A 117,866-nucleotide genomic window follows, 5' to 3' on the forward strand; every position below is an offset into this window, starting at 1 on the left:
GAGACCTTTTGATCTGGTAAATGATGTCAAAAAATTATAAATTTGGTTCTCTAAATATTTCCAATAAGGTAGATTTATATTTAACGGAGCCGATCGTCGAATCGATTTTCTTCATCGAAAATAACTTACAAGCACGGAGGTCTCCGTACTTTCGAAAATACAAGAGACTTACTCGTATATATATATATATATATATATATATAAAATTTTATTTATAAATATATATTTATATAGTATTTTATTTATATATAGAAATATTATTATATAATATTTTATTTATAAATTTGTAATTATTTATTAATATTTTTAAATATATAACTCTTATATATTATTAATATATATTTATTATAATTTTAAATATATTTAATCTATATATAAAAATTATAATAATAATATATATAGTATATTAATTATTATATATTTATTATATAGCCGAATTTTTGATTCCGAATTTTTAATTGGTGAACGTATAATACCTGTATAAATCACGTATCCGAATAATTGTCGAATCCATTTCTTTGCCGTATTTTTCAACGAATTTAAATATTAAAAAACAAATTTTATCCGAATTATATTCGTACCGAATTTTTGCCGAATCCGAATTAACTAACTATGCCTCCAGCCACCAAGGTTAGGTTAGTTTAGCTGCGATCGATCTCATCCGTTCATCTGCTCGCTCCGTTAATTGATATTTGAAGGGCAAATAAGAAAAGTATTTGCTATATGAAGGGTATATAAGAAAAGTTAGTTACGATACAAGGGTATATTGGAATGGGTAAAATAATAATTTTTTAGAGAAAACGGCAACTGTTAATGGCACACTGACGGAATTTAACTTCAGGGGAGAAGTTGGAACATAAGAAGGATATTTTCAATATTAGCCTTCTAAGAGTCGAAAACTTTTCAGGGATATATAGGCAATTGCCCCTTTTATATTATAATCTAATATTAAAATTTTAATTTATTATTACTTTTATTCTAAATTTTTAAAATTAAAATAATTAAACTTTATAGTCTGATTAAATTGACTAAATAATGTTATATCACTGACGTGATAATAAATTATATGACCATTTTTCAGTAAATGATGTAGTAATAATTAAAATATTTTATCGCTATCCTATTAATATCATAATTGGATTTGTCGCCAATTATGATATTTCTCCGCTAGCTTTGCATTTAGTATGTTAAATTTATTCGAGAATTGTCGAAGAGAAAGGATATAAAAGAATAACTCAACATGGAAGTAGATATTAACTTGGATCGACGATATTAATTTGTAAAATTGCTCTATCAGAAAGAATGATTTCTTTAAACTCATGATCCAACGAAAACTCCTCGAACCATCGATAATCAAAAGAATGTACGATTCTGGGATCGCAAGGCCGATCGATGGAACATTATGTGCCATGCATGGACCACATTGTAGTTGAGAATTAGATTCCAATGGAACAGTGGATCGTGGCGAGAGCACGTTTAATTATAAACAGGAGTTCTTTTCAGAATTGAGCTGTGTTTCTCCATAAATTTGGGGCTTGATCCTTTGCTTCCTCACGAAAATCGAACCTAACATGCATTGCACGCTCCGATGAACTGCGAATCAGAGCTGATGAGAATTGGCATCTGCTCGCGTCTTTAGCTTTTGCTTTATTCGTTAATAGCACCGAAATCTAACGTGATTCATGCTAGGGCGGCCTTTTTCTTGTTGGTGAAGAATCATTCTGCGTGGCCGCCGCCAGAGCAATGTACAATTTTTTTTTTCAATTTCCTAATTAAACCATGCTTCAAGCTAAAAATGAATTCAGAAACGCGCCTATTTTTAGCAATTAATTTTCTTTTGTAAAAAGTATGTATTTTTAGAAATTAATGGACGATGTAATATACATATATATATATATATATATATATATATGAAGCTAGGCTTGTGTTTATTTAGAAGTACGGCGACCTTTGTACTATCAAATCGTTTTTGATGCTAGGACTTCTGAATCAACGATTGGCTTCGTTAAACTTGATCTAAAATACCTGAAATATTTAGAAAATTAATTTCACAATTTTTCGATATTATTTATTTAGTGATTAAATGAGCCCAAAATTAATAATTTTAATTGCCATAGTAAGCAGATTGCAAGCTTAATCATATAGAAATATTTAAATCATGTGACATTTTGAAAGTAAATTCTTCATACTATATAAATAATATTAATACATTTGATCTAAAATTTTAATATTATATCATCACATTTTGTGAGATTTTTATTTTTGGTCGTTGATTTTGATATCTTTGAATCATTACGTAAATCATATCGGAATATTATAAAATTTATTTTCTAGATATTTTTAACACTTTGCATCAAATTTGATAAAACCGATTGTTGATTTGAAAGTCCTAATATTGAAAACCACTACAACAAAAACAGTCTATAGCGACACTTTTAAATGTAGGTACATGTTAAAAAAGTGCTGCTAGCTAAAATTACCGACACTTTTAAAAAGTGTTGCTATATGTGGGGTNCAAAATTTTTGTCTTATCCCTTGAAAATTGCATATAATCATTTTTCTGCTTTTTTTTTATTAATTTCTTAGTTAATTAAGATAGTTTTCGTTTTCTCTCTTTTTTTTTTGGACATCGAATAAACTTAAGATAGTTGAAGAATTAAAGTTAAAAGACTACGTACTATTGCATGACTCATCCAATTAAGGTATGCGAATTCCAATTTTTTTTTTCTATGCAAACTTCAAAAGCTACTTTTCTTTTCAAACAAGACTTGATTAATTAATTTAACAGCTTTTCTCTAGAAACTACGTATAAACACAATCTTACACTTGATTTCTAGTAAATTAATTTTGTGATACATTGAGAGACTTTTTCTTTTACCCAGTTCTAATCAACTGAGTCAAAAAAAAAAGGACACATTAATCGAGGTGCATATTTAAAAACTCATCTTAAACCAGGTTACTTCAATTTATTCAACTGCTCCCTTTGAATTAGTGTTTTTTTTTTTGAGAAATAGATAGCGAGCTACCTGTTTCATTTATTAAGTTAAATGAACTGGGTAAAAATGATGGAAGCAACTAGGGCCTCCAAACCGAGCCGACAAAACAAAAAAGCAGGAAAAAGGCTCTAAAATGAAAAAGATATAGATATAATCTCTGAAAAGAGCATTTTTTTTTTTTTTTAGAACTATGTAGCAAGTTACCTGTTTCATTTATTAAGTAAAATGAACTAGGTATACATGATGGAAGCAACTAGGGCCTCCAAACCGAGCCGACAAAACAAAAAAGCAGGAAAAAGGCGAAAAACAGATCCGTAAAAATGGGAAGCGTAAAACCGAAGAAACCGAGGAAAACAGAGAAAAACGAAAAAAACATGAGTAAAAGGGCGAAGAGAATAAGACTCACCAAGAATATTAGTGACGCTTCAAGAGGACGTAATGACATGGTTAAGAGCATCCAACAACATGGAGAGAAATTAATGGGATTCTCTCCACCAGCCACTACAAGGACAATTTTGCTGGGAATCCCTCTATGTTCTTATGTCACCCAACAACTTTTTCTTAAGAGAAATATAACAAGCTATTCATGTTATTTACTATCAAATATAAATTTAGCACTCATGAGGTATTTACAAAGCTTCGAAGTGCAAGATTGTCAAAAAGGAAAGAGAAAAACTAAAAAAAAAATAAAAGAAAAGAAAAGAAGGTGCTAAAGAAAGGACAATTAATGACAGTGTTCAATCCACAAATCTGATAAACTTTGATATATCAGCTAAAATCTGAATAAGATTTGCATCTATTCTTTCAAGCTAGATTGGCTTATCAGATCGTTAAAAATTCTATGAAACTGTTTTTTTTGTTATAGTTACCTCTCTGCATATTTAGTTCCTTCCGTAGCCATTGTATGTCATCTATGATTTGAGGTGTATGTGATTTGTGGTCTGAATATGTTCGTGTGTACAAAAAATATAAATATATTACCGATTGTCCTTAGCGCAAGTAGCAAAGGGTTTGGTGGTTGGTATCCGAGGTCCTGAGTTCGAATCCTAATTGATTCATATTTTCAGTTAAATTTATTTATAAATAAAATAAATAAAGCGGATAGCATGCTACCTATCTCTCAATATATATGTTATCTACCTATCTCTCAATATATGTATATATATACACACACGTCATATATCTCGAGTACACTTCTATAGAAAATGCAGACTTGTTCTCTCGAAGAGCCAAATATAATTTGTAAGTTGAAATTCCATCAAGCTTAATTACAAATGAGATTTTATTTTCTCTATACATACGAAAATAACAATTCTTCAAGAGCACTAGGAGAAATATAATTGTCTAGTCACGATCCACCATGTTATATTCTGATCCAAAGTAAATCCCAAAGGATGAATAAAGTTTTGCTAGTTAGTTAAGCATCATTTTCCACTTAAGTTCATGCATTGGTACACCAATAATATAATTATCCAAATCAATTAATTAAGCAAGATACTTGACTTCACAGACACAAAGATATACGAATGAGAGAAATTAAGCATGCACTAGTTGAGCTAAGCCAACCCCTCGAACCCACATATATGCCATGATCAAATTGGACTCTCAATTGAACCTCCCATTTGCCAACACATAACTAGTAGACTCCTATATTGGATCCTTCCTGTACCTTTCCCCCTACTTTTTAGCCTTATTAATACACATACCAATCCCTCCTTCCCTAACAAGCACTACACAAGTGACCAAATATTGTGTATTGCGAAAATGTCGGGCGCGAACGCGAAGTCGGAGAAGGCTAATAACTCGTGGTGGTCGCGATTCGCGTTTGAGCGCACGTCGATGCAGTGCAACCAAGTTGCTAGCGAGAGCGTGCATGGTGCGCGGCTCGCCGCGGCGGAGCTCGCGGGTTGTGCTGCTTGCGAGGAGGAGAGTAAGCTGTGCGAGTGCAGAGAGGTAAACCGACTCGCGGGCTACGAGACTGAGCAGCACCACAGCAAGCCGAACAGCTCCTTTGCTCACTCAGTGATCAACATGATAGGAATGCTCATAGGTATAACTAATATTTGCTAATTATGTTTAAGCACTTAATTACTTATTAGCACACCACTCTTCATATTAATGCCATTTGTTTAGAAAGTTTCAATTTGGAGGTTCAAAAGATTTCTATTTGCAAATCGACATAGAATTAATAAATCAGTTTGATACAATACATAATTCATATGACGATACTCTGCTATACTGTAGGGACGCGCTTATATTGAGATTTTCTTGTACTAGTGATTGCGTCGTGTGGCTTGCTCTAATTCGCTCCCCCTCTTTAGGTTTGGGCCAGCTCTCGACGGCATACGCCCTCGAAAACGGGGGCTGGGCCACGGCCTTCTTGCTGGTGGGCCTGGGCCTGGTCTGCGCCTACACGGCCCACGTTCTCGGGCGGTGCCTCGACGCCGACCCCAGCGGCGGCGCCAAGTCGTACCAGGACCTCGGCGCCGTCGCCTTCGGATCCAAGGGCCGGAACCTCGCTGCGGCGTTCATCTACTTGGAGATTTTCCTGGCCCTCGTGGCCTACACCATCTCCCTCAACGACAACCTCCCCCTCCTATTCCCCAGCGCCCACCTCCACCTCCACCTCCCCTGGCTGCGCCACGTGTCCCCCCGGCAGTTACTGACCGTTGCGGCGGTTATGTTGGCGGTTCCGAGCCTGTGGCTGCGGGACCTGTCGTCCATCTCGTTCCTGTCGTTCGCGGGAATCTTGACGTCGCTGCTGATCTTCGCGACCGTCGGATGGACCGCCGCCTTCGGTGGGATTCGCGCCGATCACGTCATTCCCGCCCTGAGGGTGGGAAAGATTCCCGCCATCTCGGGGCTCTACGCGTTTAGCTATGCGGGGCATATTGTGTTCCCCAATATTTACACGGCCATGAAGGACCCTTCCAAGTTCACCAAGGTAATAATAATAATAATAATACTAATAATCACCAGATTTAATAACTAAAATTTTTGTAATACGGATTAACCAACGAATTAAGCAAAAATTCACCAGATTTAAGTTGTAGTTCCAGTTTTTGCAGTCTACACATTTCGATTTACTATAGAAATTGTGAACCATGTTTTCAAAAATTTTAGTTGTTGTCACGGTTCAAATTCAGAGTCCTGATCGAGCTTTAGATACATATATCGCATACCAGGCTAATCAATACGCTCTCTCAATTGCAGGTCTCGATCACAAGCTTCACGATAGTGACCATCCTCTACACGGCTCTCGCCTTCACGGGCGCGAAGCTCTTCGGCCCCGGCGTGAGCTCGCAGATAACCCTGGGCATGCCGCCGCACCTAGCCGCGACCAAGATCGCTCTGTGGGCAACCGTGCTCACCCCCATGACCAAATACGCGCTTGAGTTTGCACCCTTTGCGATCCAGCTCGAGCGCAGCCTCCCCTCCTCCATGTCCTCCCGCACCCGCATGCTCGTTCGCGGCGCCGTCGGCTCCGCCTTGCTCATTTTGATCCTCCTGCTGGCTCTCTCCGTGCCCTACTTCGAGTACGTGCTTAGCCTCACGGGGTCTCTAGTGAGTGTCGGGATATCCCTGGTGTTTCCCTGCGTTTTCTACCTAAAGATATGTCGCGGGAGCGTGTCGAGGTCAATTGTGGTGCTAAATGCGGCGATTATTATTGTTGGCATAGTTCTTGGAGTGGTAGGGACTATCTCTTCTTCTAAGTCCCTTATTCTAAGTATTCAGAAAGGTTGTTCATCTTGAATCGTTAGCTAAGTAATGTTATATGCACTCTCGTTTACTCGCAGTTCGCTGCGTATATTTATAAAAATGACTGATCTCGTGTGTTATGCTGTTTACTTACAAGCAAATGAGAGTCGGCAAAGCATTTTGCTCTATAGAGAAGTTGCCGATGGATCTTTTAGGTTCCGCTTTTATATGTAATTGCAAGTGTAGGAGGAGAAGTTTGCATTGAAAAGATATATATGGCCGTAAAAAACTGAGTTCTCTTGATATGGATGTAAAGAGGATTTAGTTTGCAACTTTGCATGCATGAAATTAATGTAATGTGATTCCTCCAATCATTCTCGTTTATTTCCAATCATTTAATATGTTATGGAATTGGGCCCTTCTTAGGTATTCATTGCATTTTTGGGTGCCCGTGTTACACCTGGTTTGATCAATTGGGCCAATACTGGCTCAAGCCACAAGAACTGGGCACGCTCAAAGCTCAACCCAACCCATTCATCTTATTCTCTATTTTACAATTAGTCAAATATCTTTTTTCTTTTCTTTTTTTTAAGAGATAGGTAGCACGCTACTTGCTTATTTTATTTCATTTAGAAATAAATCTAGTTGGAAATGTGAATCAACTAAGATTTGAACTTGAGTCTCGAGTACCAACCATCAAATTCTTTGCCACTTACTTTAGAGACGGTATGTAATTAGTCAAATATCTATACTATCTCAATCGGAGTTAATAGTATATTTTTATTTTTTGAAAGATGAATCGCTCAGATTGAGCTTCCAAACATGCGTGCATACGACGTATCTAGTAATTCGATTTTTTGTACTTGATAATTTATATTGCTTTCGATCGGCGTTTTTGCACGTAACTAATATATTTCTCTCTGAACTATAAAGATCATTGTGACCGAAGGAACTTCATTTTTTTTAAAAAAAGCCAAGCTAAAACCTAGAAAATTGAGCATTATAGTGAAAACAACTAAATTAGAGATCTAAATGGTGTTATGCATGTGCCCGTAACCTGTATTTAAAAATAGAGGATCTACCTTGTTCTTTTCTCAACTATCAAATAATAATTGCAGGTCCTTTTGATAGAATGAGTGAATAAGAATAGTTACCAGGGTATGGCATATATAGGGGTGGAAACGAGCCGAGCTCGAGCGAGCTTATGTCAGCTCAAATTCGGCTTGAAATTAATTTCGAGCCTAAATCTAGGCTCAAGCTCCGGCTTGAAATTGAATTCGAGCCGAGTCGAGCGAAGCCTAATTTCGAGTCGACGGAGCTCGTGAGCTGCTAATCGGCCGATTGAAATTCTCGACATTTATATAATATAGTTTAATTTTTATAGAACATTAACTCTACAATTTGATCATGCCCTAACATGTCAATAGTCAAATACAAATATTGCAAGAAAATATGGCAGCTAGGGTGACTGCCTACTGGGCTGAGGTCAAGAGAGAGGAGAGAGGAGAGAGAGAGAGGGAAAAATTAGGAATTTGAAATCTTGAATATTATCATGTTTTAGAGTTATGTTACAAAAGTGCAAAGGTCTGAAGAGAGATGTGTTATGTAATTTAGAGTTTGGCCCTCATTGCACGGGTGTATTGTTGATTTATTTTTATGGGCACAATAATACCAATATTAACTATTAAAGCTCTATATATAATTAGATATACATTTATAGTAATATATATAATATATATATATAATATATATGTATACCTATATATATATATATATTCGAGCTTTTCGAGCCTAATTCGAACGAGCCGAGTAATACTCAAGCTCGGCTTGAAATGAATTTCGAGCCTTTTATTTTGTTCAAGCTCGGCTCATTTAATTTCGAGTCGAGCTCGAGCGAGCCGAATATCGAGCCGAACACGAGTCGAACGCGAGCCGGCTAGCTCGTTTGCCAGCCCTAGGCATATACCATACATGGATGGCCCATCTCTGCTCGAGCTATTTATTATTTATTGAATTGTATTTTAAGGTTGGAATGAAGTAACGGTGTGCGCAGAAAAGTCCTAACTAATTAACGGTGCGCGCAGAAAATTTCAGCATATCTGGTTGATTATTCCAAATTCTGATTAGAAATGCGAGTGTAAACGCGCTTGGACTCATCCAAATTTTTCGCTTTCGCTCCCACGTAGTGATCATCACTGAAGAATTAGAAGGACATTTGACTTTACTAAATGACAAAGTGATAGTAACTAATATTTAACAAAGAAGTTATTCATATACACAAGTAAATAAGAAATTGAAATTTCAATGGTTTATACATGCAATGTCAAATTGAATCCCTTTAATTTATAAATTTAATTTCCAAAGAAGTTGACAAACATCTACAGCAAAGGGATATGCAGTTGAATATTATGCTTGATCACGATTGATGAATTCGAATTTATCGATCGTTTTACGTAATGATCAAGATATCGACCACGTACTGCAGATTCTGAGCTCGGTTTGACTCGGTAATAGCCTCGATTGAACTTCGCTCGATGCGACATCTATTGAGCTCGACATGGTTCGATAACAGGCTCGATTACGCTCCGTTAAATTAGATGAGCGTAGCTATATTTCGTGTGTAGATGTGTGCCAATCACAAAAATATGAAACTCAGTTAAATCCTAATTGTTGAACATAGAAGGGCTTTTTTTTTCTCTCTTTTAATTTTAACTTACGAAGGAAAATGAATGGCTAAATGAAGCGACAGTGTGAAACCATTGCCGTCCTATATGATTGGAAAGCAGGTGGGCTAAAGTCGGCGACGAATTAAATGCCACCCATCAATTCTTACCGACTTCTAGTGTGCGAACACAATTGGATTCATTATGTTTTTTTAGGGTATTTATATCCACAGCTAAGAACACAATGGTCATGGGCTCGTGATGTTCGTAGCTTTTAGGATACCTATCACTGTTAGGAAGGGACCGCAAAATTGAATTATTTTGAGGGCTAAATTGAGATTTATTCTACGGTGGATAATAAAATCGAATTGGCTTTTCGACAAATTCTACAATGGATTATCGAGTTCTTATTTCAGATTAATTAATTAATGTGTTTGGTGATTCATGGTGATAAAATCAAATCCACCACTAATGGTCATATTTGATAATTAATGCTTGAACCTTAATTGAATCATTAAGAGTAATCATAGTTTATAAAAAATTGCTAATTAGTTCTCTCTATATATATTAAAGAAAATTGAATTGTGTTCGTACTTTTAGCAATATTGGGTTAACAAATGTGACATAAACGCGCGAAAGAGTGGAGAGAGAGAGAGGAACCGAAGAGCCTATTTGGTTGTACTGTAGGGTATAGTAATGTTCGATTGAGCGTCATCAAATGCTATTTGAAGAATGAATATGATCTCGATAGATTTATTCTACAGCAAAATCAGAAGTAGCAAATTGACTGTAGAGAACAAATTAAGGCTTCTGCACCAAATTATAGTCTGCGACGCATAATTTGCAAACAATAGCCTATGTAGTTACAATTACCCTAGTAAATTGCATTGCTAGTCCCTGAATTTTTAGTCAAGTTTTATTTCGAACCTCAAACTTACAATTTCGATATTCATGACCCTAGAATTTTGGTGCGGTTCCAGTTTAGTCCTTAAACTTTCGTTAGCGTTTTCTTTTAGTCCTTATCTTATGTTAAGAAAATGTTACTTGCAGCTAATTGATCTATTAGTTCACATACATGAATTCATTATTTTTGCATTCATCTCATATTTTTAATTCAGGAATCCAATATATAGATAAAAAAAATTATAACTTAATCAACAGTAGGATTAAAATACGCAAAGAAAAAATAGACAATAAATATATGATACAAAGATGTATTGATATAAAAAGTACAAGCAATAATTTATACTTTCATACAGTCAATATACTTATACTTAAAACACTAAAATAAAACTCTTTTGAGAGTTTAGAGACCACTAAAATTAAATTAGAAAGTTTGAGAAACATAAAATAAAACAATTGGCTAAAATTTCGGAGACTTGTGGTGCAATTTGCCCGAATTTATCCAATTTGAAACTTTGGCAATGACATTTTGGATCCCAGTGGTTCCAAAAATATGAAGGCATTTAAAGAACCATCGATTTTGCTGAGTAAGAGTTGTTGAGGGGGGTGTTTGGCTTCTCAGAAAAGCTAAAAAAAACTATTTTTCAGGGAAAAAAATTTTCTATGGAAAACACTATTTTCCATAGTTTTTGATTTTCGGATAAAGGAATTTAAAAAATGACAACACTATATTTTCATTATTTTTTTTTACAAAATTATTTTCAAAAAAAACTATTTGTTTTGAAAAACTAAATGAACAAAAATATATACTTTTTCAATTAAAAAATTATTTTCTAAAATATTTTTCGCAAAAGCAAGCACCCCCTAAGTATTATCCCCAATTCAAATTCGAAGAGAATTAAAGCCTTCTACGTCACAACTACAAAAAATATGTTAAATATAAAAAAAATAAAAATACCGTTCTTTATTAGCTTAAACTTTTATAATATAACAGTTATTTTACATTGTACCATATTAAACAATCGTTGTCCTTTAAAAATTTAAAAAACTAGAGAACGGTGGTTTTATAATTTTATATTTAATACTCCACTCATTAAAATAGAGAAAATTAATAATGTTAGGAGTCTGACGTAATTCGAACTCATAATCTCTTATTCTGGTACCATAATAAATAAATGAAACGAACGCTGTACTTCAAAAACTTAAACTGATAAAGAATAATATTTTTATATTTAACAAAATCACAACATTCAATCAAATATCTTAATTTGTATCGTATGAAAGCAAAAAAAAAAATCAAGAATTTTTTAAACATTATCTTAAGTCAAATTGCTATATTACTCCTGTTTGAATCCTTTATTATAGTCTCACATATATGGTGCGATAAAACCAGTTAATTACTTTGTAGTAATATTCTACGGCATAACTGTTAAAAAGCCAACTAATGCAATTTATGGCTTGGTACTTTGGTAGGTGGTGTTGGTTTGGCTTTTAACCTGGAACCTTTTCTATTCCTAAAATATGAATGAGAGGTACGTACATGAGAACACACGAGGGTGCAGTTTTCGCTTTTTTTTTTTCTTTTTTCTTTTTTCTTTATACATACATTTCAACTTTGCCACGATTTACCGCACATAAAAAAACAGTGAACCTTTTACCACATAATTCTAATTTTACAAAAAAAATTATAATTATAATATTTTCTAAGCTTATAAATTAAAAAAAAAATTGTGAAGAGAGCGTAACTGGAAAAAACTTGCTAGTACTGTTCGGTAGATGCCGTGCGCATTTGGAGCCTCATGTTGTTGTTTCAGGTTTTTCCCAAAATAAAGACTTATTTGGATCAACTGAACTCTAGTCCAGACCAAAATTACGAGTCCAGCAAAGTCGACGCCGGGCGATGTCGTGACTTTCATCCACACAAGAAGTAGAAAGCATTCGAGAGAAAAATTACCGTATTTCAATATCTGTGTTTGGCGTATCTCTCTAAGTTCGAAAGTATAATCAAAACAACGAGACATTATATGAAGTTACTAATTGAGAACCCATCAGAGCCCTCCCCGCATTCCACGGGCACTCCACTCTCTCTCTTTTTTCCATAGGACCCACTCCTCCTTGACTCTATCTTTTTTTTCTTTTTCTTTTTTTTGCGCCTTTTTCTATTTCTCGAGTCTCTTCTTGTTTTGAAGGATTGTGCGACATATACAAAAATTAAAAGTTTAAATTTAAATTTATAAATACAGTAATTGAGAATTTATTGAAGATCTATTTTTATTTTAATAGGTTGTGGAGCCCACAAAATGTTTTAGAATTTTTCTAGGATTAATTACATAGTGCTCTCCAAATTTTCTACCATTTTTATTTTGATTCCTATTTTTTTTTTTTGCAATTAAGTTTTCATTTTAATTTCATCGCGATAAAATAGCAACTGTTAAAAAATATTTTAGAATTTATAAAATTATCGTGTCATCGCCTATTTAACTTTTTTTTGCTTGCCAATTTTGATTCCCAATTTTGTATATTTTTTACTTTAGTTCTCTAAATATATATGAATTGGCAAAGGCTTCTCCCTTTTTTGAGGGTTGTGGGGTCCACACAATTTTTTTAAAAATTAATTTATATAATAATAATAATATAATATTTGGTAGTTGAATTTTTTTACGGTGTAAAAATATCGATTTTGATTTCGAATACATTTTGATTAGACTTCTTTTGTACTTCTGATAATTAGCTATTAATTTCTTCACTAATTTAAAATTTAGGAATCAAATACTTTATTAGTTGTATATTATTTGTAAATTCTAGCTTGATGATAATTAAAAAATATTATTTATCTTTCTTAATATTGTAAAGCTCTCTTTTTTTTATTTTAAACTGATATATTCATTGTACTTATTATGTTTAAATATTTTTAGAAAGATATATACTTTAATTTTATTTTTTAATTTATTCTTTAATTTTTAATTATTCAATACTGAGATAAATAATATTTAAAAATAATAATCTATAATAGAAAAAAAAAGTGATGTTAATTGTTATAATAATTTACTATTATATTGTCTTTTCACCGCATTGCCGGGAGCCTCTTAATTAGTAAGGCTTAGTTTGGTATTAAGGTCTATCTAACGCTATTAGATAAAATAGAGTTGAGGAAAAAGTATATAGGGATATACTTCTGCGTTCTCTGGTGGGACCGCAGAAAATATATCGTAACTGACTTATCGCGATATGCGGAACACAATATTACGTACGGAAAATAAGGTATTTTTCTAATATACTTTCTCACCGTACGTAACGCAATCTTTTCGCAATTCCAAACGAAGCCTAATACTTTAAGTGGCGGAATCGCAAGCTCCGTGAAGTTTCTATTAGGAATAATATTAGAGAAAGTGAGGTGTACATCGGCATGAGTTTTGGATGAATCAAATAATGGAACTTGCGAGATTCATTCCAGTTCCACTTCAAGAGAAACGAATATGCCCTAAATATTTTCGATTTTGTACAATATATATATATATATATATATATATATATATATTTTTTTTTTTTTTGAGAGATAGGTAGCACGCTCTAGGGACGGTCGATTGGAATGTTGATGCATGCATAAGAAATACTTTTGTACAATATCTTTTTGTACAATATCAACTAGAATTCGAACTTGGGTCTCGGATACCAACCACCAAGCCATTTGCCACTTGTTCTAGGGACGGTCGATTATACAATATCATTCTTAAAGAATGTTGATGCATGCATAAGAAATACTTATCGTATGTAGTAATACATGGCGTGTTTGGTTCGCCCTTTTTTAATCCTGGAAACAAAATGGGAATGGACGAACCTGTTTGTACATGTTTGGTATACGAAATTTTTATTCTGATTCCGATTCCGATTTCCGGATGAATGGGAATCCCTCCAATTATTTATTTTTTTCAATCTGGCCTAATAGTCGGATTGAAAATTGAATTCAGGCGGAATGGATTTGTTCATATTAAATTTAACATTTGTAAGCTTATTTTAAATAAAATATAAGTTTAAGTTCAAAAATTATATTTATAAATTTTAATTTTAATTTGAACTTAAATTAAACATTTAAAATTCCTCAATCATTTCGAATCTAATTTTTAAATTTGAATTTAAAATTTAAATTTAATTTAAAATTTAAAATTTTATTCAAATTTAAATAAAATTTAAAATTTAAAATTTTATTCAAATTTAAATTTAATTTAAAATTTAAAATTTTATTCACATTTTACTTAAACGAATTGAAATTAAAATTATAATTCTAAGTTTGAATTTGAATAAATCAAAATTTAGTTTTATATTTTGAATTATCCTTTTAATTTCAAATTTTAAATTTTTTAAAAAATATTTGTAAAAGTTTGACATCATTTTAAAATTTTGACGTAAATTTTTAATACTTAATTTTCGGTTTGAATTTAAACTAATATATTATAAAGATAAAATTGACATATTAATTTGATTACGTTTCTGATACCAATCTGAACCAAATACCGATGATGAGAATAATTCATTCCGATTCCGATTCAACCAAACAGAATGAAATAATAAATCATTCCGATCCCGACATCAATTCCGACTTTGTAATCGCAGCATTTAGAGGAAGTTTGTTTGTATAAGAAAGAATAAAAAAGAGAGTTTTGGTGGAGAACAAATTTTAGTGGGACAATAGTGATAGATGCCCCCCTATCATCTCCTAAATATATAATAGTCACTGAATCAATACTCAGTGTTGCTTTCAAGTTCTTGTCAAGTACCACCTAACAGTAGAGATGCTGGCTACATCGCGATGGGGATTGCACCCCATTATGAAATTTATCAGTAGAGCAGATTAAAATGACAACATATCATTTATATCATCTTTACTTTTAATCTTTTATTGATTAATAAAGAATATAAGATTAAAAAATCGATCACACTGAGTTGTAGATAAGATGCTGACGAAACAAGAGGGGCCTAAGAATAAGACCAAACCTTAAAAAAGCAATCTGAGTCGCATCCATCGATCGATCGTCGTTCACGGGAACGTGCATGATCTTTATCTCCAAGCAATTAATAAAGAAAGGAATTAATTAATTAATGGCCAAAAAGAAAGATTAAGAACTAAGAGATGTATGTAAATAAGTAGCTCATCTTGTCCTCAATTTTCTTTTCTTAAAGACCTTTGTCATATACAGCAGTTTCTTTTTCTTTTCTTTTCTTTTCTTTTTTTTTTTTTCTTTTTTTTTTGAGAGAGAGAGAGAGAGAGAAGATTATCCTTGCAACCTCTTTAATTTCTTTTTTTTTTTTTTGTATTCATGTATTTGGTCGCCTATTATATGTTGTTTGAAAAATAAAGGAAAAACTTCAAAAACCCTCCCTGTGGTTTCGTAGTTTCTCACTTTGCCCCCTTGTGGTTTAAAGTGTATCAATTTGCCCTCCTGTGATTTCGTTTTTATCATTTCGATAGTTTTTTCGTTAATATTTCGTTAAATTATATACAAAAAACTTCAGATACCTATTTATATTTATCAAATATTCACTTTAGTACTCTTTAATTTTAACTTTATTACTGATTTAAGAAAAAAAATAATAAAATTGATAAGAAAAAGAGAAAAACAAAACCACAGGGGAGCAAATTGATACATTTTAAATCACAGGGGGGCAAAGTGAGAAATTACGAAACCACATGGGGTTTTTTGAAGTTTTCCCTAAAATAAATGTATTCTTTTTCTTGATAAAATAGTTTTTGTATTTGATTTCTAGCTAAGTTTTAATTGGATTCCTAAACCTTAAATAAGTGAGAATGTCACATATTGTAAACTTGTAAAACTATAAAAGTACAGGCCCATTTCCAAATCTACCGGTTCATGCATCTACCTACCTCATCGTTAGTACAAATAGCAAAATACTTAATAACTAATTTTTAAAATTTTAAATTATTTTATATTTTCAACTAAATTTATATTTTAAAGAATAAACAAAATGAATAAAATATTATCTTTGTCTTAAAAAAAAAAAAGAGAAAAAAAAAACTTTCACCCAATATTCGACTTCCAAACGCAGAGTTTCTTCCATCCAAGCAGTTCCGTAGCACACCCAAAAATAAATAAATAAATAAATAAAAATAAAAAAGAATCTAAACGACGAGAGGCTCCCATGCACTTTGGCCCCTCACTCAATTAATCTCCTGCATTAAAAATTTTAACAATTACCATCTTACATCCGTCTAAAATTTTAAAATGAGTGTAAAACTCCGCTATAATATATTGTATAAAAAAGGTTTGCAAAGTAAATTAATGAAAACTAATACGATAAACTTATAAAATTCAACAAAATTGTTCAATAACTATAAATTTTGATAATAGTAACAAAGTTGGAGGTCTCGTTAATCGAATCTATTTTGAATTTTTGAGTTACAAATTAAATTGATGTTGAAAAATAGAGTGATGTGATATCTAGTATTATTTTAATAAAACTTTATAACCAAAATTATCAAGCATCCTAACTTTATGAGCCTATTTGAGATGATACACATAATATTAATAGTTAATTTTTTTTTATGTAGTGAGTTAATTGAGGCAAGGGTAGTTAAAATATATATATATATATATATATATATATATATATAATAATAATAATAATAAGACCGACATAAGTAAGCGACCAAACTCCTATCCATTGAATATATTAAATGTTACGTATATGAGCTTCTCACAAGCATTGTGTCATTAATTTATCGATTGCTACGAGGGGGGAATGAAGCTACAATATTTAATTAATAAATCAAGTGCAAACGAATCTGCATAGGGAAAGAGAATGGATTGCACATTTTTATGGATTTTAAATTTAAAATTAGGTACACAAAAGATGCTACACATTGTAGCGGAGATGCTGTGTTTGATTTGATGCTCTCTTTTTTGATAATAAATTTTTGAGTGGCACTTTTTATATATATGTAAATTGATGAATTTAATGGATAATCCAATAATGAGACTATTTCAATGATCTTCTCTTCTTTAACTTATAGAGTTCTTCTTCTTCTTCTTCTTTTTTTCTAATATTCCTGTAGGGCTCAACCCCAAAAATAGCCAAAAAAAAAAAAAAAAAAAACATTCACGTATTACTCTGATTTTTTTAATCCAATAGAAAAAACCCTTGATGCTTTGTTTGGATGAAGAGAAAAAAATAATTAATTAATTAATTTTCTCTATTATTTTTTGGATTAAATAAAAAAACAAAACCTCTCTCTTTCATTATATTTCTGGAAAAAGGAAAATCAACCATAATGAAAAGTTAATTTCTGTTCATTTCTCTGTATTTCTCTAATTCTCTCTCGGTAAATTTCTATCAAATGGAACAAAATAATTTTATCTTAATTTTCTCTGTACATTCCTATCAAATAACTTCTTATTTCTCTAATTCTCTCTCCGTGGGTTCCTATCAAATGAAATAAAATAATTTTCTCTCTTAATTTTCTCTTTCCTCTTCTCCATCTCCATCTAAATGGATCTTAAAAGTTGGACCAAAATGTCTTTATGTTGATTTATTACGGTCCAAATTGAGTGTAAAAGTTGGACCAAAATGTTTTTATGTTGATTTACTATTCAAAAAAAGCGACACTCAGAAAAAGGGAACCACTCAAAATGCCCCAACTGTTTTTTCCACCAAAATTTTCAGAGTAACTTTAAAACCAAAAAGAAAAAACTTATTTTAATCTCAATATGTCAAAAGAGAAGCTCCTTGCTTTTGCCTAAAACTGTATTAACCCTTTCCCTAGCTATTCTTAATTTGTCCAATACTAAAAGGTGTTAAAAAAGTTAACAATGCATAGAGCTTAGTGCTTGCTTTAACATAAAGGATTAATTAGTAGCTTTTCACAAACTACTACTCCACCCAACGCATTAGATTAAACAAATCCTATTAAGTTTGGTACCTTTTTCTCAAAAAAAAAAAAAAAAAAAAAAAAAAAAAAAAAAAAAAAAAAAAAAAAAAACTCTTATTAGGTTTGGTATTGAGTTCGATTTAAGTTGTCCATGATGGGAGGAACGGATGAAACAGTTGTCTTAAATTGGGGAAGGTGGGGGAGATGGTGTTGTTAATTAGGAGATTGATTAGAGAGAACGGAATTAATTAGATAGATGTACTAATCCCTAATCATAGCAACCAACTAAAATTTAGTTGGGATAGTGAGTTGATGGGAATGATACGCTGGAAATTATTATACTAACAGTGCGTTCGTTACGATCTATTAATTTTCATATCTATTCAATAGATCGCACTTACTCAAAATATCAATCAACATCATGAGAACATGTTTTATAGTAATTGATAGATTTAAACAAACGTCTTGAGAACGAGAAAGTTTACTGTATAACACTTACACCATATCATCTATCTCCAACCAATCATATATTTTATTTTGCGATAAAAGTATAATAAAAATATTTTTTTTAAAATAATGATGAGGAGATGGATGAATCACAGAAAAACTTTTTGATCGGTTGAGAGTACCGCATCAGTAATATAACTATTGCATTCAAAAATATTTACAGAATTTCAAATTAAAGACCATAAGGTAGTGAAAATATAAACTACACAGTATTTTCTTTACTTTTTTATATGTATAACCATTGGTTCCAACAAATCAGATAGCAAGACCAAGATCAACTTTGCCAATAACACACCCATAAGAAGCTAAATAATTTTAGAGACACAAAAATATTTTTTTTTTTGTTTTTTTAGAAAAAAACTTAAACTAAGTAACTAACTAGTGTATACCTCTGCAAATTAAAACACCTTAAAATCATCATCAATTTGAGGCGGGGGCGGGGGCGGGGGCTCCGTTAGGAGCGTTATGCCGTCGCCGTTATTGTCGTCCTCGTCCGTTTTACCACCCTTGGCCGCTTCGCGGCTTTGGAAGACCTCGTCGACGACTCTCTCGACGTCGAGCGCCGCGTCGCACTCCCCGTCCCGCTCCGTTACTGTTACGGTTACGGTGGGGATGAACGGCGGGCGAGCGACCGTTAGCAGGGATTCCCAATCTACCCCTCTGAAGAATTCGTGCTGCTTGATGGCGTGGGGCGCGATGCGGTTCCGGGGGTCCTTGTCGAGGAGGCGGGCGATGAGGTGGCGTAACGGCGTTTGCTCGCCGACGAGCTCCGGGTCCTTGGAGAGGATGCGGTAGAAGGTCTCTTTCCGATTTTGCCCCCGGAAGGGGGTGCGCCCGTAGAGCATCTCGTAGAGCACCACCCCCAGGCCCCACCAGTCCACCGCGAAATCGTGGCCCTTCCCTCTGATGATCTCCGGCGCCACGTAATCCTCCGTCCCCACGAACGAGTTCGACTTCCCCGGCGACCTCGCCGGCGACGCCCCCCCGCCGGATGCTTCGCCGGCCACGGCCGGAGACGGGGACGAGGAAGGGGACGGGGACGGATCCTCCGGGGACACTCCCGCGTCGCAGGAGAAGCAACTGAGGAGGGGGCGCTTCTTCTTCTTCTTATTCTTCTTATCCTTCTCCTCCGTGCTCGCGGAGGAGGGGAGCGGAGGAGGAGGAGGAGGGGGTTTGGATCGATCGGGGGGCGGCGGGGGAGAAGGGAGCTTCGTGGAGAGGTCGAAGTCGACGAGCATGAGGTGGCCGTTGTCCTGGATGAGGACGTTCTCGGGCTTGAGATCGCGGTACACGATCCCCAGTCCGTGGAGGTGCTCCAGCGCGAGGACGAGCTCCGCGGCGTAGAACCTGCGCGAGGCCGGGAATTCGAGAATCGCCGAGTTAGCTAGGGGTTCCGGAGCGGAATCGATCGTTTCGAGAGCCTTACCGTATGACGTCGTCGGAGAACATCTTCTCGGTCTGGCGCCGCCGGAGCGAGTTCAGGTCGCCTCCGGAGCACCGATCGATGGCGAACCCGACGATCCGCTCCGTGGAGACGACGCCGCGGAGGGACGGCAGGAGCGGGTGGCGGAGCGCCTGGAGCACGTCGCGCTCGAACCAGATCCGGCGATAGGCGTCTCCTCCTCCATCGCCGCCGCCGCCGCCGTGGCTCTTGGCGTGCTCGACGGAGGAGCGGGAGATGGCCTTGAGGGCGAGCGGCTCCCCACCGGCGGTGGGTTGGACGAGGAAGACGACGCCCTTGGCCCCGCGGCCGAGGACGGAGAGCGCTCTAAGCTCCGCCAAATCCAGCGACGGCGGAGGAGGAGCGTGGAGCATCGCCGCGGCGGAGCTCGTCGTCGTCGTCGTCGTCGTCGAGTCGGAGATGATGGTAGGGTTAGCGGGGCGGCGGCGGCGCGCGCGAACTGAGGGTTTTGAAGGGAGGGGTCGACGATTCCTTGGGAGCGAAGCATCTGAGTGGGAGGAGAGTAGGAGGAGAATTGCGGGGGTCGGTTTGTTTTGACCAGTTGACAGAAAAAGCGAACGGGTGTGATCATGGTACAAATGCGCGTGCACGATCGTGGGGGGTGCGCAGATGAGAAGGACGGGTGTTTGAGTTGGTGACTCCATGTTGCGTGTTTCTGTACGCGTTACATTTCGCTATACATATAATAATGCTTCAGGCCCGATTTGGAATAGCTCTAAAAAACATAGCATAGGTTAAAATTATACTATACACGATAGAAATAATAAATTTTATAGAAGCATTTAGACAGAAAAAAAGATATATATAATTTTTAGAGGTGATAGTTATCCGTTATACTCCCAAAAGAGATAGAGTAATTACAATTCACTTTCTACCAAAAGAAAAGAAACATTCAAATGCCATTTGGGTTCGTCAAAGATCATTCAATTTCATAAAGTTTTAAATTTTAACAGTAAAATGTAATTCAAAATTTAATAAATTTTAAAATTCTAATTTTAATTTTGAGTTTTAAATTTCAAATTTCAAATTTAATAAAGTTTAAAATTTTAAATTTCAATTTTCAAATTTTTAATTCAACTTTCCAAATTTTCAAAGACTTTTAAACTTTGCAAAAAGCTGCAGATTGCAAAGTTTCAATATTGCAAATTGTCAAACTTGTCAAATTTGCAAATTGTAAAAATTCAGAAATATTTAAGTATATATTTGGATTTTTAAATTTTCAATTTCAAAATTTAAAATTAAAAGCTGTATAGATTTTAAAATCTTTAAAGATTTAAATTCATAAATTATAAATTTATAAAGTTGATTAAATATTAAATTTAAAAAAATTGTGATTATAGATTATAAAGATTTTTTAATTTCGATTTAAAGTTTAAATTGTATGGATATGTTAAAATTTGAAAATTTAAAGGTTTCAGAAATGTTCAAAATTTTAAATTTCAAATTCCAAATTTCAAATTTCAAATTTAAAACATAAAATCTAATTTAATTTTTTAATTTTTAATTTTTAATTTTAATTTTATATTTTGAATTTTGAATTTTAATTTTTAAAATTTTATTTTTAATTTTTGAATTTTGAATTTTGAATTTTAAATTTTGAATTTTGAATTTTAAAATTTTAGAAATTTAATTGTTATAAATAATATGGAATTGTATGATCTGTATCCAAACAGCTTAAAAATGAAATTGTGAAATTTTTTTGTAATTACAGAATTTCGTATTTTAATTAGACCAAAATTATAGAATAAAAATTTTATGGAATTTTTTAACTATGCATTCGAACAGGGCCTTCAGTACTGTTCTAGATGGAATTGGTGGGCGCTCCGCCATCTGGCCCGTTCCATTTTTTAGCAGACACGTGGACGGCGCATCGGCGCCGCGGGACGCATCCGGGAACGAACGGCGCAGAATCCAGCATCGTGGGTCGACAGTGTTGTTTTCGTAAGTGGGAAATATCAAATATGTCACGCGCTGAGAGAGCTTGTCCCAACGTCGTCTTTGTCTACCGCGTCATCCGTGGACCGGACCAATTAAAAGTGACGGTTGCTTGGACTCGGTGCAGCACGTCAGCTGTAGACCGCTCAATCTAGATCGTCCGGGGCGCTGCTTTGCCCCGTTTGGGCCGGTGGCGTGATTTGGGCAGTGGGGTTGGGCCTAAAGTCAAAAGTGGGTTAAATGATATGAGGAGCAGTACGCACGTGCGAACGCACGTGGCATTGGATGAGCCAGAAAAGGCGGTTGGATACGTGGTGCGTTTCTTTCCACCACTACAGTAAAAGTGCACATTAACATGCCCTTTTTTCTCTCTCTCTCTCTCTCTCTTTTTTTCTTTTTTTTTTTACTTAATTTATATAAGAGAATATGAAGCATATGTGTTACTGTTGGGTGTGGAGTGCTCCTAAATTTAAGTTGTACTCTGCGAACCTAACTTTTATTATCCCTATTATTATTATAAAAAAGTCAAAATTTGAACCAGTCACTTGTTGTAATTTCTGAGGTAACGAATTATAGTCAGCGGCCGATAAAATTTTGGACAAGTAGAGAAAAAGCCGACAAAATTCCCAGATTTGAAAGCCCACTGTCAGTTCACTGATGACAATGCTGTGGCACAACTTTGGCAGGTTCCTCCTCCATGAAGAAACAATTAAATGTTTGGAAAATAAAAGTTCCCAACTTTTAATGTGACAATAATAACTTGAAATCTAAAAAAGTGAAAGTTCAGATTTGGGAACTCCTGCTTCTGCTGCTGCAGTAAACAATTGTTAGTAGAGATTTTCAAGTGGAAGTTCAAATTGGAAGAAGCTCATGCTTCTGCTGCAGCAGAAAGTTGTAAATAGAGATTTCTTATGAAAAATCTGTTCAAACAAAGCTACAAGCTAACCCAAGGAAAAAGAGCAAAAAAAAAAAAAAAAAAAAAAAAAACCAACCTTTTCTCACCTGCAGAAGACAAGCACAAGCATGGTAGTAGTTCACATCCCAGAGAACATACATATTGCAAAACAAATTTAAACAGGAATACAAACATGACCATAAACTGCTGATTCACCAGACAATAAATAGCAAATTTTGTCTATCAATTAATGAAAGTTAAAAGTAATTTCATTGTCTCAATTCATCAGAAGTAGCAGATGCAGCGAAACCCACAATCGGAATCCTTCGAGGCGGCAGTGAAATTTACTGAGATTCTGCAGCCAATCCAAGCTCTTATTTCTGAGACTCTGAAATTCCGAATTAGCCCTCGCGAATGTTCTCTCTAGGGTAAAGCCCGAAAATAGACCGTCCACAAGACTCCGATCTTGGAAATCGTCTTAGTTAAACCGATCGGAAGAAGCAGAATCTCTCGCAGAAATCTCTTCCATAATAATTGTGCGACCTACACATTAATGAGAAAAGGTCATGTTAATTTCAATCTTGGAATCCATGCCGTACTAATTGAGGAAAGAGAATAGCACATTAGTCAACAAGGACTATGCAGTTGATGCCGTGCAAATAGGGTAAGAGGCTAATCGGCTGTGTATAAACTTACATTCATCTCCTTGAGTTATCCCATAACGTGGCTAACAATCAATTTCTCATTATACGCTTGATCGGTGTTTCCTGAATTCATATGGGGAATTTGACGAGTTCACACATGTATTTTGAAGCTTCTTTCCGCTCAACAGTGGCCCGCATTTTCAGGGCAGAAAGAGTCTTTTAAGAAAAATATTTCCAGGAATATTCACACAGAAGCCAGGCACGCTAATGTAATTTGTGAATTACAAGGCATATATATAACTGGTGCGGAAACACATCATTTATTTTTATCCAGTAAATGTAGGATATATAATCTTTCCCTTTTATGCTCTAGCTCTCAATTCTTTTAGTTTCTTCCACCTAGAGGAAAAGGTGGGAAACTTTGCAACTTCTCTAACACAACATGTTTCGCATCTCTATACAGCAGTGAGGACTAAAAACAGAATTTTTACACATATATAGATGTTAAGATGCTACATTAGTAATGAACTAATCAAAATGAAAGAATCGACTTGTAGTGACATTTTATATGATCAACGCTACGTTATTTAACTAATTTCTTTTACACTTTTTAATGAAAATTACGCCTCTAAATTTTCCTAGAGCTTTTTTTATCAAGATCAAAATTAAACAAAACATACAAACTAACCATACATTTGAAATTTTTAAAGATGAAAGGTTCCTTAAGGAAAAAAAAAAAGGACTTAATTGTCAAGATAAAAACTAATAAAACTCTTTGAATTGCAGCAGGTGATTACTGGCATAAGACGGCGAAAATTGCAGAAGAGGAAAAAGTAGCAGAAAGTAAAGCAGAATGAAGAAGGAAGGTCATGTTAAGACTACTCTTGGATGAGAGTGATCCTAACTCCTAAGCTGCCTCATTGATGTAATATCGTAGCTTCGAACCTCCACTGCTGATATTTAATTGGCTACACATTTAACGGACTAGTCAGATAATATCCATCCAACTGGAATTCCAAATCTGAGTTTTGTCGCGTACAGGTTTCAAATACTTGTATCAGTAACACGACATACGCGTTATAGGACTACAAGTTATATGGATCAAGAGACTCTAAGTTCAAGAACTATACTAATATATGAAACTATGAACATTAGGCATGATTGACTAACTTTAAGAATTATACTAACCACCATCTTATCTTATCTAGAATTTCAAGCACCAAAAAACTAATATACACACATTCAAACAACCAAATTCATAACAAAACTAATTCAACTAAAGATCTAACTACCAGGCGGTACAAACAATTCGGCAACAGTTTTATACCTCAAATCTTAATGATCTTAGCAGCTCTGATCAAAGGGTTGGCCCTGGCGATCTCCTCCCTCCCCGCGGCCTTGTAGTCAAAAGAGCACCTGTGGGCTTCGGAGTGGCGGTGGCGGCCGCAGAAGAGGCCTCCGCACCGGCACCGGAAACTGGTGAGCCCCACCTTCTTCCGGCAAGCGGAGCACCGGTTACTAAACCCAACCGACAGCCGAGATTCCCCCTCATCGTCTGGCCGATGTGCGCAATCGGAGGACGCAAAATCCTCATTCAAATCGATCTCCGGCGCCTTGCGCTTCTGCCTTAGAGACAATAAAGGTGGTGATGGTGGTGGTGGTGGTGGTGATGTTGATGGGGGAGGGGAAGAAGAAGAGGGTTTGAGAATCTCGGCCTCATCTTTGTCGAAATTACAACTTTCCCGTGCCATTAGAGCGCCTAGAAGAGATCGAACAAATCCAAGAGGCTTAAAATTCGTAAGCTATAGCAGATCGCGAGGAATCGAACAGGGAATTTACAGCTTTAGATCGTAAAAAAAAAAAGGAACTTTATTGCTTCAAACTAGTGGGGAACTTGAAAAGGAAACAAACTTCTCAACTAGATTAAGGAAAACAAATCAAAAAGCAAAACCTGTTCGGATTCGGAAGTGGAGTCGATGGATTTGGCGATGGTTACCAAATCGAACACGCCAAATAAGGTGAAATCCTTTGAATTGGACTCCGAGAGCTAGGGTTTCACCGATTTTTTGGGAGGAATCGATGGAGAATGGGACATGGATAAATTGGAGATTGTTGAAGAAGATGGATTTGATCGATCGACGGGAGGAATCGTGAGAAATTGGGGAGGGAGAAGGGGAAAGGTTGAAGCTTTGGAGATGGTGGGAGAAACAAAGAAGAGAGAGAGAGAAGAGAGAGAGAGAGAGAGAGATATTATCAACCCTTATTATTATTACAGAATATAAAAAGTTTAATAACAAAAAATAGGTTGAAAAATATTGGATAAATTGTATTGTATGGTTATTACTCACATATAGCAATTACTATATTTTCTTTTACATATTTTATTTTTAAAACTTTCACATGTTCAATATTTTTTAACTTTTGACTGTTAAACATTCTAGTATTAGTACAAAGTAATCTTCTAGAAAGGTAAAACAATTATTTGAATGAAAACTAGATTTTCAATAAGAAAATTTAAAATATGAAGAGCAGGGCTATTATACTCCTATGAGTATAGAGCCCTTTATTTTTATAAGTTATTTTTAATGATGGAGTTTCCGAGTGAATAATCTACACCGTTAAATTTGCTTTAAGCATTTGAAATTTCTAGAAAATTAATTTCGTAATTTTTTTAAATCATAATAAAGTTCATCAAGCGGGGGCATAAAATGAATGATCAAAAACAAATGACGTCCTAAAAATAAATAATCGAATCCTTCGATCGGAATTATTAATCTTTATCTATATAGTGAATAAAATTTTTCTATCAAAAATTCTACTGATTCCGAAACTTTCACATCGTTGTTAAACTAGAAAGTATTCTCTACTGGCTATTAAAAATTATCAATTTTGAGATCTTTTGATCGTAAAATAAATAATGTCAAAAACTTATAAAATTTAATTTTTAAAAATTTTAAATATTATAGATAATATTTAATGGTATGAATCATCAATTTAGAAACTCTATCAACAAAAATAATTTATGAGCACGAAAGTGATCGTATTTATAAAAATATAGCAGCTAGACTTAAATACAAAATGTTAAAACTTATAACCTATAAATATTTAGGTAAAAATAGTACAAGCACTGAGTCTCCGTATCAAGATGGTACAAGAAATGTTCACACATTTTATCCAATTATTTTGTGCAAAAATAATTTTCCAACAATTGACTGTAAAATTTTATAACGAATAATCGTTAATTTTTGGAAAAACTTCAAAAAACCCCCCGTGGTTTCGTAGTTTCTCACTTTGTCCTCATATGGTTTAAAATGTATCAATTTGCCCCCTGTGGTTTCTTTTTTCTCTTTTTCTTATCAATTTTTTTTTTCTTAAATCAGTGATAAAGTTAATTTAACGGGTACTAAAGTGAATATTTGATAAATCTAGATGGGTATATGAAGTTTTTTTGTATATAATTTAATAAAATATTAACGAAAAAGCTACCGAAAAAATAAAAACGAAACCATGGGGGGGGCAATTTGATATATTTTAAACCATAGGGGGGCAAAGTGAGAAACTACGAAACCACATCTGGGTTTTTGAAGTTTTTTCTTAATTTTTAAAATTAGTAGATAATAAAAAAATTTTACATTTCTATTCAACATCATGAAGCCTCCAATTTTTTTTTAAAAAAAAATAAAATTAATAGACGTTAACAAATGATCTCAGAATAAGATTTCGAAAATTCCAAATGGGCTACAAATACGGCCCATTTATTCACTCTGTTTATGGTTGGCCCAATTATATTGGGTATAAGGCCCATTTATCTTCCTCCTTGGGCCTATTTATTTCTTTGTTTATTTATTTTTTGGTTTGATTGGATTAAGCTTAATGTTTTTCAGAGCGCCCCCGTGGTCGGGTCTGGGTTGGGTTGAGATTTCACTTTCGTAACCGAACCCAAATTCTAAATTGGACAATTGAAACCGGATCGTGTATCTGGTAGATCGGATTCTACGTGTCTGGATTTGACCCACGCTAGTTACTGCAGCCCGGTTTCTATGTGCTCAGAAATTGTGAGTCGGTCCTGGATTGGCGATCGAACTCGAGATCGAATCGACATCGTACTTTGGAGCGCGATTTTGGGCTTAATTAATTTGGTCGAGGTTGAGTGGGTCTAATTGAAACTCAAGTCAACAACATTAGTGTACTAGTTGGCTCGGTTCATTGGGTGAGCAGCATCAGGTTAAACCTTTTGACCAACCGTTCTTAGAGCAAGTGGCAAAGGGTTTGATGGTTGATACCCGAGACCCAAGTTCGAATCCTAATTGACTCACATTTTCAGTTAAGTTTATTTCTAAATAAAATAAACGAAGCAGGTAACATGCTACCTATCTCTCAAAAAATAAAAAAAAGTTAATCCTTTTGTTTTTTCACCTTTCCATTTATATTATCCACCTACTCAACAATATAATATTTTTACTTTTATATTTCGTTACAACTTGCTGTTAAATAAAACAATAAATTTCATAATATTTTTTATTCGGGTGATACTACCCCACATATCATACTCGTACTTAATTCTATAATATAGTGGCCAAAGAGCAATAATAATTAATTTAATCTTGTTAATCTTAATAGCCAACATTAGTTTGAGCAAAAGCCACAAAACAAAAGGTGTGACAATGTCACTTACGTACGTACGTACGTATATTTAGTGAAATCGTGTGAAATGATTGGCACGTGTGATTATCCCCTGATAATAATAATAATATATATATATATATTATTGTCCACTAAAGTCAAAAGGTTAGAGGATCTGACCATCTGAGAGCGTTGAGAATATTCCCCAGAAAGTCAAAGAGGAACTAAAAAGTATTTTACTTCTATATGTACTCCGCCTTTAATAATTAAGTACGTAGTATGGATTATTATAATATACGATAATGTTCATTAATGTTAATGTTTAATTTATAAAGAAAGCATACACTAATCTCACTCAAATGACTAAATACTTAGGTGGTATCACTACAACAGAATTAGATTATAGGGACACATGTTTGTGATACTTTTGAGTAAGTGTCCCATTTATGCTAAAACTTAAAAAAAATATCTACTAATGCCTAAATATAAAACCCAATCCAACCAACAATAAAAATTACTCTACTCAACCCACCACCCAGTCCATTTGGCCCGATTACAAACAGAAAAGAAAAAAAAAAGAAAAATTAATTACCATCTTTTCTTCTCTCTTCACTCAATCCACTGAAATTCTAGACAAAGAGCCTTTCCTGTCGTCCTTCTCCACCACGACAGCCAACGAGATAGAGTTTCGGCGGTTGCTAAATACTTAAATAAGTGTTGGTAAATTAGCAGCACTCTTTTAGATTATAGCGACATTCTTTAATTGTCACTATATACCTAGCGACCCCACATATAGCAACACTTTTTAAAAGTATCGGTAATTTTAGCTAGCAGCACTTTTTTAACATATACCTATATTTAAAAGTGTCGTTATAGACCGTTTTTGTTGTAGTGTATTTAGTTTCGCAGAAAAATGTACGTAAAAAATATTTTTTAAATTTTTTTCTTTCATAAAAAATATTCTTTTCACTGTTTTTATTTTTTCAGGTAAAAAATTTTAAAAATAAAACACTACTTTTTTTCTATGAAATCTAAAAAAAAATTCAGAAAAACTACTTTTCATATAAATCAAACATACGAAAAATACTTTTTCAGTAAAAACTTATTTTCTAGAACATTTTTGGGAAAGCCAAACACTCCTTTAGAGTGTAAATTAATGAAGTATTGCTCTAAAATACCCAATTAAAAAAATCCTTACTCCTTATTTTCGTAGTTGATATTATTAACTAGATTGAGCAAATTAGGAGCCAATCGAAAAGACTAGGCATGGTTCAGCTTGGTCGATCGGTAGAGTCAGGGACGAATCTAGAATTCAATCTGGAGGGGGGCCAAAATATATTTAAATAGAAATTTTAGTAATAAATAATAAACAAAATTTTTTTAATTAAAAATTTTTTATTAAAAAATTATTAATTAAATAAATAATGTAAAAGTATGAACTTTATGTTTTTTATTTTCATATGTTTAACTTCTAATTATTTTTTTATATTATTACATTAAAATAACTTAGAAATTTTACTAAATCTAACATTAATTTATTAATTTTTTAGTAAATAAAATTAACATAAAGTTCATACTTAATGCGATTATTGATTTAGTCAAATAAAAGAGCTCACCTAAGATAAATAAAATATTGAAAAATTAGGGGGGCCAAAGCTATCCATGGTCCACAAAAAAAAAACTTTGAAGGACCATTAAACAAATATTGAAAAGTTGAGGAGAGCCATGGCCACTTTGGGTCTCCATGTAGCTTCGTCCCTGAGCATAGTAATCTTCTCATAGTTTTTCTTACTCTTTTCATTTTATATTTCATCTTTTGATGTTATATGCTATCGCGTGTGTAGGCCGAAAAAAAAAAGAGAAGTACTATTATAGGTTCCAAAGAATGTTGTTTTTAATGATATGTTGCTAATGTGATGATACTTGTAGTATATATAAAGGTGTTAACTCGATTGTGTAAGGCTTCGTTTGGGATTACGGAGAGATTGCATTACGTGCGGTGAGAAAATATGACGTAAATATACTTTGTTTGTTTTCATATGTAATATTGCGTTCCGCTTATCGTGATGAGTCGATTACGATCGATATATTTTCTACAGTCCCACCGGTATATGCTTTTATCCCAACTCTATTTTATCTAATAACGTCAGATTAACCTCAATACCAAACTAAGTATAAAATCACTATTTCTTTCTAAAAAGCTAAGATCTTTATTAATTAGATTAGAATTCTACTAAAGTGCTCATGTTTTTGTGTCATGTAAAATAATTATTTGCCCCTAAAAATTCAACATGTTAGAGAATGATGTTTTAATATCTTTGCAAAATATGACATAAATTTGTCAACCCATCGACATGTTAACACCACATATACAAGCGCAGCATTAATTTAGGTGATACAAATTGAGCATTTCATAAATAATATTCCATGCCAGCAATGGCAGATTCAGAAAATTTTTTTAAGAGAGTCAAATATAAAATATATAAATATAAATATTAAAAATAATAAATATAAATTTTAAGAAATATTGCATGGAAAAAATGTATCATTCTAAATTATAATTATTTTCGACATATTTTTATATATATTTTGGAATAATGTATAATGGCATTATTAGATTAGGATTTTTTTTTATCATTCAAACTGCAAATGTTTTCAAAAAGATATGTAAAAATATTTTTAAAATATTTTAATGATACTTTTGTTTACCTAGGATTCAAATTTATAATATTGAAAAATATGCTATGTAGAAGGAAAGGATGATGTTTACTTATTTACTAAAATATAAAAATGTACAAAACTTAACTATGGACTATTTTGATTTGGCTATCCTATCTTTCAAAAATTTGAATTATTCAACTTTTCATTTTGTTTGATTTGAGTAACTCAACGATAATTTGACTTCAAAATTTATTTATAGTTGTGAGAATTAAAATAAAGTATACAAATTAAATAAGTAAAGATAGTAATACATTCAAATTTTAAAGCCAAAATACCGTTGGTTGATTCAAATCAAACAAATTGAAATATCGAATAGTAAAATCAAAATTTTGAAGACTTGGATAGCTGAATCAAAATGCTCAATAGTTCAGATAAATTCTGTACCCTTTTAACCTTATTGAGTTAGAACGAGATCAATTAATCACAATGAAGTAAAATTAACGACTAAATAAACTCTGGTATCGTTTGGTTCAAGGATAAGGAAAAAGTGGCTATTCCAGGAATAGGTATAAATTGAGGTATAAGTGAGGATTAGAACAATTTTGCGTTTGGATAAAAATTAGGTTATTTCTGAGGATTAAAAAAATAGCGTTTGGTTAGGTAAGATGGAATAAGAAAGATTGTGGGTTTTATAAATAAAAAATAACAAATATATATTACCCTCTTATTATATTTGAATTTAAATTTTTAAAATTTTAAATATATATTTTTAAATTTAAAATTTTAACTTTGAAATTTCAAATTTTGAAATTTAAAATCTCAAATTTTAAATTCAAAATTTTAAATTTTAAATTTCAAACTTTAAATTTAAGATCAAATTTAAATTTGAAAAATATAAAATNATTAAAATAAAGTATACAAATTAAATAAGTAAAGATAGTAATACATTCAAATTTTAAAGCCAAAATACCGTTGGTTGATTCAAATCAAACAAATTGAAATATCGAATAGTAAAATCAAAATTTTGAAGACTTGGATAGCTGAATCAAAATGCTCAATAGTTCAGATAAATTCTGTACCCTTTTAACCTTATTGAATTAGAACGAGATCAATTAATCACAATGAAGTAAAATTAACGACTAAATAAACTCTATGTATAGCTAGAGATGTGGAGATGTTTTTGGAGAGAGTTGGTCGGGTCAATTGACCTCACTTCAAACCACACGGAACTGCGAATGCATGCCAGTTTGTGAGTACGTAATTAATGTGTAGTAAACCGGGTCCAAAATGAAGTCCATAATCAACCTGTTTATATGTAGATCGTCGTAGGTCCAACAAGGACCCAAAAATATGAAACCTATAACATGGAATATGAAACCTATAACATGGAATGTTGAATGTAAATATTATCCAACTTCAAATTTTTAGTTTCCCAACTGTTGAATTGGAAACTCCATGATCTTAACAACATGAAAACTGTGAATCGTAAATAATAATAAAAAAACTATTCACATGAGTTTTTCGCAACTTCATATATATGAAATACATTAGTCAAAATTCAAATTCATTTGCTCGACCTCAATGAATGTGACTGGTTTAATTACTTGCAACATTAATTACGCCATTGGACTCATATGGACACAAATTAATTAATAACCTGGTCGGCTAAATTAACAACTAAACAATTAAAAGAAGGTTAATTAATTACAAAACTAAACATAGATAAGGTTGAACAAATTGTATTACGATCGTAACTAATGATGCCTAATTAATGAATGATGTATGCATATGCTCATTCTTTTCCACTACCATGATGTACAACACTCAAGCGATGTTTGGTTGCATGTAGTTGCAACTACAGGACAGTTGTAACTGCATATAAATACTAATTTGTAATTTGATATTTGATTTGATATAATTAATTCCAACTCCTACAATTAGAATTTGGAACTGCAGGCACAATTTCAATTGCAGCAGCTGGAACTATGCCCAAATTGACTGCAATTCTAACTGCAACAGTTAGAAAGAGTAACTTAAAAAAAAAATTCTTACCTTCTTATTTTTTAAACACAAATAACTTGGTGTTATTGATAGTATTCCAGCCTAGTTCTATATATTGGAGGTAATATTTTCATTATATATAAAAAACGACTTATGAATATAATTTCTAAAAATTTCAAATGCTTTAAAATTTGCCAATTATATATTGGAGATAATATTTTCATTATATATACTTCCTTTTGATCGTTAAAATTTGCCAATTTTGTGATCTTTTGATCGTAAAGTAAATGATGTTAAAAAATTATAAAATATAATTTCTAAAAATTTCAAATGCTTTAAATAATGTTTAACGGTATGGATCGTCGATTCGAAAGCTCTATTATCGAAAAACGACTTATGAATACGAGGGCGATCGTACTCATAAGAGTATTATATATATACTATACTCTTATAAGTATAAATTCCTTTGTACTTATAAATTTTTGGCTCTTAGATGAAGTGATGTGCAGTTAGGATGATAGTAGTCCCCTAAAGTTGAGTGGGTGGTTGATCGAATAATATAATTTAACGAGTGAAAATGATCAAAATGATAGATCTAACGGTTGAAAACTTATGAGTGCCAAGAGATCTATACTTATAAGAGTATAGTAGCCAGACTCTCGCTCTCTCTCTCTCTCTCTATATATATATATATACATAGAGATCTATGCTTTTAAAAATACCAGTTATTGATGCTTGTAAATTTTTCGCTGTTGGATTAAGAAATGTGTGGTTGGGATAATGTGGGACCCCTAGAGTTGAGTAGGGAGTTGGTTGAATAGTATAATCTAACGAGTAGAAATGATCAAAAGAATAAATCTAACGGCAAAAAATTTACAAGCGTCAAGTAATTGGTGCTTTTACAAGCACCGAACTTTCTCTCTTTCCCTTCTCTCTCTCTCTCTCTCTCTATATATATATATAGAGAGAGAGAGAGAGAGAGTCAACCTTGATGTAACTGTAGTGAATACGATGTAGCAGTAGTTTTATATTACCCTCAATGAGTAAGTATAATATACAGAATCCAGTTGCTATACTATTGGTAGTACGGGGGCTCTTGTGTTACTAAGTTGTTTTCAATAATTCGACTTCCAGATCGACGATCGACTCTGTTAGGCTTGATTTATACTATTGAAAGTTGTAAACTAAATTTCATAATCTTTCGATATCATTTAACTATCAAACGAAACGAATAGTCTAAAAGTAAACGGCTGAAAATAATTAAAAATCTCATAAAAAATGATAATAAAGAATTTGAATTTAAGATCAGAGATACTGATCTTATTCTAAAAAGTGAAAAAAAAAATTTCTATAAAAATTTCATCAAATTCAAATTATTTTACACAGTTAAATTTACTAACTCATCGCATCGACCATTAAAATTGTTAATTTTGAAACCTTTTGATCATTAGTGGCCATGTAATGTTGAAAAATTATAAAATTTAGTTTTCAAATACTTCAATACTGTAGATCAAATCTAACGAAGCCGAATGTTGATACAAAAGCCGCATTACTAAAAATTACTTGGTAGCACGGAAGCCTCCGTGCTCACGATAAGAAGCAGTCTAGCTCTAATATACAATCACTATATGCAATGACACTGGGAGATTCTCAGTTCCCTTAATTTGTTTATTCATAGCACTACTAGTGATTAATGTAGCATGCATGGTACAAGGCTTCATTTGAGCTCAGGTTTCTACTGGGCAATCGAGTGACAAGGTACAGTGCTACAGTAATTAATGTACCACTTGCTGCATGTATCACATGTAACATGTTGACCAATAGGAGCCGCAACTGACGACGCGTGATGTTGAGCACAATAGCTGGTGAAAATTTTGCATGAGTTGCACAGTTATTAAGAAGTATTTTTTAAAAAAGTAAACAAGTTTTTCTAAAGCAACTGACAGAAGGCTTCATGGTTGATACCCGAGATCCAAATTTAAATACTAATTGATTCACATTTTCAGTTAAGTTTATTTCTAAATAAAATAAACGAAGCGAATAGCGTGCTATCTATTTTTTTTAAAAAAATAAGTATTTTAATTTTCACGAGTTGCACAATTATTAAAGAAGTATTTTACTCTGGTTGGTTCCATCTTAAATTTCTAAGTCACATATAGCTTCCACAAAGATATTATCATTTTTCTAAACGTCAAAACCACACTCAATTATATTTTGTTGCGTTATTATTTTTTATTTAAAAAGTAAAGAAACATATAACGCACTCCTAGTGTGGCCCAACATGAAAACACTGGTGAGGGTTGCAACAAGCCAACAATCGCCGTGCACACCCAATACCCCGACAAGAGTACGTACTACTCTTCCAAGATTACTATATCAGCCACTTTTTTTTTTTTTTTTTTTTTTTATAAAAAAACCAAGCTCATGTGTGCTAGGTTCTCTACGTACGTACACTTGGATTAGCTTAATCCATTGAGCTAGCTAATTAAACCTTTGTTAGCTTCAAGAGATGCCACACTTATTAACCAGTGGACATCTAGATGATTACTTAAGTTTATTTTTTAGCCAAGTTATTTAAGTTTATGTTTTGAATGTCGTGACAAGTTATTTAGTGATAATTACAGTGTAAATAGAGATTTTTATATTATGATCGACTAAAAATTTTGAGTTTGATAGTTAGCTTTTGTGAGATCTTAATGATTCTTACTTTTCAAGTTACTGTATGTTATTTATGACAACATAATTAACGAGACCAATAATTTAATTAGATGCTGTAATGCGATGGATAACCATGTCCACAACTTTTTTACATATATATATTTGCACCAATCAAGTAATAAGTAATTAATAACTTTACATCCTTTAAGTAAACAACAAATATTTACCAATCAAGATATTCATACACCGACCGTCCCTAGAGCAAGTGGCAAAAGACTTGGTGGTTGGTATCCGAGACCCAAGTTCGAATCCTAGTTGATTCACATTTCTAGCTAAGTTTATTTCTAAATAAAATAAACGAAGCGGGTAGCGTGCTACCTATCTCTCAAAAAAAAAGAAGATATTCATACGTACAAATTAAACATAACAGTAAAAGGTGTGGCATATATAACTTTGTATGTTATATATATATAAATATATATATACTATGCTTTGGCTGGAACGCAAGGACGCCTTTCGTAGCTTTCAGGTTGTTTTCGATATTGCGATTATTCGAATCGTCGATCGGCTCAGTTAAACTTGATCTAGAGTATTTGAAGTACCCTAGAAATAAATTTTATATTTTTCGATATCATTTGCCTAGTGATCGAAGGGGCTCAAAATCAATAATTTAATGGTCGTAGTGAGCCGCTTAGAAGTTTAACGGTGTAGTAATATCCAAATAACGTGAAATTTGATAGAAATTTTTTATACTATATAAAACAAGATCAATATCTTTGATCTAAAATTTTAATGTCATATTATCGCGTTTTTAAGATTTTTATTTTTAGTTGATTTTTAGCCCCTTCGTTTACTAGGCAAATAATATCGAAAAATCACATAATTTATTTTCTAGATACTTCAAATACTCTAGATCAAGTTTAACGGACCCGATCGACGATTCGAAAGTCGCAACATGAAAAACGACCTGGAAGCATGGAAGGCTCGTGCTTCAGAAGCTGATCCGTGCTTCGAAGCATAGTGCCTTACTCTATATTATATATAGAGAGAGAGGAGAGCTAGCTAGCTGGTATACTATCGGTAGCACGGAGGCCTCCGTGCTACCAATTGTTTTCAATGATGCGGCTTCCAAATGACGATCGACTCCATTAGACTTGATCTACACTATTAAAAGATATTTGGAAACTAAATTTCATAATTTTTCGATATCATTTACATATCAACAACGAATAGTCTAAAAATGAACGGCTGAAAATAAAAATCTCATAAAAAATGATGATAGAAGACTTTGAATTTAAGATTAGAGGTACTGATATTACTCTAAATAGTAAAAAAAATTTTCTATAAAAATTCATCTGATTTGATTGTTTTTACACGTTAAATTAAAGCGCATCACATCTACCATTAAAATTGTCAATTTAACTTTTGATCACTAGCCAAATGATGTCGAAAATTATGAAATTTAATTTCCAAATACTTTTAATATGTAGATCAAGTCTAACGAGCCGACTGTTGATTCAGAAGCCGGCCTCATCGAAAACAACTTGGTAGTACGAAGCCTCCGTGCTACGATAGCACAGCAGCTAACTCTTATACTATATATATATATATATATATATATATATATATATATATATATATATATAGTCCGGCTGCTGTGCTATCGATAGCACCAAGTACTTTGTACTATCAAAGTTTCTGCCGTTAGATTAACCCTTTTGATTATTTTTATCCGTTAGATTATACTATTCAACCAACCACCCACTCAACCTTAGGGGGCCCATATTATCATAACCACACATCTTTTAATTTAATGGTGGAAAACTTAAGTTATATATATATATATATATATAGTATATTACTATATATATTCCTAATTTTAAATTCGTCAGCAAGCCATAGCTAGCTAGCATTTGACACGTCTCCTTGACTTTTCAATGGTCGGAGGAAAATCGCTTCTCAAATAAGCCGAAAAGTTTGGGCTTGGCCGGAGATTGTCCGGGAACCTCAACACCCTGCGTTTTTCGTAGGATCCGCGAATGCAATCCACGTGTTTATTAATTGTGTGCGTGTGTACTCGTACGGTAGATATGTAGTACCAGCGAAAATCTATTTTATTACGCTTATAACACATTATTAATAACAAATCAACCACATCTCTTTATTTTTTAAAAAAATAATAAAAGTATTCTTTTATAATTATAATAAAATTAGTAAATTTTAAAATAATATTTAATTAGTTGACATTTTAAAATTTTTCGTACCTACTATTTTTGGGCCAAAAAAGTGAGACGTATGCGACTATGCGCGCAGCGAATCTACACGTACCGCGGTTTTTTATAGAAAAAATTTTAGAATACGATAGGTATATTGGTGATGTGGCGTAACAAATCAATTAAATGTATTGTTTTATGGGTATATGTCCCATCATGATTGTAAAAAAATATTTTTATTTTACTTTTTGTTTGAAAAGAATGAATGTTATTGACTTGTTATTGATGACGTATTAAGTGAGCCCGCTTCGCTAAAAGCGTAGTGTCTTGGTGATCATTTTGCCCTCACCGGCCATGCCCGACCAAGTCGAGTCTTGTGCCTTTCGCTTGTAGTCCAACTTTTCGTTATCAATAAAATACTCGTTGTTTGTGCCAATTTGCAGGATCCCTTTACGTGCTTTCTCTCAATTCTCGGTCGTTGCCAATTTGCGAAGTTGTGCCTCGGGACGGTTTGGCTTGGCTGGCTCGTTTTGTGCAGGTGACAAACGAGCGCCACGCGGGCTTTTCGACAAAAAGTCATTAGACCCGTGACAAGTGCAAGTGTGACAGGGTAGAATTTCCCTTCTTACAGTGCCCTTCGCCTCGCCACGTGGCGCTTCTCCGTTCCCGCGTTGAAGGTCGCCGTCCACGAGCATTTGCTACAGTTCCCACCAATCATTAATTAATCAAACACGGAGTTAATTATATCCGAGGGACTAATTAAGAACAACACCATTACGTATTAATTACAAACTACCTTATTTGATTATACTTTATTGGAAAAAAAAAAACCAGTAATCCCTTAATTAATCAAGCGATACCAACTATCAATTAATTAAGTTGCCATTTCTTTTATTTGAAAATGGAGGTATGAATGAAACATAAGATAGAAAAATTTTCTTTAAAGTAAACAATAAAATATCTAAAAAAAATTAATGTAGGGTGCACGTACGCGCGCTTAATTACTTTAATAATTTAATGCTAACTTAGGACGCTAATTAATTAACTTGACTAAGAACGGGGTCGAACCAGGAATCAGCGAATTCCCACAAATCACCCAAATAATATATATTTATATATTATATATATAATAAAAATAATATTAATAATTTTAAAAAAAAAATTAAAAAAAAAAATCTCTGTCCCAGAATTTCTAAGTCAACTACTTTGAAACTCGAACGAGCGTATCTACGATGTTGCGTTTATCCGAGCACCCAATTACTGGGCCCCACCGCTACTCTTATCGGATCCTTTCCAGTTTTACACACTCTCCCTCCTTCTCACTTTCCCATCCCGATTTTCTTGGGCCCCGCGTCAGCCGCAAACTCAAACTACCGACCAAATAAAATATTTTCGTGGTCAAATCCCGCGCCAAACATGCTCTTCTCACCTCTATGCAGCGTTTGGAGGAACCCAACCGGCCAAACCGTGTCCCTCTATATATATACAAGCGCTTCTCTCCGCAGCACCTAGAGAATTGAGCGCTTCAAGTTAATTTTGTAGCACTCTCCGAACAAGCTACAAAGGCTTAGAGTGCTTAGCATTGGAGAACTAATGGCTTTGAGCATTAATCCGGCGCTGAACCCCTCTATCGTATCCCGCGGGCTACGCTCGCAGCGGCTGCGGGTTTCTGCCTCGGCCGTGGCGGCGGCCCCGAGCAGCGTCGCGTCGCGGTCGGCGTCGGTGCCTGCGCTCGTCGTGGGAACGCATGCGGTGCCCGGCGCGAATGCGCGGCCGCCTCTGTCGAGCGTGTGGCGGGAGGTCCAGGGGGCCGACGACTGGGAGGATATGGTGGAGCCGCTGAGCCCGCTGCTGTGCGAGGAGATTGTGAGGTATGGAGAGTTCGTCGCCGCGTGCTACAAGGCCTTCGACCTCGACCAGGCCTCGCGGCGGTACCTCAATTGCAAGTACGGCAAAGGAAGCATGCTCCGCGAGGTCGGGATGGGGGGCTCGGGCTATGAGGTCACCAAGTACATTTATGCCACCCCGGACATCAGCATCCCCACGCAGACCGGCACGTGCTGCAGCCGCTGGATCGGGTACGTGACCGTCGCCTCGGACGATGCCGTCCGCCGCCTCGGGCGCCGTGACATCCTCGTGGCTTTCCGCGGGACAGTCACCAACACTGAGTGGATCGCCAACTTCATGAGCTCGCTCACTCCGGCGCGACTAGACCCGCATGACCCCCGGCCCGACGTAAAGGTCGAGTCCGGGTTCCTCAGCCTCTACACGTCCGACGACAGCACGTGCAAATTCAGCGGCGGCAGCTGCCGCGAGCAGCTGCTCTCTGAGCTTGCGCGGCTCATCCACAAATATAAAGACGAAGAAATAAGCATAACACTAGCTGGGCACAGCATGGGGAGCTCTTTAGCGCTTCTTCTAGGCTACGACCTCGCGGAGCTCGGATTGAACCGGGACGGATCGAACCGGGATATACCGATCACTGTTTACTCCTTCGGGGGTCCGAGGGTCGGGAACTTGGGGTTCAAGGACCGATGCGAGGAGCTCGGCGTAAAGGTTTTGAGAGTAGTCAATGTGAACGACCCCGTAACGAAGTTACCGGGGGTTTTCTTCAACGAGAACTTTAGATTGCCTTGGAGCTGCTCGTGCTACACGCATGTGGGAGTCGAGCTTGCACTTGACTTCTTCAAGATGAAGAACCCTGCATGCGTTCACGACTTGGATGCATATATCGGGTTGCTGAAGTCCTGGCCCAAGATGGCAAAGATGAAGAAGGAGGGGGCAGATTTTATAAGCCGCATGAGGAAACTTCTGCGCGCTGAGAAGCTCGAAGCATGGCTTCTGCTGGAGGCTTCACGTCAAGTAGGAAACTTGGTTCAATCTCTCAGGATTTGATACTAATAAGGTCCATACAATTTTTGCTTCTGCAGTAGAGAAGTTGCTTAATTATCCTTGTAAATTTTTGTAGGGTAATAGGGCACAGAAGATTTTTTATCTTTTTTGCTGCGAAGCTGTATATTTACTAAACCTCTGAAGAGAAATTAATACAATGTCATAGAAAAAGATTACAATACATCGTTTCAGCCAAATACATTCTTGGATTTTTTTTAAATTTTTTTCCGAAACTCATCAATTGCATCATAGTGAGCAAATAATAAAACTAAATGACTGACCGTCCCTAGCGCAAGTGATAAAGGGCGTGGTGGTTGCTACCCGAGGTCCCAAATTCAAATTCTAATTAATTCACATTTCTAACTAAGTTTGTTTCTAAATGAAATAAACGAATCGGGTAGAATACTATGTACCTATTTCTTTTTTTTAAAAAAAAAAAAACTAAATGGATGATGCCTTTCTTGAGTTTTGAGAATATCATCAAGGTTATATGTTTATCAAAACGAGAGAAGTTGATCATGCATCTGTTAAGGTTTTTGACTGCGTTAAAAATTTTCACTGAGAGCTGAAGTTTGTAATCGAGTTCCTTGTTTGATATTGCAACGTCCATAATAAAGACTTTAGAAACAAAAACTGTCCTTTTATTTCCATTAGAAATACATTATCATTTCGGATCTTCATGTCGGAGGAGTTGATCATCAATCTAGGCTTTGATATTCGCTGAGATTTGCAATGAACAATGAAAGATATCAATGTATATATGAACTCCTGGACTGATGTTGTAATATGTCTTGAATCCTTTGCCAAAAAACCTATTTTCGTACGAAAAGAAAATTGTAGATTATATTGACTGGTGAATCTCTAATATTGCTGAATTCCTCGAGTAGCAAATTGAGAGTTGTTCGCATTGGAGGAAACACCCGGACCACAATATTAGAAGCTAGGGTTAACTTTGTTGCTTTAGTCTAATCGTCGCTGTACGAATCAAAGTGTACAGCAACTTATGTTTGTCCTCTTTGTTACATATTCAACTAATTGCAAATACTGTTCTACTGCTAAATGCTTCTATTCCATGTTTTCATACTATCAGTCTTCCATTATCGCTATTCAATATTAGTCTTGCTGAACTTTCCAAGCTACCTCGGGTCTTGACATTTGGTGCATTACCACTATGTTCACTGCAATTTTCTTTTCTTTCTTTTTATTTGCTAATGAAATCACTTAACAACTCTGCAAATTGCCATTAGACTTTTTGCAAGGCTCATTGTCGGATCGTTGGCGCTAATCATTAATCCCAAAAGCTCGAGCGGTTAGAAATACGCAATCAATTCACTTAAAGCGTACAGATACAGTACCCACGGGTCTCGATTGTGACTCAGCCCACATAGCCTCCCGCCACAGGACAGAACGTTGGCCCATTTAAGCCAACAATCCCCCCTCCAGCACCTCTGGCTCTGATATCACTTGTCGGATCGTTGGCCTAACCATTAATCCCAAAAACTCGAGCTGTTAGAAATACGCAACCAATTCACTTAAAACGTACAGATACAGCGTCCATGGGTCTTGATTGTGACTCGGCCTAACCAGCCTCACGCCACTTCGAATATGACTCGGCCCAACCCAACCTCACGCCATTTCAAACATGACTCGGCCCATATGGCCTCCCACCACAGAGCAGGATACTGGCCCATATAAGCCAATACTCATGACGTGGACTTGAATTAAATAGGAGAAAATTAATAATGTTAGGAGTCTGACGTGACTCGAACTCAGGATCTCCTACTCTGATACCATGTGAATCAACAGTTATACTTTAAAAGCTTAATCTATTAGAAAACAGTACGTGTTTGTATATTTTTACAATGTGACACTTATATGCCACGATTACAAGTTCATACAGTCATTACATGAATAGAGAGTTGTACTTGTGCCCAAGTGCATTTGGATTATGAACTTAATTTTGACTCAATGCTTCTGATCATGCGAGTATCTTTGCATATATGGGAGAAGGAAAAAAAAAAAGAGAAAGGGAAGTGAAGTATTTTTACAATGTAAGGTTCGTTATTTTCTTTCCATCAACTTTTTGCCATGTTCACTCGTAGAAGTATTTCACTTTTTTATTTGTATATACGACTCACAAGGAACGAAAAAGAAAAATAATTAAAAAATATTCTATTTAAAAAATATATAAGATTGATTTTTTATAGTCATGAAAACATTCATTACGTAGTACAACATGCTTGCTCCTTTTTTTTAAAATTTTGTTGCGTTCGACTAATTAAGGAATCAATTTTGTTCTGCATATAGTTAACCTATAGGATTATGACATAGTCAAGTTTCCTATTTAGCACCCAGTGGTACTTGTCAATAGGTAATGAAGGATGAAACTTTAGTAGAAAGCTCCCAAACGATGCCACATTAAGGAGCCCCCAACTTGCTGCCACATACTAATTACGTATATTTACTACTAAATTAAAAAAAAAATTTAAATTTTAGAAGGAACTATTAAAATTTTTGGATAGAAATAAAAATGACATGCGACGATAGATTAAAGTTTCTTAATGAGGCGTAGTTGGGAAGCTCCCACTGAAAAATTTTTTTTTCCCAGTAACAGAGTTGAACCCAGACGCCAGCTATATGTGCATGCAACGGGGGTGATTATATCATGTATATACTGTCATGTATACGTCTCACTTTGTATGTTGACCTTTTTCTATCGCGCTAACGAGAACCAAACCTTTCATACACGTCTCCCTTAGGTACTAATCTTTGACTAAATTAATCATCTGCTTGGTCAAACCTCTGCGTTGACAATCCACTCCTGTTATCCCATGCTAGACACGTTGCTACCCATCTTTACGTGTCTTGCTTTTTCTATGTTGATCCTTTTTAGATATATACGTACATGCATCGATACACCAAAATGAGTGTTGCAATTAAGGAAAGTGAAATGGCATATATATATATATATATATATATATATATGTAATTATATATATATATATATATATAGAACTAGGTACTATACTATCGGTAGCACGGAAGCGCTGTGCTACCAAGTTGTTTTTCGATGATGCGGCTTCCAAATTGACGATCGACTCCGTTAGACTTGATCTAATACACTATTGAAAATATTTAGAAATTAAATTTCATAATTTTCGATATATCATTTGCCTATCAAACAAAGTAGTCTAAAATTGAACGCGCTCTGAAAATAAAAATCTCATTGAAAATGATGATAAAATGATTTAAATTCAAGATCAGATATATTGATCTTACTCTAAATAGTGAAATAGAATTTTTTATAAATTTTCATCGCATTTGGATTGTTTTACACCTTTAAACTCACAAACACACCACATCGGCCCTTAAAATTGTCAATTTTGAGGATCTTTTGATCACTAGTCAAATGATGTTCGAAAAAATCTGAAATTTATTTCCAAATACTTTCAATAGTGTAGATCAAGTCTAACGGAGCCGATCGTCGATTTGGAAGCGCATCATCGAAACAACTTGGTTTTATTTTTAACAACGGAGCCGCTCCGTAGCTACCGATAGCATTGTAGTAGCCAGGACTTATATATATAGGTAAATTACAGAAAACCCGCCGTGTAATAACCCGCTTTTTCACTTTCCTCCCTACATTTAGAAAACCTTACACTTTGCCCCTTGTAAAATGAAAAATTGGCACTTCACCCCTCCGTTAGGGTTCGTCAGGAGGCTGTCTTAAAATATATTTTTTTACGAAAATAGCCCCTCTGCTTCTCTGATGCTTCGCTACCCTCCGTCGCCGCTTCGCCGCCTCGCACCTCGCCGTCCTCCACTGCTTCGCCCTCGCCCACAACTGCTTCGTCTCTCCGCCGCCTCGCCTCGGCCTCGGTTGTGTCCCTGCCTACCTTCTTCCTTCAACACCCATCTTGTTATGTTCCTTACTGGTGTCGAAATCGATGGGCGGGGACGATGTAGTGAGAGGAGAAGGGCAGGGAGCAAGGTAGAGAAAAGAATTGAGAAGAATCGTGGCGATTGAGCGGTGAAATAGCGGCGGATCGAAGGGGCGGCTGAAAGAAGCTCAGGAAGAGAAGACAAATGGCGGAGGGACAAAATGGTCATTTTACACTCACCGTAACCCCCTGTGAAACATTTTCAATTTATACAAAGGGGGGCAAAGTGTAGGTTTTAAATGTCAGGGAGGGGAAGTGAAATGTGAAAAAGCGGATTATTACAGGCGCGGTTTTCTGTAATTTAGCATTATATATATAGAGACGAGCGAGAGAGAGAGAGAGAGAGAGTGTCCTGTGTAAGCTTGTATACACTACACAGAGATCAGGAGGGAGAGAGAGAGTCTCCAGGGTTGTGAAGGAGATATATGGAGCTATCACTATAAATGAACGTGTCCTGTGTAAGCTTGTACACACTACACAGAGATCAGGAGGGTGCCTCCAAAGCAACAGCTGGATAAATTTGATGGTTGATGCTAAGCAGATTTTCATATATATGGAGCTTTCAATGTGAAGTCCTCGGTGCAATTAGAAATGGTCAAATCGATGTCAGAGGAATAGTTAATTGGAAAATTCGATAATATCTGTTAAAATGTTCAATGTAAACAAGATACGGTAGAAAATTAAGAAGCCGCAGCAATAAATGACTTCCTACTGGGTTAATTTAGTATAGCAAACTGTGCTTACGGAGAAATTAACTTTGCGAAAAGTTCACAAACATACACTGCAGTTAATTTAAGGGGTTGGATTTGGTCTAAACCAATATCTCGACAATTAGATAGCGTATCAAGTTATGAAATTGACATGTAGGAGGATTTTGCGTTTGAGGAACCCATCTAAATCACGACGCGAAATATTATTTTTTTATAAGACACCATGGCATTGTATGGATTTTGAATGTGACACTTTAGAGAATTTAAAACAGTGCTATATATATATAAGATATAATTGATGGGTTAAAACTTCTTAATTTGACTATAATATTTTAGGCCGTGGTTAGATCAAAAAAAATTAAAAGGGTTCAGTGTGTGATAGAGTTAGAATAGTTCTAGAATGAATAACCCTTCTGAAAAACGGAGTGTCACATTAAATTATATGTATAATTTGAAATTGGTCAATCGATCAGGTGGTGCTTTATGAGATATATATGTTGCGATTAGCCTATGTTGACCGGCTACAGAATTAAGTGTTGTCCATTAATTGCCCTGCACAACATCTTATTTCACCCCTTATTTAATATTTCATGCATAATATACTATATTTATATAATATAGGAGTCAAACAAAGCTTCAAGCTCTCTTGTTGTGTTCGGACTACAATTGATCGTTCATATCATAAAATACTTATTATGCACTCCACATATATTTTGACCATTTTTACGCTGCCCCACTTTAGGACTTTGGTCTAGACGTTATGTAATTGAAGCACACAACTTCACTTTAGATGATCTATCACTTGTTGTTAATGATCGATTTACATCGATATGTAATTGATTCTTTGCATTTGATTATCTAATATTGCACTTCTATATATATTCTTTTCGATTTGATACCATTTAATCTTCTATTAATTGTTTTGGAATAGCGACATGATTTCTTTATTTTTTTCAATTTTGTTTTTCATTTCCATTAATTTCAAAAAATTATCATTTGCTTTTTCAAATTTCACTTTAGTACGTACGTTAGGTAAAGAGTAAAGATCATTTAGACAAACTCTTTTCACGACAATTAGTTAATTCATGCACAAATCTAGTGCAAGATTTATCGCTAATGAACTAGTTGATGTGTCGAAATCATGCTCATTAAAAAATTATGTAGCGTCCATCGATCATGCAGATCCACTATAGATAGACCATTAATCGAGCCACGGGTCGACTTAAAGACAATCGTTTACTTTAAGTGCAAATGCACCCAACTCAGACTCAGATCCAACTAGGGTCTATGGACCTACACCAAACATAAGTGTACATGTAGCTAGGGATCGACCTAAGCTTAATAATATTATCTGTTCACTGCATTAGTTATCTAGTGCAAGTGCACATCTATATACATACACCATTAAGATCAAGATCCACTCTCCATCCTATCTTAGATATTTAATCTCTGTCGACTATTAATTTACTATCATGAATTTCTCTAATTGAAAATTAGATGATTAAATCTTTATTACGACATGAAATAAAAAGTATAGTGTGGTGCATAGATATATAGATCCATTAGATGTGAACAATAATTTCTCTTCCTTCCCGCATCTACTCCATATTCACTGACCATTTTTACTCTTATCTTATTTTCACATTAATGTCCTATCTATCGAATATATTAAAGATATAAAGTACCATTTCGACCTTTTACAATTTTAGTTTTTAGATTAATTGGTTGTTCGTACAATATTTCCATAGGATGTTCACATTATTAATTGTTCTCTAGCAGCATAAGCGACTAGATCCCTTAATCTCCTTTCCTTTCCCACTGATCCCTTGCCAATATGGAACTCAACGGCACTCCATTAATTAGCACAACGAGCTTAATTAATTAACTACCTAAGTATCTGATTAATTAATTAATTAATTCCCCATCCGTCTCTGTCCATCGTAATGTTCATACTCCCAGCATTCAAAAACTTGAAAGCGACCGTTATTAGGGTGGCCCCCTTGCCGTGCCAAATTAGTGAATTTAGCAAATGTCAACTCGGTCACACATTAATCATCTTCTTCATTACATATATACATCTACATATATTCAAGATAAATGTGGTCCACCGATCCTTATGTAGGTAGAGATGGCGAAAGGTGACTTGTGATATGTACTGAGACAGAGAGAGAAAAATAGAGATAGCGACAGTAAATAAATATATATATGTATATACTTCGACTATTATACAATTAATAATACTAAATATTTGATGCTATCAAATTTTTCGCCGTAAATTTGCTCTTTAATTATTTCTTTCCATTAGATAATATTATTCAATCAATCAATCATTAAATTCTAAGTTAGTTCTTAATTCAATAACCAAAAATCTAATAATATGGATAACTTAATATTATTAATAGTATGATAATTTAGTTTTATACGTACATACACACTGTACGCACTACCGACCATAAGAGAACACGTGCAAGTAGGATGTTGTTGACCGTTCCAAAACGCAAACGTTGGCACTGTTCGCGCCAAATGACGTCGCTCGCTTCCCGCGAGCAGTGGATGTCGCGTCAGCAATGAGCAAAGCAACCGGCCAATCATGCGAAGAGTCTACAACGAACGAACCGCACGTACGGATGGTCGGTACTCACGTGTAAATCCCCCGTCCAATTTATTTTAGAAAAATACTTTTAGGGGTCATCTGTTCCTCCACAAAATTAACCAAAATATTATTACAGTATGAAAAATATATTTTAGAAAAACTTCGAATACTACCGTTGTAGTTTCGTACTTTTTTACTTTAGTACTCTGTTGTTTAAAGTTTATCAATTTAGTAGCCTGTAGTTTCGTACTTTCTCACTTTAGTATTCTGTGGTTTAAATTACATCAATTTGCTACCTTGTGGTTTCATTTTTCTCTTTTCGTCAGCTCCTCTGTTAATATTTTATTAAATTATATACAAAAGCCTTTAAATACCCTATCTAGGTTTATCGAATATTTGCTTTATTAGTACCCTTTAGTTTTAATTTTGTCATTGATTTTTTTTTTCCTCCGTCAATATTTCGTTAAATTATATACAAAAAACTTCATATATCCTACCTAAGTTTATCGAATATTCATTTTAGTACCCTTTAATTTTGACTTTGCCACTGATTTAACGAAAAAAATTAGTAAAATAGATAATAAAAAGAGAAATAAAACCACAGGGTACTAATTTGATACACTTTAAACCACAGGGTACTAAAGTGAGAAAATACGAAACCATATGGGCAAACTTGATATACATTAAACCACAGGGTACTAAAGTGAAAAAGTGTGAAACTACGGAGGGGTATTTGAAGTTTACCCTATATTTTTGTTCATTTAGTTTGATGAAAACTTAATTTTTCATAAAATTATTTTTTCAGATTTAGAAAAAAATAAAATTTTTATTTTTCGTTGTTTTTGGGCGAAAAATGAAAACTCTCTGCAAGAGAATCACACCATTATATAATATTTTATTTATAAATATATATTTATTTATTATATACTATATTATATATGTGTTATTATATATTATATAGTATAATTTTGAATATATTTAAATTATAAATATAGATGATGATGATGATATATATATACATAGATATAAATTTTAATTATAATATCTATAATATGGTAAATATAAATAGAAAAAATTATATAAATTTTTTTTTTTATTTAAATTTGTTTCTTTCTACTAAACAAGTATGATTGGAAAAAAAAAAAATTCTACAAATCAAACGAAAGAGCGTAAATTTTTTTTCCCACTGAAAATTATTTTTTATAGTTTATAATATTTAGAGTATAATAAATATAATATCACGTCATCATCAGTATTGTAATAATGTACCTTCTAGGATACGTGTAGCAGTATTCTTCATTTTAGGCTAAATTGCTTTTTGGATCCTTACATTTTTCATCTTCATATAATTTAATTTATTATAATTTTGTACTAAAAATTTTTAAATTATTGTAGTTGATTAGTTTTACGGTTTAATTTATTCGAATTTGAAGTTTTTGGCGGGTACGTAGTTGCGTACACAATAGACAAATATCGAGGGCAACTAAGTACAAATTCGATCACAAAAAGCCAATTTATAAAATGTATGTCAAATTAAACATTCGTAGTTGTCCAAAAAAAAAGACAAATATGCAGGCCAATTAATAGATGTATAGTACATTTGTCACGATCACATAGGGCCTCTCTGCGAGAAAAAAAAAAAAAAAAAAAAAAAAAAAACTAATTATTAAGGCTAATTTGTAAATAAAAAAAAATCTACGGGTTTTACAATTAAAAATAGACTTTTTTTTTATTTTGTATATTATATCTAAATTTTTAATAAACTTATCAAAATATTCTTATTCCTCTTTTTATTTTTCTTCTCTCTTTCTTTTTTCTTTTCCCTGTCTTCTTCTCGCGGTCCATTCTGATGTTTTCGTCTCTCGCTTTCTCTCCCTCCTCCTCCTTCTCCTTCTTCTCCTCTATTGGCTCTATGTCAACGCTGCACACATTTCTCCTATCTAGTCCACGTCTCCACCTCCGACGTTGGCGGTGACGAGACCGGCTAGAATATGGCAAAATCGTGGATGTGAGGCTGCGATGGAGGCGTGGCTATAGATGACAACAGCAATGTCGTAAGATTTGGGGATGACGGAAAGGATGAGCGCATCGGGAGCGTCGAGACGGAGCCTGCTGCAGCAGCAAAAGTCAGAAGAGAAGACACGGTAGCAAAAACAGATACGAACAAGAGGAGAAAAAAATAAAAATGAAAAAAGAAAAAATATATATTTTTTCTCCCGAGAGAGCCACCGTCCACGGCAACCACTATAGAAAAAGTCAAGAAGTAAAGAAAAAAGAAAAAAAAAAAGAAAAGAAGAAAGATTGTACTATTTAAAATTAGGAAAAACTTCAAAAAACCCCCCTGTGGTTTCGTAGTTTCTCACTTTGCCCCCCTGTGGTTTAAAATGTATTAATTTGCCCTCCTGTGGTTTCTTTTTTCTCTTTTTCTTATCAATTTCATTGTTTTTTTTCTTAAATCAGTGATAAAGTTAAAATTAAAGGGTACTAAAGTGAATATTTGATAAATCTAGATGTGTATCTGAAGTTGTTTGTATATAATTTAATGAAATATTAACGAAAAAGCTACCGAAAAGATAAAAAAGAAACCACAGGGGGACAATTTGATACATTTTAAACCACAGGGGGATAAAGTGAGAAACTACGAAACCATGGGGGGTTTTTGAAGTTTTCCCTTAAAATTAAGTTGTATCATGTAAAACTAGTGAAGGGGCCCGCGCTTTGCAGCGGATAGAAATTGTAATAGTAATTAATAATAAAAAAATATTAAACATTCTCTTGTGTATCTTACTTGATATATCCACCAAATGTCATGGCAGAAAGGGAAAGTGGACGCGCATTAGTGAGAGAGAGGGAGCGAGCGAGGGAAGCAAAAGATTAGAGATAGAAAATTGATGAATAGATTGGAAATGAAAAATTAAAAGTCTGATGGAGGGAAGGAAAATGACCATAATGAATAATTGGAGATAGAGAGGTTAGGATTGTAAGATAGTAGTGAGATCATTTAAGCATACTAATTGAAAGTTTGGTAGTGGAATCGTTTGCATTAATTGAAAGTATAGTGGAGGGAATGAAAAGGGTCATAATGAATAATTGTAGATAGAAACGGTAAAATGGTAGATGATAGTGGGACCATTTAAATATATTAATTGAAAGTTTTGTTAGTGGAACCATTTAAATACATTAATTGAAAGTTTTGTAAGTGGAACCGTTAAAATGTACATTGAAAGTTTAATGAGGGGAAGAAGAAGAGTCACATTCTAGTGAGGGTGAAGGAAAACTTGCCATGTGGCAACAAACATTGGGAATTCATATAAGTTAATAGATTCTTTGAGATTAAGTTATATTAAAAAAAGGGTTATTTGCATACAGGTCCCTGCAAACATAGTGAATTACGAAAATATCCCTACAAAACGGAAACTCCATAAGTTGTCCTTGCAAAAGTCCTAAGTTATGCAGATATGTCCCTGCCGTCCAGATCTGTTAGAAATTTTTCGTTAACCACGGTTAAAATACTTAACCATGGTTAATTATAGTATAAATTGACGTGTTTACCCTTCTTCCTCTTCCTTCTCTTCCTCTTCTTTCTTCTTCGTCGCCGGCGAGGAGATGCGGCGGCGGCGGCGACGGCGGCGGCGACGACGAACCCTCTTACTTTTCCTCTTCCCTCTTCCTCTTTTCCCTTCTTCTTCCTTCTTCTTTCTTCCTCTTCCTCTTCCCTCTTCTTCGTCACCGGCGAGGGAGAAGAATCTCGTCGGGGTCGGCCTCCGAAAGGCGGGCAAGAAGCTCGAGGACGTTGTTGTCGACAAGGGCGGCGACGAGGGCGTGCGCGGGGTCGTCGTGGTCGCCGAGGACGTCGGTGTCGGTGAGGTCGGTGAGGAGGGAGACGACGTCGACGGCGATGTCGGCGATGTCGTGGCCGAGGAGGCCAACGAGGGAGAGGACGGCGTTGAGGGCGACGAGCTCCGAGTAGAGAGCTCCGGTGCCCCGGCGTTCTTCCCTCTTCTTCGTCGCCGGCGAACCCGACCCCGCGCCGCTGCCGCCGTCGTCCGCTTCGATGATCCGAAGAGGAAGAGAAAGAGAAGGGAAGAGGAAAACTTTTGGAGGGATATATTTGTGAGGGTAAAATGGTCATTTCACGAATCCACTGTTAAAAAATAAATAGATCACTAACGGATGTTAACCGGAGGGACATATCTGCATAACTTAAGACTTTTGCAGGGACAACTTATGGAGTTTTCGTTTTGCAGGGATATTTCCGCAATTGGCTATGTTTGCAGGGAGCTGTATGCATTTGACCCTAAAAAAAAAAGGTAAGTCGCACTATTTGAGAAGTTATTACTGCAATAATATTTAGATTTAGTAACATTTATAAATAGTGCTAAATTAATGAGTAAGAAGTGTAACTCAACCTAATTGGAATACTTAAAATTTAGTGTTGCTTATGTCCATATTAGTGAATCTTTTAACAATATATAAAGAGAGTCTTGCTAATGCTGAGAAATAGTAATAATTAACAAATATTACTACATGAAAAGTTTAAAAAAAATATTTATTAAATAATGGTACATATTGTTTAATTAATTCTTGCATTAACATAGCTATTATTTTCTAAATTAAATGAAAACGTCTTATTACTTATAGCTAGAATTATAGCTTTTGATATTAACTAATTAAATTAGTATTAATTTTTTATTAAGTATTATAATTATAGGCAATAATAATCATGTTACTAAAGAATCACATATAATAGTATTTTGAATTAATTATTTGTAAAAGTGTTCATTACACATAGCAATAATTTTTTTATTCGTGTTGCTAAATGTATTTGTGCTAATATTTAGATACAAATATTGCTAAATACAAATTACACAAACATTACTTATTAAATGTTGCAACATTTAGCAAAATTTTGGTGCAAATTAATCTCAAACAGCGCAACTTTTTCTTTTTCTTCTTTCTTTTGTAACTTTTGGTCTTTCCTGTAGTGGTCATAGCACATGCTGACCTTCCTAATATAATAAAAATATATATTTTTTTTTATTATTTATTTTTTCTTCTCTTCTATACTCTATATTATTTTTTGCTATCGCGCCTCCTCCCTCGGCCTTTTGCTAAAATAGCTGCCCCTGTCCAGTTGCTCTTTTCTTGTCCTCCACAAATTTTGCGGCAATTTCATTGCCGTCCATGACCATGCGCTACACACAACCTCACCTCTACAATTTGTGCCATATCTGAATCTACGTCGCCACTTCCAAGGTCAATGGAGGTGTGGGTGAGGAATGCAGAGGAGCACAACATCGACGTGTGGGCGGCGGAGGAGAAGAGGTAGCGAAAAAGAAGAAGAAGAAAGGGATGGCGAGGAAAAGGAAGAAAAGAGGGAGAAAAAAGAACGAAAGAGAGAAAGGAATGACAAAAACAGATAATAGTATTTTAGTCAGTTTATTGAAAATTCATATCTAATTTATTAAATTTAAAAAAATAGCATATTTTTTTGAAAACACAAACTAGTAAATTTTTAATACAAATTGATAATTAATTAACTGTTAATTGGCGTGTAGTTGCCTGAAAAGAGAGCAATATAAATGCCTGTTAGTGTACATACATTGTGTGCTACATTAATTACGACAACAAAGTACCTGTATGAAAATTAAAAGTGGTCTATTCAATCATCTACTATGCTTTAAGATTCATATATTAAATATATATCAGACAAACAATTGATTGGACGGTCTTTTTCTGGGAATCAATATTTTTCATATAATTTCTTTCTATCAAAAATCATATTATTGCTTCATGATCCACATACATATAGATTAATAACAAATGTTATATATATGCACAGAAATATTAACAATACATAAAATTGCACTTTGAAAAACTTATGGTAATACTTTTATTACATTGTTTTTATTTTTTTCTCCCGTAATTTAGAATAGAGAAAAGATCTCATATTCTTATTTATTGAAAATAAATATTAAAAGCACCGTTCTCAAGTGGTTGTTTACTATTTTTAACATGATATCGGAGCATCATTAAACTCTTATTATTATTTTTTTATTTAATTCAAGTTCATGCTTTACCCTATCAAAGAGTTTCAAGCCTAAATGTCGGGGAAGCATTGAATATAAATATTAAAAATAACAATATCCTATAATAGCTTAAGTTATTGAAAAGCAACAATTGTTATTTTTATATGTGACAAAAATGATGATCACTTGTTTCTGACAAAATGTAAAGGCATAAATTAGCACAGCTAGCCTAAATCTTGATAATTGGTATTCGAGATCTCAAGTTCAAAGCCTAAATACTTCACTCTCTATCCATATTTATTTCTTAAAAATAAACGGAGTATATAAATAGCATACTACATATCTCTAAAAAAATCAGCAAACAATGTTCATTGAATATACCACTAATCAAACTGATCTCGCCATATTTATGATCGACCTCAACCTCTCAATCAACCCTAGTTTTGGGCCAAGCTAAGTTTAACCTTTTTAGTTAAAGCTTGCAATTAAGTACCTATAGTTTAATTAGAAATCAAGTTCCTCTAGTTTTTACCAACTGTTCCTGGAGCAAATGGCAAAAGGCTTGGTGGTTGGTACCTGAGACCCAAATTCTACTCCTAGTTAATTCACATTTCCAGCTAAGTTTATTTCTAAATGAAATAAACAAAGCGGGCAGCGTGCTACCCGTCTCTCTCTCAAAAAAAAGTTCCTCTAATTTTGTAATAAAAAAAGAAAGAAAATCACAATTAATAGGCAACAATTTTCATCTTGGTTAAGCTTGCACTGGAGGATTAAACCTCTGACCTGAAAGACAATGTACATCAATCATTAGGCTAATTAAAGTGACTAGCTAGTGTTTGTTTCATATCTTTGAACCTAAAATAACTCTTAATTTCTAACATTCAATCACCTCCAATTTAATAATCTTTTCTATTTAGCTTCCAAATGTATAGTGAATTCCGAAGTATACAATAAAAAAAGGATTCGTATAGTTTAAAAGAGGTGCTCGAGTTCCAAAAGGCACTTCCAACAAGTTTGGATATCCTACTTTTAATTGATAAAGATTCTTACTCAAAATGATTAAAAAATTGGGGTTCTCTCCTTCACTGGTATTCCTATAGGTTCTCATAAAAGAGACCAAGGATAAATTGTGGGCCGCTACTTGTCTCGCCTTAAGTAATACAAACAATTATTAGGTCACATCGATGTGTTCAGTACATGTTTTCTCATTGTTACTGAATTTTTTTTTAATATAAGGATAGCATACTACCCGCTTCTTTTATTATAAATAGAAAATGAACTTGACTACAGAAGTCAAGCAACTGAGGCCTCTCAGAGGTGCCAAAAAAAAAAAAAAAAAAACACACACACACACACCACTGCTGTGCTGACCATCTAACATTAATATATTTTAGATTATAGGGATACATGTTTGGGACACTTTTGTGTAAGTGTTCCATTTGTGCCAAATTTTTTTAAAAAATATACTAATGACTAAATATAAAACTCAATTCAACAAAAAAAAAAAGGTTAATCTACTCAACCCACCCCATCTAGCCCGTTTGGCCTGATTACAAACAGAAAAGAAAAAAAATAAATAAAAAATTGATTACCATCTCTCCTTCTCCCTTCACTCAATCCACTGAAGTTCTAGACGAAGAGCCCTTCCCTCTCCTCCTCCTCCGCCACGGCAGCAACGAGCTAGAGTTCCGGCGGTTGCTAAATTTTAAATAAGTGTTGGTAAATTAGCAGCACTCTTTTTAGCTTATAGCGACACTTTTTAACTGTCACTATATACCTAGCGATCCCACATATAGTAACACTTTTTAAAAGTGTTGATAATTTAGCTAGTAGTATTTTTTTTAGCTGTACTAATATTTAAAAGTATCACTAAAGGCCGTTTTTGTTGTAGTGTTGTCATCTTAAATATACTTGTGATACACATGACTTCGAGTTGGCCCTAACTTCACGCTCGTTGTTGTAGGCATTGACTATTAGTGTCCTTTTTTACTTCTCAAGTGGAATGATTTTTCTAGTTCCAAAAATGGTTTTTGAGAGTTTGAGAAATAATATATATATATATATATATATATAGAGAGAGAGAGAGAGAGAGAGAGAGTTGAGCTAGAATACTATCGATAGCAAACCGGCTCTGTTGCCACCCATTTGTTTTCGATGATGGAGCCTCCAAATCGACGATCGGCACCGTTGAACATGATCTATACCACTTGAAGTGTTTAGAAATCAAATTTTAAATCTTTTCGATATCATTTACCTAATAATCAATGGGCTTCAAAATTTGTAATTTTAATGGTCGATATGAGACGTACGTTTTCTCGTTTAACGGTGTAAAGATATCCAAATCAATTAAATTTTTGTTAGAAAATTCTTTAAACTATTTAAAACAAGATCTATACTCTTGATCTTGATTACCAGACTCCTATCATCATTTTTTAAAGAATATTTATTTATAGCCGTTCATTTTTGTGTCCACTCGATGGATAAGAGAACAATATCGAAAATATATGAAATTTGATTTCTAAACACTTCAAGTGGTATAGATCATGTTCAATGGTGCCGATCGTCGATTTGGAGGCTCCATCATCGAAAACAAATGGGTGGCAACGGAGCCACGTGTCTACTATCATTAGATTTCTAACTCAACTCTCTCTCTTCTCTCTCTCTCTCTCTATCTCTCTCTCTCTTCTCTCTCTCTTCTCTCCTCTTATATATATATAATATATATATTATAGAGTTCCGGCTAACTAATACTTCGATAGTAGTCAAGCCTTGGTATGATTGAGTTTTACCAGTTGATCTACCTTTTGATCATTGTCCATCCCTAATAAATATTACAACCAACACCCCACGTCACCCTAGGGGATCCACTATTAATTTCTAATCGCCGGACCACTATCATTCTAATCTGCCATAATCAATCAAACTGGGCCGAAACACTCAAATATACAAAGGTTGTACTTATGATAGTATACTGTAGCATGCATTATATATATATTATATATAAAAAAAAATATAGCGTTGAGCCTATTATATAAAATCATCGTGCTATAGTTTTAATACATAGATTATATACTTTTGGAAATTAAACATATATATAAAAACCTACACCACCTAACCACCTTACCGACCATCGTATCACACGACATGCTCTCCATCCAAGGGTAAAATCAACAATTTCACCCATGAGAATTTCTAGCAAGAATATTCTACCTACCTATATAATATAATATATATTATAATATAATATATATTAATAAAAATAATATATATTAGTGAGGCTAGATATATCAATATGGAGCCCTCGTACTCATAAGTTGTTTTCAATGATAGAGCTTCCGAATCGATGATCCACTCCGTTAAATATGATATATCTAGAGTATTTGAAACTTCGAGAAAATAAATTTCGTAAATTTTCAAAATCATAATAAAGTCCATTAAGTGGGCATAAAATGAACGGTCAAAATCGAATGACGTCCTAAAAAAGGATAATCGGATCCTTCAATTCAAGATCGGAGTTGTTGATCTTTATCTATGTAGTGAATAGAATTTTCTATCAAAAATTCAACAAATTTCGATTTTTTTACACTGTTAAACTAGCAAGTATTTCATGCCGGCCGTTAAAAATTGTCAAATTTGTGATATCTTGATCGTAAGGTAAATGATGTCGCAAAACTATAAAATTTGATTTCTAGAAGTTTTAAATATTATAAATAACGTTTAACGATGTGGATCGTCGATTCGGAAGCTCTATCATCGAAAACAACTTATGAGTACGAGGGCGATTGTACTCATAATAGTATAGTAGCCGGACCCTATATATATATATATATATATACCAATTATTTTATACTTCTGATAACATAGTAGCTCATATAATATCAAAAAGCTAGTTAAAATTTGCTTTCCGAGTACTTAAAAAACAAAAGCTTTAGTTGAAACTTGTGCTTCCGCTGTAAGTACTGAAGTCTCTAGCGTAATTTTAATAAGGAATATTAATTTGTTTTGTCCTCGTCTGAGCTACGAAACATCAGTATTTGTGCAGAAGCTCCAAATGAGACGAAGAGGCCCTAAATGAAAATGCAGCAACACCGGACTATTTGTTTTTTTGCAGTTGATTGTGTCAGTAAGTTATGTTAACAAGAGGATCATTATTTACTTTGCAAATGGCGTCCTCTTTTTTCATGATGATTTAGGGTCTTTTTGTTTCCTCATTAATTACTAACTTTCATATAAAAAATATCTTCGGTTAAACAAACGTTCAGATAAAAATAATTTCTATTGCTGGTTTGTTTAAATAGAAAGTCAATAACTTTGAAGTTATGGTTATCTACCTTTAATTATTATTTTTTCTTGCATTTGGAAAATAGAGTTACTGGTGAATTAAACTTACATCAAACTAAATAATGAAAGCGGACTTCTACTGTCGAGAACAGCTTCATCTTCATCCCCTCCACTTCGGCGAAACAAATATGCTCTTAATTGTTTTCACTTCGAGTTACTAAGCCTCAAAGCCAAAAAGTAGGAAATGAAAAGGTGTTAAAGCGCTTTAAAAGCTAAATAAGAAAAAAAAAATGTGTCTTTTTACGAGTAGATGTATTTTTAGCACTTAATATAAAATCTAAAAGTGAACGAAACAAAGCCATTTGATCTAATTACAAAATGGGCCGTACCAAACTGTGCCCATGTCCATTTGTTGTTTCGAGATTGTGGGCTTAGGCCTAAGTTATGGGCGGAAAACGGGCCGGGCTTAAGGCCTAATGACATGTGTAACATGTTCATGGAATTAGTCCACCACCTCATACGTAGACCGCGTTGTGTTATGTTCAGAGTTCAGAGTTCACGGTTCAGAGATCAAACCCTCTCCCGGTTCGGTTCGAGATGCAAACCGTTGTTCCCGGTTCAAAGCGAGTCGACTCGACTCGGCTTCTAGAAGAAGCGGCTTCGTCGCGATCCATCGCCGTCCTCTTCTTCTCCTCCTCCGATGGTCTCCGTGGTTCGCTCCACCCTCCTCTTCGCCCCTTCGAAGCCCTCTCCGCGACCGCGAGCGACAATGGCGGCGAGCTTCTCCGCCGCTGGCACCGGCGCCGGCGCCGCCCCTCCCTCGACGCAGCAGCGGCGATCATCGAGGAAGCTCCCCGTGTTGCTCTTCGACGTCATGGACACGATCGTCCGCGACCCTTTCTACCACGACATCCCTGCGTTCTTCAAGTAGGGTCTCTTCTTCGTTGTTGTTGGTCTTCGGTAGTGAGACGTGGATTCTAGGCTCCTTTTTGATGGATCTTTGGATTCGTTGCTCCCTATTAACGGTTTTCTGCTGTGTTGATCGTCGAATTCTGTGATTGGATTGTAGGAAGACCCTTTTTTTTTTTTTGTGGAAGCTCGTTTTGATGCTAAGGAGAAGTAATTTTAGTGAAAATTGTGCAAACTTAAGGTTCTTTGATCTTTCACTGGATTTGTTGCTCCCCATTATTGGTGATTGTAGTAAGAGCCGATTTTTCTTTTGGGAGCTCATTTTGAGGCTTAGAAGAAGTAATTTAGAGGAACTTGTGCAAAAATTATGCAACGAGTTCTGATACTAGTAGTCGAACATCATGACATTTTTTTAGAATTGTAGCTAGTAAAGATGGGGCATTACGAATATTTCTCAGAAGCTATATTTTAGTCACTGTTCGAATGGGAAATGATCTATTTGCCATTTTTATTTTAAGGATGTAATTTTTAGGACAAATTATTGGGAACTTCGTAAGCTATGAAAGGAAGTGAGAACTGTGCGCATAAGATTCTATTAAGACTTCTAGTGTTTATTTGTGTTGTAAATGACTTTCGCTGCTTTGAAATATGATTTTTTTTGCTATTATGCTTTGGTTACCATTATTATTTCGAAACATACTCGGTTTTATAAATTAATTACCCAGAGTAATTTGATGCAGTAGGGTTCAGGAAGCTTAAACATTTCTCTGTTTTATGTTGCTTAGATTTTTAGCCTCGTCATGGTTCACTTTTGCGTGTTATTTTCTGTGCTTTTGCAGAATGCCAATGAAGGAACTTTTAGAAAGCAAACACCCAACTGCATGGGTTGAATTTGAGGAGGGATTGATTGATGAGGTATATTTATTGGAGATGATTCTGTTGTTTTTCTTTTTCGTATTTTCTGTCTCCTATGAATGGGATTTTGGAGTGTCGAAGGATAGAGTTGCTGTCGAGATGTCAGATTAGCAGATTTGAGAGCGACATCATTACCAGCAGAGGTAGTCTTAAATATGCAAATATGAGCAGCAAAACAAAGAGATGAAAATGATTAAAAAGAAAAAAAAATAAGAAGAGGATAAGGAATGATTGCAGCTGGAATAGATAAAAGAAAAGAGCAGCAATGGCTGCAGCAGTTGCCGGTGAGCACTGCAAGAGCTGGATAATGCCTTCTTTAGCCTTTAACTATTGGTTATTGGAATCGTGCATGCATTTTAATAATCCAATCTCCATTTTAATCTCGAAACTTAAAAATATTCAGATTTCATGTATTTTTTTCCAAATTGATTGTGTCATGCTTGTAACTTTAAACAATTTAACATGGCAATGACATGACTTTGTCATTTTACCTTTTTATGAAACAACTGAATGGTAAGTTGTTTGTGCACTAGCAATTTGCAGTATTATTTGGAAATACCAACAATCTCTTTGATTTTGATCCACTTTACTCTCTCATTTTTATGATTTATCATGCTCTTGTTACTGCCGTAGAACAATATACTTCGGTCATAGGCCATGAGAAATATTGCACTGACTGTTTTTCTGTTTTTGTTCGATATGAACTGAAGTTTGGTAGAACCTGTCCTCCTTTTTCAGAATGAGCTAGCTAGGAAGTTTTTCAAAGATGGAAGATCTTTTGACTTGGAAGGTATGAAACTATAAAGTTGACTGTTTTTCTCTTCTTTCGGTTAACTTTCTTGAGCACCTTCTCCAAAGGATGCATTTAGATGTCTAATGGGGAAGCCGACCTCTGGTTCATATATTCAACAGATTTTCTTGTTCAAAAAGTAATTGGAATCTATGTTTGTTTGTTGAAATTTTGGACAATGAAGTTGTACCAAACATCACTCAGTTGTTTCTCTTATCTTCATTGAAGTATGCATTACCTTCAAGTTTCACTTATTACGTTTATTAGGCTCTGGAAAACCTTGAAATAGAGTTCTGCCTGCATGTCAATAAAAATTGGTCATATTTTAATTTGTTGTAGGTCTCAAAGAATGCATGGTAAGAGGATATTCCTATGTAGATGGTATTGAGGCCGTGCTTTGCAGCTTGAAACAAAATGACTACGAATTGCATGCTTTCACAAATTATCCAGTCTGGTCAGTCTTGATTTTCTCCATAACAATACGACCATGATTTGTTTCCTTATTACAAGATATGTCTTTGTAGGTACATGATGATTGAAGATAAGTTACGACTCTCGAAGTATTTGTCTTGGACATTTTGCTCTTGTCTTATTGGTAATATATCTGCATTATGTATCACATCTATTCTTGAACGTTAAATTAACAATCATGTGGAACTTTCTTTGTACTTATTAATCTATTTGGTTTTGTTTACAAAATATGAATATGGAACGGCAGCTTTAATTTAAAGATTTGTGTGAAAAAGATGCTAAAAGAAGTAAACTATCTTCTTTTGAAAGATTGCTGTTTCCAGAGAATAATATGCCTAGTATTTCGATCTGAGCTACAAGTGAAACAGCTCTGAGTTTCTTGATTTAGGATTAATCTAAAATATTTTAGTCAAACTTAATTGGATTGATTTATCTGTGCAAATACTAAATGCTGCTCATGTTAATTACCTTGCAGTTTTTAAGCGTGTTTTATAACATTATGTAACATTATGTAACATTATGTACATTATAAATGGATCAGGCGCCATGGACTTTGTCCGTTAAAACTACAAATCTACCCTAAACCTTGGATCTGCCAATGAACATAAAGTATGTTTAATAACCCTTACCTATCATAAACAGTGTGCTTGTGTTTGATGTTGCAGTTGTTGCCGTAAATATATGTACCTTGTATGTAATTATTGTTAATAGTAGCGCCTTTATGTGCAGGAAAACGCAAGCCTTCTCCTGATTCTTATATGGAAGTGGTACATCATCTCGGAGTTGAGCCAGGAAGCTGTGTCTTCATCGATGACAGGTTTCTACTACCACAATTGCTACGGACTCTCTCTCTCTCTCTCTCTCTCTCTCTCTCTCTCTCTCATTATGCTTTGTTTGGCTGACTCTTATCTAATAGAACAAAAGGCATCAGGTTCTTTTCCATCGTAAAGTTTTAAGCACTGTATTTTTCTCAGATACAAACATACAGTAGGCGCTCAGTTTTGTTGATATTTACTCGCCAATTTTGGTCAAGAAGGAGAAATTGTTGTTGATCAAACAATGACTTATTGTTGATTCCTGAGAAAGCATGGATATTAAAAAATTTAAAGTTAGAAAGGAAAAAAATGATAGCTTGAGGACAAAATAATTAGAACTCAAAAGATGGCTTCGTTATTTTTCTTTATCGAGCTTTTCTAACATTCCTTCTTGTTTGCATTACAGTTTGTACTGCTTATAACAATTGCAGGAAGACAAATGTTGAGGCAGCTATAAACGTGGGAATGGTCGGGTTACACTTCAAGAGCGCAGATTCTCTCAAACAAGATTTGGCTTTATTAGGAATTGAGGTAGTAACTGCAGCTCATCCCTAAGGCAAAGCTCTTATAATTCTCCAGATTCTCAAGATTAAAAAATGCCTTGTTATTTCTTCATGCTTCATTCGGATGCATACATTCTTCTATCCAAATACGTAAACTCCGAAATAATGGCTACTGCAAACATCCAGATGCATCTCAAAATGTGTCAATTATGTATATTATCTCCATTCCTTGGTTATATTCACATTGGCTGCTATATCTGTATCTCAATTGTCCTAAGAAGTATTCTTATTGCTAGTTAATTTGTTCGACGACCCCCTATGTTAACTACAATTGTTTACGATGGTAAAGCGGTTCTAGCTTAGGGAAAAAAATGGCAGATGACTTTCAAAGGTTAAGGAGATAGATGCGAGGGTGGACCTGCAAATGTGAACTTTTAGGATGATATATGTGCAAAGAGCTATACCTTCTACAAAGCCTGTTTGATCTTTTCAGGGCTGAAGCACAACTGCAGAAAGAGTGCTTCTGGTTCTGGGGATAGTAAGTTTATTTTAGCTTTCTATTCGAAGAAAAGCTCTCAGGGCTTGTTTGGTTCAAGGGTGGAATTGGAATGGATAATGGAATGGGAATGAATTGGAATGGTAATTGGAATGGCCCACTTCGTCAAGATGTTTGGTTTATTTGTGGATTGGGAATTGGAATGAGTTATTCACATTTTATTGTTTGGTTCGTACAAACTAAAAAAATTATAGAATACTATAATACTAATTTTACTCTCAAATATAAATTTATATTATTTAAAATTTATAAAAAATATAATACTATTCTCTAATAAATTTTTCAAAAAAAATATCAAATTTATTTTTAAAAACTTTTATTGATGTGGGTTAGGGATAGGGTTTTGAGAGAGGATTGATTTTTTTTTTTTTTTTTTGATGAGAAAGGGGTAAAGAGAAGGAGGGTGAGATGGTCACATGGGCTTCGAGAACTTAGTGGGCTTCCAAGACGTTTGGTTTATTTGTGGATTGGGAATTGGAATGAGTTATTCACATTTTATTGTTTGGTTCGTATAAACTAAAAAAATTATAGAATACTATAATACTAATTTTACTCTCAAATATAAATTTATATTATTTAAAATTTATAAAAAATATAATACTATTCTCTAATAAATTTTTCAAAAAAAATATCAAATTTATTTTTAAAAACTTTTATTGATGTGGGTTAGGGATAGGGTTTTGAGAGAGGATTGATTTTTTTTTTTTTTTTTTGATGAGAAAGGGGTAAAGAGAAGGAGGGTGAGATGGTCACATGGGCTTCGAGAACTTAGTGGGCTTCCGAAATGAAATCTCAATCTGGACTAGAAGACCGGAATCAAGTTGGAGGCTAATGGGTCATTCCCATTCCAGTCCGGAATAGGAATCCCAAATCGATTCATGCGAACCAAATAAAAATTAACCGGATTTGATCAAACTAATTTCTATTTCATACCCAAAATGGATGAACCAAACAAGTCCTTAATGTTGTTTTGTAACCTATCAAATGATTTTCTGGTGAAGTGCTGCTTGTTCCAGAAGCGTTGTGGTTTTCCTCTCGTCTAGAGAAATGCTTTGTCTGCAACCAAAAGGAAAGTTAAAATAATCTCGGCGCCTGACAATGTAAGCCCACTATTTGTGTGATTCTATTTATAGTTTGTAACTGAAGATGATTGAAAGAAAACACGAAGCATTATTACAAACTTTCAAAAGGAATCAAAATCTCACTCGACTTTTCCACTCCCATCTACACAACACGACAACATTTTACAAAGAATACAAATCCCGATCGGAGATTTTGCGCGGTTAGAGCCATGCTTCTGTTTTGTGTTACCACAGTAAACCCTGTTCCATCTCAATGAGCAATGCAGAATTGGTTCCCATCCTGAGTAGCTGCTATAAAACTCACTCCGTTTGATGATTTTCGAAGATGGGCAATTGCTGCGAGTCCCAATGAAACAATTAATCTATCACCCCCTTCCATACCAACACTAATATTGTTATTATGAGGAAAAGCGGAATAATAATTATCTTACAAAACAAGTAGAAGAATAGAGGAAGGGAGAGAGAATAAAAATGAAAATAAAAGCATAAGCATAAGCATAAGAGCAATTTATATGATCTCAATTTTTAATTTTCGATTTTGTTACTTTGTTTAAAAAAAAACTTGATTTTAATTTTATCCTCTTGACTACAGTTTCAATTGCGTCCTCCAAGTTTAAACATCGACAAAATCTAATCACGTTGTAGAGAGCAGGGTAAACAAGATATCGTTGTAATGAAGAGCAAATTTTCGAGACTAAATTGCTACAAATGAAGCTGGAGAGGCTAAGCCCAAATCATAATTACACTTCTGGGACTAATTTCGTAATTAACCATAATAATGATATGATAAGAATAGAGATAACAACAATAGGCAAATTCTCTTTTACCTTCTTCATGAGCCGACCTTGTCGAGATTCTCCGCGACCGTCTTCATCCTGGGCCGCTGCTCAGGGTCTGGTTCGGTGCACGCCAAAGCGATGTGGAACACCGAGATCACCTCCTTCTTCGCGTTCACCTCCCGGCGGAGCGCTTCGTCCACCAGCTCCGCCAACGGCTTCGCATCCTCGAACCCCTTCCTCACCCACCTCACCAGCTCCGGCACGTGATCGCCGGCTGGAGCCGCTGACGTCGATGATGTGGAGGGTGAGGCCATCTCTGGCGACCTTCCTGTCAACAGCTCCAGCAAGACCACACCAAAGGAGTACACGTCCCACCTGAAAAATTATTATTATTATTTTAAAACTTAAGTTGTTAGAGAACGGTGTTTTATTTTTTTTTTTTTCAAATACGACCTTTGAGTGGGCCGGACCCCGAGGACGCGGGCCTCTGGAGCCCGGTAGTTGTTGGGCCGCTCAAGCATTGCGGGCTTCATGGCCGGGAGGGCCCCGCCCATGAATGCGGAGGTGGCGGATGAGGATGAGAGGTCGTCATTAACGCCGGCGAGGGCGATGAGGCGGCTGAGGCCGAAGTCGCCGATGTAGGGGTTGTAGTCGGCATCGAGGAGGATGTTGGTGGGCTTGATGTCCCCATGGACGAACTTTCGGGGGCTGCACTCGTGGATGTGGGCCAGCCCACGGGCCGAGCCCTTGGCTATGCGGAGCCGGTTCGACCAGGATAGGCTCGGTTGACCGGAGCGACCTAACCCACAAAGCAAAAGATAAAGACATAATGAGTGTTAATTCACTTAATTAGTCAATATACAGAGAGAACAAATATCATCTCAGTAATTGTTCTCTTTTTTTATTGATGCTAACTCTTGGAAGCTTATAATCATACAATATAATAATAGATCATTATTGGTTCCAAGTTCTTAAAGCTTATAATCATAGGTGACACAGTATTTCCACAGCAACGATAGATCTCACTTCTTACTTCTTAGACATGATACTTGGATGCCTATAAATTATTAAACGAAGATAAATGATTAGACAAGACATGCATAATAGCTTAAGGAAAGGAGCATGCATAATACCTCCCTTGCATGCTCCCGCATGCACTTTGTCCCTACATGCAGCCATATTTCCTACATAGAAACAGGAACATCGTATCATTTGGTCCAAACAATGTGCTGCTGTAGGGCCCTGTATCTCAATTATTTTCTTCATCGAACTAGGCCTAGTTCGGAAATGAGTTACATATTTAATGTTAAAAAATAGCGATTGAAACCGCCACACTGACTGTGTATACATATCACCAGCTATTTCACTGGTGATAAGTTTTTATCTTACCGACCGTCGCTAGAGCAAGTGGCAAAGGCTTGGTGGTTGATACCCGAGGTTCCAAGTTCGAATTCCAGTTGATTCACATTTCCAGCTAAGTTTATTTCTAAATGAAATAAACGAAGCGGATATCATACTACCTATCTCTCTCAAAAAAAAAAAAAAGAAAAGAAAATTATCTTCATATTAAAGCATCAGAAGGGAAAAGCTGTAAAGTATGTCTAAAATTTCTGGAAACCGATGGGTTAGAGTTACAGCTCAAAATCTGTGTGGAACAAAGCATACACTTATGAAGCCAAAAGCTTAAACAGATCTTAAGAGCAGTTGTGCCCCATCTTTTCCCCTCCTTTTATGGCATTTAGTCCCACGTTAAAGGGGTTTAGACTCGGAAAAATTTTCCAACACTACCAATTAAAGGAGCTTCCAATGTCGTACACAAATAGCCCCTTTCCTCTACTTTAGGGAACAGGAAAAGTGGCTTTTTCCTGTTTCATCTCTTTTCGTTCTGCTCTTTCAGACTCTGAAAAAAGTTAGAAGAAATCCTGCCTCAACAACCTAATTTTTGTAAAAAATAAAAATAAAAAAAATAAAAATTAAAAATGGTGACATTGAATTACAGTAGCTTAGATCACAAAATGACCAAATGTTAGTCATGTGAGCTACCAACCTGTAAGAGTATTAAATATATACGTATATAGATAATTGTTCTTCTGTAGATTCAAATTATTTTTTAAAAAAATGACTGTTTTAAATATTCTCAATCTCTCAGCCTTGTTTGCTTTCCTCCCGTCTAAAAAATCTACCAAACGCCGATTGAATTCAGATGCAGGAGAGAGGTTTAAATATGGATACGAAAAACTATTTGCTAAACTCTAGTAATCTAAGCTTTTAAAGTAAAATAATTATTTCACAAAAACAAGTAGCTATTGTGGCTGCTTACTTTTCTTATCGTGTAACTATTTCTGCGTCTTGTCTTGAGTGACTACGACGAGGACCACAAAGATGCATTCTAGTGTTTATTTGTAGCGAGTTACATTAGGTATGGTTTAATTTGAATAGCATAAATATATGGACAATTTTTCGTCTACCAGTTCGCCGGCGGCGAATCGGTGAGCCTCGCTGATTTGACGAGCCAATTCGGCTCGCCGAACCGGCGAGCATAGCATCAATCCTAGCATGTTACCTCTGAAGAAATTTTCTACAGAACAAACCTTAAATAGTGCTGGTCCCATTTTCTACCGGTTATTTTCTTCTTTACAACGGTTGACTCATTGTACGACAGTGGAAACTGGTACACTACACAGGACAAGAGTACAGTTCACACCTGTCAGGTACTGTGGTGAGCTTCCAAACCAAGTGAATCAAAAAATTTTTCATCTTCATACTGCATGTTTAGTTGTGCACTCTCTCGAACGAATGTAGAATATGCATTTTACTCATTTAAAGATGAAATATACTCCGCAGGTCAATATATTCTGCACCCTTAGCATTGCTCTATTTTAAGACGGCAAATCAAAATCTTGAAAATAGGGAAAAAAAAGAAATATAGAGGGAAAGGGAAGGAGGGGTAGAAGGACACACTGACCTCGAAGCGCAGCGGCGAGGTTGCCGTTGGAGATGAAGTCGGTGATGAGCAGCTTCTCGTCCTGCGCCCAGTAGTAGGCCCTCAGCCGCACCACGTTCGGGTGCCGCACCCTCCCTATCCCCTGCGCCTCCGCCGCGAACTCTTTATACCTCACCTGCTCCTGCTGCTGCTGCTGCTGCTGCTGCTGCTTCCCCGCTTCTCCTCCTCCACCGCCGCCGAGCCTCCGCACCGCCACCGGAACGCCGCTGCCCACCACCACCTTGTACACGATCCCCTTCCCCCCCTTCCCCAGCACGTACGCCGACGACCTCAGCAGCTCGTCCAGCTCCACCGCGAAACCCTTGTCGATCGACACCAGAACCCCCTCATCCACCCCCACCCCCACCCCCACCCCCTCCCCACCTCATCCTCCCTCCCCTCCTCCCGCTCCTCCCCCGCGCGCCCCCCAGCGCACCTGCCATCTCGCCTCGCCAGCCGCCGCCGCCCAGTTTCCCCTTCCCCGTGCAGCTGCACCCCTCGCCCTCCTCCCGATCCCTCACTCTCCAGTACACGTACACGACGATCGCACCGATCACCGCCACCCCCGCCGCGTCCGCCGCCGAGATCAGCGCGATCATCCCCGTGCGGAGCCTCCCCTTCTCCTCCCCTGCCGCCGCCCCCCCGCCCTTCGCCCCCGCCCCCGCCGTCCCCGGCGGCGCCGGGGGAGCCCCGCGCTCCGCGCACGCCACCTGGAGCGGGAACCCGCACAGCAGCGGATTGCCCAGGTACGCCGTCGGCCCCTGATTCGCTAGCGAGCCCTCTTGCGGGATCTCCCCGGAGAGGTTGTTGTACCTTAGATCTAGCGTCACCGTCGAGGGGAGGTTCCCTAACGCTTCCGGAACCTTCCCGGAGAACCGGTTGTGCGAGAGGTTGAGCGTGCCCCCGAGCGAGTCGAGCTCGCCGAGGTCCCGCGGGATCGATCCGTTGAGCTGGTTGGACGAGAGGTCGAGCTGGACCAGGTTCACCGTCTCCGGCCAGATCCCCGCCGGGATCTCGCCGGAGAATCCGTTCTGCTGCAGCAGAAGCCGCTGCAGTTGGCGGCAGCTCCGGAGGTCCCTCGGGATCGGCCCGGCGAGGGAGTTCCTCGAAAGGTCCAGATTCTGAAGCCGGGGGAGGTCGCAGAGCGCCGCCGGGAAGTGGCCGGAGAGGGAATTGTCGTAGAGGAAGAGGGAGCGGAGCGAGGAGGCGTTGGCGAGCTCGGCGGGGATCGGGCCGGAGAGGCGGTTGCTGTGGAGGTTGAGGCGGCGGAGGAAGAGCAGCGAGCCGAGCTCCGAGGGGATGTAGCCGGAGAGGTTCTTCCCCGCGACCGCGATCCCGACGACGCGCGGGTAGTCGTAGCCGGAGACGTTGGCGCACGACACGCCCGGCCAGCGGCACGGGTCTGCGTCGCTCTCGCTCCACGCGCTCAGCGTCGACGACGGGTCGTCGGACACCGCCGACTTCAGCGCCAGCAGCGATAGCCCGTCCGGCGAGAGCGCCGCGGCAATTCGCACAACCGCAGCCAGAATTACGAAAATTATACTAATCAACAGGCGAGAAAGATAGTGCCCCCTCATCTAACCTGCGCCTAATGATTCTGCCACTACTTAGTGGTGAATTGAGGTTATAGGAGGCGAGGGAGATGGCCTGTGGTAGTATTTAAGAGGGGCACGAGGGGTTTAAGTTTTTTTAAATGGTGACGCGAACTAGTTTATCTTATCATGGTATCTAGAACTAGAATAGGCAAAGGCTAATGTTAACTTAAGAGACTCGCACCACAAGCTATAGTAATCTTTGGGGTGGAATAGGATAAGATATGAAGGATAGGAGGGAGTAGTAACACTGGGGAGGAGAATAATGGGTTGTTATTACTTATTGTAGTGTAGTGGGGGGCGGTAGAGAGAGAGAGGGAGAGAGGAAGTGGGGATTTTGATTAAGTGTGGGGACCATCCACTCCCGCCAAAAAGGGCAAGCATTGGGAGGGAGAGAGAGAGAGAGAGAGAGAGGCGTGGGGTTGAAGGGAGTAGAAGCAAAGCAAAGAGTATACATGGGGGGGAGAGGGGGAGGGGGAATGATGGATGTGTGGGGCCACGGAGTAATAACCACGGTCGTTGGGTAGTAGTTAATTTTAAGAAATTAAGGAAAGAGGAGCGGGAAGGTGGGGTCGTGGGGAGAGAGAGAGTGTTGCTTGTTTCGATTGCGCTAGAGAAGTAATTTAGTACTCATAGGAAGAAATTATAATTTGAAGGGACTCTCTTTTTAGGAGATTGAGCAACTACCAAAAAGAAAAGAAAATAAAAGAACTTTTTATGTTTGTGAAATTATCCCGTATAATAGTATAATAAATCAGTATATTCATCTGAATGGATTTATTTAAATCAGGGAAAATTTTAAATATCGTTTCTATGATTTTATATTTTCTTACTTTACTACCCCTATAGTTTAAAATGTATTAATTTAGTATCTCATAATTTTATTTTTCTCTTTTTATTATCCCCTCCACTAATTTTTTTTCTTTAAATCAGTGAATTAAAAGATACTAAAGTGAATATTTGATAAATTTAGGTCGGGTATCTGAATTTTTTTGTATATAATTTAACGAAATGTTAACGGAGAAGCTGACGTAAAAAAAAAAAAGAAACCATAATGTATTAAATTGATACACTTTAAATAACAGGGTAGTAAAGTGAAAAAGTACAAAAATCATAATATATTAAATTGATATATTTTAAATAATATGGTACTAAAGTGAAAAAGTGCGAAATCGAATGGATAATATTTGAAGCTTACCCTTTAAACAATTTTCTATTTGCAAACAGAAGGGATTATGAGCTAATTACAAGTTCTAATTGCCTTTTATGATAAATTGTATTAAATTTATTTACTTTTTTACCATCAAGTTTGATCAAATAAATTACTCCGTACCTAGTTGGTAGAAAACCTGCACCTAAATAAGAATATTGTACATAGGTGAAGCATTTATTTAATATTAAATCGTACATGAATGCACCCGTGGTGCATTTTCGTAGCACGTGAGGACGATAGGAACACTATATATGTCCTGGGTTTGCCTGCATAAATAATTCACTCTCTTCAATAATTTTATTTTGTATTCTTCTAATAAAACAATTTTCTCCTGGAAAATTCATTTGTATGATTGTATCTCTCACAAAAAATTTCATATTATCTATTAATACATTGATAAAAATATGTAGCATCTTAGACTGTATAGATAAGTTGATTAAAAACCTCCACAATGTACATTGTCGCATCAACAATATATAAAAGTAATGTTTTGAATGCATATACCCAGTATTATAACTCCAGTAACTCATGGGAAGCATGATACATTTTGCGATATATCATACTCAAATCTAAATTTGTAAAGTGCAAATTTAATTTTTTTATATATCATGTTATACAAAATCAGCTTGAATTTGGTTCAGGCTTGAATTCGGATTTTGATTTTGGGTCATATAAAAATTATCGAATCTGAATTCGTTTCATTTTTATTTTTTATATTCATAACTAAAACTATATCTATTTAATACCAATTAAATCTTTTTCGACCGAATTCGAATTCAGATAAAATCTCAGAGTATTTGTATCCATTAGCAACGCAAAGGTCTATTAGGATTTGGTTAGATTTGTAGTTAAATCCTACTCGGATAAGAATTAATATTTAAATCTGTTTGAGATAAATTAAGATTTAAATATTAATTAGAGTATGATCTAATTAGATTAGGATTAATATTTAAATCTATTAGAGATTAATTAAGATAGATTTAGATATTAATTAAAGTTGAAATCCTAATAATATCAGGATTTGGGTTACATTTTATGTGGATGCTATATATATACATAGGATCAAGGAGTTAATAAGCCTCGAGATGGTACGGCCAGTTAATTAAGGCTGGTGCTTCCGGATAGTAGGCAGAGCCTTGTGGGGTGCCGTACCAGAGAGAGAAAAAGAGAGAGTTGATGAGTTGAGTGCACCTTGTGCACGGGTGCACGCGGAGAGGTCTTCTTTGTGGATTTATAGAAGACGAGAAAAGGGTAGAGAGATTCAAGAAAGAGGGCTCGGGTTGTAGCTATTCTGTGCAGAAGAGGAGTCATGTGTAATCTTCTCTTATTTAATTAATCTTATTTTTCCTGCATATTTTTCTCTTTTATGATTGTATCAGCTTTTGCTGAGAAGACGGATTTATGGTAAAAACCCGATTTGACGTTTCCGTTGCGGAATCCCAACAATCGGTACCGGATCTACAGCAGTCGGTATTGGAGCAGGTTGCGGATTCATAAGATCCGGTACCGAGGCGAGTATCGGATTCCCAACAATTGGTATCAGAGCCGAAGGTTACCGATCTGCGGGAGAGATCGACGGAGATGGCCACGAAATTCGAAATCGAGAAGTTCGACGGCAAGAACAATTTCGAATTATGGCAAATTAAAGTACGAGCAATTCTCGTACAGCAAGAGTTAGACGAGACGTTGAACGGGAAGGAGGCAAAGCCGGCGGAGGTCACGGATGCGGCATGGACGAAGATGGAGCAGAAAGCGCTGAATACGCTTCATCTATCATTAGCAGATGAGATTCTTTACAATGTAGCCGGCGAGACGACACCGGCGAAATTGTGGAAGAAATTGGAAGATCTGTACATAACCAAATCCCTGACGAACAGATTGTATCTGAAGCAGCGACTGTTTACGTTGCGGATGCAAGAAGCGGCGAGTCTACATGATCATCTAAATGAGTTCACCAAGGTGGTGGCCCAGTTGACCAGCATCGGAGTCAATCTGGATAATGAAGACAAGGCGTTGATCCTACTATCTTCGCTACCGACGACATATGAGTATCTGACGACCACGTTGCTTTATGGCAAGGAATCCATAAGCGTGGAGGCGGTCACGACGGCGCTTCTCTCGAACGAGATGCGGAAGATGACTCAGGAGTCCGGCACGCAAAGTCAGGATGTAGGACTGGTGGTGACTGCGAAGAAGGAGGCGAGAATATCGGCGACCGAATATCGACAGAAGAAACCGCTATCTGAGGTAGAATGCTTTTACTGTCACAGGAAGGGGCATATTAAGCGCAATTGTCGAAAACTTCAGGATGATCTGAAGGAGTTAAAGCGACAGAATGAGCAAACTGTCGTGAACCGGGACAAGACGGTATCAGCGACGGCGCAGACAGCAGAGTCGGAGATGATCGATTCTGATGTGCTGTATGCGGCGACCGGAGGTGCGAAAATTTTGGACGATGCGTGGGTGCTCGATTCGGCGTGTTCTTTTCACGTATGCTCAGAGAAGGAGTCTTTTGCCACCTATAAGGCGATCAAAGGTGGAAAGGCGCTGATAGGGAACAGGACAACGTGCAAAGTATTGGGAGTCGGCATGGTGAAAATCCGAATACACGATGGGGTCGTGAGGACGCTGACAGGTGTGCGGCACGTTCCTGGATTGAAGCGGAATTTGATCTCGTTAGGCGTATTGGACTCGAAGGGTTGCGATATTTCAGCTTCAGGTAGAGTTATGAGGGTCCGAAAATGAGATCGGATCGTATGCGAGGCGAACAAGCGTGGGAACTTATACGTTCTGAACGGGAGCACAACCAGAACGGGTGCGAAGACGGTTTGGATTCCAAAAGTTCGCGGATGTGCAGTTGCTCGAGACGGAGCGACGGATGCGGCGACATCGAGCGGAGGAGACAAGCTCAAGGTGGAGCTTGCATGTTGAGCTCGACGTAGCGGTTGAAAATTACAAATCAAACCAAGGTGGAGAATGTTAGGATTTGATTAGATTTGTAGTTAAGTCCTATTTGGATAAGAATTAATATTTAAATCTATTTGAGATAAATTAAGATTTAAATATTAATTAGAGTATGATCTAATTAGATTAGGATTAAAATTTAAATCTATTAGAGATTAATTAAGATAGATTTAGATATTAATTAAAGTTGAAATCCTAATATTACCAGGATTTGGGTTACACTTTATGTGGATGCTATATATATACATAGGATCAAGGAGTTAATAAGCCTCGAGATGGTACGGCCAGTTAATTAAGGCTGGTGCTTCCGGGTAGTAGGCAAAGCCTTGTGGGGTGCCGTACTGGAGAGAGAAAAAGAGAGAGTTAATAAGTTGAGTGCACCTTGTGCACAGGTGCACGCGGAGAGGTCTTCTTTGTGGGTTTATAGAAGACGAGAAAAGGATAGAGAGATTCAAGAAAGAGAGCTCGGGTTGTAGCTATTCTGTGCAGAAGAAGAGTCAGTTGTAATATTCTCTTATTTAATTAATCTTATTTTACCTGCATATTTTTCTCTTTTATGATTGTATCAGTTTTTGCTGAGAAGACGGGTTTATGGTAAAAATCCGATTTAACGCTTCCGTTGTGGAATCCCAACAATCGGTACCGGATCTACAACAGTCGGTATCGGAGTAGGTTGCGGATTCACAAGATCCGGTACCAAGGCGAGTATCGGATTCCCAACAAGGTCGCCCTCTGTTCATCACCTGCGAAAACTGGCAAGCGCCGTCTGATATGACGGTCCCAGATGTGGATATTCCTATACTGGAGGCCGTAGGGAATGCATTCCTGTCCAATTACATGGATGTTGTAATGATCCGTAGGCTATTCGAACTCACACAAAATGGTCCCCTCGCATACATTTAGCATAGGATTGATTCCTACTCTTCACCAGGCACAAGGACCCAATTCAACGGCGCGCGATAAACTTGGGGTCAAAAAGCCAAAACGATCTTCTGTACTCTAAAAGCAAAAACTTCAAATTGTAAGTCAACTTCTCGGTCCTCAAGAGGAGAATTTGGTTGGTCGATATGAATTCGACTAGAGAGTTGAGACATGATGCAGAATGTTGCTATGTTCTTGATCTTCGTTGCATTGGCTATGCATCGGTTGTCGAGAAATTTTGCCCTTACTTCCAATCCCTATTGCGTTGTAGAGTCTAATCGATAGCCCAAGTCCAATATGCAGTTTGGCCAAACGCCTGATTATTAATTGATAAATCTCATGATCTAGTAACCCATGGGAGACATGTAGGACATGTTTTGCATCTATTACAACCTATGTAAAAGTGTGCACACTGAATAGGGCTATTTGAATGAATACTAATAGTAAGTAGTAAACACTTTGGCTAAAAAAAACCACTGACAACTTCCCCTCGCAACATTTCATAGCATTAATTTCGGCTTTAGCTTCAAATTGAAGATTCTATGTTTGGGAGAGCAAATCAAACTCCTGCTTTTCACAGTAGGAAAAGCCTCCTCTATTGTCAAAGCGATCCGATAACTTAGCCGCGAGAAGAGGAGAGTTTTTTTTTTTTTGAGAGAGATAGGTAACACACTACCCCCGTCGTTTATTTCATTTAGAAATAAACTTAGCTGGAAATGTAAATCGACTAAGATTCGAATTTGGGACCTCGGGTATCAACCACCAAGTCCTTTGTCACTTGCTCTAGGGACTGTCGGTGTCAGAAGAGGAGAGTTATTTTAGGAAATCCTACAATGATTGAATGATTGACTACATTGGGCTTTTCGACAAAGCCAGCCGTCTAACCAAGCCTCCCAATGTGAGATTGGTTGAAGTAGAAGCTAAGAAACTTTCCGTACTGCACTAGAAGTGAAGCGACTTGATAGTGGCCTCAACATTGTTTCTCTCAACGCCTCTTTTGGCGCAGGTAGGATTTGCTGGTGCATGAAACGAGAGAAATCATGGAGCTCTCACTTCCGTATACAGTTAGTGGATTGGTGATACTTAGGAACGAATTCAAACCAATAATAGTAATCGTTATAGAGCCTATCACTTTCATCCGGATATTCCCCATCCAGGCTTATTTACGCTCCATAAACTGAAGCGTGTCCTGTGACGTCTCGCACCCGTCACCATTCTTACCTTTAAATATTATTTTATGTACCGACCGTCTCTAACACAAGTGGCAAAGAGTTTGGTGATTGGTATCCGAGATCTTAAGTTCGAATCCTAATTGATTCACATTTTCAGCTAAATTTATTTCTACATGAAATAAATAAAACAGATAGTATGCTATCTAAAAAATATTGTCCTGTGTTAATCGTTCTATGGTCCTTAGTTCTGATATCGAAGGCAAAAATTTATTTCTTTCAACTGTGAATTTTTTTTAAAAAAATGAGCGCCCACCGTGGGGCTCGAACCCACGACCACAAGGTTAAGAGCCTTGCGCTCTACCAACTGAGCTAGACGGGCTGTCTCAAGTGCAGTAAATTATTTTCACATACATGGTATCTTGTTCCAATAGCATTTGAAACAAATATAAAAAAAATATTTACTATGTATTTTTTAGTTCTTACATGACTAAACTTTAGTGGTGGCAAGTAAAGTAGTTTAGATTTAAGGGTTAGAAAATTAATAATATATATTAGTTATTAAATGTCAATAATATTTCGGGTAAACTCATTTCATTCGACTCTTTTTATACAAATCCACTGCAGGAAACAGAACCTAAATTACTTCCTTGGTATAGAGTACTACTCGGTATTGATCCAAACAATCAAGTTAACCTGATAAATTTTATACTCCCGATTAATCAAATTTGCACAATTTTGTGCTCAGCTGCAGTGCACATGCGAGTGTCAATTTGGAACAAAAACCGCATCTTAATTGAAATGCTTTACGCAATATCAGCCACCGTAGATCTCTGCTTTCACAAGAATACCTTATCTAGAAATTCTCTTTAGTGATGGCATCTTGCCTCCTCTTTTCTTCACTACATTTGAAATACCATTCAATAACATCTCTAATCAGGAAACAGAAATAATAATTAGCAGCACGAAACTATTTGCTGTAGCAAATGAAATCTTACAAACAAGTGAGAATCAAGTAAAGAAGCCATCTGTTTAGCTCACATGGCAATAACTGTATTACATTTCGGGTTACCCAACAATAAGAAACTCTGGTTATATCATTATGTGCTAACAAAAAAAGTTCTAAATATATTTCGCCCGAATTGAGACATGCAAGATCCAGTAAATGAGTTGTGACCGATAGATGAAAGAAAGATGAAGAACAAACAAAAAGAAAAGCCAAAACCACATATGTTAAGAGATTGAGAAATAAAATGAGCTTTCTCAGCTCAGAATGCAACAAGCAGCTTTACCTCGAGAAGCCCTGCACCATTTACCCCAGCATGAAAAGGTAAATATGCCACAATTCTCTATCATTTGATCCAATCACACAAGACTTGAATAACTTTCCTTCTTTTTTTTTTCTGCTGTTCTATATTTTGGCTGTTTGAATTAAATTGCCAAATGATCGAAATGGTTGAGGCATGATCGAAATGGTTGAGGCCGCTTGGTTGAAAAAAATGCAATGTACACATGCACTTGTCCCTCCGTATATTGTTGTCTAGTAGCTTTATCAAACACTGTTAATCCTTCTTTGAAGCTCCTCAACAAAGGTTTTCCTGGGGACCTCCTCTTCTTGGTTTGCTTCGATGTTCTTCAACTTGACGATGCCTTTTTCGAGTTCGGATTCACCAACCAGCACCATCCAAGGAATGCTGGACTGCTTGGCATAGGTAATGTGGTTCATCACCCTCTTGGTGAGCTTGAATTCGGCATTTATTTTGGCTTTCCACAACTCACTCACGAGCTCGGCAGCTAGAGTAAGGTCTTTTCCAAGAATAGCCACCAGAACTTGCGTCTCAGTTGCGCGAATAACCTATGATACAGTTAACAGAACTAATTCATCAATTTCCAAAGTATTCTAATGCGCAATGAAAAAGATAGCATATGTTGAAAAACCACATATCGTTTCCAATATGATATAAGCCACCTAAATATAGGAGAGCGTGATGGAACCTTCTTACTTTTGGCGCTTAACTCTGATTGTATTTGTAGAGAGAAACCATGACATATATTTTGGGTAGTAAAGGTAGGACTTGAATAGAAAAAAAGGAAGAAATTACAGCGTGTTGAAACATGGGATCAAACAATCGTATCTTCCTGCAGACTTGTTTTTTGAGAAATGGAGTACGATCTATGAAGGCACAGGTTTCCGGGGAATGGCATAGAAGAGTGGAAATAACCAACCCATTTAAAAATGGAAATGCACTTAAGAGTGACAAGCAGAAGGATTTTACTGCATTTGAGAAAGTTGGCGAGTGCCAATTGGAAAGACGGTGAACAATACCTGGTTCCTGTCCTTTTCCAGCTGTTCCATAATTGTAAAGACTCTTTCAATTCCAAGGCTGACACCAACTGCAGGGACCTGTTTTCCGCTGAACATTCCTACCAAGTTATCATAGCGACCCCCTGCTGCAATGGAACCAACCTAAGGATTGAAAATAAGGAGTAAATCTCATACCCCGTAGTACTCAAAATAAAAGGAGAGAATTTGAAATTATGGGTTTGGTTATCTGTAAATGATGCAAGAAATAACTCATTGTGGCAAAGGTGAGGTGCTGTGCTGTATAAAAAATCAGTAAAGTAACAAAATATGTAAATACCAAGAGCTCCACCTCAAAATCGTCATAGTACAAACATTTCAGTTGTTCAACATAAAGTCCAATACAGTCGCACTGGATTTAAATAGCATAGCAAGATTATATATCATCATGACATAAGCATGCGTGCATGGAAAAAAAAGAATACAGATACCTAGAAGAACACCAAAAAAGGCAGATTGTTAAGACAACGATAATCCAAAGAGTTTAAAGGCACTTATGAACAATATAAAAACTCTTTCAATTTTGCTCTATAGAAACATAATATGAATCTAGGTGGTTTGACACTAGGGACAGTTGCCTTGCTACTATATGCTGCGACAATCATGAAGCACAAAAAGAAGATTCATATCTCTGTATATGCAATTAGAAACAGTATGTCTCACCTGCGTAGCACCCTTGAAGACTGCCTCATATATTACTCCAGTATAGTAATCAAGGCCTCTAGCCAGACTCAAGTCAAAGACCACTTTGTCTAGACATTTTGACTTTTCAAGCGCTTTAAATAATATATCTAGCTCATTCAACGCAACAACAGAGCCACTGTTCTCCATAAACTGACTACCCTCTTTATTCAATTCAGAAAGGATTTCAAGTGGTGGCCCTCGTTTTTCCACAAATGTGCCGATTTTCTCTGCTGTTTCAATAGCTAACCCTTTCTCTTCCACCTAGTGAAGATATAATCAACAAAGAGAATATTAAGTTAATTTCGTAGCTACATAGAATGCAATATCTATTTCTTTTTTTCTTTTCTCTGTTACTAATTGTACAGTTGAAGCAATTTCTTACCAGTTCCTTCTTTATCTGCTCAAATGTTTGCTTGTCTAACTTATCTATACTCGAGCAAACTGTCCTAAACTTTTCAGGAGGCACACCACAAATCTCCAACATTCCATCCAATAGTTTCCGATGATTTAGCTTTATCTGCAAATGATAGAAAATAGTCCAAGTGCAATATTTTAGACATTCAAGGCTCAGCAAATCACCTATCATTAAAATGTATAGGTGGTCCTTATACTATCCTGATACTGCAACTTAGTCCCAGAACTTTGCACTTGAACACTTTAATGCCTGAAGTTTCTAATATATGGCAATTGCATCCCTGGTTGTAGAAAAAAAATAATAATAATAAAAGAAAACCTGTAATGACAATTTTCCCCTTCAGTCAAATGAAGATCTTGTTTCAGTGCACTTGAAGCAAGATTAGAAGGAGAATTTTCAGGAAAAGATAATCATGTGGTTTCTGATATTTTCAACGGCCAGGGATGAATTGCAGTATACAAGAAAGTTTAAAGACTAAATTGTTTTTAGGTGAAAAGTTCAGGGAGTAGATCAATATCACAACAGTACAGGGACAATGCACATATTTTACCTATACATTTTACCTATACAATATTCAATTATGCGGTGAATCGTAGTTCTACACATCATTAACACCACCCTCTTCTCAGACAAGATGAGTTTAATAGTATATACCCAATATTAGACTAAAAAGAAAATCAAGTAAACAAACAACCAAAAGTACCTCATAGGTGCCAATGTCAAGTCGATCCAGCAATTCTGTTAATACTTTAATGACCTCAAAGTCAGGTTCCATTGGCTCATACTGGCCAGCTATATCAAAGTCACATTGATAGAACTCACGATACCTTCCCTTTGATGGATTATCCCTCCTATACACTTTTGCTATTTGGTACCTTTTCAATGCGCTGATGTTATTCATGGCCACGTATCGGGCAAAAGGAACAGTTAGATCATATCTTAAAGAACAAAGTTCGCCACCCTGCCAAAACAAAATATACAAGCCGCTTTAGGAGGCAGTTAATACTGATTCATAAGGATGAACAAATTAATAGCATATTTGATATTCAGAATGAAAAAAAAAATGCAAATACCAAATTAGGAATAACTCCTTGATGACCTTAAGCCATGAAGTCAAGTAAAGCGGTATTTACAGGTATAAATGCTACAAATACACATGCGACGACGATTGCCCAAATATACATTGGTCGGAGCCTGATGCAGTAAATGACTCTTTTTTACGGTAAAACAAGAGTTACACCAAAAGTAATTCCACAAAATACCAAAATGTTGTTAGCTGTCTTCAAAACTTTACCTGATCAGCAAGGTCATATATCAACTTCGAATCTTCCCCATATTTCCCCATGAGAGTCTCTCTCAGCTCGAATACAGGAGTATCAAGGCCCACTGCTCCGTGCATCTTGAAAACACTGGTAATAATCGAAAATGCACGTTCTCTTATGGCCATTTGTTCTTTCCCAAAATCACGGGTACCCTAAAAGAGAAATTGACCAAACATGTCTAAGTATAAGCGATTTTGGGAAATTATAAGCACTTAAGGACTGTAGGCACACATTAATTTAGTACGTGTTTCTCACCTTGGGAATTTTAGGAAGTCTCCTGACTTCATTGCTCTCAACAATTTCTTTCACTTTTTCTATCAATGTATCAAGCCCTTTGTCCTTCGGATCAAAACAAAAGGAAAGGTCACGAGCCCAATTAACAAGTGCTGTGACATGTTCACTTGTTATCTCCTTTCCATTCATTACTCGGCTTCTAAGAAGTTGCATTACAGCAGAAGTCCCTTTTCCTAAAGTCTTCTTCTTTTTCTTCTCGCTCTTCTTGTCACCTTTCGCAGTTTCTCCATTTGTCTTGGCATTCGTCGAAGAACTCCCCTGGATTTTCTCGATCGAATCATCGATCTCAATTGTGAACAAAGCCAACACAGCCTCCCAAGCAAGAATGTTCCTAAATTTGACCAAAAGATCATAAACACCACTCAAAATCGATACATAATCTACTCCAGCAGCAGCATTTTGCGTTACTGAATCGAATTGGTCCTTCAATCTGTCAAAGCCCAGACACCCATCTCGAAATAATTCAGAAACCGTAGACTTGATACCAACATCTCGGATCGATTCAACAATCAATTTGGCTCGCCCCAGACTAATCTCACTCATGGACCGAATCGCCATAGCCAGAGGGAGCGCAGACGCCACCAAAGCTTTCTCCTTTCCTTGATTACTGAGACCTGTACTCTTCTTCCTGACCTTAATGGAAGAGTTCAGCTCGACACGGGTCCTCCCATGGAGTGTTCTCACAGCCTCCCTGAAGCTCCCATGGACGGTGGGGATCTCCGCGAAGGAGTCGGCATAATTCTGCCCTACGAGCTTCGAACCGAAGAGCATCACCTTCATGTCTCCGGCTACATCCGTCTCATCCTTGATCGAGAAGCCGTCTCCCGAGACCGGCAAATCAAAGGCCCCCACGTCAGCCCTAGAGGCCTCGCAGGAGAGCGCCGCCACTGCGTCCGACACCCTCACCAGTGCCGAGGAGCAGCAGTCCAAGATCGCGCAGATCGCGGTCGGAGCAGCGGCGGAGGCTTCGAAAACCCCGATTTCATCTCCGGAAACGTTAATCTCCTCCACCTTTCTCCCATTCAACCGGCATATGGACTCGAGGAACCGTAATGGGGATCTGAAATCTAGTGTTTCGTGACCCGACGGAAGGGACAGGACCTCCTCGATCAGGGTGGGTAGTGCGGGATGCACGGAGGCGTCCGCGACGAGAAGCTTGTTGAGGAGGACGGCAAGGGTGGCTCGGGACTCCTCAAGGGTTAAGAATCTAGGATTTTGGATAGCATCGGAGAGTGGCGGAGGAGGGGAAGAGCTCTTGGACTGAGCGAGCTTCTCGAGGGCGGAGGAGTCGAGCCGTACGCCGGAGAGGCCACCGGCGACGGCGTACACGGCGGCGGGGGTGAGAGAGGAGCCCTTTCCGCCGAGGTTGACGGCGGAGGAGGTTGGCGACGTCGCCATGGCAGGAGCTTCGAGGTAGGGGATAGAGACGAAGTGGTGCGCTTCAAAAACCCTAGACGAGAGAGAGAAAGAGAGAGAGAGTAGGGTTATGAATTGGACCTGGGTCCTACGTTACTGAACCCGGGGCCGTTATGTGAACCATAGTTAGTTAATTCAGATTCGCCAAAAATTCGGTACGGATATAATTCGGATAAAATTCGTTTTTTAATTTTTAAATTCGTTAAAAAAAAGCTAAAAAACGGATTCGCCAATCATTCGGATACGTAATTTATACAGATATTATACGTTCACTAATTAAAAATTCGGGATCAAAAATTCGACTATTAAATTAAATTTTTTTCTCTCAAGATTTATGCTATTAGCATAAATATTCATATTTTTTAAGAATATAAGTATAAAGAGCTACAAAATTAAACTAAGTAAAAAAAAATAGTATACTATATTATGTCTCAAAATAAAGAAATAATTAAGCAAATAGAGATCAAGATAGTCCATATTTAAATTGCTGCATTTCTAATACTAAAAAGTTATGTTTCAAAAATTAAGTAGAAACCCCACTGAGTCAATGGTCCATGAAAGACCACAACAAAATTTTCCTTTTGCAAGTGTCGACAGTACAAGATCATGAAATTGATTAGGTACAATAGAAGAGTTCCTGGTCCCTAAGTTAATTAAGATTATTTAGCTCTATGTTTGGGTCTTCTTTGTGCATAACAGAGAATGGACACATTCAATTAAGCACTCGAGATTAAGTTATTGCCCAAAATAAAAATTTAAAATCAATATGCGAATCTGTACAAATAAACTAGAAAATGATGATTTAATCCTCGACTATATCAATATGCGAATCCGAATTAACTAACTATGGAATGGACACATTCAATTAAGCACTCCAGCCATTTGTGTATAAAAAAGTATCCATCAGGACTAAAAGCTTCCAACTTTTGCTTTGAAGAATGAAACCTCAAATCGTACCTGGTTTGTAAAGAACCACCCGATTACTGATCTATCATTGGATAGCGGAAGCGGAAGAGGAAGAGGCGACGAGGAGGGTTTCGATTTCTGAAGAGTGAAGAACCCGATCTTCAATCTTCGATTTCTGAAGAGGAGGGCTTCCGATGGCGTTCGGCGAGCGGCCGGAAGGGAAGAGGGGGAGGGGAAGGTAACGCGACCGCCGCAGGGTCGGTGGCAGGGCCGCGCGCCGCACCGCCGCAGGGGTGAGAAGCTACGGCAAACCCTTTTTTTGGGAGGGGTGTGGGACTCGTGGTGGGAGGGGGGCGATCTTTTCACTTCAGATTTCAGAAAGGGTTTTTTTTTTTTTTTTTGGGCCTCTTGGGTGACAGGGTGAGGGCCGTGACTCGTGAGGCAAAGCGGGTTTTGGGCCAGGAAAAACGGATTCTGGGCCGGTTTTTTGGGCCGAATTATTCGCAAATTCTATTTAATTCGCGAATAATTCTTTTTACCCAAAAAAAGACGAATTTTTCCAAATTTTTGGAAAAAATATGAAAACGGAAGTTTTATTCGGCATTTCAAAAATTCGCGAATAATTCGTGAATTAACTAACTATGATATGAACCGCTTCGGTTCAGGGTTTGGTTGGATCGTGGGCTTGGGTCTATCAAATCTGTTCGGGTCCGATGCGGTATGGCTCGTGATTGGGTCAGTTTCAAGCTGGATGGAGCTTGAATTTGGTGCTGAAAATACAACTTCAAAATGATTGATGTGTTATTACTTGATCACTGGACGGTCCAGGGATGACGTGGTAGACAAGGAATTCTCTAGCATGCAGGAGCAGTATACAGCAGTATGAATAGCGGCTTTAATTACGCGCACGTGCGCAGCACGAACTACGCGTCCAGTGTAATATATGAGGTGTCGTTCTTCTATTGGGCAATATTATCCTTTCGCGGGGAGTGGCTTCACACCGGATCATTATCTCCACAGCTAGTCAACGACAGTGAGAAGAACCCTGGGAGTGAAAACATGTGGCATAGTCCCTGTACAATCTCGATATTACCATTCACTCCTTATAATTATAATTTACACACTTTCCTCCTTGAATATTAAAAGAAATTTAATCCTGATTGAGAAAACTATTTAAATGAAATCGAGGGGGACCAACTTCAAATATGGGGAAAGTACAGGGACTGTTGTACATATCACCCGTAGATGCAGCAACTGTGGTGGTGGCAAATACCTCGATCATTTGACGAGTCGCAACTGCAGGGGGCGGCGGCGTTGGCGGCGGTTGCGGGCGGCGGGAACGCGGGTAAGGATCGCGCCGAGATCCGCTTCGCGGGGTGGTCGGAGATCCGGATAGCACAATGGCAGGTAAAAACACGCCACGTGTCCTCCTAATTCGAAGCTCTCTCGCTCTCTTTCGCTCCCGCCGAGGCCGTTAATGGCGATCGGCGAACACCTCCTAGGGTTCTTCTCCGACGCTCTCTCTCCTCGATTTTTCGTAGGCTCAGTTCGCGGAGTGCGAGGGAAGGTGGGGCGGAGCAGCGGCGCGTCGCAGAGCCTGTGGTTGGCTTCGAATCCGAGCAAGAGGTGGGGGGAGGCGTTCTTCTTGATCTACACCCCCTTTTGGCTCGTCCTGTGCCTCGGGATCGTCGTCCCCTACAAGCTCTACGAGGTCTCCGATCCGATTTTTTTTAGTTCCATTTAGTTGATTGATTTGGTTGTTTTGCGGGGAAAACGGGTGAATTTGGTGTTTGGATGGAAAAGAGTGGTACTATTTGGTGTTCGAATCACAAAGAGGTTGCGATTTTATCGATCTCATTTACTAATATTTGATGTTGATAATATCTGCTTCTTATTAGTTGATTAGTCTAGTTGTGTTGCTGGGAAAATGGCTAATTTTGGTATATGAAGAAAAAAAAACTGTTCCTTTTAGGTGTCCAATGTCGTTGTCCAATTAGATATTGATAATAAGCTGTAGATTCCGAGCAGGAATCAATTATGATTTCTCGGATTTATGCTTGTTTTCAGTGTACTAACAAAATCTCATCCAGATGTATCAATAACTATGTATAAGTGTCTTTAGCTTGCTTTTGGATCGCAAATTTAAGTCATCTTCTTTATGCTTCTACTAAATTGCCGATGAATAAAATTAAGGTTTATCCTAATTGCAGAGATTCACCGAGTTGGAATATTTGATTCTGGGATTGGTGTCAGCTGTTCCAGCTATACTGATACCACTGTTTCTTGTGGGAAAGGTAATGTCTAAGCACTACTTGACCTATGCTAAAGGCCACAGAGAAGGCTGGAGTTGCTTTGTTTATGCTCTTCACTTAGGGATCAGAAGGTTTTCATTAACTACCAAGTAAACAGTTCTTGTTAGTCAAATCAGCAAGCAGAGCTCAGTAGGCTAAAAAAATTTTTAGGACCCCTACAAATTTCTAGTGTTAGCTTAGAATTCCGAATGCTTTAACGGCGAACCCCCACATCCATATGTGGAAGGCCTTCTTAGATAAATGTTGTGCTGAATTGTGGTTGTCTCTCTTTATTGCAGGCTGATAGTGGCAAAAGTTTGAAGGATCGCTACTGGGTGAAGGTAAAATTTATCCTGATATACCTTTTCCTTTTTATGTCTGTTGTCTTTCCTAGATCAATAAGCATGTACAATGTATTGTATGCTCAGTGGTTTATAGCCATAATTGATGTTGAAAACCATACCCATAGATAATAACCACTTCTTTTCTCTTCTATGTAAGAGAAGTTTACAAAGTTTCCGGAATTTCATTTTCCCTCCTTGCTCCCCTTAAATCTGCTGTTGCCTTAGCATCAATATGTTGAAACAGCAATGGTCAGTACTGGCAAATGATTTCGGCTCTATGGTTTTGGGTTAGACTTGAATTTGGGGATGAGGAGAAGAGGAGGCAAAGAAGATGCTCTAAGGGTAGAAGAAACAAAATAAATTTAAATTGCCGCTCTGGAGTTTTTGATCTAATAGGTATATTTGTTCAAATACGTGAGAAACAGGGATTGGAGGAATCTTAATAATAGATAGCTTTTGTATTTTTTTACAGAAAAAATTTCTGAACTTAAATAACTTCTTCTGTTCCATGCATGATTGTTTGTCGCTTACTTTCTGCAGGCAAATCTCTGGATTATAATTTTCAGTTATGTGGGAAACTACTTTTGGACTCATTATTTTTTCACTGTACTTGGAGCGTCATATACTTTTCCATCATGGAGGATGAATAATGTAAGCACCAAAAGTTTTATTTTATATTCTCTTTTTTTTTCTTTCTGTAGCTTTATTTATACATCTATGTATGTCCTCTGACACTTTGGAGCAGACCAGTGTGGATACATAGATGGTAAACATTTGTGTGGTTATGAGTTTGTTGCACAGTTCTGGAGTTGGACCTTGGCTTATATGCATCTATTCTTAATATAGTTGTTCATGTATTATTATCACGTTGAGGATGTTTATATCAAAACAAAGGTCAAATATTGCCTATCTATGATTAACCAGATTTACTAAATTATGGTGATATTTTGTGGCCCTTACTAAATATACCATCTTTTTACTTAGAACAGTTAGTTGTATATAATTTGTATGCTATCAGTGTTCAAAGTTTGCTGGCTAGTCCAATCATATCATTTATTGAGATACTGGTGACTACGACATTATCTTTTTTTTTTTAATGCATATTGATTTGGCTAATCTTGCAGATATAGTATTAATTTCTTGAATTAAGCTATTCATATTATTTCTATTTCCTTTTACCTGGCCTTAAGTATCTTGCTCATTTGTGTTTTTTTGGCAAGACAGGTTCCCCATACTACATTCCTTCTGACTCATGCTTGCTTCCTATTTTACCATGTCGCATCAAATATGACACTACGTAGATTGCACCATTCCATTGCTGGCTTACCACAGTCTATTCAATTTTTCACTGAAGCAGCTTGGATTTTGGCCCTTTCATATTTCATTGCATACTTGGAGACTCTAGCTATTGCAAATGTATGTTGCAAGTTATACCATTTATTCAAGAGTTTCCAATTTAATTTTATTGCTTGTTCATAGTTATATGCAAAGTTTATCTACATTTAGTGAAAATTTGTTGGAACGATCAGGTCATGCAGATTTTTTGGACATAGCGTACATAACTTGGGCTGAAATATTTCTGTAGATCTCACAATAAAAACTCCACTTGAGGAAGTGTCATACATTCAAGAGTAATTCTTAATGTACGACTAATGTTTCCTGAGGCTGGCACCAAGCAAAAGCAAATGCAGATGCAACCAACACTATATAGCTTTCATCATTGTGGTTAAGAGATATTTTGTTCGACTATTCCCTTGTTCTTGAGGCTTCGTTTACCCTTTCTTTTTTTTCTTTTTTGGTTCGCTCATTTCAATCCACTTTTCACCCAATTCCTAAAAATTTGGTTTAGACATACTCAAACTTGAGCAGGTGAATTTTCAGGGTAAATCATATGATGTTCATGTAAAATTTTTTCTCAACTTGTCTTTACAGTTTTGTTTCTGTTAACTGTTGAAATCATGAATAGATCAAGCCCTACCTTTTGGGTTTAGTTAAATAGTTGAGTTCCTATATTGCTCGTGTACTATTACTCTATGCTAATATTTGATCTCTTTCCAAATACATAACAGCTTCCTTCACATGATTTTGGAGATTTTATTATTTAATATCGCGTATTGTTGCAGTTCCCATATTACGAGTTTATTGATCGGGCATCGATGTACAAAGTAGGATCATTGTTTTATGCAATATACTTCATCGTCAGTTTTCCAATGTTTCTAAGGTAAAACTCTCACCTGAAGTTTACTATTTGATCATGAAATTTCTTCACTTTATGCAGATTTCTGATGGCTGTATCCCAGTTCATGTGCTATTAAGTTCATTGTGCTGTTTCTTATTGTCTCTATGTATCACAAATATGCTGCAAAATTAGTTTTTGAAAGACTCCTATGAAGTGATATAATTATTTTCCTTCTTTAACTATGTGGCCATTTTTCTAGCCTGTTCAGTTAATGTGTGGAAATAATTTAAAGAGTATATCTGAAGAGGTTTTCGGAAATTTTCGTGGGGCTAATTCGACAAACTTTTGAATATTACAGCAGAATTTGGTATTCTTGAAGACAAGCATTATTTTGTATTATACTTAATGATATAACTCAATAATGGTTTGTCTATGGAAAAGCTGTTGCAAAAAATTATTTTCGATAGATTTAGATCACTTTATTACTTTTTTCTTTCAGAAGTGCTATGCTATCTGTCTTTTATCATATGGTGTAATTTTCATAGTAAGCTTACTTTCTTCCAATTTGCACTTTTCTCTAACTATTTCTGTTTCTTTAACAAAATCCAGGATAGATGAAAAGGTTGGCGAACCATGGGACTTACCAAGAGTAGCCGTCGATGCCCTAGGTGCTGCTATGCTTGTTACTATTATTCTCGATTTATGGCGCTTGTTTCTGGGACCCATTGTTCCGATCCCAGAATCGAAGCAGTGCGCTCAGCCAGGGCTTGCATGGTTTCAGATACATGATAGCGTCATGCAGAATGAAAGCGTGTGATCAAAAAGGGTCAGTTTTGTTCCAAGGAGGGGGCTGTTGTACACTATCTTGTATCAGCTACCGTAATATCAAAGGACACACTCAGGCTTTTCTAGGTTTAACTTATCTGGCGGGGTACGGTCGTATTGATGTTTTTCGTTTGTGTGAAGATTTTTCTTTCTCAGGAATTAGTGGTGAACAAATTATGCTATTGATGTTGGTGGTTAGTTGATTTACCATCCGGAACTAAGCAGCTGTACTTTGCAGAGACCATCTGCATCTCTTTATTGGTTTCTGTTCTTTAAGAATGTAGGAACTAGTTGAAATTCATAGAATATGTGATTTGCAGTGCTAAGAACTTTGGCCTTCATTCGTTTTGGGTGCTTTTGCGCACTAGTCATTTTCTCCAATATTCATGCCTTATGAAAAGGATTTCAATTTCAGTTTGGGTAGGAAACTTGTGTTAGTTAAAACATAAGGAATTACTCAAAAAGATACAAGTATGATTACTTCTATCTTTAAATTTTTTAATCCAAAAGGCATCAATTATTTTGTCAACAGTATCGCTTATGTAACTTCATCCTGGAGATCACATGCTCCAACATACTAGGAGGTCTATAAACATCTAGAAGAACAAAAAATTTCAAAAAAGATGTAAAATTACGGGTTAATCGAATTAGTAACAATTTACATGCGAAAGGCTATATGCACAAACAAGGCAGCAGCTACAAGATAAACAGGACCACTGCATATCGATTACAATTCATTTTACATGTACCTAGCACTACAAAAAAGGGTAAAAAACTCATTTAAAGTGTAACTTACCCGGCGTCTCCGGTTACTATCTCAATCTAACAAGCCTCTCACAGAACCCTGATTTGATCTGTTGTCTTGATGGTCTGAAACAAACTATCAATGACACCACCCCTCACCACAATCTTGAGTATAGTCAAATATAAGCCACAAAAACACTCCAATATGACGGAAGATTTATCTCAACCTTGTTTTCTCCTGTGCTCAATTTCAGCCAATTAATCTCCAGCCAAAATTTCGCTCTATATGTGATGAGATGCGAGATTTATTTAATATTAATGCTGGAGCTCACCATCCCAAATATGCTATATGGATTTAATGTAGCATATGTGAATTCGATGTTCTGATGCATCACGCCTCAACCTCGGTGATAATTTCCTCATCATTCGTTGAAACAACGTCTCCCAAATTTCTGTCCATAATATGGTTCTCCTGATCCTTTATTCTTTGTGACTCATTCTGCATCATTTTTTCTCTTAACTTCACCCGTAGTTCTTCTCTGGCAGCTTCATTCTCAGCAAAGTATTGTTTGATAGCATCTTTTCCGTGGAAATTCTGGCCATTTAAGGGAGTAGAACGATGTTCCTGCTTTCATGATGAACTTGTGTTTGCATCCCAATTCTATGATCTCTGAGTCACGGCTTATTCCTTTACCAAACTCGAGCTCGAGCTGAACGGTCTTGAATGGAGGGGCATGTTTGTTCTTAACAATTTTCACCTGAATTTGGGTACCAACAACCTGCTCAATGGGCATTCAGAATCAGTAAAACAAGAGTAACACATTCATAAGCCCTGCTTGGCGTCGATACTCAAACTTGTGAACTAAAAAAATTTTACCTCTTCACCCTTTTTGACGAGGCCAATTCTTTTGGTATTCAGACGAACAGATGCATAAAACTTCAAGGCGTTACCACCACAAGTTACTTCTGTTGGTCCTCCAAATCCACCAAATGTGCTCAGCTTTGCTCTTACCTGTATATAGTACCACCTTCTAAATAACTCGGCAGTTGCTCTAAAAGATGCAGTGACATCAATAATAGGCTCTCAATAGTCACTATTTCATGTTGTCCTAGTTATTATGAAGATATCAAATGTCAGCATAGAAATAAAATTCGTTGATAGCCAAGAGTTAAATCAATCACATGTGATGCACACAAAGAAAGCCCGGCAATACAAATAGAATAATAACAAGTAACGAAGAAAGAAATCGGAGTGCAATCAACATACCAATATGAAGTTAGAGAGATGAAATTAACTTCAAAACATTTAAGATACCTGATTAACAAATATCAGGATTGTTTCGGAAAGAGAAAGAGAATGGCTCAACTTGCGAAGAGCTTGACTCATAAGCCTTGCTTGAAGGGCCACATGTGCATCCCCCATGTCACCATCAAGTTCACTTTTAGGAACAAGAGCTGCTACCTGCATCGCCCAAAAAAAAGCTGTGGGTCAAAAAAAATTTCCAACTACTACCAGATGAAATGGCATTAGAAAAATGAAGTTATTGTACATAAACAACATCAATATTTATAGATTTGGATGGGTGGTACCGCTCAGATTCCAGCCAATCCTCCTAACCCTAAACTATACCTCAAGTCTTCAACTTTCATACATAGGTTCTGGGGCTTTTGTTAGTAACACTAACTATCCAAATTCTACCTGATTTGGACAACTGAAAGTATCAGCAGAATTTGAAATATAAATCAACTTTCAAGCAAATTGGCAACAACATGTGTTAAGACAAATGAAATGCCAAGAAAACTCTCTACCTACACTGTCCACAACCACGACATCAACTGAACCGCTTCGAACTAGGGTATCAACGAGACTAAGTGCCTGTTCACCACAGTCTGGTTGTGAAAGCAGCAGGTTTTCAGTTTTAACACCTATCGACTCTGCTAGTGTTGGATCAAGAGCATGCTCAGCATCCACGAAAGCACAATAACCTGGACAGAACAAAAAAAAGAATAATGAAAAAGATTACAAAACTAAATAGGAAATTCAGCCACGTACATAGATTATCTGTACATCAGAAATAGCAGGCATAGCCAAAGAGAGCTTGAGATAATTTACTCAAATGATTTTAGAGTGAAATTTCTTCAATTATCAAGATTGAGAGGATAAACTATTAAGCGCTCCTATCAGATTCAAAGCATGAACGAGTTGTCAAGTGGTACAAAAAGGATGCATCCTATATGAAGCCAGAGTGGAACATTGCAAATTCAGCTTGAACCCTTAGAATCAAATCTCCACTCAAACCTAGAGTTTTAGGCTTTTAGCAGAAAGTTCAACACATCATAATTTTCACACTTCGAAGAAAAATAAATCTAAAAATTTACTTTTCGAACAAGGAAGATTATGTCCTTTTCTTGCTTCTCAGCTCCTATAACCATTCTTTGGATTTAAAAGCAGGATAATAAATGGGGCCCATTTCTTCTAAACAATTTTAAGTATTCAACTTCAACGTATCAATTCCAGTCAATGAACCTTCCTAAATTAAGGCCGAGCTTTGACAACTCCCAGAGAGTCTAGCCACAAAATTGATAGCATTCCTCAAGTGTAGTCAATTATCAGGTAATTCTCCAACTACAGAATCTTGATAAGATCTTACAGGAGAATGAGCTGGAGATAGAAGATTAGATTGAGAGGCCAAATCCTAGACTTACCTCCATTCTTCTGTGCTTCAGCGATAACATGGAGGGCAAGAGTAGTTTTCCCTGAAGCCTCTGGGCCATATATCTCTGTGACCCTTCCCTGTGCAGAAAAAAGAGAAAGGTAAGAAAACAAAAAAAATTATGCCAAGCAAAGAGTGTAAGTTAAACGTGAAAGAGCAAATTCATTTCAGTCATAACCCATAAAGGTTGTAACAACTCAACATACTGGTAAGCATATTTCCCACTGAAACATTTAGCATAGAAGCAAGTGAAAACAGAAAAGTGAAGCAACAGTTACGTAATAACAAACAGACAAAGTAATGTCATAATACTAAGCTGAAGAAAGCCTATCACATCAAAACTGACTTAATTTTTATTCATCTTTCAAGTCAGCATATGCAGAAGAGCAGGTATCTGAATTTTCAATTTGTCGACAAACTATGGAATTAAGGGGTATGGAGAGGAAAAAAAAGAATTTCGAACAACTGAAAACCTATGAATCTATATACATATTTTTTCAATATTTACACACATTTTGTATATCGTAGGATGTAGATATTTGGATATTTTGTGATTGTCATACTTCAGTTTCACCTGTGAAACTTAGAAATATGTCAATGGATCGTTGCCATAAAAATGTCATTGTTGTAAACACAAGCATGTTAAAAATAAACAAAGAAGAGAATAACATGTGGGAAAAGGCAATTACACATTTGATGGTGATATATCTTTACCGCAGTAGGTAACTTCACTATATTGTAGGGTACATCTCATAGCTTGAAGGCACAAGGGAGCAGGTGTTTGGCTAATCTTGTGTCAGATGAAGTAAATGAGAAAAAAAAGATAAATGCACAAATAGTCTTTAAGTGGCAACTGGAAACTTCAAGATAGCTTCTTATGCTGAACTTTTGGCACCATACTTGCAGCTAAAACGAGAACTACAAATCAAGAATTAACTCCAATACATAAACTAACATTTACGAAAGCACGATTCTGTTTATAAGATCTCACAGGAGATCAGCAATGAATATCTCAATAAGGCCTATAAAGTACTTCGCATCAACATAAATAACCTTTGGAAGTCCACCGATTCCCAAAGCTATATCCAATGCAAAAGATCCCGTAGATACAACAGGAACTTCTCTAGGAGCATGAGAGCGACCTAGCCACATGATCGACCCCTTTCCAAATGTAGTCGTTATTTGATCCAAAGCTTGCTGCAGAGCCAGGTCCTTCTGTGAAAGGCCTTCCCAACCAATATCACCTTCATCTGACTTTGAATTTTTCCTCCCTAGTAAAGGAATGCAAATTTTATTTACTGCATCCTAATGGCAAAGTTGAACAACATAATTTTATAGAAGAAAAAACATATTCTAAATGAAAATTTTTTAAAAAAGTAACATATTCTAAATGAAAATTTTTTAACAACTTTTTTAAAAAAAAAAAACTAGAATCGCCAAATTAACACATTTGTTAACATGAACTATGAAGGCAAGTAATTTATTAAAGTCAATACCTCTGGCTTAATGCTAGTAAAGAAGAAGGAATCAAGTTTCAGAACCTTTAACAGAGAAGTTGCAGAACCGCAAAGCAGACCCTACAACTCCTTGGTTACAACCCTGGCAAGCAATTAATAACTAGTAAACAAACAAGCTCAGAAGTTGAAATATAAAACACGATTAATTATCTTTACAGTAACTAACTAAGCGCCCTATGAGGCTTTTCAAGTAATTCTCAGTTGTACCATTTTTTCGTGAAACCAGAACATTTACTATGTTACTATGTTAACAGATGTATTTGGATTCAAATAAAAATGTTTATTTTGCTCGGAAATAAGATATTGAAAGGTTTAAAGTTACTTTTATATCTCAATGTACTCTTTTATTCAAGAAAAATAAAACATACAAAATGATGCCCTCTTAACAAATGTAATTTCTTACTGTTTTTTTAAGAAATATTCTGGGAAAGTATTTGAGATTTGGTGAAATTGCAGTTAATCTCAAAAACTGGACTTAACTTCATCAATTCATTTCGCCGGCACAAAAATCACTAAAAAAGTCACCTTTACACATCAAACTCTAAAATTTTCAGGAATTCCAAAATCACACAGCTGATCCAGCTTACCAATAATTAAAAAAAAAAATGAAACATTGCCTTAATGTTGAACGAATTGAGTAGGACATCCCAATGAGGTTAATCTTTTTCTCAGTACTATCACACAAACAAACAACAATCATCACACAAAAAAACCAGTGAACAGAATCGTCCGCAACGCCGATTTGGGTGGCTAATAAAAGGAAAAAACAAAAAAAAAAAGGAACAAAGCGAAGGGGAGAGAGAGTGAGAGAAAGAGAGGGACCTCGGAGGAGAAGGAGAGAGCTCGCTTGGAGAGGGCGCTACGTAGAACCCTCGCCATGAGAGATTCGGACACTCTCTCGTCGAAACCTAAGAAGAGGAGGGGGGAGCGAGAGGGCTCGCGCACGGGTTTTGTGCGTGCGTGCGGGTGTTTCTCTTTTCACTTTAATTTTAAATCTTTTAATAAATTAGATATAATTTAAAATTTAATTTTTAATTTAAAATTTCAGATATAAAACTTAAATTAAATAATAAATAATAAATTAAATTTGTATTCAATTAAATTTATAATTTAAGACGATTGGTGTGTGAAAATGGCTAATTTTAAAATTTTTCATAAGTTGCACAATTATTTATAATTGGTAATACAAGATACACATCCCTCTCTCCGATAATATTATTATAGAATAATTTTGTGCTATGATAGTAGTTTTATATTGCTGATAGGATTATATACAGGATAAAATAAATACACTAATCTTATTTTTGGTAACCTTTGTAGGATAGTGTGAACTAAGTGCACACCAAAAATAATAATTTACTATTCTATACCTTTTTTATAAATTTTAATTGACTTTATTGTGATTTAGTATAATTTTTTTATTTTTCATAGCAAAGCGTTGTATTTTATAAATAGCAGAGTAATTTAAACTAATTATAGCCTGATAAAATATAAGGTCTCACTATTTTAGTTTATAAAAAATAGTACTTAACTATTCTATATTTTTTATAATAAAAAATTTTACTACTTAATGACAAATAAAGATAAATTAAAGGCAAAATCAGTAGGAAAAAAAAAGTCCAAAAATACATAAAATATATTGTGTCAATTTAAAATTTTTATAAAAGTGAAATAACAGGTGTTGGACGGTACCCCGTTCTACGGATGCATTTCTCACATTTTAAGATAAAAAAATATTTTAAAAAAAAGCAATTATGAGGCCGGTTCACAGACGACGTGGTGGACCAAGTGCGCCAACACTTTCCTTCTCGTACAGCGTGTCTCCCACGTGCGGCGGCTGCCGCAACCGTAAGGCTCACGCGTGTGGTCTCCTCGAGATCTGTTGAAGCGGGTCCGTAGAGGACTTTTTTCGAAAATAACCCTGTGAAATTTCGTATTTGCCAAACTAACTCTATAAAATTTTTATTTGTGAAACTAACCCTCCTCTCGCCACGTGGGCGCCACGTCAGGGATTCCTCAAAAAGACAGTGAATCGTTCACCGTCTTTGATATTTATTGTGAAGGCGGTGAACGATTCACCGTCTTCATAAGACGGTGAACTATTCACCGTCGTCTTTAGTACAAATCCCTACACTGCGCAATTCTTTTCAAGTCCATAATATGGTGTCCTTGATAAGACGGTGAATCGTTCCCCGTCTTCTCGAGGGCACAGAAAAAATGAATTTGAAAGGGCGGAAAGGAAAAATGGCGGAAAGAAAAATTTTGCACTAAAGGCGGTGAATGGTTTACCGTCTTCTAAAGACGGTGAACCATTCACCACTTTTACAAGAAAAATTACAAAGACGGTGAACGATTCACCGCCTTTTTGAGAAATCCTTGACGTGGCACCCACGTGGCGAAAGGAGGGTTAATTTTACAAATAAAAATTTTACGAGGTTAGTTTGGCAAATACGAACTTTCACAGGATTATTTTCGAAAAAGGTCCTCCGTAGAACCCTAAAAAAGCCCCACACACACTTTCTCTCTCTCTCTCTCTCTCTCTCTCTCACTCGACGCTGGGTAATCGTCGCCATTTCTCGCTCGTTACCAATGGCGACAGCGCCGTGTTCTTTCTCTAAGATTGCCCTCGGCGGATCGGAAACTAGTGGTGCGCATCAAATCCCTTTTGATTTCGATGCTGAATTTTGCCATATTCGAAATCTTTTCCTCTTTATCGGTTGAATCGTGGCAAATTTTGTGGTATTGGTGTTATTTTTTTACTCTGATACTTCTCCATCGATCTATCTATCGCGTTGCTTTTCCTCTTTTTCTTTTTTCTTTTTTCTTTTTTTTTTTGGGGTTCCGATTCTTTATATAATTTTTCCGTAATGCATGTTGTCATTTTTACTCCTTCATGGAAATCTTTGGAGAAATCGAGAAAAACAATGCGGATAATTTGGCGAAGAGTTTTGGTATACTTTTATGGTGTTTTTTCATTGATTAAACTAGCAGAGGAAAAAAAGAAAGAAAATTTGGCATTTTATCCCGTGAATTGTAACTATTTATATCAGTATAAAGAAAGAAATGTTCAACAATCCTTTGATTTTTTAAAATCTTGGTAATGTCAATTGCGCCAAATTGTAATGGCATGCAAGTTTGCATTTTTATATTAGATTTAAAAGAATTTAGCATGGAGGCTCCGTATTGTGTGCGTTACATACTGCGAGATATCTTTCATAGTTTAGCTAATCATACCTGACGCGACATGTTGTTCTTGAAGGGCTGCCCCACCATTTGAATAATGCATGCTGTCGGAAGAAATCCTACTTCTGTAAAGAGGTACACAAGCTGCGCTGTTAGTGTTATATTGTACTTCAAAGGCTGATGATATTTGCATCTTGTTAGGTGGGAGCAAGAGCAAGTGGGTTTTGTGATAGACTGATCATCAAACAAATTTTACGAAGAAACAATATCCACAGGAACCAAGGTATTGAAACGATAAAGATTTCTTATTAATTTTAGAGAAGTAGAGAAAATTGTGGCAAGTTTCCTTTTTTCTTGCGCGCTGATAAAATTTAAGCTTGTAATTAGTTGGATATAAAAATTATTACTTATCAAGCAAGTGGATAGTGTTATTATGCGCAACTTCATTAAGCTGATATATTTGGCACCTGCTGAAGGAAGAAAAGAAGGGACATATTTTCTCATATCTAGTGTTTTCACTTTTCAGAAACAGTAGCAAATTGAATTTTTAATTTTGGTTGGACTTGTGATCTCAAATTGGGATGTGTATTCATCAAAGTTATCGCGGAGATGGGATGTATATTCTTCAAAGTTATCGCGGAGATGGAATTAATAGATGAAAGTTAAGCCTATATTATGTTTTCCATGTTTCCGTATTTTTCTTCTCCCTGTATCCTCTTTCTCGCTTTATATTTTTGAATTAACGCTATTGGTAGTGATTTGTAATTCAAGATGTATTCTACTTTTCCAAATGTTGTACTTATGAATCTTTGTGGCCTGATCCAAATTGATAGATTTGCTATTAGTGGTTGCAGCCTCTTCTGCTGGTTACACTTGTGTATTAAAGGGCATTTCATTGTCTAGTTGCAGCTATTCAATGTGTGTTGAGTGGTGAAAAGGAGAGTGAGTTGAAAATATCAGGACAGACTCTTGACGATTATAGTAAAAGCGGACTTCGTGGAAAGTTAAATAAAGTGGTTCTGGCTTACAGCGGTGGCTTGGACACATCAGTAATTGTCCCATGGCTTAGGTAGTGTTTTTTTCTCTTGTATGAAATGCTTGCTTCTTCATTATCTCATATGGATAATAAAACCAAGCAAGACTTTTCTCGTTACATCTAAGATAGGATAAGATTCTGCAGTAAAATGATAACTTAGTTTTCTTCCTGAATTAGAAGAAAAGCCTCGGCGCTTGATTTATCTTCCTGTTATCTAGTGCAAGTTGATTCATGTAATTAAAGACAAATGTAATTGTTAACCTTAGTTGTTGAATTCTTCATCTCCCCCCCTCATAATTTGTGCTTCATTCTCGCCCTCATATCGTATGTCGTATGGCAACCCCTGTACCTCTAGTTCTGGTAGCTCTCTGTTCGAAAATTTTCAGTAACTCTTATTTAATGGCCTAAGCAGGTACTATATCCTGCTCTATGGGGTACATCATCTAGAGTTACATTACTTCATTCATGTCTTACTGCCTATTAACATTCTTTTATTACCTTCTCAACCATTGGTACTATTGTCATTTGTGAATTGCAGGGAGAACTATGGATGCGAAGTTGTGTGCTTCACTGCTGATGTTGGTCAAGTATGTTATTTGATTAGTAATAGCTATGCAATTTTTTTGCTAACTGACAATCCAGTTTAGGATCAAACCACACTTAGAATTTCTATGTGATTAATGCCACATCTATTGCAGATTTGCAATGTGACCTTGGGTTCAATTGTATTTTCTTCTGTATTACTATGTATATAAAACATCTGAGTTGTTATCTATATTTATTATCTATAATATAGCTTTTATAGCACTGTATGTGATGTTAATCTATTAGCTATTAACTGAAACTTTCATCACCTTCTAAATTTTGTGTTACTTTTTGGGGGTGAAGGAACCTTGCTTTTTTTTTTTCTTTCTTTTTAGAACGAGACCAAATGACTTAAGTGTCTCAATTCTTTGTCTTCTTTATTGTTCTTTGATTTATATTTTGTTATATTTGCAATGTCACGAGTAATCTATTATCTTGTACTTCATTCTTGGATTTTTCTGTGATGCATTTTCTTCTGAATTCGTCCATTATATCAATTTTTTCTCATGTTATCTCCTATTTCTTTTAAGGGTGCAATGGAAATGGAAGGCTTGGAAAGAAAAGCCAAAGCCAGTGGTGCAAGTCAGCTTGTTGTAAAGGATCTAAAAGAGGAATTTGTTAAAGATTACATATTCCCTTGTTTACGGGCTGGTGCAGTCTATGAGAGGAAGTACTTGCTTGGTACCTCAATGGCTCGCCCTGTTATTGCCAAGGTAATACTCTTATGAATGCTGTCAACTAAAATTGGCCAGTATAGCCCAATGAATTAGTGCATTGCTAACATGCAGAATTTGTTCCTTCACGATATTCGGTTTAGAACATACTGTCTGGTGCAGAATGTTTGAATGTAATTAGTTCCGAATATTTCCAAAATATCTTCTTAGCCAAAATATCATAGTCTCGACTCTATTTGGTGGGGTACTAGGGATATTTACCACTATAAAAGTGGGGATGGATACCACTATACCACTGCATTTCCCAACAAAGCACTAGCTTGGTCATTTTTCATAACAGAAATTGAATAAGGATCCGTCAATTAAAAAGTGTGATTATCACTTGGCGTATGGGAAATTTTTCAAGGCAGTTGGTAGTGTGTTTACAATCATCACCGTGCACAATCAGCACCGTGTTATGACTCTCTATGGGCTATCAACAGCTTAAACTATTTCTGAGAGGTTTTGACTAGTACATCTGGTTCTGAAAAACAGGCAATGGTTGATGTTGCTAGAGAAGTTGGCGCAGATGCAGTTTCTCATGGATGCACGGGAAAAGGCAATGATCAGGTATATAACATTTTACGTCTATTAATGTTTACTTTGGTGTAAGGATTTGAGTGCCCATCGACATAGCCTGTATCCATCGTGTTATATTGTGCCAACAAGATATTAACACGATACAGCCCCTATGTCAATGGCACGGGTCAAAACCCTCTTTTCTTTAAATTATTAAGTAGTTTCCTCAATAAAGTTCAAAAGATTTGATAAAGATACATAATAAGCAATTAGGATATTTGTGGCTAAATAAAATAAATATTTCATGCCATAATATGTCGATGCATATGTAATTTTTGTGACCGGGATGCATCAGCACGCAACGGCACAGGACGCACTGCACCTGCAAGTTTTCGGCACGACCCCGTACCACGACACTTGAATCCTTGCTCAGCTGTTCCTTTCTTTTTTCTAATAAATCTTCCCCAATCTTCTTTGCAGGTTCGTTTTGAACTAACATTCTTTGCCTTAAATCCTGAACTCAAAGTTGTGGCACCTTGGAGGGAGTGGGAGATCACAGGACGAGAAGATGCTGTTGAGTATGCTAAGAAACATAATATTCCTGTTGCTGTTTCAAAGAAATCTATTTACAGTAGAGACCGGAATCTGTGGCACCTTAGCCATGAGGTAGTTATATGCCACTTTTCCTTTTTATCGCAATTACTTGTAATCATTTAGTTTTGTTTTCTCACTGCATGTTTTCTATTTGTTTCAAGTGTCTAAGTGATGCCTTTACTTTATTAAGCAAATTTTTTCATGCAATTTCTGGTAGCATGCATTTGGGTTTTGGATTGTAGGATTATCTCCCAAATATGGATTCCCAAGAATCTAATCCTGGGAACTGCTATATATAACATGGTAAGACATGTTTACAAACTATATATGATAAACTTTCCGTTCACATTCAAGGGAGATATTTTGGAGGACCCAGCAAATGAGCCAAAGAAGGATATGTACATGATGACCGATGATCCGGAAGAGGCGCCTAATCAGCCCGAGTAAGTTGCTTCATCTTTGTTTCGTTAGCTGCTTTCCTGTGCTTCAATTTATCACTTTCCTCTGTCGTTTAGTCTCTTAGATAGTATTATATTGGAATGATCGAGAATGCAGTTGCATTAAAGTGATTAAATCAGGTTCCTTGGTCCCTTAATTAAAGCTTTCTGGTAGATCTACTATTGATTGCATGATTCACATATGTTGGGCACTTGGATTGATTGAAGACGGTTTTGTTATGGGGGTTACACTGTTTTATTTAATGGTAAAGCAGGATTGCTTTTGATTGTGAAGACTTCTTTTAACTAGAAGGTTATGTATACATAATGTTGTAATCTTTGGTAATAACGTATATCTTATAATGTAGCACATCGGCAAGGAATGTGATTGTTATATTCTTGTAGGCTTTGCTTTATGTTTGACTTGCGTACAGTTCATACATGAAATTAAATAACACTTTATATTGTTGTCTCGATCTAAATTTTGTGACAATGCAGATATGTGGAGATTGGAATCAATTCAGGGGTACCTGTTTCAGTCAACGGAAAAGAGCTCTCCCCCGCAAGTCTCCTCACAGAGCTCAATGAGTTGGGCCGGAAGCATGGGATCGGGCGCATAGACATGGTCGAGAACCGGCTTGTCGGCATGAAGTCACGCGGGGTCTATGAGACGCCAGGTGGCACAATCCTTTGGGCTGGGGTGCGCGAGCTCGAGTCCCTGACTCTTGACCGGGAGACCATGCAGGTGAAGGACATGCTTGCCCTCAAGTACGCCGAGCTGGTCTATGCGGGCCGATGGTTTGATCCCCTCCGCCAGTCCATGGACGCTTTTATGGAGGAGATTACGAAGACCACAACCGGGTCTGTGACTCTCAAGCTCTACAAGGGCTCAGTCAATGTTGCGTCAAGAAAGAGCCCCTATAGCTTGTATAGGGAGGACATATCATCATTTGAGAATGGGCTGATCTACAACCAGGCAGATGCTGCTGGGTTTATCAGGCTCTATGGGCTTCCCATGAAAGTCCGTGCAATGCTTGAGAAGGGCATATGAGGTTTCTTCTTCTCTCTCTCTCTCTTCCTAGCACAAGCTTTATGAATCGGTTCTCACTGTGGTATCACTGTACCAAATTTAAGTATTTTGAGCTGTTGCATGAGACTAATTGGGGTCATGCTTTTTTGTGTTGTGGGATGGTTTTAACTTATGAAATATCTATTGAGGGATGGTTAGTTAAACAAAATAACATTGTCTGGTAGTTCCTTTTGTTGGTAGTGGGCAGTGCTGCAGCTTTGTTTTGCGTGCTTATTGTCATGCATGTGCCCGTTGATAATTTCTGTCCGAGAGATTATTTTTGGGTAAAATTGCACTGCTAGCCTCTGAACTTCTACTTGAGTTACATTTTGCTCCTCAAACTTTCTATACTGCAAATTTTTGAAGTTGTTTCATTGTATTCTTGGTTTTCAAATGATGCACCGCACATCTATGAACCCTGCACAACCCTGCACCGCACATCTATGTACCCTGCACTACACATCTTTGAACCCTCGACCCATCTCATATTTCACTTGCTATTGTTCGTTGTGTTGCAGCACTATTTTAATTTAGAAATTTGAAGGTTTAATTGAAAGCATAAGATATATGGAATTAGACTAGTGAATCGTTGTGCATGTATGTATGTAATGCACAGCAGTTGCATGTCATAACTTGAGAAGCCGTTAGTAATAGAAAGGATGAAAGTGAAACACTTCCTTTTTTATTTTGCATGTGTATGTGTGTGAAAATTTTGTCAAAGAGCACCCATAGCTCTCTTATTTAAGCAGTGTGCAAAAAATGATAACAATCAAGAATATCCACAGAATGGTTCTTAAGGTTCTCCTCTTTGTCTAGTTGGAATTGTCCAGATATTTTGATGCCCCGTACCTGCAGCATCTTGTGATACTTGGTTTTGCATTGCTTTAGTAAGCTTGTTAGTGTTATTTGATCAGAGATGTTTGGACTTTTATAGTAGCTTTGTGCTACAACAAACACAGCATTTTTCACTGCAGTAAAAATAAAAGATTTAAATTTAAAACTGCTGTTTTTATTATTTTTTTTAAAAAAATAGTTGCGTGTTGTAGTAAAAGCTTTAGACTGCTTGCTGAGCATCTACTCTTGAGTAGAGCTGTTCCAAGAGTGTGACCAAACAACAAGGCCTAGTCTGGATTTTTGGTGTTCAAGGGCATCCATTTTTATGCTTTGATGAATTTGAGAGATTCAAAACTGTTTTGAAACTCTCCTTAAAATGGTGGTGGGTGGGAATCGCCACTCTCATCACTCATCACTATTTTATTACTGTGTTAGGGACCCTAAAACTATTTAATTTTGGATTTATCAAAAAGATAAAGAAAGCTTCGAATCTGAAATGTATTGTAGGAGAGCCATGAATGAATGATTTAATTGTAGTCTAATGTGTTTTGTGGATCTGATCTTCATTCCAGAACCAAAGTGACTACATTATAAGCGATAATAAAATTTTATTTTAGCTAATGATACAAGTAATCGATTTGGCCAAAACTCAATATTGTTACATTAGGAACAATAATCGCCATTTATACAAGAACAAACTATAAAAGGGACATCCGTGAAACTCAAGAGGATGCATCTGAAGAAAGAGAGGTCATACAAATAGCAAAGTCGGCAGGAACATATCCATGTAGGAAAACAAAAAAAAAACGTAAAGGAAACAGCTACTCGTCGTCTTTCCAAACTTGACGAAGAAGCTGATACCGAAGGGCCTGCAAACCACTCTTCCATTTCGACTTGATCGTCGAAGCTTTTGGCATATCGATCATCGATGCCAATGGTGCATCGAGCTCATCGAGCTCGTCGTCGCTGGTGTATGATTTACGAACCACTGATGATCCATTCTTTAGTGGTGGAATTCGGAGTTCTCCGACGATGCTCTCAACTGAAGTGATTGAAGGGGCAGAATAATTGATAGGAGATGCACCGCATGGTACATTTCTTATTCCCTCTTCGTTGCCCTCCAAATGGTCCTAACAATAATTGGAAACAAGGATGCTTTGTTGCTCAATTTATGAGGATCAAGAAACAAAAGCAACACCTTCACACATCAAAAGATTACTTTTGGAAATCTTTTAATTAATTCTTCATGAAATTGTTTGAGGGTTGCATGTCAGGGAAAAAAACAGAACCAAAAACACTGTAAGGCATACTGAGGAATGTTAATGTGCCAGCAACAGGATATTTCTTACCAATTTTTTGGGGTATACACAGTTGATAAACAAATTGTTAATTATACTAACGACAATCATTTGTTTACTCTTTGAATTTTACTTTCGAACATAGCTAAAAAACATGAAAACCAAGAAAGAAATGTGCGAAAGTTTTTGAGAGCTAACCTCGGATTCCAGTGCTTCGAGCACACTCTCCGATATTGGATCAGGACAAAATTCATCTGTTACAAAGCTGTCAAGGATCCGTTTGATAATTGACGAACTGAATGTTGGACATACCTTTACAAAAGAAACACACAAAACAAGAATAGAAATGAAATAATTCAGATAAACATGAAGACAACTTGTTAATCATCACAACAGTTATATTGAAAAAGGAGGCTTTTGTATTACAGACATACCTCTTTCCTGACAGACCTCTCCAAAAGCATCTCTTTTGGGAGCATAAGAAGATCACTCAATGCATTGAGTAAATGGAAAGGTTTATGGGATTCATCAACATTGTGACTGCCATTATTTTTCTCCTTTCCATTTCGAGAGGAGTCATCAACATCCATGCCAAATAGATCAGTCAGCCATCTTGACCAGCTGCCAATCTAGCATCGAAGAAAGAATAAAATACTCAAGACAAGTCTCCCCTCTTTGATTTGGTAAGCTCGGATATTGCTTACTGAGACAAACATAGTAATGATAAAGTAACTACAAAGTTTAAAAATATAGTGCAATAAAGCAATGCAACAGTACCACTTACAGCGTTTTTCAGTTGAATCCCAGCACCGAAACTTGATTTTCCAGACGGGACAGGGAGCACCTTGGGATCACTCACAGGGTCGGATACTGGATCTGTTGGCATTTCATCATCTGATTCTCGTAAAATAGCATTAAACATAGCCACATCGAGTCTTGTGACACATTGTTCCATTACCTGGTAAATAAAAATATGTTTCGTTTTTCAATGTATAAGCAATAAAAAACCTAAAGAAGTCACTTGTACTGATCAGCATTCCTGCTCTAATCAAGAAGCTTCTCACATCTCTAAAATGACAAGCGAAGCTGCATGAATTGATGACACAGCTACGTGTCGGAAAAAAAGAATTTTGAGAAAATGATCATCTAAGGCGGCCAATAGAACAAATATGAATAGTGTTTGGTAAACAAAGAGTTTTTTTAACATTGAAAATGCAAGAGCTGAGTAGATTAAGACAATGAATTGCAAAACTAAAATTTTGCATGTGGAGTCTCAATTGATAGTCAACATGCAAATATAGTTAGCACACTGATAATAGGTTAATAATAAAAGCATAAGTGAAGAGTAAAATTGATAATAGGTTAAGATGTTGAAGGATGTTTTTTCCTAAGAAATATGGGAATCATTCATAAAAAAAAAAAAAAGAAGTCCACATTATCTGGCTACATCCTGTTAACAATCAAGTTAACTACCAGCTTGAACCTAATCAACTATCCGTAAGTGGTATGATGGAAGAGAAGCAAAATTTGCACGCTTACCAATCTAGCTAGCATAGGCAAGCACCCACATTCATGTCCTGCTGCTCTCACAGGGCAAAGCCTTTCACAGGCATCCTTAAAAGCTTTCTTCCAAATTTCTATGGAGTAATTTGCCTGCTTTTGGTCACCCACAGTTGGCGGCCTCACATAGCTTTTCTTTCCAATTGAACCCACCTTTGATTTTTTACTCTCACAAGTTGACTGCATGTGTACCATCAAAGTCTGAAGGAAAAAAAAAACAATCCAATTAAGTGGCAAAATAGAAGGAGGTGAAAATAATGCAAGTTCCACAAGTTCAAAAATCAGATAATTTGCACCCAACATCCTCAACATTTAGGTAGTTTCAGTTTAGTTTCTAACCTTGCATTCAATTGTAATCTTAACAATTTTAGTAAATTCCTCCTTCAAAATGAGCGGATATATCGACGAAACTGCCACGCAATTGCCATATAAATGACTTGTGGACCTCTCATACGGCAATTGCATGGGCATTTCTATTCAATTTTACAGAGAAATTCAATGGAAATGGTTAAGGACCAAGCTTAAACCTCTTGGAAAGGTACGGGATCTATGGCGCATCAAGAAAATCCTAGAATAGGCTGGTAGGACTAACCTGCCACCAGATAGACTCAGCAATCCGAGAAAATAACCAGCTTTCGATCTTTTCTAGCGCAGATATGAAGGTCTCTGGATCTTCCCACCGAGTTGCAAGCAATTTCGCTTTTTTGCGATAAACAGAATTCCATAATGCAGAAGATTTCCGCTTCGGTATAGTTCCAGGATCCTTTTCTGCAGCAGAAGGATCATTATTTCCAGCATTGTCTGATTCTCTGGTTGTTTGAGTGATAATTGTTCTCAATACAACTGAATTTGACAGCCAGAATGTCAACCTGTTTAACATTTTTTCAGACGGTAAAAATTTACTCCAACTAGAAAAATAGATAAACTGAAATAGTCTAAACAAAAAACTTCGCATGTCTTACACGACAACTAGTGAAATATAAAAAGCTTAATTATGAATTAGTCCCTGAAGTTTTATCCAAATTTCAATTTTGTCCTCAGAGTTTCAGCTGTGACAGCTTAGTCCTCGGAGTTGGATTTGATATCAATTTCGACCTCAAATTTTTATTTTTAACAATTTAACCCCTGAAATTTGACCCTGATCTCAATATCTTGCCTGGAGTTTCAAATTTAACACAGCAACATCTGACAATGGTGCTGGCATGGTACCCTTTAAGATGATAGATCAACAAAATGACTAAATCTCTGGGACTAAATTGTTACAATTAAAACTGTGAGGTCCGACTACAAGGATTACATTTGTAATAATTTTTATAAGTGGCAATTAGAGGAATATATTTGCTATTAATTGTCTCAACCAGCAACTTGTAAGAATGATATAACGTGAGAAGGATATTGTCCATGCCTTGGAACATCATTCCCGCAAGATTTTGCAACTAGAACAAGCCCAGAGGAAGCACTTCTGGCCGCACTAGCCCTCCTTGTTTTCGACCCATGTTTCCAAACATGGAGATAAAGCCTCGAAAGCCGTCTAGCTGGTGTATGGACCTTGTGTGATGAGCTTCCATGCTCTGCAACTATGGAGTAAAGGCTTATCTCAGTAGCAGCAGCTTCTCTAAGCTCCCCTTCGAGCAGCTCAACTCTTTGCTCTAGCTCCCGAACCTTGTTTCTGTAAACACTATTCCTGTTTATTGTCGCAACATCTCTTATTTTTTCTTCTTGAGCATCCTCTAGACCAGGGGTTACTTCGTCATCATGAACATCTTCTTGAACATCAACCTCCTTCACCTCTTCTTTATCCTGATCACTTGGTTTATCGTCCATGGTGCTTCTAGTGGATTCCAAAGGAGTTTTCATTTGAGGGAGCTTAATGCTCTTTGTTCTATGATTACTTAGAGTGCTGAAAGTCCTTATACCTAGAAATCTCTGGTTAGAGCTGCTCATACCATAAGCGAACGACATTTTACGAGCAATTCTTAGACTTGGCTGTTGAGGGACAGGGTTTAGTTCTAAACTTGCACCTGAGACAATTGACTGGCTTTGTGCTTCTTCAGTTTTTACTTCCGATTCTTTTGCTAACTGCTTCTCCTTTATATATGTCTCCAGGAAATCATACTCGGCACCATAACTGCTATCCACTTCCACTGACCCATTTATTTTATTTTGATTCTTCTCATCCTGGCCAACCAAGTAGCCAGATTCGGTACTACCGGCAAGCTGCAGCTTCTCCATCTTCGAACTGTTATCTATTTCCAAGCTCTCAGGATTAGCTGTAAAGCTCATTCTTTCATTTCCCACTCCATTGCTTTCCTTTAGTTCCTAGGGAATCAACATTACATTTAGACGACAAAACCAGAACTATTACTTAAATACAGCTGAGACAAATGGGGAGTTTTTGAACTGCTTTTTAAAAAATAAAGAAGAAAAAATTATAATCCAAATAACTCCTAATATTTGACAGAATCTTAGAACAATAAAATTCTTTGGAGATTCGAAGAAATCAGATCATACATTAATGTTAAATGCTAGAAACCTTCGGCTGTGCCCTAGATACAACAAATGTTACTAGTAAGCATGAAATGGACAAGCAATCATCTATCTTGATATATAAATAGTAGCATTTTACCTTGATTAGCTCTCGACTGCTGCTTTGAACTGAATTCCGACCTAAAGCAGAAGACGATGCAGCTGCCGATGAGAGTGAAGACTTATCATCATCATCATCATCATCATCATCAGAGAAGGCGGCAATCTCCTCTTCTTCGGCATTCTCCCCATTCATCGACACCAACCCATCCCTGTCGAACGGTTCGATCTTCAAGTGAAGTACTGGCTGTAAATTCTTAGTACTCTTCTTGAAGCTGATAGGCGCACTGAGACTCACAACTTCCTTGACGATTCCGTGCTTCGCCAAGTCGACAACCGCACCCCCTAAAAGCTGCCCCTTTGGCTTGTCCTTCTTCGTCTCATACAAGTTCAACTCCAGCACGTTCTTTTGGAACGGTCCGGAGTTGAAACCTTGTGCCATGCCATCCCTTGAAAAACTGACTTGGAGCATAAAAGACTCATTGAATTCAATCTTCCATTCCTCTGAATTCGATCCGAGCGAGGGGGCAAGCGCATTGGTCGAACCAGAGCGGTCCCCGTTCTCCCATCTGATGGCCACAGGGCGGAGGGACTTGAGCGATTTGGAGGCCGGCCATGGCTTGATTTCTAGGAGGTGGATGATGTAGTTGACATGAATCGCGGCGGCTCCTTTCTTGGTCTTGGATCGGAGGCCCAGCACCATGGTTGATAGCTCGGATTCGACTAAAAACTCTGGCAATCGGCAGCTACCGAATTCTGACTGCCGTCTCTAGCATTTGCTTCTTCGGCAATTCGACAAACAGGTTGTGATCATTTCCTCGAGTCTAAACATTTAAGAACAAGAGGAGATTCATAATGGTCAATAATCATTGGCAGGTCAATACATGGAGCTGAAATCAATTTTAACAATTAAAAGAGAAACATATTCCAGCTTATAAAATACAAATATCCACATCAAAATTTTTTTAAAAAAAGGTTATAGAATCCAATGTAACAAATCTCACTTCATTTGTGAACATATCAACACAGATATTACACACTACAGCAATCTATTTCAGATTACATGTTTCATTTACACTATAAATTCCATCAACAATAAAAAAAAAGAAGAGAAAAACTAGAGATTGATTACAAAATAGGAACCAGATGATTTTCAATAGCAAGAAATAAATTTAGAAAAAAAGAGGAGGAAAATATGCAATTAATTCATCAACAGACAAAACGAGGACTAAAAAAGCGCAAAATTCGCGCCAAAAAAATTACTGAATACAGCATAAATTTGCGATAATTGCAACTAAAAAGCCGCAAAAGATCACGAATATAAGATTTTGGAGAATGCAAACCTGTTAATTAACAAAATTAACCCCCACAAAATTAAACCCAAAAAAAAAAAAAGAGGAGCTCTCACACCATGGCGAAGAGAAATGAATAGTTCTCTTAAAATTGGCGAAGGAGAGAGCCAAGCAATTAATGAAAAGATTTTTTAAAAAAGCAACTTTAATTATGCATTATTGATTGATTATTAATTAATTAGTTAATAGCAATTAAAATTAGAGAGAGAGATAGAGAGAAATGGTTATGTTTTAGTCAGAGAGTGGGAGAGCGCTCCGTCTTCCCATTGGGGAGTCAAATTGGATCACCGCCGTTGGATTAAGATCAAACGGTGAGGAGGGGCTGAATTGAACAGTCGTTGCGGTGATCGTGAGATTCTTTGCTTGTTACGTGGAAACGCCGACGAGACGATCTTGGCCGTTAAAAATCGTCAGCCAACGGATCGATTTCATTTGAGTTTCGTCAACACGCACCCGCGGGTCGTTAAAATGGCAACGATGGGCCCCACAGGATTGTAATACAACATAAGATCCAAAAAAAAGAATTAATGGTTGTACCTAGTTCACCATGTCATTATAGACCGGGAACTTTATAACCCCTCATTCATCTGATATTGGGTGGCTTAAATGTGAGGTCTACGGATGACGTGGTAGGCCATGTGCAGGGATAATTTGTTAGGCGATGATATTATGACCAAGAAATAGTTGTTTTCCGAGAAAACTTTTTACCACACATTATTTAATAAGAATATGATATTTTCAAAGCTAGTTTTAATATTATCAGAATAAAAAAGTTTAAATTATGGGTAAATACAATGTACTTATTTTGACAATATCAAATTTAGTTGTGAAAATATCAATTTTCTATCTAGTATAGTATTTCTAGTCATTCTCTCATAATTCAAACTTTTGGAAAAAAAAAAAAGTCATTGCATATTATTTAACAGAAAAGATCAAATAGTATAGTTCATGCTTTTTTTTTTGAGAGGATATTTGTATAGAGAAAACTTTTCTCGCAGATATGTATCAAGTTAGTGTCATATGGTTTCATTTTTATCTTTTCGTCAGCTTCTTCATTAATAATTCGTTAAATTATATACAAAAAACTACATACACTCCATCTAAGTTTATCAAATATTCGCTTTAGTATTCTTTAGTTTTAACTTTGTCACTAATTTAACGAAAAAAATTAGTGAAATCCCTAATAAAAATATAAAAATAAAATCATAGGACACTAAATTGATACACTTTAAATCACATGATAGTTGTGTGAGAAAATATGAAATCATAAGGGTGATATTTAAAGTTTTTTTTCCTTTTTTTTTTAGGTGATGCGTTAGAATATTAGTTAAGATAGTGGTTGGCTTGTACTTCGTCTAACAAAAGAATTGGGTGAGATGCCTTTCAATGATGGGTCTCCATGTATCTCTTTTGGTTTCGTTAGTTATCATGATAATGATGATGTCTTAAATTTTCTTTTTTTCTTGACATAATATAATTGTATCTCACTACTAGTCTCCACATTGTCTACAATCGTGCATTCGGGCAAGTATATATAAAAGGGTCCTAGAGGACATACAAAAAGAACTTAAATAAGTATTATAATGAAGGTTACTTTATTTAGCATATATGATACCTTGATCTTGGCAATGATTTAAAAATCGAATTGAACTGGCCAGTTCGGCCAACCTGACCGTGACCTAATTTATAAAGCGGTTCGGTTTAATTTTTTAAATTAAACATGTCAAAAAATTATTTTGACCTGTTTGAGCCGATGGTTCAACCATTGAACCAGTAAATCGATCCGATTTTAATAAAATCGACTGATTTTATTTTATCAAGCCTTATTAAAATCCAACGTCTTAAAAATCAACTTAGCTCATTTTATTTTTTTTAACATAAATTAATCTTACAAAAAATAGAACTTCAAAACTTATATATACTTACTTTAATCTAGAAATTAGTACTTTATAATTAAATATAATACTAAAATATTAAAAAAATATTTTTATATAATAAAATTAAAAATAATAATTAAATATTCATGACGCCGTACTGGCATCATCGGTTCAACCAGTGATTGATGATTGACCCACTAGTTGAATCAGTGATCTTTGATCCAAGAATATTTTTGGATTGCTTTTTAAAACATTGGATCTTAATGGACTAGTCCCTTGCATCAAATAATATCACTCAACAACTTTCTCCAATTTTTTTTTTAAAAAAAAAGATTAACAAGGAGTTCACAATGTAACTTACAAGCATATGAAGCAAGCCAACCAACAAGTGACTGATTCATACATAAGGCACACAATGTTATGCTATGAAAAACAGAAATAACAAGGGCGACAAACAGATTTTCCTTATTGCAAGAAATTGCATTTATATTACAATTACACGAATGATCCTACGCGGGACTCGAACTAAAAACATAATCACTACACACCTCAATCGCTTGCATTAGCTTTTCCGAGCTTCTGAACTAGTGTTAATCCAATTTGGGCAAGTGTGAACCATAAGATCTGGGAGAAACAATTTCTAAATTATGTTTTGGTTTTTTTCCCCCCTTATTTTTTCCATTTTCTGCCTCTCACGACTGTGAAGAAACTTCTGATCTCTGATCACCATCAGTTGTCTGCTGGATTTGCGCTGCGTACTGTAGGTTCCAGAGGACCTCTTCGATGGAAGGGCGGATAGAAGAGTCGGGCGACAGGCATTTAGTCGTTATAGAGATTACGACCGACAGAGATTCTTGGGAGGAAGTTCCGACGACAACTGAATCAAGAATGCGATTTCTCTCTTCTTGGCTGCAAATCGGCGTAGTCTGCAGATTAAGTTATGTAAGTAATTATATTATTGGCCCGAAAGGCCAAAACCGTAACTAAAGAGACATTGAAGAATATCACAAAACATGAGAAAATTCGATGTACTTAACAACAAGATGCTATATATGATTCTATTCTTAGATAAATATATAAAGTGAAAGAATACATACCAATTCATTCACAATACAAGCTTCGCCTTTTTCAAAATACGATGGTCCTGTGAGTACTTCGAGTAAGATGCAACCAAAAGAATAAACATCATCCTCCGAATTTATTATTTCCCTGAAAAGTTGAGAATAAGGCATCAAGGTACTCTAGGACTAACAGCTGATAGCATAATAATGTATTAAAACACCAGTGCTGTAACAGCCCACTCTGTGTATCTTCAATGCTTCAGGTTAAAGTGATTAGGGGGGCTTATGTAAGTTGGAGATGTTGACATGTTGTCGCAGTAACGCGACGTGAATATTCACATTTGCAAGCCATATTATGAAAAGTGTCTTGTGGAGAGAAATCAATCTTCGATATCCTGGTTCATTTATTTCTTGTATGGGTATGCATTGCTCAAACACAACTAATAATTAGCGCTATAGAAACTCACGGAGTTGAATATTTGTCTTGGATGGATTTCTGACCTTCTACCCTTGCCTGGAGACCAAATGGCAATGTCTCATAAGAACGCGAAATTTGAATAATCAAGTACTATGAAATGATGAAGCTTCATCAGAGCTAATTGCTGCTGAGAGAAATCTAATTGTGTGGAATTATACAAACCTCATTCCTGTATATTTCTTCAGTAATTATGGACAACCCATAGTCGCTTAATTTCGCTATAGAGTGCTCATCAAACAAAATGCTATTTGTTTTTAGCCGATTGTTTGACGAACCAGGAATTATCCCCGTATGTAGAAAATGAACTGCCTTTGCAATTCCAATCAAGACCTGCAACCTATCTGGCCATTTTAGAGCTCTCTCTGGATTGCTATCTGTAAGAAAATGCAGGAAGAAGTACCAAAATCATGAATAATTAAACAAATCAAGTATTGAAAATTAGATAGTGGGTGAAGAAGCTTCTTTTCATACCAGAAAGATAAGCGCGAAGATTTCCTTCAGGTACATATTCATAAACAAGGAAGACCCGGCTCACATTTGAATCATCTATTGAGCTATCAATGCAGTGTCCCAAGAGGCAAACCAAATTTGGGTGGCGAAGTTTGGCAAGGAGATCTAATCGAAGCTTCAGATTTCTTATTGAGTACCTCTTGAACAGTTGCAAGCATCTTATAGCAACAAAGCTTCCATTCTCCAATCTTCCCTTGTAGAGCTGAAAAGAAATTAAAGATAATTTTTTCTGCATTCAGTAGCAACAAAGCTTCCATTCTCCAATCTTATAGCAACAAAGCTTCCATTCTCCAATCTTATAGCAACAAAGCTTCCATTCATGCCTTATTAAAAATAGCCACTTTTAACTTGAACGAACGATACAGTAGCTGTGTCATGAAAACTTAACCGGACTTCGAGTTTAAATTTTTCATTCCCATTTCTTGATACTAATTTTCAGGTGAGTTATCTGATAAAATTTGATTTTAAATAGGAAAATTCATCAAAGGTACTGACAAATAAAAACCTCTACTGTTAAGGATTTCAACTGAGTTTTCAGTATAGTTTTCATTCTCATGTTAACAAGAAAATATCTGACAAAGATTTGAGAAGCTTAGTGATAAGAACCTTTCCAACTGATCCCTCGCCTATATAAGCAGAATGTTCAAAATTCTTCGTTGCTTCTTTCAACTCTTCCACAGAAAACATGCGATATGTAGGCAATATTTGTTTCCCCATCTTCGCAGCTTGAGAAATATACCCTGAACAGCAAACACGAAAGAAAAATCTAGATTAAAGATACAAAAAAAAAGGTAGTACTTGTGATACTATTGTCATATATCTATGAGTGCAGGAGTCCTCTAAAATAGCACAGAGAAAAAACTGCAGAATCTAATTCAGGGAAGTTACGCTGGTAACATTTAAGTAAATTAGCAAAGAGGAATAAAAGGGAAAAAAACGAACACTTTTTATTACGACAGAAGATTTTTTGTTAAAATGTAGTTAAATTATCTCAAGCTTTCATGAAGCTTCGTCTTTAAGTTGCACTGCTACATGACTACTAACAATAAGATTATGCCAAGTATTCTTTAAAGTTATATAAGCAAAGGAGAAATTTTTTGGGTATCTGATTAGTTCAGTAACGCTATTTTCACAACAGGGCCGACTAAAACTAAATTAATAAATCAATCCTAATAATTGCATGTTTCTTCATACATACTCTGCCATCTCTCCAATAATTGACCGAAGTCTGTAATACAGAGATGCCACAACTAATAATATAGTAAAGCAAGCTGAATCTCGATGGGAATTTAAGGTAAGGAAATTGACTATGAATGAAATGGATTATGAAAAAGAAAGAACAAACACCTACTTGCATTTGCAAGAAGCTCAGAGGAGAGACCCGTTGCTGAATTATCCGGCATCTGCTTTAGCAATAAGTGCTGTTCCGATATTGCTTTTTGGCATCCTCTTCTGCACAGAATCAAAGACACAAGCAAAAGCGAAAGAACGAGGAAGGCGATTCCTCCAATAACTGCGCCCAGCACCCCAACTCCCTTGCTCTTAGACTCTCCCCTTGTCCTACGGCTCTCTTGACAATACTTAGCTTCATGCTGGTGTTGGGGGTCGATGGATAAACAATTCCTGCTGAACTTAACAACCCTCTTGTTCGAATTCAAGGTCAAGCAATCAGGTAAATCACCAATAAATCTATTGGTTGATAAATCAACATATCCAAGTTGACTGCTGCAAATCATACTTTTCGGAAGCAACCCAGTAAGCATATTAGATGCCATGTTCAAATAACTGACATTGGGCAGAGAAAAGAGACCTTCAGGTGGGGTTCCCACGAGAAGGTTAAATGATAGGTCGAGGTGTTGAAGCCGAGCCAACTCAGTGAACTGCTGGGGAATCTCGCCAGTGAATGAGTTTTTGCTTAATAAAACAGTTACCACCCCTTTAGGCAAAGCAGGTAATTCCGAATCTAACACATTGTCTCTCAAATCCAACATTTCAAGGCTATTTAGATTGCTGAGGTTTGGAACTTTACCAGAAATGTTATTATCCGAGAGGGCGAATTCTGTGAGAGTGGAAATTTTGGAGATTGATGGTGGTAAAGACCCCTTTAACCGATTGCTCTGCAGTCGCAAGACAGTGAGATTGGAGAGTGAACTAAACCAATTGGGTACGGTATCGTTAAGGTAATTCCCATCCAGCCTTATTGTTTGAAGCTTCGTCATAGCAGATATCTTCGGAGGAATTGAACCATAAAGGAAATTGGAGCTCAAATCGAGCACTTCGAGTGAATAGAGCCGGTGAATTTTGTCAGGAATAGGACCCCATATCCCCAAAGAAACGAGGATAACTACTCTCAAAGTAGTCAATCTTGATAGAGTTGTAACAAAGGAATCGGCAGAAAAGGATTCCGAGAGAGAGTAATTGGCAATTGAGTAACCCACAAATTTGCTCGGTTTGGGAAGCTTATCACCGACAATTTTGAGCTCAGTGACGAAATTTCCCTGGCAAATAACACTAAGAGCTGACGACGATTTCGTGGTGCAAAGATTCTCGGTGTTATCCCAAGTTTCTAACTGTTTGGGGTACTCTAACTGTCTCCTGAGCTGCTGAAGCAGTTTGGTGTGTGAGGATTGTATTTGCTCGCTATTCGGGATTAACAACAAACAGGTTATGGTCACTACAACGATCAAAAGATGATGTTCCATTGAAACCTTTGAAGCTACAAAAAACTTTTCCTCGCGGTTCGCTAGCTATGTAACAACGAATTTAGCTACAACATTACAAGCAATATGATCAGAACTGCATCTTCTTTGTTGAAAGGCATGAAAATTTGACTTCACTTCGAAAATTGCAGTTACAAACCCTTACAAATCCCGCATAAATAATACTGCAGAAACTCCTCTAATTCCAGCGCCAATGTAGCCTAAAAATAAGAAAGCTAACGCATTTCCACTTCAGTACGAATCAAAAAGAGATTCTGACACAAAAATCCGAACTTTTAAGCCAAAACTGGAGAAAACCCAGGAAGGAAAACAGCTAAAAACTAGGAAATAGTGCGGGAATTAGAACATGAACCTCTGGTATCTACCTCCGGGTTTCCTAGAACGGCGAGTTTGGGGAATTAGAAACCAGAGAGGGGCAGGAGAAGAGCGCGCTCTGCGAGGAATGCGTATGACGAAGTTCCCGGAAGTGGTTTTCGAGTGAAGAGGCGGTGAGAGAGAGGTAGGTGGTGACCGTGCGGAGCGCATTTAAGAGCACCACATGGTTTCTCCCTGTTACGGAAGGAACCGGTCTCTCCTCGCCATTAATGGAGATGGGCAGGGTACAGTAGAGAGTGAAGGCTCTCTCTCTCTCTCTCTCTCTCCCACCTCCCTCTTTACTGTTCACACTCCTCTATCCTCTCTCTGAGAGAGAGAGAGAGAGAGAGAGAGAGAGAGAGAAGGAGATGGGAATAGGAAACGGCCAAAAATGGTAGGATTAGGTAACGCAGTAGCCCCTGTTTTTTAAACAGATTTACGGAAAAGGGCGCCTCTATCTTCCCTCGTGATTTTTGACTCGGAGTCGGAGAAGGCCGTTGCATCCCTTTAAAAAGAATTAAAAAAAAAAAAAAAAAAACAGGCCGATCTAATCTAACGTAGTTGATTAAAATTTTAATAATTAATTAATACTTAAAATTAAATATTAACTCGATTTTGGTTATTACTCACTGATTAAATTCGATCGAACAAAATCAGTATGATTTGTTCATTATAAAATGACTTCGTTAATATCATTTTTTTCTTTTTTAATCATCTTAATGTATAGTTTTCAACAACTAATGCTATCGTTAAAAGTAAACCAAATATCTACTAATTACTTTTGGGAACTTCTCTAGCACAATGTAAGCAGGGAACAAAATTTTGTTCTTGGAGAAAAAGAACTTATATATGAACTATAAAAGCATTTTGTTAAGGTGCATGCGAGCAATTTATTTACTAAGGCGGATTCTTATAATTTAGCTTGTGCGGATTATGAATGTATAATTTGGTAAAAATAATTCTTAAAACTGTTGATTTTTTTTTGAAAAAAATGAGAACAAACAACCGTTATTTAACCAAATGTTGACGTGACCGTGGGAGTATTAACTATTGAAGAGAGTGTTGCCCTATTCTTTGGAGACAAAAGTGAAGGTCCCAACTTGTATTTCAATCTAGGTGCTAATGAAAAATTAGTGCAAAACACATGTGTTGCTACACATAGTTATTCTACAATATTGTTTTATATTATATATTATTAATATGTTGGCTAATTTATATGATATATTAAATTACATGT

The 117,866-nt window shown here is 36.5% G+C and overlaps 10 protein-coding genes, 1 non-coding gene and 2 pseudogenes across 19 annotated transcripts; 5 read left to right on the top strand and 8 right to left on the bottom strand.

Annotated features, from left to right (window-relative positions):
- LOC109723086 (vacuolar amino acid transporter 1) lies at positions 4,708–6,856 on the top strand. Its single transcript, XM_020251302.1, has 3 exons — positions 4,708–5,046; positions 5,318–5,940; positions 6,210–6,856. The coding sequence occupies exons 1-3, from the start codon at positions 4,761–4,763 to the stop codon at positions 6,747–6,749; spliced, it is 1,449 nt and encodes a 482-aa protein (XP_020106891.1). The 5' UTR covers positions 4,708–4,760; the 3' UTR covers positions 6,750–6,856.
- On the bottom strand, positions 18,792–20,544 carry LOC109723087 (serine/threonine-protein kinase OXI1-like). The gene is made up of 2 exons (XM_020251303.1): positions 20,077–20,544; positions 18,792–19,997 (listed from the first exon to the last, which is right to left on the bottom strand). Exons 1-2 carry the CDS (start codon positions 20,463–20,465, stop codon positions 19,049–19,051), a joined length of 1,338 nt encoding a protein of 445 aa, XP_020106892.1. The 5' UTR covers positions 20,466–20,544; the 3' UTR covers positions 18,792–19,048.
- Positions 23,075–25,846, bottom strand: LOC109723593 (zinc finger AN1 domain-containing stress-associated protein 15-like). Its single transcript, XM_020252026.1, has 3 exons — positions 25,538–25,846; positions 24,914–25,345; positions 23,075–23,485 (listed from the first exon to the last, which is right to left on the bottom strand). The coding sequence occupies exon 2, from the start codon at positions 25,335–25,337 to the stop codon at positions 24,915–24,917; it is 423 nt and encodes a 140-aa protein (XP_020107615.1). The 5' UTR covers positions 25,338–25,345; positions 25,538–25,846; the 3' UTR covers positions 23,075–23,485; position 24,914.
- Positions 39,336–40,637, top strand: LOC109723349 (galactolipase DONGLE, chloroplastic-like). The gene has a single exon (XM_020251686.1). The coding sequence runs from the start codon at positions 39,336–39,338 to the stop codon at positions 40,635–40,637; it is 1,302 nt and encodes a 433-aa protein (XP_020107275.1).
- On the top strand, positions 58,794–62,916 carry LOC109723613. 2 transcript variants are annotated; one of them, XM_020252052.1, is made up of 7 exons: positions 58,794–59,115; positions 59,937–60,012; positions 60,751–60,802; positions 61,142–61,256; positions 61,327–61,397; positions 62,003–62,090; positions 62,495–62,623. In XM_020252052.1, exons 1-7 carry the CDS (start codon positions 58,889–58,891, stop codon positions 62,508–62,510), a joined length of 645 nt encoding a protein of 214 aa, XP_020107641.1. In that variant the 5' UTR covers positions 58,794–58,888; the 3' UTR covers positions 62,511–62,623. The 2 variants fall into 2 exon arrangements, with proteins under 2 accessions (XP_020107641.1, XP_020107640.1); XM_020252051.1 differs by having other exon boundaries at positions 58,800–59,115; positions 62,520–62,916.
- On the bottom strand, positions 64,203–69,976 carry LOC109722771 (annotated as a pseudogene).
- On the bottom strand, positions 76,160–76,232 carry TRNAK-CUU. Its single transcript has one exon. It is a non-coding gene; the product is annotated as a tRNA-Lys (tRNA).
- Positions 76,797–83,614, bottom strand: LOC109723167 (histidine--tRNA ligase, cytoplasmic-like). The gene is made up of 8 exons (XM_020251429.1): positions 83,301–83,614; positions 80,889–82,376; positions 80,606–80,785; positions 80,015–80,272; positions 79,279–79,413; positions 78,876–79,157; positions 78,177–78,317; positions 76,797–77,705 (listed from the first exon to the last, which is right to left on the bottom strand). Exons 2-8 carry the CDS (start codon positions 82,323–82,325, stop codon positions 77,403–77,405), a joined length of 2,736 nt encoding a protein of 911 aa, XP_020107018.1. The 5' UTR covers positions 82,326–82,376; positions 83,301–83,614; the 3' UTR covers positions 76,797–77,402.
- Positions 84,543–89,227, top strand: LOC109723586 (cycloeucalenol cycloisomerase-like). 2 transcript variants are annotated; one of them, XM_020252020.1, is made up of 8 exons: positions 84,543–84,656; positions 84,791–84,960; positions 85,460–85,543; positions 85,840–85,881; positions 86,425–86,535; positions 87,109–87,300; positions 88,008–88,105; positions 88,673–89,227. In XM_020252020.1, the coding sequence occupies exons 1-8, from the start codon at positions 84,650–84,652 to the stop codon at positions 88,878–88,880; spliced, it is 912 nt and encodes a 303-aa protein (XP_020107609.1). In that variant the 5' UTR covers positions 84,543–84,649; the 3' UTR covers positions 88,881–89,227. The 2 variants fall into 2 exon arrangements, with proteins under 2 accessions (XP_020107609.1, XP_020107608.1); XM_020252019.1 differs by lacking the exon at positions 84,543–84,656 and having other exon boundaries at positions 84,685–84,960.
- LOC109723543 lies at positions 89,501–94,816 on the bottom strand (annotated as a pseudogene).
- On the top strand, positions 96,358–102,320 carry LOC109723268 (argininosuccinate synthase, chloroplastic-like). 2 transcript variants are annotated; one of them, XM_020251586.1, is made up of 10 exons: positions 96,358–96,510; positions 97,123–97,181; positions 97,248–97,329; positions 97,950–98,115; positions 98,621–98,669; positions 99,198–99,380; positions 99,876–99,950; positions 100,380–100,565; positions 100,848–100,936; positions 101,429–102,320. In XM_020251586.1, exons 1-10 carry the CDS (start codon positions 96,453–96,455, stop codon positions 101,979–101,981), a joined length of 1,500 nt encoding a protein of 499 aa, XP_020107175.1. In that variant the 5' UTR covers positions 96,358–96,452; the 3' UTR covers positions 101,982–102,320. The 2 variants fall into 2 exon arrangements, with proteins under 2 accessions (XP_020107175.1, XP_020107176.1); XM_020251587.1 differs by having other exon boundaries at positions 97,956–98,115.
- On the bottom strand, positions 103,452–109,846 carry LOC109723242. Of its 2 annotated transcripts, none has more exons than XM_020251548.1 (9): positions 109,688–109,846; positions 108,318–109,101; positions 107,097–108,010; positions 106,284–106,560; positions 105,671–105,892; positions 104,916–105,089; positions 104,566–104,760; positions 104,330–104,443; positions 103,452–103,963 (listed from the first exon to the last, which is right to left on the bottom strand). In XM_020251548.1, exons 2-9 carry the CDS (start codon positions 108,978–108,980, stop codon positions 103,655–103,657), a joined length of 2,868 nt encoding a protein of 955 aa, XP_020107137.1. In that variant the 5' UTR covers positions 108,981–109,101; positions 109,688–109,846; the 3' UTR covers positions 103,452–103,654. The 2 variants fall into 2 exon arrangements, with proteins under 2 accessions (XP_020107137.1, XP_020107136.1); XM_020251547.1 differs by having other exon boundaries at positions 109,621–109,846.
- LOC109723228 (probable inactive leucine-rich repeat receptor-like protein kinase At3g03770) lies at positions 111,796–116,969 on the bottom strand. Of its 5 annotated transcripts, none has more exons than XM_020251534.1 (8): positions 116,641–116,969; positions 114,907–116,475; positions 114,162–114,295; positions 113,517–113,757; positions 113,208–113,419; positions 113,035–113,081; positions 112,604–112,715; positions 111,796–112,432 (listed from the first exon to the last, which is right to left on the bottom strand). In XM_020251534.1, the coding sequence occupies exons 2-8, from the start codon at positions 116,255–116,257 to the stop codon at positions 112,199–112,201; spliced, it is 2,331 nt and encodes a 776-aa protein (XP_020107123.1). In that variant the 5' UTR covers positions 116,258–116,475; positions 116,641–116,969; the 3' UTR covers positions 111,796–112,198. The 5 variants fall into 5 exon arrangements, with proteins under 5 accessions (XP_020107123.1, XP_020107122.1, XP_020107120.1 ...); XM_020251533.1 differs by having other exon boundaries at positions 114,907–116,490; XM_020251531.1 differs by having other exon boundaries at positions 116,628–116,969.

This window comes from Ananas comosus, linkage group 17 (genome assembly GCF_001540865.1).
Source record: "Ananas comosus cultivar F153 linkage group 17, ASM154086v1, whole genome shotgun sequence".
NCBI classification, from domain to species: domain Eukaryota; kingdom Viridiplantae; phylum Streptophyta; class Magnoliopsida; order Poales; family Bromeliaceae; genus Ananas; species Ananas comosus.

Excerpts from the sequence above, each read along its gene's own strand:
- LOC109723086 (XM_020251302.1), top strand. The coding sequence starts at position 4,761 with ATGTCGGGCGCGAACGCGAAGTCGGAGAAGGCTAATAACTCGTGGTGG. Across the intron at positions 5,047-5,317 it reads CATGATAGGAATGCTCATAG|GTTTGGGCCAGCTCTCGACG; the intron begins GTATAACTAATA and ends CCCCCTCTTTAG. Across the intron at positions 5,941-6,209 it reads ACCCTTCCAAGTTCACCAAG|GTCTCGATCACAAGCTTCAC; the intron begins GTAATAATAATA and ends TCTCAATTGCAG.
- LOC109723087 (XM_020251303.1), bottom strand. The coding sequence starts at position 20,465 with ATGCTCCACGCTCCTCCTCCGCCGTCGCTGGATTTGGCGGAGCTTAGA. Across the intron at positions 19,998-20,076 it reads TTCTCCGACGACGTCATACG|GTTCTACGCCGCGGAGCTCG; the intron begins GTAAGGCTCTCG and ends GGCCTCGCGCAG.
- LOC109723593 (XM_020252026.1), bottom strand. The coding sequence starts at position 25,337 with ATGGCACGGGAAAGTTGTAATTTCGACAAAGATGAGGCCGAGATTCTC.
- LOC109723349 (XM_020251686.1), top strand. The coding sequence starts at position 39,336 with ATGGCTTTGAGCATTAATCCGGCGCTGAACCCCTCTATCGTATCCCGC.
- LOC109723613 (XM_020252051.1), top strand. The coding sequence starts at position 58,889 with ATGGTCTCCGTGGTTCGCTCCACCCTCCTCTTCGCCCCTTCGAAGCCC. Across the intron at positions 61,257-61,326 it reads TTCACAAATTATCCAGTCTG|GTACATGATGATTGAAGATA; the intron begins GTCAGTCTTGAT and ends ATGTCTTTGTAG. Across the intron at positions 62,091-62,519 it reads TGTGTCTTCATCGATGACAG|GAAGACAAATGTTGAGGCAG; the intron begins GTTTCTACTACC and ends TAACAATTGCAG.
- LOC109723167 (XM_020251429.1), bottom strand. The coding sequence starts at position 82,325 with ATGGCGACGTCGCCAACCTCCTCCGCCGTCAACCTCGGCGGAAAGGGC. Across the intron at positions 80,273-80,605 it reads TATATGACCTTGCTGATCAG|GGTGGCGAACTTTGTTCTTT; the intron begins GTAAAGTTTTGA and ends TTGTTTTGGCAG. Across the intron at positions 79,414-80,014 it reads TTGACATTGGCACCTATGAG|ATAAAGCTAAATCATCGGAA; the intron begins GTACTTTTGGTT and ends TATCATTTGCAG.
- LOC109723586 (XM_020252019.1), top strand. The coding sequence starts at position 84,727 with ATGGCGATCGGCGAACACCTCCTAGGGTTCTTCTCCGACGCTCTCTCT. Across the intron at positions 85,882-86,424 it reads AGGATCGCTACTGGGTGAAG|GCAAATCTCTGGATTATAAT; the intron begins GTAAAATTTATC and ends TACTTTCTGCAG. Across the intron at positions 86,536-87,108 it reads CATCATGGAGGATGAATAAT|GTTCCCCATACTACATTCCT; the intron begins GTAAGCACCAAA and ends TTGGCAAGACAG.
- LOC109723268 (XM_020251586.1), top strand. The coding sequence starts at position 96,453 with ATGGCGACAGCGCCGTGTTCTTTCTCTAAGATTGCCCTCGGCGGATCG. Across the intron at positions 96,511-97,122 it reads CGGCGGATCGGAAACTAGTG|GGCTGCCCCACCATTTGAAT; the intron begins GTGCGCATCAAA and ends TTGTTCTTGAAG. Across the intron at positions 100,566-100,847 it reads TGTGGCACCTTAGCCATGAG|GGAGATATTTTGGAGGACCC; the intron begins GTAGTTATATGC and ends TTCACATTCAAG.
- LOC109723242 (XM_020251548.1), bottom strand. The coding sequence starts at position 108,980 with ATGGTGCTGGGCCTCCGATCCAAGACCAAGAAAGGAGCCGCCGCGATT. Across the intron at positions 108,011-108,317 it reads GCAGTCGAGAGCTAATCAAG|GAACTAAAGGAAAGCAATGG; the intron begins GTAAAATGCTAC and ends TTGATTCCCTAG. Across the intron at positions 106,561-107,096 it reads TGCGGGAATGATGTTCCAAG|GTTGACATTCTGGCTGTCAA; the intron begins GCATGGACAATA and ends AATGTTAAACAG.
- LOC109723228 (XM_020251534.1), bottom strand. The coding sequence starts at position 116,257 with ATGGAACATCATCTTTTGATCGTTGTAGTGACCATAACCTGTTTGTTG. Across the intron at positions 112,716-113,034 it reads CAAGACAAATATTCAACTCC|GGAAATAATAAATTCGGAGG; the intron begins GTGAGTTTCTAT and ends TCAACTTTTCAG. Across the intron at positions 112,433-112,603 it reads CTTGTATTGTGAATGAATTG|ACTACGCCGATTTGCAGCCA; the intron begins GTATGTATTCTT and ends CTTAATCTGCAG.